The sequence below is a fragment of the Rhipicephalus sanguineus genome, chromosome 2 (assembly GCF_013339695.2).
Source record: "Rhipicephalus sanguineus isolate Rsan-2018 chromosome 2, BIME_Rsan_1.4, whole genome shotgun sequence".
NCBI classification, from domain to species: Eukaryota; Metazoa; Arthropoda; class Arachnida; order Ixodida; family Ixodidae; genus Rhipicephalus; species Rhipicephalus sanguineus.
In genome coordinates this window covers 189,951,823-190,096,001 of record NC_051177.1, presented here as the reverse complement: position 1 = coordinate 190,096,001, position 144,179 = coordinate 189,951,823, and the positions used below count along the sequence as shown (strand labels likewise).

At 46.9% G+C, this 144,179-nt stretch overlaps 1 protein-coding gene across 1 annotated transcript; it reads left to right on the top strand.

The window, feature by feature from the left end:
* Nucleotides 1–32,913: 32,913 nt before the first annotated feature.
* Nucleotides 32,914–124,703, top strand: LOC119383933 (uncharacterized). The gene is made up of 10 exons (XM_037652209.2): nt 32,914–33,002; nt 63,653–63,803; nt 75,842–76,043; nt 90,492–90,595; nt 99,118–99,320; nt 99,992–100,160; nt 109,388–109,669; nt 120,533–120,677; nt 120,832–121,101; nt 124,536–124,703. Exons 2-10 carry the CDS (start codon nt 63,681–63,683, stop codon nt 124,652–124,654), a joined length of 1,617 nt encoding a protein of 538 aa, XP_037508137.1. The 5' UTR covers nt 32,914–33,002; nt 63,653–63,680; the 3' UTR covers nt 124,655–124,703.
* The last annotated feature ends 19,476 nt before the right edge of the window (nt 124,704–144,179 follow it).

The following is a 144,179-nucleotide window of genomic DNA, read 5'->3' as shown; positions in this document are numbered from 1 at the left end:
TGGGATTTTCTTTCAACCCATCAGGCCCTCGTAGACTGCGCTCGTGCTGAACTGACGTTGTCGAATCCGTGCCTTGACCTCGACGACCGCAGTCCCCCTAAAGTGTTTGCCGCAGCTGACGTCCACATCGCGCCTTTGTCCGCCGTCCTAGTGCCTGTGTTTTCGCCTGCTGCCACTAACTCTACTGTTTTGTTTCAACCATCTGTAACGAGTGCGCGTCACCGAACCTTCGTCCTCCCGTTTGCCGTCATCAAATTTTGCAATGGTTCTGCGTCACTTTACGCATGCAACGTCTCTGCTTGCCCGTCGCTCCTACTACGCGGCGAATGTCTGGGGAGCCTCACTACTTTTACTGACATTTTCGACGATACAACGCTTGGAGACACGGCATCACTTCTGCCTTGTGCCATCACTTCTGCAACTGACACAGCTGATCCTATCGACGTATTCTGCAAAGCTGTCGATTCCCACCTTACGCCTGTGCAGCAGAAACAGCTTGTCCAACTCCTCCAGCGTTTTCGAGCCTCCTTCGACCACGACCAGCCTTCTTTGGGTCGAACGTCAGCAGTTGTCCACCGTATTGATACCGGTCAACATGCACCATTGCGACAGCGTCCATACCGTGTGTCATCTTCCGAACGTCGTGTCATTGATCAACAGGTAGACGATATGCTCAAGCGTGGAATAATCCAGCCGTCCAGCAGTCCCTGGGCCTCTCCAGTTGTGCTGGTGAAGAAAAAGGACGGATCCATCAGGTTCTGCGTGGACTACCGCCGTCTCAACCGTATCACGCGCAAGGATGTCTATCCTCTGCCGCGCATCGACGATGCCCTAGACTGCCTACAGGGAGCAGAATTCTTCTCTTCCTTAGATCTGCGCTCTGGCTACTGGCAGGTGCCCATGGCCGAGGCCGATCGCGAAAAAACGGCTTTTGTTACGCCCGACGGCCTTTACGAATTCACAGTCATGCCCTTCGGCCTCTGCAACGCGCCTGCTACTTTCGAGCGTATGATGGACACGATCCTTCGAGGCCTCAAATGGAATATTTGCCTTTGTTATTTAGACGACATTGTCATCTTTTCTACCGATTTCGCGTCCCATTTAACCCGCCTCGAGCAAGTTCTTGCTTGCCTCTCCGCTGCGGGACTGCAACTGAACCTGAAGAAGTGCCACTTCGCCGCTCGGCAGCTTACGATTCTAGGGCATGTGGTTTCGAAGAACGGTATTCTTCCCGACCCCACCAAACTTACAGCCGTTTCCGCGTTCCCAAAACCAACTACCATGAAACAGCTCCGAAGCTTCATCGGCCTTTGTTCCTATTTCCGGCGCTTTGTCCGCAATTTCGCTACCATCATCGCTCCTTTGACCAAGCTCCTCGCTGGCTCTAGTGATCTTTCGGCGTGGTCTCCCCCTTGTGACGACGCTTTCGACGAACTGCGTCGCATCCTCACGTCACCTCCTATTCTGCGACACTTCGACCCATCTGCACCCACTGAGATCCACACAGACGCTAGTGGTGTCGGGCTAGGCGCTATTCTTGCGCAACGGAAAGATGGCTTCCAAGAGTACGTCGTTGCCTACGCAAGCCGAACTCTTACCAAAGCCGAAAGCAACTACTCTGTCACTGAAAAGGAATGCCTTGCCATTATTTGGGCGATTGAGAAATTTCGGCCTTACGTGTACGGACGCCCATTTGACGTCGTGACTGACCACCATGCCCTGTGCTGGTTGTCGTCACTAAAGGATCCAAGTGGTCGCCTCGCCCGATGGGCGTTACGGCTCCAAGAATACGATATCCGCGTGGTGTATAGCTCTGGCCGCAAGCATTCAGACGCAGACGCCCTCTCCCGTTCACCCCTGTCTCCTGACTCTGCCAGCTTCCCACCTACCACCTGTGATACCACCGCCCTCACCATCTCCGACATGCCCTCTGAGCAACGCAAGGACCCTTGGCTTGCTTGCATTCTAGACATTCTGTCTGGTCGGACCCCTTCTCCATCTTCTCGGACATTGCGTCGGCAAGCCGAGCACTTCACCACTCGCGAAGACGTGCTGTACCGCCGAAATTACACACCCGGCGGCCGTAAGTGGTTACTCGTCATTCCGCGTCACCTCCGGTCTGAAATTTGTTCGACGTTCCACGACGACCCACAATGCGGCCACGCAGGTTTCCTTAAAACTTATTCTCGGATCAGGCTTCGGTATTACTGGCGTGGCATGTACCGTTTCATTCGACAGTACGTTCGGGCATGTTCCACATGCCAGAGACGCAAGACTCCCCCTCAACACGCCGCCGGTGCCTTGTTACCTTTGCCGTGCCCTGTCCGACCGTTCGACCGCGTCGGCCTCGACATCTACGGACCCCTTCCCAGCACTGCAGACGGTAACCGTTGGATAATCGTTGCCGTCGACCACCTCACACGGTACGCCGAAACTTCACCCATTCCTTCGTCGACAGCAAAGGACGTTGCCACTTTTATTCTCCACAATCTCGTCCTTCGTCATGGCGCCCCTCGAGAGTTGCTGAGTGATCGCGGTCGTGTGTTTCTCTCAGACGTGATCACAGCATTGCTGCGTGAGTGCCGCGTCGTCCACCGCACCACAAGCGCCTATCATCCTCAAACCAATGGGATGACGGAACGCTTTAACCGTACTCTCGGCGACATGCTGTCTATGTACATCTCGTCAGACCACTCCAATTGGGATCGCGTACTGCCGTTTATTACTTTCGCTTATAATACCGCCATTCAAAGCACTACTGGGTTCTCCCCTTTTTTCCTACTTTACGGACGCGAGCCTTCTTGTACTATGGACACTATTCTTTTGTACCGACCCGATGCCTCAGAGTCCACAACTCTATCCCAAGCAGCTGCATATGCTGAAGAATGCCGCCAACTTGCACGCTCATTCACAACACAAGACCAGGGGCGCCAGAAGCACCACCACGACGCGTCCACTAGCACTACTACCTACGATCCTGGCTCGCTCGTTTGGCTGCGTGTGCCGTGTACTACTACTGGCCTTTCCTCCAAGCTGGTCCCCAAGTTCCACGGTCCATATCGTGTACTTCAGCAGACTTCGCCGGTGAACTACCTCATCGAGCCACTGGAACCTTCTTCTGACCATCGCCGCCGTGGCCAGGAAATCGTTCACGTGTCCAGACTCAAACAGTGCTACGATCCTCCTGTGTTTTCTGGCCCCTAGGTCGCCAGGATGGCTCCTTATTGCGCGGGGAATAATTGTACTGAATGCGAATGACAGACGCTCTGCTGTTGTGAAAGAGGAAGACGACAATCGGTGGCTGTGGTTGTCGCTCGCGCTCGCGCTCGCTGGTAACCTGACCTGACTTGCAAGAAGCCTTCCGCGACGCAACTTGTAGACCTGCTTGAAGCAAAACACCCCCATTTGAATATATATATATATATATATATATGATAGATAGATAGATAGATAGATAGATAGATAGATAGATAGATAGATAGATAGATAGATAGATAGATAGATAGATAGATAGATAGATAGATAGATAGATAGATATGAGAGAAGAGAGGGACGAGGGACTCACATACGAAATGTAGTTTTAATTACGTTTCGGCTGGTGGGCCAGCCTTCGTCAGAATGAATGCTGTACATTTGCCAGACACTACTTGTAGGTGTGTAGCTTCACACCGTGGCGCAGTGCACCGTAATAAAACGCTCTGCGCATCGAGAACAACAAGTTATAGGCGCATGGTGGACACAACACTGCGATTAACAATAGGAAAAAGAAAGATATCGCGTTAGACAAAAAACCGCGTCACTGGCCAGTGAGATACCGCGAGACACGAACATATGAGATTCATTGGCTCCAAGCAAGGCGTGCAACACAGCAGACTATTTTAATTGAGATCTCTTCCTGATCTCAAGTTTTCGAACTACGCCGACGATATCTATCTACGCACGATTGCCGGCTCCAATTGAGAGATTCAAGACACCCGGCAGGCCGCAGCCAACAAGGCCGTGGTACTTGCAGGGGCTATGAATCTCACATGCTCCCATCAGAAAGCTGAGTTACTTCTCCTGCCATCTCACCGGGGGACCGGAAAACACATATCTACTGTACAAGTCATCCAAAACCACATCCCTGTTACTAAAGTGCATATGCTCCGGGGGCCTGGTTTACACGTTCAAAGCAACCGGCTCCACAACAATCCTCAAAAATCAGCGAAATGTGATATTCGTTCGATGCCTTCACAATTGCTTTTTCTTTAGCCGCAAGAATATTAATATGTATAAAGACATCATTTGTGGCAGTAATTTAGGAAGTCAAACTAATTACCTTCTAATTAGCGGAGTTCAGCGGTTATGTCAAATGGGAGAATTGAAGCCCTTCACGCGAAGAACCCGTCGCAGTTTGACATTTCGAAAAAAAACGGCCCGTATTAATAATTGCTAAATATTAATTATTTATTTATTTATTTATTTATTTACAACGATATTTCTGGGTTGAAATTTTGTGGGTCATGCTCACAACACCTGCTCGTAAAACGATGCAACAAATGACGCGTAAGTTATCCACCGCGTAATTAACACGTACGCATGACTGCGTAGAAAAATAATAATAATGAACTATTTTTAATACGGCGTATTGTTTGTCATTGGTTCTTGCTATTCGTGAAAAGTTTTCAATGTTCCGTTAAATCGCCTCCAATTGTTACGCGACGTCAACAGGTCTGCGAAAACTCGCGGCGTTATAATGAAGTGTGCACAATAAACAGCACATTACCGTTTTGTACAACAACTCACATTTTTCTGAATAGTCACACAGCGTCTCTTTCTCAACGTAATTTAAGAAGGCTCCCCGCTAATCACATTGGCAGCGGCTGCTTATAGCAGCGGGCGAGATGAATCCATATGTGTATAATGTAGGTACTTTCAGTTGTCGTATAACGATGCTGAGCTGTTTTTGCGCGTGTACAACTCTCTGTGAACTCATCGTTGCTGACAGAGAGGTATAGAGAGAAATAAACCTTTTTGGGAGCAGACACAATCCATTGCAGGTAGGCAGCCCTCTTAGTCCAGAAAACAGTGGACGCTGATCATCTCCCTGGTGAGATCGGTCAAGTAACGGGGCAAACTTGAAAGCTGGGCTTCTCAATGTGCTCGAGTAGTCCACTGCCTTGTCACAGGCTGCCACAATCGCTGCAGGCTACCATATGATAAGCCAAGTGAAGCAGGCTAATCGGAGACTAAAGTAATCTATTTTAGCTGTCCTGGTTAGGCACAACCAAAATACTGGACACTTCTGCACACTCATCAACTCACAGCAGCTTGAATATGGAACAGTGACGATGCTATTCGTTCTAAAGAAACTGAATTTCCTGAAAGAAGAGAGCGTTGATCGGGTTATAAAATGTTTGCTGGTTCCTGCCCATATATGCGTCGCGGATTACTTCAATTCAGACAAGGAAGGCCAAAATAAAATCATGACAGATTCCTGTATTGTTATCGAGCCCCTGCTGAGCGATACCCTCCTCTGCAATGCTCAAGCGCAAGACGCACAAGCGTGAAATAGGCAGCCCGCACCGCAGGTAGCCTACAGTGCGTGGTCATGACACACGGAGGACAGTCGTCACAGCAGAATCGTAGGACAAACTTTATTTAAAAATTACGTCATTGCTGCGTTCAAGTAAAGCTTTGCCTGACTTGTTAGTTTCCCAGTCTGCAGCCGACAATAACCACTGTGGAAAGGGGGGGGGGAGGCTCCGCGCCCCCAACATTTCTCAGTGGGGGCGCTAGTGCCCCGCTTGCCCCCCCCCCCCCCCCCCCCGGTAGATACGCCTATGGGCCCGTGTACTTAGATTTAGGTGCACGTTAAAGAACCCCAGGTGGCCGAAATTTCCGGAGCCCTCCACTACGGCGTCTCTCATAATTATATCGTGGTTTCGGGACGTTAAACCCCAGATAATAATAATAATATTAAAGTTAGGGAAACATATTCTGCATCCCAAATACCTAGAAATATGCGCCCCAATACATTTACGGCAGACGCAAAGCGAGGGCTAGGCCCCTTCTCAGCGCAGCGGCTACGATTGAGGACAACGTCACCTTCGTTAATGCTGCCCAATACGCATCTTCCAATCACTTTGTTTCAGCGGCTGCGTCGCTACGGGGGGAGCTGCTGACATCGCTTACGCTTAAAGACACGGACGCCGAAAAAGCCGGACAGGTGGCAGTGGCCATCGCCATTGCCACTACGAACCGTTCCACTGTTTTCACAGACTCGCGAGCTGCCAATACAGCATTCATGAAAGACTCGGTATGCATGAAGCAGCTCGCGTTCTCTTTCCTGCATCTTGGACAGGCGAAACGCACCTAGTCTGGTTCCCCGGCCACGTGGGCAGCGATGCTCGTGAAAAAATTCCTAACGCCAACGAACTTGCACATTCCCAGGCGCAAGGTCTCACCGCCGCGCCGGAAGTGGGCACGCGGAGGCTGAGGGAGGGCAGTAGCAAAGGGAATTTCTTCTCTTTTTTAACGAGGTCTGTAAGCACAATCGCCTGGGGCGTCGGAAGCTTCCGCTTCCACACCCACAGAAACAGATCACAGGCAATCGCCCTGCGAATGCTACAGACGGAGACGTATTCATCTCCGTTTATTTATTCAAAATTTACAGAAGGCATCACCCCGGCTGTCTGCACTGTGGACATCCTAGGTGCACTCTTCAGCACATGCTCTGGCAGCGTCACGACTTTTACTGGGGCTCAGGGTTTCCCTCTGCGGAGGAAGACCGGCTCCAGCTCCTCACCAGCTCTGTCAAGGAACAGCAGCTCACAGCTGTCCACAGAGCTCGCGAATTCACCGAGAGTCTCAACCTCCGGCTCCATCGTGGGTGCGATGGAGCGAAAAGTTCCTTGTCTGTCTGTCTGTCTGTCTGTCTGTCTGTCTGTCTGTCTGTCTGTCTGTCTGTCTGTCTGTCATTATTTCATCCATTATGAAAGAGACGACGATTAGCTGCACGGAGGCAATGCAGTACAATGGCAGCTATATGGATTTCGCACAGCGAAACTATGATAAGATTTACCATTGTGGCTTCCAGCTGAACAGTTGGAAATGTGCAGACCAGCAGGTATGCTTTCACAACACAAAAAAGGCTTCATTTTGTCGCTGCGACAGTAGGGGATTGTCGTTAACGCTTCGTTCTGAATCTTTCGGAAGCATGTGATCTGTGATACGTCAGATTTTTTTTGCTGTAATCAGGCATCTGTTTCCCTATGTGTATTCGCGGCAGTGCTTCAATATAAGCCAGGTCATAAATACTACAACAATGGGACAATAGCGCAATCTGGCGTACTTCCTATGTGTGAGGTGTTTCGCCAGAGCTTGTGAAACAGAGGTCTTATCTGTCCAAAGGAGACAGTGCGTGCGCTTATCACACCATAAGAAGTGCTCGTCATTCCTCCAGTCCCTTAGTTGCTTGCGCGAAGGGCCCCCATTTCATGCATATATCCAACGCACTACTAGCGCATAGCATTTCGCTTTCCTCATTGTCAACGAGGTGCCGTGCCCAGGTGTGGCTTGCAAAAAGGTTGACTACAAAGGTGAGCTCTTGTCTACTTGGCAGCCGTAGTCAGCAGAAAATTAGATTTCATGCTCATATTCGCGTAGATCTCACAGTGGAGGCAACGTTCACATTCAAACCACGTCTTTCCGCCTTGTGGAAGTTGCACTGTCACTTCCGGTGTGTGCTGCTGCGACTTTGGAAACGGGCGACATGAATAAACATCTATATATGATTCGATTTCAGCCTCTTGGATAAAATCGGGTGGGTATGACGGCCCGATAATGAAAATTTTATCCATCGCATGGGATTTTCAGAATATTTTGGGTATTTATCCAAAGATGTTTGAAATTTTACGTTTGCACTACTGTCATACCATTTTTCGTGCACGTACAGCTAATCATCGTGAACCTTGCTCACGTTGAGTGTTCTTGCTTCTCTGTGACGGTGTGGTTCAGTTTGTTTTCTATAAGAGAGTTTTGATCTTCATATGACTGGTCGCTATGATTTTTCAACGACTGCAAGTTTTAGAAGATGTCATGCCATGCATTTCAAGAATATCTGAATTGTTCCCAGATATACTGTAACGGCACCCCTGGGATGACCTGGGCTTGTTTTGAATTCAAAGAAGTGTCACTTTGGTGAGAGGCAAGCACTAGTTTTATAAGGTCTTGTGGACAAAGACGGTATCCGACCGGATGGGAGAATACTACGGCCATCAAATACTCCAGCCACCACCCTCTGTGAATGAGCTGCGCAGTTTCCTTGGACTGTGCTCATTCTGTCCTCGTTTTATTTATCGGTTCGCCGACGCCGCTTACCAGCTGGCATGCCTCCTACAAAAGGATTAACAGTTCCATTGGACAGTCATTCAATCTGACGCTGCTTTGTGACATTTAATGTGTCTTTTGACGTCACAACCGATTCAGCGAAACTTGTGTCGTCACAACCGATTCGACAGACACTAGTGGTGTAGGCATGGGTGCTGTACTCGCCCAACGCAGTGGTGAAAAATGGCATGTTATCGCTTATACCAGCTGCTCATTGAGCAAGCCGGAGCGCAACTACAGTGTGACCGAGTGGATTGCCGTAATTTTCGCAATTCAAAGTTTTCAGTCCTACTTGCATGGACGGTATTTCACGATTGTCACAGACCACTGCTCCCTCTGCTTGCTTTTGAGTATACGTGATTTGTGTGGTCGACTTGAGCACTGCGCCCTCAGATTTCAAGAGTACAATATATCTTGCAAGGGCAGCCGGCGCCGGGCCGACGCTGACTGCCTTGCCAGAATGCCACTCGAATCGACGGTCTGCGACGCCGACAACTTTGACCATTTCCTCTCTTCCCTTGCTCCTATGCTTTCCACGACGTAAACGTGTTCAAGGCTCAACAGCTTAAGGACCCAAAGTTGCAGCCATACTTTTCCGCACGTCATGTATGGGTTCCTGATGGAGTATTATACCAGAAGATACTATGCAAGTAGCTTGATGGAGTACTAATACAAGAAGCTATACAAGGAGTACTATACTGCTACTAGGACTTCGCTGCTATTGGGGTATCGAATAGCATCCGTTCTGTCTTACACGTCATGCATAATTACTCACCCTCAGCCCACTTGGGATCAGCCCGGACTTTAAATAGACCTTAAGAGCGCTTTTATTGGCCGCAAGTGCGCCAGACCACCGAGCAGTATGTCGTCAGCTTCACGAGGTGTCAGTGTCACGAGCATCCCACGAAAGTTCCCGCCGGTAAACTCCAGTCTGGACCGCCTGCTCGCTCATCTTTTGAGCAAGTGGGCATTGATCTTCTAGGCCCTTTCCGACGATCAACCGCGGATAACCGTTGGATGCAGAACTGATATTTAGGCGAGTTGGATGTGGTTGAACATGTTAAGTGGTTCGGCGTGAAACAAACGAGGACAGAGGCAACGAAGGGACGCAAGCACCAGCGCTGTCTCACAACTGACATTATTAACACTAAACCACATATTTTAAAGCACAACCTATACCACGTGAACACACGCACTGATATATTCTACTTTGCTATTCCACCCCTCTAATATTTTGTCGTTATCCTCTGATGACGTCATCGGCGTGTGTTCACGTGGTATAGGTTGGGCTTTAAGATATGTGTTTTTGTGTTAATAATATCAGTTGTGAGACAGCACTGGTGCTTGGCGTCCCTTCTTTGCCTCTGCCCTCGTTAGTTTCCCGATGAGACCACTCAACATGCCTAGCCATTGGATGACTGTGTGCGTCGATTACCTTACTCGCTACTGCGAGACACCCGTCATCTCTTTCGTGACTGCTGCTGCCGTGGCTCTTTTCTTGCTACATTCCATCATTGTACGGCATACGCCGCGTCGGGTGATAACCAGCGGCTGTGGACGCTGGTTCACTGCAGATGCTCTGAAGGAATTACTACGCTTATGTGCATGCTTCCACTATTCCACATTCTATGCACTACAATCCACAAAGAAATGGACGTACCGATCGGGCGAACCGGGTGCTACCAACATGATTTCAATGTAGGTGGCATCAAGTCGTAAGAAGTCGGACGAGATTTTGCCGTTTATAACAAACGTGTTCAATAGAGCAAGACACGAAACATCGTGTCTTCCTTCTCTAAGCACGACCGACTCGTTATCTTTCGGACACTATCCTCCTTGATGGCCGCTGATAATCTATCTGTAGCTGAGGCTATTTGTAGTGCAAAGGAAGCTCGTCGACTCACTCGTCTACGCACGCTGGCTTCACAGGCCACATCGAAGGAGAGACACGACGGTAAGCACCATCCTGTGAACTATGTCAATGGTGACACTGTGTGGTTGTGGCTTCGAGTACAGAAGGACGGCCTATGCACAACGTTTTTGGCACACTATGCCGGCCCGTTTGTCATCATCGACCGTTTGAGTAAGGTGATATATACCATAGCGCGCCTCATAGCCAGCGGCAACTTTCTGCGAGAACTCAAGTCTCATATTAGTGCAAGGGGAATCATCTGCTGAATACGTCCTTACATTTAAATTCCAAGCAGCACCTCCACCATCTGCAGATACACTGTTATTTTAGGTGGACATGACTTACAACGCCGTATGCAGTGTCAGAAAATGTTCGGTGTAGATATCACTTATGTTAGTGCCAATAAATTTGTAAGACACACCGGAGAGCCAGTTTATTGATTTGGTGTTGTTGGTAAGGATCCCAAAATATGCTGGGGTATGCTGAGGCTGGCTGTGTGATGGTCTTGCTAGGTTGAAGTTTCGCGTCTGTGGTAGCAGCTGATAGTTTTGTTTTGAAAACGCAAAGTTTACATATGACCCCTCCGCAGGTCCTATCAATGTGGTCTTTCCAATTGTGGTTATCAGTAATTCTCACGAAGAGAGATGGAATTCTTTTGAATGTTTGACTTCTTTACGATTGGCACCGTAAATAAACTTTCAGCAAAATTCCCAATTTGAGAATGTTATGCAGGCGGACAGCTGACATTCATATCCTACCTGGAAGACGAATCAAATAGTGTTTTGGAGGATTTGTTTAACAAAACTTCATGAATCGCACTTGACATGACAGAAGAGCTAGCAGTCGTGGAAAATTTTCTCACTTTGATACGGGGACTGACATGATTTGCTATAATATTCCCATACAGTACAAAGCGAAGCGACCGTAATGCAAGACTAAAGGGTCTGAGAGCGGCACTCACAATGAGCTCGTTGATTATCTTGTAATTCACTGTGAGCCATCTTCTATTTCTGCCCACTCCTTGCACCCCCCCCCTTCAAAGCTTTCTCCACCTAACGTGGTTTTTCACTGCTTCCGGGAACCGCGCACCTTCTACCATGCAATGATTTTGTGTGATATCATGACGTGAGGTTATCTCATGTGACGTCATCAAGCCGTAGTCTCTGATCACGTGCGCTTTTGCGTCGTTAGTGTTGGTGCCGCCGCCGACGGACGATCACTTTATTTTTGTTTCGTGAGGCATCTAAGGCTTTCGTCTTAATGTAAGTTTTAACTTGAATTATAACCATCGATTTCGTACCACATTGCCGAAACGAATTTTTGGAGGCCACGTAAAAGTGCTTGGTTGAGATCTGCTACGCCAGGTGCCGGAACAATCCCAGCTCGCCCTGTGAGAATTAACGGCCAGGCTAGATGGAAGATATGACGTGCGTAGCGTCCCTCTTCGCGTTCCACGACGCGAGGTCGGTAGCATGCCCAACGAACGCCAACGGAACGCGATCGTGCGAGTGCTCTGGCTTCGCATCGCCTCATGGTCCCCTTTAGCGGGAGATGGTGTAATTTTTTCTAGGTTGCTTCTATAGGTCGTCGCTACGCGTTTGCTAGGTTCAGAGGCCGTAAGTTCGATTTCCGGCGGCGGAACTTTTTCATACCCGTTTATTTTTCGAGATAGGGTCGGACACACTACTGCTAGCTTGAACAGAAAACGTAGCGCCCGTGAATACGAAGAAATGCGGCCCTTGAAGGTGTGCCGGTCACCTGCGTATTTCTATGTGCCATTTTCTAATAACCGATGAAGGCTCGATCGTAAACATGTCGTCGATGTTATGTTTTATCGAGGTCACTTGTCGTTTCACGTTGAGACATTTCACGTTCGCCTGGATATGACCGCATAACCGTCGTTGTTGCCTGTAGCAATTCAAGTGTTGAGCTGCAAAGCGCGTGAATTACGATCCAATTCCCCGCATGGACGAAGGAAATAGTTAGGAGGGAGCATTGCGCAATGCATTTGGAAGACAGAAAGCAAAAAAGGAAGGCAAAGAGTAGATAAGAAACCAAAACGCTAAGCGTTGCTTGCCCCGATTTTGCCGACAGGGCAAGGGCTCCTGAATTTTTTTAATTCTTTGTTTTTGTTACGTGAAACACCCTGTATAGAATAATGTTATGTAACCTCATTTCGAGTGGCTTACCTGTCAATTTCAGGATGTATTTATCAGGGGAGCCATACACGGAGACTTAGCATTAGTTCTGAGCAATCAGCGTTATTAAGCGTTCGTACAAGCTTGAGTAAGCAGTGGTATTGAAGGAAAGTGTGAAGCTCGACTAGTTTTCAATCCATTTGGAAGAAATAAAGCAGCAGGCGACAGCAAACAACACTTAGAGAACAAGGGCCAGCAACATGTGGTTGCCATGTGTTGCAACCAGACACTGTAACTCATTGCAACAGTGACCCCGATAAAATGCGACCGCCATGGCCGATATTTGGAGCTGTGCAATCGTGTATAGCCGCGGCCCGTCGCAGCCGCCAAGTCAACACGGCGGGTCTCCTATGAATTAACGCATCGTTATTATATACTGTATAATTCAATAAAGTTATGCGTATGCATAGATCGAATTTCTTATGAACTCTGCATTTGCGTAACATACTGAAGGTGCCACATCATCATAGCGAGTGGTTCTGTGTATTCCGACTGTTGTTTCGATGCAGGTGACGCAGGCTACTACGACGAGAGCGGTCGGTTGTACATAGTCGAGCGGCTAAAACAGATGATCAAGTGCATGGACAACCAGGTCGTCCCCGCTGAGTTGGAGGAACTCCTACTCCGCCAATACGCGGACGAGATTGAGGAGGTTTCTGTGGTTGGCGTTCCGCACACGGACTTCGGCGAGGCACCTGCGGCTGCCATCGTCCTTACGGAACAAGGCAGAGAGCACGACGTGCTGAGTCTTGCCGAGAAGATAAAGGCCACTATTTCCAGTGAGTTGCTCGTGTAGAAAACTGAAACGCAAATTGCTTGCTAAAGATGGCACGCAGTGTGTAATGTGTGATGGTATGCAGTCTGCGATGTAGAAATGTATACTTTACACTTAGCGCATAAAAAAACAGGACAATTCTCTAAATGTTTTCGCATTAGTGTGACTACTCTCGAGGTTGGTCATGTCAAGAGCCACTACATATCCAGCGGCACATCGCATCTTTATACAAAAGCCTTGATTCTTGATCATCGGAATCAACACGAACCACGCTGAACGACTCAAAAAGTCACGTGATCAGAGATTACGGCTTCGTGATGTTATACACCGCAAAACTTTGTGATTTCATCATGATGTCATTATGACGTCACATAACATGACCTGACATGGTGACATCATTACACGAATCCATCGCATCGTCAAAGAAGGGCCGACCCCGGAGGCTGTGCAGAAACAGGTTCGGCGCAGAAGGCTTGCAATCCCTCCGACCCTGGAGGCAGTGCGAAACCACGTTGTGTGCAGAAAGCTTTCCGGGAGAGGGCGCGTTGAGGTAAATGATCAATACATTGCGACTGAGATGAAGACGGTGGGTTTCGTCATCGAGTCGTTTTAGGTGAATGCATAAGGGACCCTGCATGTTTTTTTAACACGAAAGTGTTTTATGCCGGGGTCCACCAAGACTTTCATGACGTATTTGCGTCACGGAAATACGTCACCAAAATCAACGCCATCAAATCGCAAAGAAAAAATAGCTGAGAAATAATTTCATTGACGGGAGCGGAACCCACGACCTCTCGGTCCGCGAAGATGGCTGGCGGGTGTTTAGCTCATTCAGCTACCGCCAAACACACAACGGAGACTTCATGGACGCGCCTTTTATCTTTCACAATTTCCCCTAGCAGTGTTTTTAAATGGATGGATGGATGCTATGAGCGTCCTCCTTATAACGGGGCGGTGACATGTGTACCACCAGGCTCGGAAAAACAAAACAAAAATCTTTGTTTCCGCCGCAGTTAGCTCCGGCAACGCGGCGTTGCTGCGACCTTCCCATTCGGCGCGCTCCCACAAGAAGTGTAATTTCGTCAACGCTTTAACACACCGCGTGGTCGCAGCTTTCGCGCAACCCTCAATGATATCATCCATCCATATTGTCGCGACGCCAAGAGAGAGGTTGTAACGCACAGATAGAGAGAAGAAACTTTTCTCCAATCGGCAGCACGTACTTGCTCGTCGTGCCTGAATCACTTAGAAAATCAATGCAGAACGCGTGCCATGGTGAAGCCACTTCTGGTCATCTAGGCTACACCCGGACATTGCTGACTGCGACGCGAGTACTACTGGCCAAAGCTACCTGCTGCCGTTAAACATCACGTGCAGCCTTGTACCGACTGCCAAAGACGCAAGGCGCCCCCTGGCAAGGCAGCCGGTCTCTTACATCCAGTCGAAGCACCAGCAAAGCCATTCGCCCAAATTGGAATGGATTTCCTAGGCCCATTCCCAACTTCTACTGCGGGGAACAGATGGATTAATGTCGCCACCGATTACCTGTCCCGCTACGCGGAGGCTAAAGCTATGCAGCGGGGCACAGCAGCAGGAGCGGCTCAGTTTTTCATAGAAAACGTTGTTCTTAGGCACGGCACCCCAATGGTTGTGATCACAGATAGAGGAACTGTCTTCACCGCAGAACGTTTGGAGTCTGTTCTCAGGCTCAGCGGTACAGCTCACCGTAGAACAACTTCATACCATCCCCAAACAAACGGACGAACGGAGCGCATTAATAAGACCCTCATAGACATGCTCTGCGTATACGTCGACACGGAATATAAAAACTTGGATCAGATATTGCCTTCCGTGACCTTTGCTTATAATACCGCTAGACAAGAAACTGTGGTGCACGCTAGCAGCGCGCCACGCGCTGCCGCTCTGGATGTGTGTTTAGATTACGTGGCCGCGCCCCGTCGGGCGCCGCGGTAACCGGAACCTGCCCGCTCGCAGGCATCCTTCTCCTCTGGCCCATCGGCGCTCCGGCATCCCTCTCTCAGGAGTGTACTGTACTCTCTCTCCGAGAGAAGAGAAAATAAAAGTCAGTTATCGTTTGGGATTCACGGCTTTCGGGTGAATCAATCCTCGCCTGCGCTAGCATCCCACAGTGGTGACCCAACATGAACACGCACAGTGACACCGACGTTCCTGCCGTTTCTGTTGTCGACTTGAAGCTTCCCCCATTTTGGCCCACAGACCCCGAGGTATGGTTTATACAAGTTGAGGCTCAATTCTCCGCCCGACGCATCACAGCCGACCTCTCGCGCTACCACCACGTCATAAGCTGCTTGCCCCCAGGAACCGCCAGCGAGGTCCGCGATCTGCTGCTCGCCCCACCTGCGGAGAATGCTTACAAGACTCTAAAGGACACACTCATTCGGCGCCTCACCCCATCGGAACCCGAACGGATGCGGCAACTTCTGAGCGACACAGTCCTTGGCGACCGCACACCGACCCAGTTGCTGCGGCACATGCAGAGACTTGTGGGAAGTGGTACAAGCCTCGACGGTACAATTTTGCGCGAGATATTTCTTCAGCACCTCCCCAACAATGTCCGCGTGGCTCTTGCTACGGTGGACGAAAAGGACCTCGGCAAGATGGCTGCCATCGCTGACACAATCATGGCGGCGGCACCCCCGTCCCTGGCGGCCGTGCAACTGGAGAACACCTCCGCCTCCTCCCCCAACCACTTGCTCGAGCTCCGCGAAGAAATCGCGCGCCTCACCGACACAGTGGCGGCCTTGCAGGCAAGCACCTCGCGCCCTTCGAAGGAACGTCCTGCACCAACACAGCAGCCGCGCCAACGTTGGTGCTGGTATCACCGGAAACATGGCGATGCTGCGCGCAAATGTATTGCGCCCTGTGACTATCCGGGAAATGCCAGACGCCAGCATTGAGGGCGGCCAATGCTGCGACACTGACGGCAAGTCGTCCCTCAGTTTTCTTTCTTACCGACCGTAGTTGTGGCGTCCGCTTCCTTGTTGACACAGGCGCAGAGGTCAGCGTAATCCCTGCGTCTTCAGCTGACCGTAGGCGCCCGAGCTCATCTTCGTTGCGTGCAGTCAACAACACAACAATTGCTACATACGGCCATCGTTCGCTGTCCCTCGACCTTGACCTCAAAAGAACATTTCGCTGGATTTTCATAATTGCCGATGTTAAATTTGCAATCCTCGGGGCCGATTTTCTCCGCCATTTTGGTCTGCTGGTTGACGTACGCAACCAACGCCTTTATGATCCTGTGTCGCAAACGACAGCTCAAGGCAAGCCCGCAAATCACCAGCCGTTAAGCCCTACCTTGGTCGAACCAACAGGGACAGCACGCTTTGTTGCCATACTCAGCGAATTTCCAGAACTGATGCACCAACTACAAGCGGACACTGCGGTTCAGCATAACGTATTCCATCATATAACTACAGCTGGTCCTCCCGTCCATGCCAGACCACGGCGCCTGTCTCCTGAAAAGCTGCGCCTGGCCCGCCAAGCGTTCGATCACATGCTCGAGCTTGGTATCATCCAGCCGTCATCAAGCCCTTGGGCGTCTCCACTGCACATGGTCCCAAAGGCAACATCAGAGGACTGGCGCCCATGTGGAGATTACCGGGCCCTAAACCGTGCAACGGTACCGGACCGCTACCCGGTACCTCACATTCACGACATCACGACCAACTTACACGGCGCTACAATATTCTCCAAGGTGGACCTCGTTAGGGCATACCATCAGATACCAGTGGCACCAGAGGACGTCCCAAAGACCGCCATAGCAACACCTTTTGGCCTGTTCGAATTCCTTCGCATGCCATTCGGACTCCGAAACGCCGGGCAAACATTTCAACGGTTTATGGACGGTGTCTTACGTGGCCTTGACTTCTGCCACGTCTACCTAGACGACCTTCTTATTGCCAGCCCTACTCCCTCTGAACACGAGGAACACCTGCGCGCCGTTTTCCGGCGTCTCTCCGCACATGGAATCGTAGTCAATGTGGCCAAATGTCAGTTTGGTGTAGCCGAGCTATTCTTCCTGGGCCATACTATATCAAGCGCCGGAATTCGACCCCAACCAGAAAAGGTCAAAGCAGTGCAGGAATTTCCAACACCTAACACTAAGCGGCAGCTTCGGGAATTCCTTGGATTGGTCAACTTCTACCGTCGCTTCCTGCCGCAGTGTGCTGAAACTTTGCATCCACTACACCGACTACTAGCAAATGCAGAGAGCAAGGCAGACACCCTCATGTGGAGTGACGAAACACGCAAGGCTTTCCATCGGGTAAAAGAGGTTCTGGCGGGCGCTGCTTTGCTCGCGTACCCAAAACCAGATATACCACAATGCATTATGGTCGACGCCTCAGACGCAGCCATCGGCGCGGTCCTGCAGCAGCTGAACAATGGAGTCTGGTGCCCCACATCTTTCTTCTCAAGAAAGCTGACCGCTCCAGAACAGCGCTACAGCACTTTTGGCCGAGAACTACTTGCCTACGCCGCCATCCGACACTTTCGTCACTACCTGGAAGGGGTGGATTTCTTTGTACTAACGGACCACAAGCCGCTGACGTACACCCTGAGTTCCCCGACATCCGACAGAGGCGCCCACACTGCCCGGGAGTTGCGTCAGATGGCTTACATATCCGAGTTTACAACAGACATCCGTCACGTGAGCGGGGCCAACAATACGGTCGCAGACGCCCTCTCACGCAGTCCAGTCAACGCGCTTAGTATTTCCGAAGGAACATATTTGACTCGGCTGGTGACAGCTCAGCAAGCAGATCATGAACTGAGCCACTTGCTCTCAACGAAAACCGCGCTAAAGTTGCAATGGCTGCCTTTACCTGACTCGAACGATCACTTGTCTTGTGACGTGTCAACTGCCAATCCTCGCCCTTTCGTTCCCTCGGGCCTCCGTCGTGACGTCTTCCAGTCACTGCACAAGCTGGCACACCCAGGCGTTAGAGCCACGCAAAAGCTGGTAACGGCGAGATACGTCTGGCCGGGTATAAACCGAGACGTCCGACAGTGGACGCGAGAGTGCATCACCTGCCAACGTTCCAAAGTTCAGCGCCACACCATGACGCCATTGGCAAGGTTCCCAGCACCAGACGCGCGATTTGATCACGTGCACTTGGACATTGTGGGACCCCTGCCACCTTGCAATGGCCACTCATATTTGCTCACTTGCGTGGACAGATTTACACGCTGGGTTGAAGCTGTGCCCATCGCAGACATCACTGCTGACACAATCGCTCATGCGTTGCTGTACAACTGGGTCGCTCGCTTTGGCGCACCGTCCACAGTTACAACTGACCGAGGAAGGCAATTTGAGTCTGCTCTTTTTGCTAGCATAACACGGCTGATAGGCACCTCTCGCATTAGAACGACTGCCTATCATCCTCAGAGCAACGGCATGGTGGAACGTTTTCACCGCCAACTGAAAGCAGCTCTCATGGCAACTCAGGGACACAGCTGGACAGAAGCGCTACCGCTCGTCCTTCTTGGCATCAGAACAGCAGTGAAATCCGATATTGGCTGCAGTTCCGCAGAGCTGGTCTACGGGACAACGCTTCGCCTGCCGGGCGAATTTTTCACACGTTGTGAAGATGAAAGACCTATTTCTGCCGGAGACTACGCCAGCCGCTTACGCGACATTATGAGCAAGCTTCGTGCCACGCCGCCTCGTCAACCGACGCCGCGACCGACCTATATGCACCCGGAACTGTGGTCATGCTCCCAATGTGTTTGTGCGGCGCGACGCGGTGACGCGCCCTCTCCAGCCACCGTACGATGGGCCCTTCAAAGTGCTCACCCGCTCCAGCAAGCAATTTACGGTGGACATCCGCGGTCGACGCGAGGTGATATCTACAGACCGCGTGAAACCGGCCCATATTGAGAACTCAGAACAGGCGTTTCCGGGTGTCATGGCACCTCCCACCAGAGCAACATCAGAAACTGCTACTGCACCACGAACAACGCGCAGTGGGAGGCGCATCACGGTGCCCGTTCGCCTTGACCTTTAAAACTCACGTTCGGCAACTCACTGGGGAGGGAGTGATGTGGTGCACGCTAGCAGCGCGCCACGCGCTGCCGCTCTGGATGTGTGTTTAGATTACGTGGCCGCGCCCCGTCGGGCGCCGCGGTAACCGGAGCCTGCCCGCTCGCAGGCATCCTTCTCCTCTGGCCCATCGGCGCTCCGGCATCCCTCTCTCAGGAGTGTACTGTACTCTCTCTCCGAGAGAAGAGAAAATAAAAGTCAGTTATCGTTTGGGATTCACGGCTTTCGGGTGAATCAATCCTCGCCTGCGCTAGCATCCCACAAAACTACTGGCATGACACCGTTCAGTTTGATCCATGGTTGCGAAGTCACGACAACCTTGGACGCTATGCTGCCGCACGAATGTGACGACATTCATACAGGCGCCGAAGAATTTACTCAGCGCGCTGAGGAAGCCAAACAGCTTATCCGCGTACGCGTCTGTCATCAGCAACATCAAGATGCGAAACGGTACGACCTACGACACAAATTCGTTAGCTATACAACAGGCGACAAAGTATGGGTCTAGATACCAATACGTCGACGTGGACTTTGTATGGCCCAAAGTATCGTCTCAGCAGTTTTTCACATCGTCACCCGACGCTTGAACGACGTGAACTACGAGGTCGTTCCCGACAGTGCTTGCAGCTCCAGTCGCCGGAAACATTCACCCGAAGTCGTCCACGTCGTGCGGATGAAACCGTACCTATTCAGCCAACTCTCGTTTGTCGCGTGGGCTCCAGTGCATATGTGTGCGCTTTGCTAAGTAGAGCGCCTAGGTTGTGCATCGGGACGATGCCTCTTTCGGAGGGAGGTAAATGCCACGTGCATGCGATAGGAAAGACGACAACACAAATGGGCTTTTGCTGTGTGCAGAAGATAGAAAGGAAAAAGGAAGAAGAACTCGCTGCGCGCGGTAATAAAAAGACCGACCTGCTGTTCTTCTCTTGATCTGTGCGTTACAACCTCTCTCTTGACGTCACGACAATATCGAAAAATAGCTCTCCGGCGCTCGCCTGCCTGTCGCACCGCGCTCCCTGCTCGCCCTGTGGGAATAACGGCCAGGCTAGAGGAAAGACACGACGCTCGTCGCGTTTCTCTTCACGTTTCACGACGCTTTGAAGGAGTGCATATCGAGTATCAGTGTTTACTATGTGCTTGTTGATGCCATCTTTGCGCGGCATTCACCATATGCGGCGTCCGGGTATATCTTGACAACTTCAGCTACCCCAAGGGTTAAATCGTGATTACGGGCGTTAGTCATCGGTACGGAGATGTGCCCCTAGGCGCCAACGTGGGTGCGTCCACCATCAAGCGGTGCTATATCTTACAAACAACAATACACATTGTACAAGCTCTCATATGCCAATGCACTATAATAGGTCAACTACTTCTGTGACGACACGTTTCACTTTCGTGTTATATCAATTTCTATGACGGAGGGAACAGCCATCTTTTTTATTTACCTGCATGCATATTACACCTGGGTGTAGGCCCTGGTTTCCGCACCTTGTTAATCTTTGAGAAAGATTATACTGTGAAGAAAATAGTATTTGCACTACAACTGTTGTTATCAGAGTGCTTTTTATTATCAAAAACAATCCGCACTTGCGCACGCACACAGTAAAAATTCTTCCTTTGTATTCTGCTTACTGGCTTGCCGACGGCTTCAGAATTAGATTAGGAGCTTCTTGGCTGTCCCCAGACCCTGTACGACACACGGAGATCCAGCAAGACTGATCTCGTCACCCTTTGTTTACAGAACAAAACTATACGAAAGATTGAGATTCTCGAGACACGCTGCCACGTCGCGGCGCTCCACCGGCGACAGACGTGCGGTGCAAAATGTGACAATGACGCACGCGCAAGGCACCTTTGTGTGTTCACAAATATAACGAAGTAGATTTTGATAAATAAAACTATAGGCGATTCGCGTGCTTGATCGTGAGATTGTAGCTGGTCTATCAATATTTTACCGGAAGTGACGCGGAGCTTCTCTGGAGTACATCCGAGGTATATAGATCTGTAAGCTCTACGTATCCATGAATTAAGGTACACAACCACAGAATGACTCCCACTGTTATTTATATTAACGACAAAAATATTTTGTAGGGTGGCCGACCTAACACTAACTGGAGATTAATGCGAAAATTCGGGTAAACCAATAATGACCAAGAAACAGAGAATTCTGGGAATCAAAGAAACAACGCAGGGGTTACTTATTGTGGCGTTCAAGAAATATCTGAACATGAACCGCATAAAGAAAAGATTTAAAATTTCAACATTAACATGATATTCAAGTGAGGTTTGCTCTCACACGACACATAAAACGAACCACATGATCTACACTAACGCAGCTATAACGTCAGCTGAACAGACGTGATGGTGTTGTTTTATTGATGTGGTATAAAGTATGCGCGTATTATGACTTGGCGCTGTTTGCGAACATGCTGTTAGAGATGTCATTCTCTGCGTATAGTGACCCTGCTAGTCATTTGATTTCTACAAAGGCGCAATCATAGCAGCTTTCCACGAGAAAAATAACTAAGTTCGAGCGTAAGGATTATAGGAAGACGAGTAAAAACTACAGTGATGAGCAATGTGAATAATTGACGGGCAAATAGTTGCTTACACTTTAGAATAGGCAAACACTTTTATGTCCCGATTCAGGATTAAGTTTTGCACCCGAACACAGCTTGGTGCAATGTCAACAATCGAGTTAGGCAGCGCGTCGTGAACGAGCAGTGAATTAGCGATAACCGAGATGGTCTGTGAAAGAAGCCGCAGTTTAGCCTCAAAGGCCAAGAATTTAATGCGATAACAGCAAATTTCAGTGCTATATGCTATACGGAGTAAGGCTGGCAGTTCACGTAGTTGGCATTCGATTCGGCGTAACACAACAAAACGCTGTGCTGCGGAAACACGGCCGCTGCAGCGAGCGAAGCGGCCATCGTGCTTGTCAGGTCCGCGGCCAGGGGGGAGGGGGGTTTCCTCTCTTTGAAATTTTGATGGAAGGCCGTCAACTGCCGAAAATAAATAATGAAAATAGGTGTTTTTCAAGGCTTTCAATGCCCCAAAAAGAAGCGTGTGGCGATTTATACATACCCAAAATATCTCTTGGCAGGTCCTCAACACAGGATCACTGGTTATCATCCCCGAGGATCAGCAGCTCCGTTCCGCCCTAGCTAACACGGTATACCGAATTTATCGCAGCAGCAGCAGAAAAATAGGAGAATGAAAGCATAGGGAGCATTATTTGTTGTTCTTAACTGTAGTGTACTTATAACATCATTTGAAATGTATTAAAGTGGACTAAAAATAAAGTTATTCGTGGCTTTAACTGACTTAAAGCGGTAAAGACCTCAGCGATGGAGTGCAAAGTAGTGCAAAGCTAAGGAAAGTGCAGCATGGTTTAGCAAGGTTTAAAGGAGTTAACCATTGTCGTCCACCATCTCACCTTATGCTGAGGGGAGCTGACGTCAACACCAACGTTATATCATCCGTGATCGACGCGGCTGGGCATGGCGTAGTGCTGGGCACTTTCGAAGATACATGTATCTTCGATAGTATCCCAGACACTCTTTGGCTATCTTGTATCTGTATCGCTATACCTCTCGCAAGATGTGTATCAGTATCTATATGTCCAATACATTGAAGAATGTATCGCGTATCTTAAGATACAGGATACTGCGATCGTAACACCGCGGTGCGAAACAATAAACGTTGGTTCAACTCCGATTCTCAAGCTTATACTGCTCCCACTAAGCCACAAGATTAAAACTAAAGACAGTGACATTATTTTATCTTTCCGCCAGAGTTTTCCAGTGAGGGCAGGTGATGAGGTCTGAGCGTCCCTATTGAGGAAGCAGCGTCACGTGGTGGCGCTCGCGTAGTCTCGACAAGCACGCGAACGTCTGCCCCAAGACGACATTTTGTTTTCGCGGTTTCCTTTTTTTTCTCTTTAGATATTTCAGTGCTACTACACTTGGCTCTTAGCTACTATCCTGTGCCGCGTGCTACAATGCGTGCGGTGTCTTTTGCACAAATTATGATGCCACTGTAGTGTTGTTATCGAAGTTTCTCTTGTGTTGTATGTCGTTACGAAGTTTGAAGAATGCAAGAAAAGGGGGTTGCTTTGCGTCTCGTGGCTTTCACACACCGGCGATTTGAAGGACTTCGTCGATGCAAGTTTGACTTACATGCAATGAGATTGACTTACATGCAAATAATATTCTAACAGCTATAGCACCACCGGTATCGATGCTGGATTTAACAGACCAAGCATGCACTTAACAGAAGCTATCTTGGCGTACATCTCCTATTTTTTACAGCGAAAGCTGTTATGAGATCATTTCGCCGGCCGTTTTTGGCGCCGTAGTTGTCCGCCGCCACCGCCGCCGCCGCCGCCGGTGTCCGTAACCAGTATCGCTCGAAATAAGAAAAAAAAAAGAAATAAGAAAAAATTTTCAGGATGCAACGAGGTTCGAACCTGGGCCCTCTGCGTGGGATCCCAGTAATCAACCTCTGAGCTATGCCGGTGCTTGAAACTGCGTTGCAAAAAGGTCCTATACAGGCTTCATGTCGGGAAGAAACCACACTAGCATATGCAATATAGCGTGGTTGAATAGTAAAATAAGCACCAAGCGTCGCACAACGCTAATTCTGTAACCAGGCGTCACACAATGCGAATTGCGCAACGAGTAGGTTGTTGAATGCTTCCAACCCAATACAAAGGGCTCTGCCATAATTCTTCATCGTCATCAGGCACAGCATCAACAAAGTGCGCATAATGCCTTACATGCGTTTAGCAGGTACCAATGCTCTCCGTAGAATGACGAAAAATGACACAGTGCCTGCTGCCCTACTTCTGAAAAATTACAATGATTGATAGCGTAGTGGGTTCCTCGCAAGTGCACTTGTATTGGTTGCCAAGGAAGCCCATAAGCGCATGATCTATTTCCTCGGGGTCTCAGTGAAGTTCTTCGGCCCCCCCCCCCCCGTCTCTCTCCCACGTCAACGTATGGTATACAGCATGACGGGAGAAGGAAATAGCGACCGGGCGTCACCCAATGCAAATTACATAAAGCTTCCAACCCATTACAAAGGGCTGAGCCATAATTCTTCATCGTCATCAGTCGTCGCGTCAACAAAGTGCACATAATGCCTTACAGACGTGTAGCTGGTGCCTCGCTTCTCCGCAGAATGACGAATAATGGCTTAGTAGGTGCTTCCCAACTTCAGAAAAATTGTGAGTTATGGCGTAGTGGGTACCTTTCTAGGTGTACTTGTATTGTCGCCCCAAGAGAGCTTAAAACGGGCTCTAGAAACGCCACTCTTCCAGCTTTCGCTGTGACTGTGCTGCGGTTTCAGCGCAGGCCTGGCGTTTTTAAAGACGATAGTCTTTCTTGGGGAACTTAAACGCAGAAATTTTGGTCTGTCTTTCTGTCTGTCCTTCTGTCTGTCTTTCTGTTTGTCGGCACGTCCCTCGATTCAGCCACTCGGCCAAAGTTGAACCACTTGCCCAAGCGCCAGCCATCGTGAACGGCTGAATAGGTTCATACTTGTGTACATTGTTGATCAAAAAGCAAACATTACGCATATCTGAGGCGCAACATCACTAGGTAAGTATTAGGCGGTGTGTTCCTTTAACAGAAAATACATAGATACGCAATTTTAAAGACCTTGATGGTATGCGTTTAACGTTGAGACAGTAACGCGTTTATTAAAAGATTGCCACAGCTGAAGCGATCAGCGGTCCAAGCCGAGCAAGCGCGAGCGCCAACAACAACCGTCTTCGTCTTCTTCTTTCGCAGGCGTTCTTGTCTGCGCCCTACCATGTTACAAATCACTCCCCCGCGGAAAAGGAGCCATCCTGGCGACCTAAGGAACAGGTACAACTGGTGGGTCATAATGCGGCTTCAGTCGATCGACGTGAACAGTCTCGCGGCCGCGACGACGGCGGTCCGTAGATGATTGAACAGGCTCAATCATATAGTTAACTGGGGATGCTTGACGTAGGACGCGGTAGGGGCCTTCGTACTTAGGCAGTAGCTTTGTGGAAAGGCCAGGAGCGGAGGAGGGAACGCGAAGCCACACCAACGTTACAGGCGAATACGACTGAGGAGGCAGGTTTTCGTCGTGACGGTCCTTCTGGCCCTACTCGCCCTACAATGTTACAACCCTAGTTTCTTAAGGTGCGCTGAAAATGCGACTGCGCTGAAACTTGTCTTCCTCCGTGCCCTCTGCACAAGCTCATGTTGTGTTTCGGTTTCGGTTCAGTATTGCATTGTACGAATGACAGGGGGCGCCGCTCTGGCATTCCTGTTTTACCCAGGCGACGTGTAAGTAAGAGAGTTTGTGGAGAGTACTCGTTGAGTGCAGACGTTTCTTCCCCTTGGGCGCAACGCGCCAAACAGCGTGTTCGGGCTGGCCGGCGTCCCCACCGGTCGCGTTGGTCACCGCCGGTCTTCGCCTGCCGCTGCGCCGGGACTACCAGCCCGCAACACAGCACTCGTGTTTCCCGACGTATTGCCAGATGGCGTCCATATCTCACGCAGCGCCTCTTCTATCGTCTTTAGACGACATTTGCAGCGAAGCACGCAGATACGCGGCCAATTTTTTTATTCAATGAGTTTTCAAAATCCCAATTGGATTATTAGCACAAGCTCTTCCTTACGGCAATATGTCCTTAACGTACCGGCAACGTAAGCTCTCTGCTTTATTCTTACAAGGGTAGCGATTTGGGCTAGTTGGTATGTCATGACGAATTGTATAGCGCGAACGGGGTACTTTGGACAGACAGAAAAAACGAGGACGGGCGCTAACTTCCAACTGATTTTATTAAGCAGAATCGAACATTTATATATGGCACAAAATGCAAAAGATGAACATGTGACAGAGGATGCGCTAAGCGAAAAACGTTAAGGCAGACGCTGCGCAATCAAAGCAAAAAAAAAACAAAACATGAAAGAACAAACCGGTCAGTGCGTGCGTGCGCCAGTGCTTCCTAGGAAACTTAATTCCTTGTCAGAGAGGGCTACGGATGGCTTACTAACACACATGTCATGCTCGCTTGCCATCTGCGCAGCCTCAACAATCATTCGGGTGCGATCATTCCTGTGTTTATACACAGTGACTGTGCGCTCAAAAAAGGGGTGAACATTTACAAGACGCACAGTGTTGTGCCAGAAACCCATCTTTGCCATGTTTTACGTTGTTAGCATGTTCCCTTATCCGGTCAATAATACACCTACCCGTCTGACCGATGTAGCATGCTCCGCAGGAGAGAGGAACCTTGTACACAACTTCAGGTGCGCATTGCACGTACCTGGTCCTGTGCTTCACGCGACATGCGGCAGACGACTGTTGCCTCAGGGGGCTCGTGAATTTCGCAAGACTGATTAGCTTAAAGGGGGCAGAAAAAACTACACGAATGCCAGCGCGTTTTCCAATCTTTTTAACCCTGTGGGATATTTGATGCTTATACGGAACAACAGCTATCTTTTCCCGCTGTTGAGTTGTGCTACCCGCGGCCAGAGCTTGCTCCCTCTCCCGTTCTGCCTTACTGGTCCGGTAGATAGATTCTGCTACCGACGCGATGAAAGCCTCTGGAAAGCCTGAAGCCTTGAGCCGGGCTACCTGCGCATTGAAGCTCGCAGAAATATTATGTTTGCAAGATTTGTGCAAAGCGTTTAGGAGGCAAGTGCTTGCTATGCCTCTCTTCACTAACTTGCTGTGCGCAGAAGAAAAAGGAAGTAGTGGTTTCTGCGCACGCGGTTCGTAGGACCAGCAAATTTGATGCTCTCCAAAAAACAGCCTCAAATCTAAAAATCCTAATGTGTCATTCTCAGGCATCTCATGTGTCAGCACTACGTTTAGCTGTCTGCATTATTTCTGCTACTGTTTACAGACTTAATATACTACTTAAATTTACTGCTATGTCAAGGCGACGTTGAGAACAAATATACAATAAACTGAGCGTGCTTGCAGTATACAGTAACAAAAGTTCTGTTTACTGCATAGTAAAATAGCGAAGTTGAGGTTTCACGATAATAACGTAAATTATTAGCAGCCATCTCAAAGATGTTAGCAAACGAATTGGAGAAACATTGTTATACAAAATGCTGTTTTTCTAATGAGCGTCTCAACGAGTCGATTTATGCTATTTTACACATAGGCACTGAATTTTCTGTTGTCTTACCTTAAATGCCTAATTGCCATTGCTATTTGGGGTTACCAGCCGCGGTGGTCTAGTGGTTATGGTGCTTGACTACTAACCCGTAGGTCGCGGCGGCCGCAGTTCGATTCCCGCGTGCTTATATATTTAAGTTTTATAACACCACGTAGTCAAAATTTCAGGAGCCCTCCAATATGGCGCTATGATTATGATATCGTGGTTCTGTGGGATGTTAAACTCAGCAATTATTATTAGCTCTTAGGAGTGCCGCCTGTATCGTGTTCCTATGCTTATTCACTGTGTTTGATACAGAACCGCTTTTCTATTTTACCTAGTCATATTTGTTTGTTATATACCTAGATATATTTGATTGTTACTAATCACCAGCTAATCGGAGCTTCAGTGGCAATATAGTGTGAATAGCGGCGGTGTCCTGCAGCACTTCGTGCAACTATAGAACACGGCTGACATGTTTTCTGGGCTGCAGATGTTCTCTCGTAAAAGAATAATTGTTAGAAGATTGCGCATTACTTTGTACATCGCTAACGAAGGCTTTACGCCAGCCGGTAAGTAGAATATAAAAGTTATTGCAGTTTTGTGTCCTCTACGTAAACAATATGCGTCGCAAAGGATGTCACTACCAGCGTTCTCGCTGATGTACACCTGTCCGGTGATCGGGTGTTGCGAAAACAGTGATACGTTTACGGCCAAGGTACAACTTAACAACGGTATTTGCACGATTGTGCGGAGGCTTCTTATTGAAGATGGCAGCCCGCTAGCTGGTCCGCAAGCAGAGCATTGACTCCACCCAATTCAAAAGCGGCAAGCAAAAACCGTTATCAGCGAACTGTATAAAGAGCTGTCATGGTAAGCAGCTAAAGTAACCCCAATAAGTTGTTTCCGAACAAAAGTAATATACCGTCAGCAAGAAATACAAAACTTTGGAGATACTAACAGACATTTCATTCAAATGAAACAAAATTAGTCGCAGTTAATAAACTTTCAAGCGAACACTTCCGTGCATCGGCGTTTAGTACTACATTATCATATATACAGATATATAATAACAAATTTCCAAATGTATCGAAGCATCTTAACATACAATTGGGATGTATCGTATCGGATACAAACGGCGTTGTGGTACCTTGTATCTGTATCTCAAATACTTCTTGCCTCAGTATCTTGTATCGTATCGCGATACAATTTCAAACTATCTTTGCCCAGCCCTAGGCTTGGGCTCCCCCTCGCCCGGCTCCGCCCTGCCGCCAGCGTAGCCGCTCGTCCTCCCAGCTCGCCTTTGTTCTCCGCTCCGCTGGGCCTCTGGTCCTTCTCTCCTCTCCCCTCACGTCTCGTTCTCTCTCTCCCCCCTTGCCTAGACATCTGTATGCTTACTGTGCTTACCCTCTCCCTCCTCCTCTATAACCTCCTGTCCCTCGCTTCTGTTTCACTCTCCCTGCTGCACCAGATTTACCTCTCCATATACTTCACGTATGCTATGCTCTCCCTCTCGCTATGCACTTGCCCTCTCCCGGCTGGGCTCTGCTGCGAACATCGTTGTGGCAATTCTAGAGGTGAGTTTGGGACTCGCCCAATTTCTGCGGGAAATACCCGCTAGGCTAGTTGTAGGCTAGCCCTTCATTTTTTAGTGGATCGGAGGAGGCTAGTGGCGCTTGTCTAATTTGGCAGCTACGGCACGCCCAAAAGATTAGTGCTCTCCCCTTTTCTTTTCAATCTCTCTATGGTGCCGTAGGCGCAAGAACTGAGATCTATTCCTGATCTCAAGTTTTCGACCTACGCCGACGATATCAACCTTCGCACGATTGCCGGCTCCAATTGAGAGATTCAAGACACCCGGCAGGCCGCAGCCAACAAGGCCGTGGTACTTGCAGGGGCTATGAATCTCACATGCTCCCATCAGAAAGCTGAGTTACTTCTCCTGCCATCTCACCAGGGGACCGGAAAACACATATCTACTGTACAAGTCATCCAAAACCACATCCCTGTTACTAAAGTGCATATGCTCCGGGGGCCTGGTTTACACGTTCAAAGCAACCGGCTCCACAACAATCCTCAAAAATCAGCGAAATGTGATATTCGTTCGATGCCTTCACAATTGCTTTTGCTTTAGCCGCAAGAACATTAATACGTATGAAGACATCATTTGTGGCAGTAATTTAGGAAGTCAAACTAATTACCTTCTAATTAGCGGAGTTCAGCGGTTACGTAAAATGGGAGAATTGAAACCCATCATGCGAAGAACCCGTGCAGTTTGACATTTCGAAAAAAACGGCCCGTATTTATAATTGCTCAGTATTTATTTATTTATTTATTTATTTATTTATTTATTTATTTATTTATTTATTTATTTATTTATTTATTTATTTATTTACAACGATATTTCTGGGTCGAAATTTTGTGGGTCATGTTCACAGCACCTCCTCGTAAAACGATGCAACAAATGACGCGTAAGCTATCCACCGCGTAATTACCACGTACGCATGACTGCGTAGAAAAATAATAATAGTGAACTATTTTTAATACGGCGTATTGTTTGTCATTGGTTCTTCGCTATTCGTGAAAAGTTTTCAATGTTCCATAAAATCGCCTCCAATTGTTACGGGACGTCAACAGGTCTGCGAAAACTCGCGGTGCTACAATGAGGTGTGAACAATACGCAGCACATTACTGTGCTGAACAACAACTCACATTTTTCTGAATAGCCAGACAGCGTCTCTTTCTCAACGTAATTTAAGAAGGCTGCCCGCCAATCACATTGGCAGCGGTTGCTTATAGCAGCGGGCGAGATGAATCCATATGTGTATAATCTAGGTACTTTCAGTTGTAGTATAACGATGCTGAGCTGTTTTTGCGCGTGTACAACTCTCTGTGAACTCATCGTTGCTGACAGAGAGGTAGAGAGAGAAATAAACCTTATTAGGAGCAGACACAATCCTTTGCAGGTAGGCAGCCCTCTTAGTCCAGAAAACCGTGGACGCTGATCATCTCCCTGGTGAGATCGGTCAAGTAACGGGGCAAACTTGAAAGCTGAGCTTCTCAATGTGCTTGAGTAGTCCACTGCCTTGTCACAAGCCGCCACAATCGCTGCAGGCTACCATATGATAAGCCAAGTGAAGCAGGCTAATCGGAGACTAAAGTAATCTATTTTAGCTGTCCTGGTTAGGCACAACTAAAATACTGGACACTTCTGCACACTCATCAACTCACAGCAGCTTGAATATGGAGCAGTGGCGATGCTATTCGTTTTAAAGAAACTGAATTTCCTGAAAGAGGAGAGTGTTGATCGGGTTATAAAATGTGTACTGGTTCCCGCCCACATATGCGTCACGGATTACTTCAATTTCAGACAAGGAAGGACAAAATAAAATTATGACAGATTACTGTATTGTTATCGAGCCCCTGCTGAGCGATAGCTTCCTCTTCAATAGGCAGCCCGCACCGCAGGTAGCCTACAGTGCGTGGTCGTGACACACGGAGGACAGTCGTCACAGCAGAATCGTAGGACAAATTTTATTTAAAAATTACGTTATTGCTGCGTTCAAGTAAAACTTTGCCTGACTTGTTATTTTCCCAGTCTGCAGCCGACAATAACCACTGTGGAAAGTGGAGGGGGGGGGGGTTCCGCCTCCCAACATTTCTCAGTGGGGGGGCTAGTGCCCCCCTTGGCCCCCCGGTAGATACGCCTATGGGCCCGTGTACTTAGATTTAGGTGCACGTTAAAGAACCCCAGGTGGTCGAAATTTCCGGAGCCCTCCACTACGGCGGCTCTCATAATTATGTCGTAGTTTCGGGACGTTAAATCCCAGATGATATTGATATTAAAGTTAGGGAAATGTATTCTGCATCCCAAATACCTAGAAACATGCACCCCAATACATTTACGGCAGACGTAAAGCGAGGGCTAGGCCCTTTCTCAGCGCAGCGGCTACGATTGAGGACAACGTCACCTTCGTTGATGCTGCCCAATACGCAGCTTCCAATCACTTTGTTTCAGCGGCTACGTCGCTACGGGGGGAGCTGCTGACATCGCTTACGCTTAAAGACACGGACGCCGAAAAAGCCGGACAGGTGGCAGTGGCCGTCGCCATGGCCACTACGAACCGTTCCACTGTTTTCGCAGACTCGCGAGCTGCCAATACAGCATTTATGATAGACTCGGTATGCAAGAAGCCGCTCGCGTTCTCTTTGCTGCATCTTGGACAGGCAAAACGCACCTAGTCTGGTTCCCCGGCACGTGGGCAGCGATGCTCGTGAAAAAATTCCTAACGCCGACGAACTTGCACATTCCCGGGCGCAAGGTCTCACCGCCGCGCCGGAAGTGGGCGCTCGGAGGCCGAGGGAGGGCAGTAGCAAAGGGACTTTCTTCTCACTTTTAACGAGGTCTGTAAGCACAATCGCCTGGGGCGTTGGAAGTTGCCGCCTCCACGCCCACACATGAACAGACCACAGGCAATCACTCTGCGAAGGCTATAGACGGAGACGTATCAATCTCCGTTTATTTATTCAAAATTTACTGAAGGCATCGACCCCGGCTGTCTGCATTGTGGACATCCTAGGTGCACTCTTCAGCACATGCTCTGGCAGCGTCACGACTTCTACTGGGGCTCGGGGTTTCCCTCTACGGAGGAAGACCGGCTCCAGCTCCTCACCAGCTCCGCCAAGGAACAGCAGCTCAGAGCTGTCCACAGAGCTCGCGAAGTCACCGAGAGTCTCAACCTCCGGCTCCATCGTGGGTGCGATGGAGCGAAAAGTTCCTTGTCTGTCTGTCTGTCTGTCTGTCTGTCTGTCTGTCTGTCTGTCTGTCTGTCTGTCTGTCTGTCTGTCTGTCTGTCTGTCTGTCTGTCTGTCATTATTTTATTCATTATGAAAGAGACGATGATTAGCTGCGCGGAGGCAATGCAGTACAATGGCGGTTATATGGATGTCGCACAACGAAACTATGATAAGATTTACCATTGTAGCTTCCACCTAAAGAGCTGGAAATGTGCAGACCAGCAGGTATGCTTTCAGAATACAAAAAAAGGCTTCATTTTGTCGCTGCGACAGTAGGGGGTTGTCGTTAACGCTTCGTTCTGAATCTTTCGGAAGCATGTGATCAGTTATACATCACATTTTGTTTTGCTGTAATCAGGCATCTGTTTTCCTGTGTGTATTCGCAGAAGTGCGTCAATATAAGCCAGGTCATAAATACTACAACAATGGGACAATAGCGCAATCTGGCGTACTACTTATATGTGAGGTGGTTTCGCCAGAGCTTGTGAAACAGAGGTCTTATCTGTGCGTGCGTGCGCTTATCACGCCATAACAGTGCGTGCGCTTATCACGCCATAATAAGTGCTCGTCATCCCTCCAGCCCCTTAGTTGCTTGCGCGAAGGGCCCCCATTTCTTGCATATTTCCAACGCACTACTAGCGCATAAGATTTCGCTTTCCTCATTATCAACGAGGTGCCGTGCCCAGGTGTGGCTTGGAAAAAAGTTGACTGCAAAGGTGAGCTCTTGTTTGCTTGGCAGCCGTAGTCAGCAGAGAGTTAAATTTCATGCTCATATTCGCGTAGATCTCACAGTGGAGGCAACGTTCAGATTCAAACCACGTCTTTCCGCCTTGTGGAAGTTGCACTGTCACTTCCGGTGGGTGCTGCTGCGAATTTGGAAATGGGCGACATGAATAAGTCTGTATATATGATTTTATTTCAGCCTCTTGGAAAAAATAGGGTGGGTATGACGGACCGATATGAAAATTTTATCCATCGCATGAGATTTTCAGAATATTTTGGGTATTTATCCAAAGACGTTTGAAATTTTACGTTTCCACTACTGTCATACCATTTTTCATGCACGTACAGCAAATCATCGTGAACCTTGCTCACGTTGAGTGTTCTTGCTTCTCTGTGACGGTGGGGTTCAGTTTGTTTTCTATAAGAGAGTTTTAAGCTTCATATGACCGGTCGCTAATATTTTTCAATGACTGCAAGTTTTAGGAGAAGTCATGCCATGCATTTCAAGAATATATGACTTGTTCCCAGATACATTGTAACGGCACCCCTGGAACGACCTGGGCTTGTTTTGAATTCAAAGAAGTGTCATTTTGGTGAGAGGCAAGCACAAGTCTTATAAGGTGTTGTGGACAAAGACGGTATCCGACCGTATGGGAGAATACTACGGTCATCAAATACTCCAGCCACCACCCTCTGTGAATGAGCTGCGCAGTTTCCTCGGACTGTGATCATTGTTTCGTTGTTTTATTAATCGGTTCGCCGACGCCGCTTACCAGCTCGCATGCCTCCTACGAAAGGATGAACCATTCCATTGGACAGTCATTCAATCTGACGCTGCTTTGTGACATCTAATGTGTCTTTTGCCGTCACAACCGATTCAGCGACACTTGTGTCGTCACAACCGATTCGACAGACACTAGTGGTGTAGGCATGGGTGCTGTACTCGCCCAACGCAGTGCTGAAAAAGGGCATGTTATCGCTTATACCAGCTGCTCATTGAGCAAGCCGGAGCGCAACTACAGTGTGACTAAGTGGCTTGCCGTAATTTTCGCAATTCAAAGTTTTCAGTCCTTCTTGCATGGACGGCATTTCACGATTGTCACTGACCACTACTCCATCTGCTTGCTTTTGAGTATACGTGGTTTATGTGGTCGATTTGCGCACTGCGCCCTCAGATTGCAAGAGTACAATATATCTTGCAAGGGCAGGCGGCGCCGGGCCGACGCTGACTGCCTTTCAAGAATGCCACTCGAATCGACGGTCTGCGACGCGGACAACTTCGACCGTTTCCTCTCTTCCCGTGCTCCTATGCTTTCCACGACGTAAAGGTGTTCAAGGCTCAACAGCTTAAAGACCCAAAAATCACACCATCTCCCGCTAAAGGGGACCATGAGGCGATGCGAAGCAGTGTTTCAGCATGTAGAGCCCGCGTTTCAGAGGTGGAGTGGTGAGGGGGAAAGGGGAGGGGGAAGGGGAAGGGGAAGAGGAGAAGTGATGTGGAGAGGGGCAGGTGAGAAGGGGTAAATGGGGAGGAGAGAGGGGAGGAGGAGTGGAGAGGGGGAGTGGAAATGGAAGGGGAGGGGAGGTGATGTGGAGAGGGAAATGGGGGAGATGGAGTGGAGAGGGGAAGTGGAGAAGGTTTGCGCATGCGCAGTAAGGGTAGTCACGCCGCACACCACCACCACCAACGCCACCACCGGATTGAATTTCGCTATAAGATGCTTCACATCTAAAAGTTGCAGCCATACTTTTCCGCACGTCGTTTGTGGGTTCCTGATGCAGTACTATACAAGAAAGGTTATACTGCTACTAGGCCTTCGCTGCTATTGGGGTATCAAATAGCATCCGTTCTGTCTTACGCGCCATGCATAATTACTCAATCTCAGGCCACTTGGGATCAGCCCGGACTTTGGATAGATCTTAAGAGCGTTTTTATTGGCCGCAAGTGCGCCAGATCACCGAGCAGTATGTCACCAGCTTCACGAGGTGTCAGTGTCACGAGCATCCCACGAAAGTTGCCGCCGGTAAACTCCAGTCTGGGCCGCCTGCTCGCTCATCTTTTGAGCAAATGGGCATTGATCTTCTAGGCCCTTTCCGACGATCATCCGCGGATAACCGTTGGATGCAGAACTGACATTTAGGCGAGTTGGATGTGACTGAACATGTTAAGTGGTTCGGCGCGAAACGAACGAGGACAGAGGCAAAGAAGGGACGCAAGCACCAGCGCTGTCTCACAACTGACATTATTAACACAAAACCACATATTTTAAAGCACAACCTATACCACGTGAACACACGCAAGTGATAGATTCTACTTTGCTATTCCACCCTTCTAATATTTTGCCGTTATCATCTGATGATGTCATCGGCGTGTCTTGACGTGGTATAGGTTGGGCTTTAAGATATGTGTTTATGTGTTAATAATATCAGTTGTGAGACAGCGCTGGTGCTTGGTGTGCCTTCTTTGCCTCTGCCCTCGTTAGTTTTCCGATGAAACCGCGCAACAAGCCTAGCCATTGGATGACTGTGTGCGCCGAATACCTTACTCGCTACTGCGAGACACCCGTCATCCCTTTCGTGGCTGCTGCTGCCGTGGCTCTTTTCTTGCTACATTCGATCATTTTACGGCATACGCCGCGTCGGGTGATAACCAGCGGCTGTGGACGCTGGTTCACTGCAGATGCTCTGAAGGAATTACTACGCTTATGTGCATGCTTCCACTATTCCACATTCTACGCACTACAATCCACAAAGAAATGGACGTACCGATCGGGCGAACCGGGTGCTACCAACATGATTTCAATATAGGTGGCATCAAGTCGTAAGAAGTCGGGCGGGATTTTGCCGTTTATAACAAACGCGTTCAATACAGCAAGACACGAAACGTCGTGTCTTCCTTCTCTAAGCACGACCGCCTCGTTATCTTTCGGACACTATCCTCCTTGATGGCCGCTGATAATCTATCTGTAGCTGAGGCTATCTGCAGTGCAGAGGAAGCTCGTCGACTCACTCGTCTACGCACGCTGGCTTCACAGACCACATCGAAGGAGAGACACGACGGTAAGCACCATCCTGTGAACTATGTCAGTGCTGACTCTGTGTGGTCGTGGCCCCGAGTACAGAAGGACGGCCTATGCACAACGTTTTTGGCACACTATGCCGGCCCGTTTGTCATCATCGACCGTTTGAGTAAGGTGATATATACCATAGCGCGCCCCATAGCCAGCGGCAACTTTCTGCGAGAACTCAAGTCTCATATTAGTGCAAGGGGAATCATCTGCTGAATACGTCCTTACATTTAAATTCCAAGCAGCACCTCCACCATCTGCAGATACACTGTTATTTTAGGTGGACATGACTTACAACGCCGTATGCAGTGTCAGAAAATGTTCGGTGTAGATATCACTTATGTTAGTGCCAATAAATTTGTAAGACACACCGGAGAGCCAGTTTATTGATTTGGTGTTGTTGGTAAGGATCCCAAAATATGCTGGGGTATGCTGAGGCTGGCTGTGTGATGGTCTTGCTAGGTTGAAGTTTCGCGTCTGTGGTAGCAGCTGATAGTTTTGTTTTGAAAACGCAAAGTTTACATATGACCCCTCCGCAGGTCCTATCAATGCGGTCTTTCCAATTGTGGTTATCAGTAATTCTCACAAAGAGAGATGGAATTCTTTTGAATGTTTGACTTCTTTACGATTGGCACCGTAAATAAACTTTCAGCAAAATTCCCAATTTGAGAATGTTATGCAGGCGGACAGCTGACATTCATATCCTACCTGGAAGACGAATCAAATAGTGTTTTGGAGGATTTGTTTAACAAAACTTCATGAATCGCACTTGACATGACAGAAGAGCTAGCAGTCGTGGAAAATTTTCTCACTTTGATACGGGGACTGACATGATTTGCTATAATATTCCCATACAGTACAAAGCGAAGCGACCGTAATGCAAGACTAGAGGGTCTGAGAGTGACACTCACAATGAGCGCGTTGATTATCTTGTAATTCACTGTGAGCCATCTTCTATTTCTGCCCACTCCTTGCACCCCCCCCTTGAAAACTTTCTGCACCTAACGTGGTTTTTCACTGCTTCCGGGAACCGCGCACCTTCTACCATGCAATGATTTTGTGTGATATCATGACGTGAGGTTATCTCATGTGACGTCATCAAGCCGTAGTCTCTGATCACGTGCGCTTTTGCGTCCTTAGTGTTGGTGCCGCCGCCGACGGACGATCATTTTATTTTTGTTTCGTGAGGCGTCTAAGGCTTTCGTCTTAATGTAAGTTTTAACTTGAATTATAACCATCGATTTCGTACCACTTTGCCGAAACGAATTTTTGGAGGCCACGTATAAAGTGCTTGGTTGAGATCTGCTACGCCAGGTGCCGGAACAATCCCAGCTGCTCACAATATTTTAATGAACTAAATCAATTAACTTTCAATAATTATTATTACAGGTAATTAGTGATTACCCTCAGTCAAATTATGCTCTGATATCATAGCCATCCGATCTAACAGAACTCTTAAAGGGGTCATGAACCACCCCTCGCGCATGGCGTGAAGAGCACCCTGGAATGAGTCGGACCCATCGCAGGAATATATAGCCGAAAGAATTTTTCGAAAAGCTAAAGTAGGACCGGAGATATAGCGATCGCTATATTTACCCTCTCAACTCCCTCTCAACTAGCTTCGTTACGGAGAGGCCAGCGCCGTTCGAGGTACCCTGCCCAGTGCATTACGTCACCTCGCTTCAATATTGTGTGGTTTGCTTTCCGCGCAACTGACGGCTGTTGCTGGCAACTAATAGTTCCGGTCGGCTGCTTCTAGCTGCGCGGCGCGGTCTATCGCGTCTGGGGTGTTAGCACTCACGTGATCTATTTGCATTGATACTATCGTTACTTCGATAATGTCGCATTGATACTGATACTTCGCATTGGTACTGTCGTTACTTCGCTTCGCGACTTCGCTTATGTCGTTTTTCCATCAAATCAAAATTAAACTGAAAGGAATATCGAGAGCAAGGAAATCAGGCAATCAGACGCGTCGGAATAAAAGCGAGATTTGAGAAAGCGTCGTGACGTATGCGCGAAGGAAGAAAAAAGCAAGAAAGAAACGCGAGAACAGAGTCGTTTTAGGCTGGCCCCAGCAGCCTGCCGGGATGCCCAAGCAAAGTCCTCGATGTGGCCGATTGGCACGGCATGCAGTACACTCAGTATACGCTTTTAGATAACGAACTGGCCAAGGCGGCCTGCCTCAACGGGCGGAATAAAATCGCGTTTGGAGCAAACGTGACGCAAAAGAAAAAAAAGAAGGAAAAACGCGGTTCTCTTAAAGCGGCCGCTGTGAACGGGAGGAAACGAGATAAAATGCCCTTCGACCTTCGGTCGGCTGCAGCCCGCCTGCTTGTCGGCGAGAGCGAGGTAATCAGACAATCAGACTAGTCGAAATACAAGCGAGATTTGAGAAAGCGTCACGACGTATGCGCGTGCGAAGGAAAAAAAAACAAGAAACGCGAGAAGAGAGTCTTTTAGGCTGGCCCCAGCAGCGTGCGGGATGCCGATGCCAACAGCGTGCCAGATTTCGTGTGACAATGTTGCGGCGACTCAAGCGAGCCTGCCGCTGTGTATATTACCAAGCAGATGATGGGCAGGCTGAGTTTGCGGTACCATCGGGAAAACTATGTTAGGTAATACCTATGTTTCCTCTGTTCGCGCGTCCTTATCGTCGCTCGGGCAGCTGTAGGTGTCCTTCTACACATTGCGTCGCGTGAAATATGCAATGAAAAATTGTTAAAGAAGAAAGAAAAGTCCTTAAGCGCACATAGCGACGATGTGTAATACGTGTTTAGAAACTCCTGTGAATATAGCACATGCTTCGCAGGGCCAGCCAATCGATGCGCGAGTGCGCCTTGAAAAAAAAAGGTTTGTACAACATAATTTTCTTCCTTGTGATAAAGCATAAATGAAGCAGAGTGCTTTCAAGGAGAATACACTAAAGCAAAGCAAAAAAAGAAAAGGCCGCTATTATCACGCTGTCATATGACGAAGTGTGTATTGAGGCCAAACTTGTTTTCTGTCTATGCTGTTTCATGATTGATTTGCTTGCTTTGATCCTCCGTCTCGATGTCAATTTGTGCGCGTTGACATGCGGCATTATAGTCACATAATTATGATCATGTGATGAAACACAATTATGGCGAAAAGATGATACAGGCATCCGCTAAGTGACAGTGTGTGTTGTGAAGAACATGCATTTTATGTTATTGTCACTTCATTAGTCACATATCCGCCCTGGAACTTGCCAGGGTTACATATGCTCATTTATAGTCTTTAGGTGTATTAGCTGTGCAAGGCTATTTTAATCACGTTTATACAAGTCAGTTGAACCTGTTGAACGACGTTGTTGAATCAGCTTGTTTGTTCCCTCTCGTTATTTTGTTTTGCATTATGTTGCCATAGTGTTTATGATCTGTACACAGTATTCTCACTATTGACACAATTTCTGACAAGGTAAAAACGCTGGTATTGTGTCCAGCTCTTCTTTTGTCCTTGTTACAAGTACCCTGTTAATTTTTGCCATGAATCAATACCAAGTCGCCCAATATTCAGTCCTAAACAGAGCTCCTGTGGTTGATCAAGAATCTCGCGTCCAGCGTGTTTAAATACAAAGTGAACCTCACTAACATTCACCTCTTCACAATATAATGCTACTTGATTGACATCGTAATATACCCGAGTGGTGGTACACAGGACAAGAGTAACACTTCTGGTGTTGTTTCGCATTTCTTTACGTTCGTGCATATTTCGCCCTGTGTTAAAAGTTCAGAAGGAACTACTTAGCAGCCTCAAAATTTTGCATTTGTGTCATGCTTTGTCAAAAAGTCTGCAATAAGTGTAGTCAAGTGTGAACCCTTGGCAAGAAATTCATTTTTATGGACACAGAAAGCATAATGAACCTCTTTTTTGATCATTTTCATGAAGACATTTCTGGCAAAGCAGCAAGAGTTGCTCGCCCACTACCTGGGTACGAGACAGTGTATTGTAGGAACACTCCAGTGTGCTTCACTGTACACTATGTCGAACATTTCGTACGTCTTACAGCATTTGGGTAAATACTGGACTTGATGCAGAGTTTTATGCATGATACTGCGTGCATCCTTTCCAGTAGCATGACCATTTTAAAATTTCGCATTGTTCAAAGTGACACTTAGTGCAACCGGCTTTATTCAGCAAACTTTGTCCTAAAATGGACAGTTGGGCGAGTTTATGTGTATTCAAAGCTAAAAAAAGTGCGGAAAAAAATTCCCGCAGGCCAGAGAAATGAGAATGAAAGGCACAGGACGATGCACTACTGTCAAGTGAACTTTAATGGAAACCACAGAAAGATATACACACACAGTATGAAAAAACGCCAGGCCTGCGCTGAAACCGCAGCACAGGCACAGCGAAAGCTGGAAGAGCGGCGTTTCTAGAGCCCGTTGTAAGCTCTCTTGGGGCTACAATACAAGTACACTAGAAAGGTACCCACTACGCCATAAATCACAATTTTTGTGAAGTTGGGGAGCACCTTCTAAGCCATTATTTGTCATTCTGCGGAGAAGCAAGGCACCATCTGTAAGACATTATGTGAACTTTGTTGATGCGACGACTAATGACGATGAAGAATTATGGCTCAGCTCTTTGTAATGGGTTGGAAGCTTTAAACGGCCCACCAGTTATGTAATTTGCATTGGGTGACGCCCAGTCGCTATTTCCCTCTCCCGTCATGCTGTATAACATACGTTGACGCGGGAGAGAGACGGGGGGGGGGGGTGAAGAACTTTACTGAGACCCCGAGGAAATGGATCATGCGCTTATGGGCTACCATGGCAACCAATACAAGTGCACTTGCGAGGAACCCACTACGCTATAAACCATTGTAATTTTTGAGAACTAGGGCAGCAGGCACTGTGCCATTTTTCGCCGTTCTACGGAGAGCGTTGGTACCTGCTAAACGCATGTAAGGCATTATGCGCACTTTATTCATGCTGTGCCTGATGACGATGAAGAATTATGGCAGAGCCCTTTGTAATGGGTTGGAAGCATTCAACAACCTACTCGTTGCGCAATTCGCATTGTGTGACGCCTGGTTACAGAATACGCGTTGTGCGACTCTTGGTGCTTATTTTACTCTTCTACCACGCTATATTGCATTTGCTAATGTGGTTCCTTCCCGACATGAAGCCTGTATAGGACCTTTTTGCAAAGCAGTTTCAAGCACCGGCATGGCTCAGAGGTTGAATACTGGGCTCCCACGCAGAGGGCCCAGGATCGAACCTCGTTCCATCTCGTTCCATCCTGGAATTTTTTTCTTATTTCGTTTTTTTTTTCTTATTTCGAGCGATACTGGTTACGGACACCGGCGGCGGCGGCGGCGGACAACTACGGCGCCAAAATCGGCCGGTGAAATGATCTCATAACAGCTTTCGCTGTAAAAACTACAAGTATAAAGAATCACGCAGTCGCAGAAAGAGTAAAAAAGTGTCTAAAAAAGACAAACACATGTTACACTTCAGTTGCCAGTACCTCTTCGTCCAGTACCCTTCATTTCTATTTGTGTTGTTTTGTTTTCGCGCTTTCTTTAACTGTGAACTTAAGTGCGGACTGCTTTACAGCCTCTTTACGTGCGTGGTCCAATTTTGTTCGACCTCGTGTCATATGAAGTCCTAGCATCCAATGTGCCAATCCATCAGCCACTATTTACAGCAAATTTTTAATTTTAAGCATATGATTGCCTAATTTCAACTTGACCTTGCAGCCATAGGGCTGGGCTTATTTTTCAATGTGGTAATTATGCATAAGGTTTGCAGTAAGGAATTAAAGATGAAGAACTTTAAGTTGCAGATGGCACGAGCTGGCACGGATATATTGTAAGCATAGGTGTACTAATTATGTATAATAGAAGTATTGGTACATTGTAGTCATGTAAGAACGCCGACAAGTTTGCAAGCATAATTCCAGAAATTTACGATAGTTTTCAGATGTCTGTGAGCAAATATGTGCAGCAATATATGAAAGCAGGGTTGTCATTTTGTGAGCATTGCTGAGTGCTTTTATAAATCGTGGTAAGTGGATCTACAGTCAATTTTAGACATATCTGCTGGAAACTGAGCTGTATGATCATGTGGGACATGTTTTAACGCGATAGCGTTAAAGAGCTCGTATCGCAGAAATTGCGCCGTCGGCGTCGGCGCCCGCACCGTTGGTTGTGAGCGAAAAATCATCATCTTGTCCGTGACCGAAAAATCGAAAAAGCTGCAAATAAAATAAATAATAAAAATGTTGGGTCCGAGTGAGAATCGAACCTAGGCCGTCTGCGTGGCAAGCAGGTGTTCTACCACACAGCCACGCCTCTGCATTTTTTTATCATGGTATTTAATAGAATGCGCCTGCTTGGAGCTGAACTGAAAGTAACTTTCATGCTTCCCAAAAATACGCGTCCTGTATACAGGTGTCACAGTACGAGATGTAATATGGCAGTAATATTGCGTGGTACAAGCGTACATTGCCATCGGGCGTCACACCACGTCAATATCATAAGGACTTGGTGGTTTAAAGACAGCCACTCATTACAAAAGGCACACAAATTACTGCGCGTATTTCCTTAAGACCACGTAGTGGGTGCATCGCAGCTTCGAAAAAGGTTCTCGCGCATAATTGCTCCTGGTTTAAAGCATGCTACCCATTACATAAGGCACACACCTTATTGCGCGCATTCTGTTTAACACTCGTAGTGTTCGAAGTGCGCACTAGGGGCAGGATATTGCTATCGCGTTCAGCTCTTAAAGGCGAAGCTTAAGCGTCCCCCAATTTTTGATGCCATAATGCAAACTAATGCAATAAAAAACTAGAACATGCCTATCTGCATGGTTGCATATTTCTCAGAAGTAAAGCGAGCCTTATTGTACTAATTTAGTTGCCTTAATGTGTAGGCTGAGAACAAGTTCCTTGTGCATCCCATTTCTTTGGATTGTGTTAAGATACTGGCACTGTGAAGTGCACATTTCAGTAGGTGTTATGGGGTGGTTTTACACACTACTTTCATGTTGCTTTACTGCTGTGAATTATGTATAGTTCTTGGGCTGTACTGTATATGTTGTTCCATATGTTCAGTATTGGGTTCAGGTTCTGTGCACAAAGATGGAAATAAACATATGCTTACACTGACATGAGAACTGCTACTGCTTTGGCTCCAATAAAATAGTGCAAGCATTTTTTCTTGTATCAATTGAGCAATCACTCTTTCTCGTGCATGCAAATGGAAAAAATAAAGTTCTCCATGTAATACGAATCGGTGAAACACTGCTCGCTCAATGTAATGGCCTTGTGTTTTATCCCAAAGAAGTAGAACAGATGATTTACACATTAGAACACATTCTGGAAGAGAAACAGTGAGAGTTAGTTGGGCAACATGTCATCACTGTGTTCTAACGTAGGTTGAGTGATATTTCATCAATCGTAGCATAATTGAAGGTGCCTGTTGTACAAGTGAACTTAAACAGGGTGTAAAGGTGGACGAGGGAGTACACATATGACCGAGTTTGTCCAGCTTTGTACCTATTTGCTACAGTCCTCGTGTTTCTGTGTTATGTATGTAAAATTCTGAATTGTGAACAAGCCAACCTGTCTACGGCCGTGAATATAGTATACTATCAATTCAAACGAACCATTCTTTTTTGAAGAACACTTGGTTCATTGAGGAGGATGGTGTCGTGCCTGGGTATTTGGATCCATCCCACCGCTGCAACCAGTTGTTGCGAACGGTATTTAGATCCGTCCCTTCTCGGCAACCAGGTTGTTGCTATGATAGGGAAGCGTCGTACCCGGACTCCGTTTGGTAGCGTAGTCGAGTTTCCGGGTAGAGGAACTGATGCTATAGCAAGATGGGAAAACAATAACAACTTTACTGGCACATTTCGTACACTCAATTACATCGAGAGAAGATCAGAGTTCAGCGACGAGCGAATTGAATGAGCCTGTTACCGAGGGCTCAGAGCCCCATTTCTCACTTAGCACCGTCGTTTTAACCCCTCAGGCTGGCTCCTCCTTCTTGATGACCACCAATCACACACGACCCCACCCACCATGGCACAGTCCATTTCACTGTCGCTGAGGGGTCGTTGCACTCTTGAAACAGCAAGGGTCAGGTGGTCAACGGCACGCTTGTGGGGGAAGCAAGGCGACAGGTTCCTCGGGCTCGTTCCTCGTACTCTTCTTTTCCCCGAAGGGCAGAAGAGGGTCTGCGGCGACTCCTGTCTAAACATACGGGTCAGGTCGTCTTGGCAGCACCCCAATACAAGCCCAGGTGGCCCATTGTCTCTGGCTTTGCCGTCCCCGACTTTGAGGTCGAGATTCTGCCCATTGTCGGTCGCTTGCCGTCTCGGGAATTCCGTTTCCAGGAAGGATGGAGGTGTTCTAGCAGGGTGAGAAAGCCTCGCCCGCCGAATGTCATGGTCAGCGCTTCGCCGCCGACTGCCAGTCATAACAGATGGTAATACATACATTTTTCGTACTGCATCATCTGTGCAAGGGGAGTGACAAGTACACATGGACGTTCACAAGGGAGAAGTACAAGTGCATTAACTTTTTTAATTTGCGGGAGACATTTCACTGGTAAATCTGTAGATGTTGTGCTTGACCAGCCTTACTACGATATCGTCACATCGGGGCACGCTTTTGGCATTCGCTTTAACGCGGTGGTGTGATGCTTAACAATAATGGTTAATTAGCAGGTACTTTTTGAGTATGAAAGCAACTAAATACAAAATATCAGCTAAAGAGAGCCACTGTATGCCACGCTAAAGCGCGAATTGCGAATAAGTGCTAATTGCGGCAATAGATTATCGTTAAGCTGCTCAGAAGGCGCTGTTGCCCCTGCGCGCAGCTTGCGACAGTAGGCGCGCTTTAAATGCACCTAATGTAGGCGCGTTGCAATATCCTTGTAACTGTGGCGTCTACGTGTGTAACATTTATATGCTATAGGAGCGGCAGCCGCTAGCGTGCCACGGTAGAAGAGAACGATGGACACGGGTACGCTCGCGGCTCGCGCTCAGTGGCCGTTGACAGTGAGTCGCGGCCGAGTCTTTCAATGATAAAGACGTGTTTCTCAGTGTCTCGTCCTCGTCTCTGACGGGTTCTGCGCGGCGGCTGGTTCAGACCCCTAAAATGCAAACACAGGCCGTCTTAGAACTGCTCAGAACACGCTGCTGCCAAAGGACGCGTGCAGCTCGCTGCAGAAATTACTAAAATTTCCCCACAGCATACGCCCATACAATGCACATACATTCGACCAAGTGAAGATACCTTTGTCACGCTGGTATCCACGAATTTCAGGCGAGCGAAGCATCGTCGATGTATGGAGAAACACTCAAGAGGGCACACGTTTATTATTTTTGTACCGGCACGACACGACGAACCGAAGAATGCGGAGCCGAAGGTGTCCACTTCGGCCTGCATGACGCCCCACCAGGCCCGTAGCCAGGGGCCAGGGGGGGGGGCTACCCCCCCCCCCCCACCGAAGTTTTGTTGAAGTACGTATTTTTACCAAAAATAAATAATAAAAATATGTGTTTTTCTCAAATAGTCAAGGTTTTCAGCAAATGCGCCCCCCTCCCCGAAAAAAATTCCTGGCTACGGGCCTGCGCCCCACAAATTATGTAAGGGACTTATGTAAGCTTAAACACAGGCCGATGGTTGTTCTTTGAAGACCACTGGAAGCAAAAGTACTCTCGGTGAGACCCGTGGCGTTATAACTCAATGCCACACACAAGTTTTGAAAGATCTGAGGCCAGTTATGACATTCAACACTAGTCGCAAGAAGATAGGCACAAGATTAGAATAACAGAGAGCTGAGCTAGTTAGTAAGTATTCATTCTAAAAAGACAGGGCGTGCAAACACGGACTTCTTTCTGACTTCTTTCTCGTTTCCGTGTTTGCACGCCCTGTCTTTTTAGAAGAGGCACAAGAGGCTGCCATACCGAAAAGACAGTGTGGCCAAATTTAGGTTACGCTCGAATGTGCGCGGGCGCACTGAGTTCAGCAGGCGACAGTTGGCCTCTACCGGAAGTGAGTCATCCCTTTGAAAACTCGCAACAAATATTTTCCATATTTCAGACTGTTTATTTACCTACAATTACTATTATACACAGTGTAAACGGGAACAAGCGCATCTGATCCAAACACCGATCTTGATTTATGTCGGCTATTGGCCAAAAGCATGCGATGTCTCTTACGACGCGGAAAGTCAGATCCGTGACGTCAACCGGCAGACGACACACCCATCGACGAGAGTGAGAACCGGCCTCTGTTTGAAAAGAGGGTGCCTGAGAACACGGCAACTTCGCGCTCCACTTGAAGCCTTTACGCGGCGCGCACGACTGCAATATTTGGCTGAGCAGCTCATAGCCGTGTGAGCTTTCTGCAGGATGTATTTTTTTACCAAGCCCAAGGGGTGCTTCATGACCCCTTTAACTTCAGCCACAACCATTGATTTATCTTTTGAAAATATTTTTATGAATATTCCGAAAACCGGAAGTGCTCTACCGAATAAGCTTGGAAGCGAAGCAAGAGTGTAACTCAGTACTACTGCCACGAAAAAGAATGTGGCTACCAGTACCGAGCTCTGGGGAACACCCATGTTACAGTAAATGTGGAGCTCTTTCATCAAATTGTTATCTGTTATTGTGATATGCTTCAACCCAGTTGATAATGTGTACATTGATGTTAAAGGTGTGAAGTTTTTCCATTGTTTTTGAGCTGGACTCCAGCAATAGCCTTACAGAGATCCAAAGATATTAGGCCAATCTGTTCCTGCAAGTTAATGCCCTCGGCGATGTAGTGGACCCTTTCAAATAACTGAGCAACCGTTGATCAGCGTTGGCGAAAATTATATTGTTCGGCAGAGACGTGATTATTCCCCTCTGTGTTCCCTAATAGCTGCTATGATATTACGTGTTCGTGTATTTCACATACTGCGCACGTAATGAACATCGAGCGGCGATGTTTAATATAAAGCTTAAATGCCGATTTGAATACAGCTAGAACTCTAGCCAACAACCAGTCACTGGAAACCGTCGTTTTCTGTAATGACGCAACAAATATTTTTTGGAGAAAAAAATGGTACCCAATTCCAAATCGTTTTAGAAATTGTTTCCGAAGCTCATTGGCGCCGCAAGACTTCTTCGTGTTCTGCTTCGGCAGTAGAGGGCAATAGACCTTTTGCAAACTCCGCTGTCATCTAGCGGCCGCCGTGTGCATTTCCGCCATGTTGAAGGCTATGCGCACTCCGCATGTGTACACACGGAGCGTACGTATGAACGTGTCACGGCTCATAGGAACAGCAATGCCGACCTGTTTTGCGTGCCGTGTTGCTCAGATTGAAAAAATTTTGTTATTGCATTTCCTCGCGGCCGACGAGAAGCAGCAGATCGTTCCGTTGCTCTGGCTACTGCGTACACCATGTTTACGTTCGCCATTCGTAAAATATGCGGTATGTGACAGCATCGGCTCCACTCAGGGAGCACTCTTTCATGCCATGCCAGAACAAGACAGTTTTGGCGTCGTGTTCTTGCAGGCACAGACAAAACGGCTTCGTGTACGAGCTTCAAAGCTGTGTCGCGGCTACTGGCGCATGCCTGCGCTGCTGTGGACAACATAACTTTGTTATTACTTTGCGTTAACTATTGCATGTTAGACACGCAGCTCGTGCGCGTCATCGATTCTCAGCCAAACTTCCGACAGCAAAATTTTGTGTTTAGTAAGGCATATAAGGCTTTCGCCTTAACATTATGTGATAATGAGATGCTGCTACGCTTAAAAACAGGCAGTCAAGGAGATCTCGGACTGATTTTACTTTACGTGTATACTGATCCATATCTATGAATACGTTATCTCAGGGCCCCAGGAGTGTGAAACCGAGGTTCACATTGCACTGCCGTCTTAGACAACGTAATAGGAGTGCTATTGGCAAGTAGAAAAAAAATCACAGTTTCACCGCAAGGGCGAAGCGATGAATGCGATAGCAACAAATTGTAGTGTCATACGAAGTGAGGCTGGCAGCTAACTGTTTTGTAACCGATATCGCCTAACTACAAAGAGCTGGTGTAAGAGAATACGACCGCTTCCTGTGTCTCCTACCTTTCCTAATGTGTTCACGCTCATCGCCAACATCGTGAAGGCTACCTGTCGGGTGAGATACATCGGCTTTTGTACCAGGAAAGGCTTCGTCCCAAACGAAGTGGTTGCCTTCTTCGGCACTACCACACCGACTTGGAGCCGCGTTAAACGGGTGTTCAAAATTCTACGGTTCGATTTGTGGAGCAAGATTCGTCTATGTCATGACTGGCTAAAACTGTTGTGCTTCTCTCGTCATCCGCACTTTATAGCGGCGAGAGAGTTACAAGGCTTTAGGCGCACCGTCCATGAAACCACAGAGGCTGCCTGGAATAGCATCCTGGTCAAGCTACTGGGACACCTTATAAAGCCTCAAGAGAAGGACGGAAATAACAGCAGTACTACTGGTTTGCTAGTGGTGGGAGGTGCGTCCGTTCCCGACGACTACGCAAGGATTCTTGGAAAAGGTCCCAAATACGGTGTGGCTCCTCGGATACCCGCGCATGAGCTGGCAGCACTGAACAGACGTTTGGCGGGAACTACGAACTCTAAGCAACGCGAAAGATGCCTTCTAGAAGGTATGGACTGCCTACAAAAATATGCAAACAAAGACTGCCTTAGCAAAAGTGTCCCCCTAGGGCGCTTGACTAGGTATTTTAAAGGCAATAATGTTTGCCTTCTACAGGCTGACAAAGAGGGCAATTTTATTGTAATGCCTAAGGATTTGTTTACTGAAAAAGCATCACAGGCTGTTCACAAGAATTTCGCGCCGGTTAAAGTTACCATGTCAAGAGCGAAGAAGAACATGTTCAATCTCTGTGATAAGAATAATTTGCAGCAACTCGCGAGAAACATAGATAAGAGTGCTTGTGGGGCTTTGTCAATTTTTTTCAATGCTAAGACGCACAAACCTAGTGTTCCTTTGAGAGCTATTGTGAGTGAACGGGGTACTTGGCAATTGCTTGTTAGTAGATTCCTCTTGAAGTGCTTGAAACAGTTGAAACTTCGTGATCCTTTTCGTGTTGGTAACTCCGATGAAATATGTCGGTTCTTTCAGGATAATCAGAGAATTGGCTACGCTTTTTCTGTAGATATTGAAGAACTGTTTTACTATGTGCCACATGATGCTCTCTTCTCTACGGTTAAGAAATGTGTTGAATATAATGGGGAAGTTCAGTTTCAAAATGCCGTGGGTATAAGTGTAGATTGCTTTTTAGTTTTACTTGATGCTTACCTTAAGAATACCTTTATCACCTTTGACAACCGTTTGTATCTTCAAAAGAAGGGCATTTGTATTGGTTCGTGCGTAGCACCTTTACTCTGTGACATTTTCCTATCGCAAGTAGATCAGAACATTGACAACTGCCTCATGGGCACGCCTGTTTTAAAGGTTTTTAGATATGTCGACGACTTTTTAATTGTGATGAACCACGCGTGCTCTTTTAAAGTTTCCGAAGTGGACAAGGTTATAGATGTTTTTAAAGCCAATGGTAAATGCCTCACTTTTACCCATGAGAACCCCATTGGAAATAGCATACAGTTTGTAGATTTTAGACTAACTTTTTCAGAGGATCACGTTTGCTGGTGCTATTTACCGAGAGCTAAAAAAGAACTGTTGCCGTACGAGTCTGCCCACTCCAAGCTGGTGAAGAGGGCCATTGCCACACTGTGTCTGGGATCCTCGCTCAAAAAGTCTTGTGAGCACAAGATGCGGGACAGCTTTTTTCACCAATTGGAACGGCTATCAAAAGCCGGCTTCCCTCATTCGGTCATTGCATCTGTGGCAGGTTCTCTGCACCGCAAGCTAAAAGCAGGGGCGCGGGAAAACGCGGCTACAGCTGGTGAGCGGAGCGGCCAACGGCCGGTTGTTGTGCCTTACTTGCATAAGGTGAGCCGCAATTTGAAAAAGGTGGCTCACAGGTACGATGTACCTGTGGTTTTTTCCGCACCCAAAAAGCTGGCCCAACTGTGCCCCCGCATCATGGGCGCCTCAAAGACGGGCTGCCAAGTCAAGCATGCCACCCCATACACTCGGTGTGCGTCGGGGGTGGTGTATGAAATACCACTAACTTGTAGGAAGTCCTATGTGGGACAAACGGGCAGATGTGTTAATGACCGCATGAGGGAACACGCAAACATTCTAAAGAAGGATTTCACTGCGCATCTTTCGGCGCATTGTAAGACCTGCTCTTGTGTGCCAAGATTTAATGATGTGAGGATTCTGGGCACGAGCCATGATAAAACGGCGTGTGAACTTCTCGAGGCTTTCTACATCAAAGAGAAGAATGATGATTGCGTCAGTCAGACGTCAGTCTTCCTGTACAATGCGGAACACAATTTTTTTCAAATCTTTGATATGATACGCCCCCTATGGTAGTGACGTTGCGTTTGAGCATTGGGATGTGTATATATGTGCCACAATCTTGTAGTTTCATTAAAGTTGTGAGTAGCGCCTGTCCCGTCGGTTTGTGTTCCTTACTTTGTGGTGTGTGTGTTTTTAGCACTGCATTATGTCATTCAGGAAGCACCAACTCGCCCAACAACACGTTCTTCTGCAGTATATTTTTCATGCTCGTTAAAGACGGGCGGGACGATTCCTGTCTGCTTCGACTGTCTCCCGAGCGGCGTGATGTTATCGCATGCACCTTCCGAGCGACGGAAATGGACCGGCTCGTTTAATCTCTGCTTCGGCCGCGTTCGTCGCTCCCGCTCGCGCGCTTTTGCCCGCGGTAGAACACACGATGCGCGGCGGGATCTCATTAATTTGGACTTCATACGGGCGATGACGGCGGCGGCAACACCGACGGCGACGTGAAAAACCCGTCGAGACTGTCCATATAATTGCTATCGCAATAATAACTCTAGCTCAGACCATCTGCGATGCAATTCTCGCTGGACTAATGTTTCTTGAATGACAAATGCAAACTGCGCTAACCCGGCTTTCATTCTAGCCGTTAGTAGCCTAGACAATATTCGCAACGGGTGATTATGTTACGGCTCCTTCGAAGGCAGAACCGAAAATTGCAGTAACAGGCAATGTTAAACGACATTTCCATAGATGGGAATCAAATGCTATAAAATTTCTGATTGAAAGGGTACGAAATTTGTCATTAAAATAAATACAAGGGGCGAATGAAAAGTAATCGAACAGAGGGTATCGCAAGAGCCAACGTTTCGACAAATGTTATTCTCTTCTTCAAGGCAGCAACTTTTTTCTTTAGCTGTGTGCATCGGTTCACTTTGCCCACGCGCCCCTAACCCAAAAGGAGACGAGGGAAAAGAGGAAAGTGAAAATAAGAGGACAATAGGCAAGAGGGTAGGTGGTCAGAAAAGAGTGGGCAGGTAGGGGACATGGAGACAGGCTGGCCGGTCAAAGTGGGTGAGCAATAAGGTATACATCAATGAAGGAGAGATAACCACGGGAAGGCGGTGGTGCACACATGCTGCTGGTGTTTTTCTTCGTGCTCAAAGCGGAGGGATTGGGGCATGTCGTGAATCATTCCGGATTCAGGAAAAACGCAAAACACGCCATTGGATTTCGCATCACACGTGGCAGCAGCTAAACAAGTGGCGTTCACTGTGAACATGGATATTCTGGTGAACAACCGAGTCACAAGCAGTACATTGACGAAACAGGGCAATCAGTTAATGGTAGATTAAACGTCCATCGCGCGGACAAGACGAATACAATAGCGAAGGCAGTGGCACAGCATTTTTATTAGGAATGACACAACTTCGATGGGCTCAAACTTTAGATACTCCAGACAATTTTCCCGTCCCTGAAAAACAGGAAATATGCAGTCATATCTTGTTCACTCGATTAATACACTCCAGTCAATAGGCATAAGCACTTCAAAAAGAGCTCTTGAATTTTTCCGGTATTGTAGCTACACAACGAAATTAGCATGACTTAATCCTTTTATCGAAGCGTTTTTATCCAACCTTACTTTGCGATATAATCTGTTGTGTTGCCGCGACGTCAATACCAAGTAGTTTACCGGCTTGAGTACGAGCTTATGCAGACTACACTCTAAACACTGTATAAGAATTCGTGCCACAATCAGTAGGTGACTTGAGCAGCGAGCGCCTCAGGGAAATTGCACGTTGACCGCTTGAGCCTTTTACGACAGCAATTGTAGTAGGCTTATTGCTATTGCCATTGCAGTGTTATGGCAGGCATGCCAGCCATAACAATTCGCTGGAGTGCACTTCGCGTGAGTGTGTGTCCGTGTGGGTGTGCGTGTTTGTGTGTGCGTTTCCGCTGCTTCTTTTTTAGCCACTACACCATATAAAAAAGAGCGCCTATTACTCGTATTGGTGATTCCTAAAGTGCTACATATATAACTCTCTTTAAAAATAGACGTTAGCCCTCTTTTTGAGAGTGGCGACGCCCACGACTCCTCGAACAGAGTTTAATGACTTCCAAAGAGAGTTAGCTTCGTAACTTTATATTGGTACTGAAACGAAGATTATCTATAATGAGAGTTATTATCTCTAAGCTATGAAAGTTAGTCTTTAAGGCATTGACGTGAAAATTTTGATTGAAATGAAAGGACAAGCCCTCAAGAGACCTGGAAATGTACTGGTAAGTGTGAGTACGCTCGGAAAGAAATAATTACAATACGTTTAAAAAGGATGTTTCGGTTCCTACTGCACCCTAGCGACACAGTATGAGCTTCTCGTCATATTCTTGCATTGGATATCGTGACTTTTATGCAGCCGCTCCACTCCGTGATTCCGTTGGCGAGGCACGAGCGGCTGTTTTTTATTTATTGCTGCCTGACGTCATCACAACTAGCCATACCGATGCGTGAAGCCACCAGAATTGATACTTAAGGTTCAAGTGACGCTATCGTTAATGTTGGTAGATGCGCTATGCGAAAACGTACTTTAATGTAAAAATATTGAATGTTATTCTCAGTTCCTCAGCTTCACATTTGCTCCGAGCTGTCTGTGTATTCAGGAGATTGGTATGACTGAGTAAGCTCAACTTCAAAAAAGGCCGTCAGTACTATTTTAAAGCGATATATATATATGGCAAGTCAGGGCTCCACAGGAAACGTTTTGTTTTGTTATTATTGTGTACTAGCGATAAAGTTGGACGGCGAAATGGATTCTTGGATTAAGTAGTGTAGGTACTTGCATCATACAAAAAATATCAATGACTAACATAGCCTTGAAAACATTCAAAATAAATTTACAGTATGTGCCGTGCTAGTGAACGCGAAAGGTAACACCTATAGCGATAATGAGATAAATTGTGGTTGTATGTAAAGAAGCTAAAAACTACGCCATGAGTCTCGCGACCCGTCAAATAGTCATCGTCGTCCCAGAAAGACGAAGAAGACGACGGCAGGGACGTAGAAGAGCAAGTGCAGGCACTGCAGAACAATTGGACGCGACGTTACCGCGCACGCGTTGCCGCTCGCGATCTGCACGTCACTATGATTTTGTCTTTACATGTCATTGAAGCATGCTTTTCACAATGTATTTAACTCTTTTACAGGTGAATTATGATGGATTGTCTGCAAATGTGTCCGCTTCGCACAATATAATTCCCAAGCACTCGATATTACGTTACAAGATGGAAAATAAAGTAACGCGTTGTTTTTCGCGAGTTACAGTAATTAATCGTAATTAGCACTTTAATATTATTTATTTATTATGCAGTGATTCTTGCTCTACACTTACATAAAAAAACGTCATGTCCCGTATATGTATGTATGTATATATAAAAGCCACAAAGAAAAATATTTCAGAAAAACACGTCACAACGCACGGAGTCGAACGATCGACCTCTCGCTCCGCAGCCTGCGGCGTTAGGCGGCTAGGCCAGGAAGATGAAGTCTCCAAGCGTGCTAATGGCGTGTTATTTATGTACACCATTCACTTCAGCTTGCTTGCTTGGTCACCAGCGAGATGGCGCGAAGGACGCGAGGGCAGCGCTTTAAAGCTCATCGCTCCGCTCATTGCGATGCGGGCGCGCTTCCTGCCACGCGAGGCGCGTGAAGTGCACTTTGCCCTACAGGGCGTCGTCGCCTGCGCGCGCAATTATCTCGTGAGGGGGGTGGTTTGTATGTCTTGTGCTTGCACCGCGGCGTCTGCGCTAAAGTTACAGAGCGTACGAAGGTCACTTCGCTCGCTGCAGCGGCCGCGTTTGCGAAATGAGCGCGCTGTTCAAACCCGAAGAAGTTACAACTGTGACAGCTGTTACTTCGCGCTCGTCCTTTGTACATATGCGCGTTCGTTTCGTGCGGCTTTCTTTATGTTTAAGCAGCGCGCTCTAACGGTCGAGCTGTGCCACTTGATAGTTCGCGCTCGTCCTGTATGTGTTCTTTTCGTGCGTCCTTTGCGCTTGAGCGATGCGCTAGAAATTTCGAGCTCCTTTCCGTTCTCCGCCTTACATTCCAATTTGTTGCTCTCGCATTCATTGCTTCGCCGTTGCGGCGAAACTGTGACTTTTATCTGAAGTTGGAAAATACCGACCTTGCCACTATTAGTCATTTTGCGGAGAAGTGAGGCACCTACTACACACCTATAACGCAATATGTGCACTTTGTTGATGCGGCCGCCGATTATGATTTATGGCTGAGTACTTTGTAATGAGGTGGAATCTTTACACGACCCACTAGTTGCGTAATTTGCATTGTGTGACTCCCAGTCGTTATTTCGCTCTCTTACCACGCTATATAACATATGTGGCAAAGCCTTCGAACTTAGCAATGGGTTGCCCAGGTACCATGCCTCAAGACGCGGCCCAGCAGACGCCTCCGCCTGCACCGACCTCATGTCCCGGTGTCCCTCGTATCCGCGACCCCCTGTGTTGACTGGCCCAGATGGGACCAACGTGGAGGACTGGGTCGCGATTTATGAACGCGTGAGTGTCCCCAATAAATAGGACGAGGCAGGAAAATTGACGAACTTGGTTTTCTACCTCGCGGGTGTGGCCGGCCTGTGGTACAACAGCCATGCATGCAATTTTACGATGTGGTCCGACTTCAAGACCGCCATTATCAACGTGTTTGGCCGCCCTGCCGTTCGTAAGCTGCAGGCCGAACAGCGTTTGCAAGAACGAGCTCAGCAGGCCGGCGAAACCTTTACCAGCTACATTGGAGACATCCTCGATTTGTGTAAGAAAGCCGACGTCACCATGGCGGAATCTGGGGAGCTGTGACACATTATGAAAGGCATCGACGACGATGCCTTCACGATGCTGCTCGCCAAAAACACCAGCACAGTGGCCGAGGTCATAACGCTCTGCCAGAGCTACGAGGAGCTGCGCCGGCAGCGGTCGATGACCCATCGCTCTCCATCCCGCGACGCCGAGCTCGCTGGCTTGTCGACCATATCCGAATACTCCGCCTTGCTCGCAGAGGTGAAGTCATTCGTGCGCGAGGAAATCGCGCGCCACTTCTCTCTGCTGGACTTCTCACTGCTGGACAGCCATCAACCACACTTCTCCCTCCCCTCCGTCGAGCGATTGAGCACGAAATCGCAGAGGTCATGCCTGAGTACCACAAGCACCATCCGGCTCCTGCACCACTGTGTTACGCCCATGTTGTCGCCAGGACGTCCCCAGTAATACCTACGGCAGCCCCCACAGTTACGCCGAAGCCGCCGCTAGACATCAGTCCTTCGAAGCGGCTGTGCCGCCTACCTACGCCGACGTCATGCAGAGGCCACGACTGCAGCCCACGATGTAGTCATATCAGTCGCCACCCCGTCAATCACGTCCTGCGCCATGAGCGGGCCCTTCTCCAGCAAACCGATGGCGCACACCTGACAATCACCCCATATGCTTCGCATGCGGTTACGCCGGCTACGTGGCGCATTATTGCAATCGCGTCCAGCCGCCTCAAGTCGTGTCGCGCGTCACCAGCCAGTCAAACTGCACATTTTACGCCCCACCTACGCCTCTGTCACCGACGTCACGCCAAGTTCCATCTACTCGGAGCTCTCCGTCTCCACGACGTCGGTCACTGTCGCCGATGCGCCCACGTCCGGTCGCACGCGACCAGGAAAACTAGTCGTCACAGTCCACGAGGCAAGGGCTGCGACGCTATCGAACTGCGAAAGCCCCCAGCGAAGCCCATCGAACGTGATAGACGTGTTTGTCGACGGTGTTCCCGCATCTGCCTTTGTCGACACTGGAGCCGCCGTATACGTTATGGACCAAAAATTGAGCCTATTACTACGAAAAGTGAGGACGCCACTTTCTGGAATGTCGCTTCGTACAGCCAGCTCCCAGAGTATTTATCCCAATGCAATATGCACAGCTCGCGTTGTCATTCAGGACGTTCTGTACGACGTCGAGTTCATTATAATTGCTGCATGCTCTGACGACGTCATCCTGGGATGAGATTTTCTCTCCCGCCACGACGCCGTAATTCATTGCACACCAGCCGAAATCGAACCCTCCCCGTTCTCAGATTTGGCGCCGGCGGACACTTCATCGGTATCGAGCAAGATCCTCGTCAAAGACGATGCCAAAGTACCTCCAAACTCGTCCACGGCTGTGTCAGTCGACTGCGCCGGTCTCTCCGACACCATTGCACTCATTTCGCCATCTGACCACGTTTGCACAAGGAAAGGCTTGCTGGTACCTTTCGCGACCGCCAAGTCACTCAGGGCAGCACCGCTATTTTTGTTAACAACCCATCTCGATACACTGTTACGTAGGTGCGAGGTGAATGTCTCGGCAGAATGGAACCCCTCGAAGACGCACAAGTTCTGGACGCACTCGATGACACGCATTGTCCCAGTGCCCGTACGCTCAGTGCTGTTAATTTTCCACGTCCGATTCGTCACCTGCTGATGTGTTTAGGTCCTGTATTGCTGACAACCTCACATCGGTCCAGCATTCTCCACTTCAGTGCCTCCTGGAAGGATTTCGTTCTTCTTTTGATGTCGGGCAAATTTCTCTCGGCCGCACTTCCGCTGTTAGGCATCGCATCGACACTAGCGCCCAACCACCACTGCGGCGACGTCCATATCGTGTGCCTCCCGCAGAACGTCGGGTCATTAATGAGCAAGTCGACGATATGCTTCGACGCGACGTTATTCGGCCCTCAGACAGCCCATGAGCGTCTCCCGTTGTTCTCGTTGCGAAGAAGGCCGGTTCCGTGCGGTTCTGTGTGGACTACCGACGGCTCAACAAGATCACTCGCAAGGATGTTTATCCGCTGCGGCGAATCGACGACGCGATTGACAGCCTGCAAGGAGCCGAATTCTTTTCATCTCTTGATTTGCGCTCGGGGTACTGGCAAGTACCCATGGCGGATGACGCTAGACCGAAGACAGCCTTTGTCACGCCCGACGGCTTGTACGAGTTCAACGTCATGTCGTTTGGTCTGTGTAATGCGCCCGCGAGCTTCGAGCGCATGATGGACACCGTTCTGTGCAACTTGCAATGGCACACGTGCTGTGCTACCTGTATGACGTCGTGGTTTTCGCTCCGGACTTCTCCACGCATCTCCAACGTCTGAGGCATGTTTTGACGCGTTTGAGCAACGCCGGCCTCCAACTGAATCTGAAGACGTGGCAATTTGCAGCACTGCAGCTGATAATCCTCGGCTACGTCGTGTCCAAGGACGGAATCTTTCCCGATCCGGCAAAGCTTGGGGCCGTGGCAGAAATTCCCAAACCTACATCCGTCAAAGAACTGCGCAGTTTCGTCGGACTGTGTTCGTACTTTCGACGCTTCATACGAAACTTTGCCACCATCATATCGCCGCTGACGAAGCTCCTTGGAAGTAACGGAGCCCTAAATTTGTGGTCGTCCGAGTGTGACGACGCGTTCGCAAAGCTCCGTCGTTTGTTGACGTCTCCTCCCATACTACGCCACTACGGTCCTACGGCCCCAACGGAGGTACACACGGACGCCAGCGGTGTGGGCTTGGGCGCTGTCCTTGCGCAGCGCAAACCATGGTTCCCCGAATGTGTCGTGGCCTACGCTAGCCGTACGCTTACTAGAACCGAGACCAATTACACAGTCACGGAAAAAGAGTGTCTGAATATCATCTGGGCCCTTACAAAGTTTCGACCTTATTTGTATGGTCTCCCATTTGATGTCGTCACCGACCATCATGCACTATGCTTCCACTCCTTCCACTCTCACCCGCAATGCGCACACTCTGGGGTATCCAAAACTTAAACACCGCATTCGACAACGATACTTCTGGCGAGGTATACGTCGCGGAAGTTCGTTCACTCCTGCCTCGATTGCCAACGCCGAAAACCTGCAAGGCACGTGTCGCTAGCAGGTCTATAACCATTACCTTGCCCTAACCGTCTGTTTGGGCACGTGGGCATCGATTTGTATGGACCACTTCCTCTGGTTTCGGCTGGTAACCGCTGGGCCATCGTCGTTTGACCATCTAACGCGATACGCCGAAACCGCCGCCCTCCCAGCGGCTACAGCGCGCGATGTTGCCTCTTTCCTACTACACCTATTGGTACGGCGTCACGGTCTACCCCAAGAGCTTCACAGCGATCGAGGCCGTGTCTTCTTGTCGGAAGTCGTAGGAGGCATTCTCAGAGTGCCTGCTGCTCACCGCAAAACTACTGATTACCACCCGCAGACGAATGGCCTTACCGAACGCTTTAACCACACGCTCGGTGACATGCTCTCAATGTACGTCACCGCCGATCACACCAAGTGGGATGCCATTCTGCCCATCGTCACTTACGCCTATAACAGCGCCCCTCAGAGCACTACTGGTTTTTCACCCTTCTTCTTACTGTACGGAAGGCACCCGTCGCACATCATCGACACAATACTTCCATTCAAGCCGGATCCATCTGAGTGTTCGCCTATTTCTGACACAGCCAGGCTTGCTGAAGAGTGTCGAGAGCTTGACAAGACATTTACGACGCATGAACAAGAGCTGCGGAAGAGCATTCGTGATGGCACCACCACTTCTGCGCCCACGTTCCTCCCTCGAGCGCTCGTATGGCTCTCGGTCCCTACCACTTCAAGTGGCCTCTCTTCAAAACTGCTGCCGAAATACGAAGGCCCCTACCGTGTCGTCGAGCGCACATCCCCAGTCAACTTCCTGGTCGAACCCGTCGAACCATCTTCAGATATGCGCCGTCGAGGGCGCGACATTGTCAACGTGGAGCGCCTCAAGGCATACTATGACCCGCTCACAGTGAAAAGCTGTTAGGTCGCCAGGCGGCTCCCTTTTCGTTCATCAGCAACCATAGCGCAACAAAGAACACGGGACAAGGAAGTGACCAGGACAAGCGCTCACTATCAACAAAGGTTTTTATTGCAGAAACAGAGCATACATAATCACCCTTTGAAGCTGCAATAATGAAATGAAAGAAGGTGATAAACACGTGTCTATGCCAAGAACTCATACTCTTTCACAGATAAAAGGACAGACTGAATACTGACACATTTGTTACCTGCCCTGGCTATCTCTGACGCCTCTACGATTTCTCTGGCCGTTTTGTCACGGTGCCGATGCAGAACAACTGTCTGATTGAACAGTGGAGCGCACTGTGGCTTCGCGTCACACTTCTTACAATGGACGGCAAGGTGTCCGTCAATGGCAGTGTTCCTGATTTTCTTCTTGTGCTCGAGCAAGCGAACGTTGAGGCATCTGACAGTCTGGCCTATGTAATGACTACCCACATGAAAGAGGAATGTTGTAAACAACGCCTCTTATGCACGAGACGTAAGCGTTTTTGTGTCTGATGGAGCAAACAGGTTTCCGCTTCCTTGTCGCACAACTCAACTTACACAAACTCAAAAGCTTGTTAGGTGCCGAAAACGCAACCTTTACCCCCGAACGCTGCCCGACCTTCTTTAAATTGTGAGACTATTTTTGAAGGTACGGGATTACAGCCACCTTTGCGCCACCATTGTGGCGAAGCCTTCGAACTTAGCAATGGGTTGCGCTCTCCAGCGCCTTCTATGGTTGGTCGTCCTCTTTGGTTTCCCCTGAAAGGACGCCGCTCGCGCTGAGAGTTCGTGTCTGGCCGTGGCTGTCGCCATTACGCATTATCGCTGACTGCCGTCTAATAAATACCCGAACACATAAGTTAACGTGAGAAAGAGAGAGAGAGGGAAATATTAGGGAAATATTAGAGGGAAATAGAGGGAAATATTAGGAAACCTTATTGAGGCCCTTAGTTAATGCATCTTGGGGGCCTTATGGGCTTCCTTGGCAACTAACACAAATACACATGCGAAGTACCCACTACGCTATCAAAAATCATAAATTTTGTGAAGTAGGGAGGCAGCCGCTTTGTCAATTTTCGTCATTCTGCGAAGAACGGTGGTACCCGCTACACATCTGCGAGGCATTATATGAACATTGTTGGTGCTGTGCCTGATGATGCTGAAGAATTATGGCTGAGCCCTTTGTAATAGGTTGGAAGCATTTAACTGTCCACTCGTTGCGCAATGTGCATTATGTGACGCCTGGTTAATTATGTGACACCTGCATTAAGTGACGCCTGGTTAGTCTGACGCCTGGTGAGCCTAGTTGTTATTTTGCTCTTCTGCTACGCAATGTTACATATGTTAATGTGGTTCCTTCCCGACCTGATTCCTGTATAGGGTCGTTTTGCAAAGGAGTTTCAAGCGCCGGTATGGCGCTGTGGCTGCCACGCAGAGGGCCCAGGTTGGAATCCCGTTCCATTCTGGATGTTGTTTCTTACTTCGCGCGATGGCGGTTACGGACACCGGCGGCGGCGGCGGACAAATACGACGCCAAAAACGGCTGTTGTTGGAATCTCATAACAGCTTTCGCTGTAAAAGAATAAAACTGTATGCTCAAAATGCATGCGCAATTCGTTTCAAGATGTGTTCATTTCAAGCAAAGAAAAATATTACAAAAACGCTGCCATGTCGAAAGACCCATCAAACATAGTAGTGCCTTCACCAAACTGATCGGCTGCAGACATACGCAGGGTATTGATATTCAGTCTAGAGACATTGATTATGCAGAAGGTTCAATTGATCTTATGTGCAATGGATGTTGTTTTCGTAATGTAACGAAGCGACCTCCAAAGAGATTAGCGTGCTAACTTTAAACAGGTACCGAAACGAAGAATAAGTGGGTGGTGGTGCTGATTATATGAAGGGGCGGGTTGTACGCGAGAAAATGAAGCGTGAATGTAATCTTAAAACACAGCTGCGCTTACTCGTCGAGTGCCGGAAGACGCGACTGCCTTGGCCCTAATGCTGGCGTTGTTTTTCACTATCATACTGAGTCTGCAGTCTCGGGATGCTGTACGCAGCAGCGTCGTCACATTTCTCTGCGTTCGGCTGTGTTGCTTATCGCCAGCTTCGCGGAGAACAGCCACATTCTTATGTTTTTACGGCAGCCATTGAGCTAAAAAGGGAGTTGAGAAGCCATCGGCGACACCACACGACGGCCGCGACGACGAAGAATCATATCAGAAAGCATGCTGTTATGCGTTCGTTTCTACTCGCCGTGCGTGGCGCCATCTAGAGATGTGCACGGGCTCCGGGTAGCCCGAAAGCCCTACCCGGCCCGCGGGCCGGGCTCGGGCGGGCCGACGTGTTTTCACCTCGGGCCCGGGCCGGACTCGGGCTACTTGGAGTTTTATCGGGCCGGGCTCGGGCCCGGCGCAAAGCCCGACGCAAGCCCGAAATATAGAGAATGAGCGGGAATTGTTTTCCAGCACGCATACAGCGCCTTTTCCGTGACCGCCCTTTACCACTTTTCCTTTCCATCCGCTACTTTAAGCAAATGGGGAGCAGGTAAAACACTGCCTCTGTTGCACTCCGACAAACAGAGAAGTAACACCACCTGAGCTAGTAACGGCGCCACGCGACTGTTCGCGTTCGATTTAAGGCCAAATCCCATATGAGTGAAAATGCACGCGACAGCGACGAGCGACCCGACGTAGATCGCATTCGTGCAAGCTGACGCTTGCATGGGCATACCCCTTACACGTGACGGCTTTGGAGAGCGAACTCCATACTTGCTGGCATGAGGCCGTCTGCTTGTATTTTGTAATCTGTGTAATAGAGACTGTTCGTCGTGTGTCGTTTGATCATATTTGATATGCTCAATAAAATGCCAAATTACCGGAAAACGATGTTTTGTTTTCGCAGCGAACCTTCAAAAAGCCGGGCCGGGCCGGGCCCGGGATTGTCTTTTCGTACGTCGGGCCGGGCCGGGCGGGCTCGCAGCCCTTTGGCGTCGGGCTCGGGCGGGCCTTCGACAAAGTCAGCGGGCCCGGGCCGTGCTCGGGCTCGGAAATACGGCCCGTGCACAGCTCTAGCGCCATCCCAATCACACAACTCTCTTTCCCACATGCTTTCGGGAAAGTTCTCTTCCGTGAGAAAACGCCAACTTCTTATGAGAGAAAGCCAACTTCTTGGGCGTATCGCACTGCCCAATGTTCGAAATGTCAAGTGTTCCTGCGTTGCCACATATGTTCATATGCATTGTCGCTAAAGCATTGTCGTGTTTGAAAATAGTTCGATATAAAAGATTTATATCGAACTCAATCTAGCCGAGTTTGAAGTAGTCGAGTTTGACTGTAGCATTATTTGTAACGTGAGCATGGATTGATGAAATTTTTGCGCTGTGCTCATGAAGAAGGTTTTCGCAACTCAACAGCTAATTGCTGAAATGAAATTAAATGAGTGGGAAGTGGGTATGACGTTCTCTGCATAGAACCATTTGCCCGCACACTGACCTCCTCCCGTTATACGGGAACGAGGGGCATATGAATGCGTATTTTTATGAACATTTGATAACTCGTGTAAAAAGGACAGACTAACTTTGATTACGGTTAAACGCGTGGATTATATTTGCTTCGAAACATATATGTGAAGTATGTAAATACTGAATTAAAATGGGGTATGTTTTACATTGAGGAAGAACCTTGGGAAAGCGGTATGGCCAATCGACGTAACCAAATATCTGAACAAGTTAACAACACATGTTTAGGTCACTGAAGTTGTTACAACCACATAAAATGTATAAAGATGGAGATGCAGCGCTGCAAACGGTCTTAAGTGGTATAAGAAATTGCTGCGCTAATGCTAAAAGCTTGAAATTCCCACAAAGAGACTCCTTATCATAACGCTAACCACTGTGATAAACAAATTGTAGCGTGCCATGGAAAAAATCGACATGAACTTTTTTAGGACGCCAGCGCTTTCGGAACAAATAATACTGTCTTAATATTCTGCGATAAATCCGAGGTTAGCTGGGCGCGTGAAAAAGGAAACATGAGATCGCTAACCTCTTGTGAAGGTCAGAGCGAAACCCCAGTGAGGTCGACGAGCGGGTTTCTTGTGGCGAACTACCCATATTAAGTGTATGCTGACGAAAGCAAAGGAAGAGCCCAGATAAATAAGCCTGCGTTGTTGTTATCTCGAAGTACAGTTCACGAAAGAAAATGGCCCTGCGAATGTTCCGTGAGATTTTATGTCGCCCATGTATTTGACGGTTATGATCAAAAATTACTTTGGTGACACATGTAATTCTTTAATTTTTTAGGCTGGTTTCAACGTGAAAAACCCCGAAGATGAAGGCTCGCATCGAAGACAACGTCATCTACTCGCCATACCCCGACATCAAAATTCCACTGTGCTCTTTCTACACTCTCGCGAAACAAAAGTTGCTCACGGATCCGGACAACATTGCTCTGGTAAGCGGTCTCTTCATTTTTGACGCAATCCCTATATTCCGTGCGCCTTCCCGCCATATCTTTATTGCCTTACGTTTAAATATGAGCGCCGACTCTCTAACAGAGCTGTAGTATTCATCGTTTCTCCGCGCCATGTAACAGAAATTGTAGAGTATCGCTTATCGTTATTCCAACTAATTAATACAATACTTAAGTTGGTTAGAGCGAACAGTGCGCAACGATCCGACGCTGTGTATAGCACACGCCTCACTTGTGTGCACGGCACTTTACTTTCCCTTAATTTCCTTTCGTCCAACGGTTGGAATTGGTCATCTATCACGAGCAATAAACTATCGCTGTGGTGAAACCCGCTAACGACGACAACAGTAAAGCAACCGAAGATAAACGTGCCATCATCACACCTGAGAAAGGCCCAACTGTGACCCACAATGTGCGTTTTACGATGCGTTCGATAGACAGACATTTACTACGTCTCGAGCCACTACCTACAATCAGACTATGCAGTGAGACTAGAAGCAGTGGCTGACTGCAGCTGTGGGTACTACACTTCAGCGGTACTTATGCCAGCTAACATGCTCGTGTGGACTTCGCGAGAGAGACCGTGAGAGCTAGTGTCAGCATAACGTTCTGAAGAATTGAAGTGGTCCCTTAATAAGTGGTTCGGCGCAAGAATTTTTCAGGTTTCCTTGATGCTTCATAAGAAAGATCATGAGCACGGAGAGTGAACTCTAAAACCAGGCGAATGGAGCAATGTTCATTTTGTTCACTTGCAAACTGTTGTGAGGAGGGCTCATGGCAGCATTTGACAAGATAACACAAAACGGATACTAAGCGTCCTTGAGAAAAAGAGCGCAAGGTTTAACTATGCATGCGCGAAGATACGCGCAAACAAAGGCGCTAAACCAAATTCTCTTACCTTGCATTTGGCCGCAGCAATTAACTTTACCACTCGCGCAGGGTATTCAAGGCTACAGGAATGAATATTGCCTCAATAACGCGATATAAGCTTGCTTAGGTGGTACTGGCGATTGTTTGCTGCACATGATCATGAAAACCGCAGCACAAATTTTCAGAATTCAATTCACGCGGTCTTGCACGAGCAGCGGACACCTCAACGGCAGTCATCAGTGCGTGAAGGGGCAATTATGGACGGAGAGAGGACAGAGATGGACCATTTGTATATGTATATAGAACGAGGTATTGTCTGATAGTTCGCTTGTGAAGTTACGTCCTCGAGAGAGCTTTTCACCGGGTTTGCGCCTTCAATGGCTTAGCCAGGGTTGTGTTACAGACACTGCTCATATATTTACATTTTGTATGTATATCTATCTCCTCATAATGCAAGCATACGCAAAAACATATAAAGAAAAGGTCGAACCACCAGCCCCACTCCTACCCGGCATATACGTCTGGCTACGCCCCTATCCGGCCTGGGGCCTCGTAACCAACCTTAGCTGACCCTGGAGCTTGAAGATGGCCGAGGCTCTGTACTTTCGAGACCGGAAATATCAGGCGCGTGGCAATAACAGAATAAAAAAGGTCGCATATGCGCGTAATATTTAAACGCGATAGCGTTAAAGAGCTCGCTTTGCAAAAACTGCGGTGTCGGTGCCGGAGTCGGCGTGGCCGCTTGTGAGCGAAAACTCAGCCGTGTACGTGAGCAAAAATTTGAGATAGATGCAAAGAAGTAAATCATAAAGATCTTCAGTTCGAGTGGGAATCGAACCAAGGACGTTTGCGGGGCATGCAAATGCTCTAAAACAGGCCTACGCCCGTGCTTTATTATTTTTATGGTAACTATTACAATTGTGCGTAATGTAGAGAGCGGAAGCAACGCAACGCGAAAAGCGCGGCGCGTTTTCATCGCGTTCTTATCTTCGTTGCAATAAAAAGATGGTAGAATGGCCCTTGATTGTATTACTAATGACTCTACTGGTTTTTTATTACCATCCCGGCTACACCCTATTGAAAAGAAATGCGAAAACGCAGAGCGCGTAGTTTGCGCACTGTTCACGTTTCTTTTCATCGCGATAGTACATACATAGCGAAGAAAACACTCAAGGCCGCCTTTACAGGCGTACAACAAGAATTACACAGAAGGAAGTTTCAGATAACGCGGTGTTCTAAAAGGGTATTAGAGCAGTGCATTTCATGAACAGTGGATCCCAAACCGGCTAAAACTGTACCTGTTCATTAAAGATTTTTATCTGTATAGCCAATTGTATGAAATGTAACCGCGATGATACCATTTGTTCAGCAAGCCTGTCTAACTGAAAAACCAAAAAGACGCGTACCATCAAGGAAAAAAAGTAAGACAGGACAGAAAGGGCGTCACTCGCAACTAACTTTATTCCCAGAACATCAGCATCATATATAACCACAGCGACCCTGCGCGCGCACATCGCCTCACAAGCTCGTCAAAAACCCGCGATAACAAGATTAACTAATCGAAAAATGAATCGATGAAACTAAATTCACCCACACGCAGAGCAACAGATGTGTCACTAACACAGCATTCTTTCTTCTTTCTAATATAGTATGCTTCCATAATTTCACGCGCTAAGACATCGTTACTCTTTCCAAGAACGGAAACACTGGCAAACCCAGGCTCACACTTGCAGGAACCACAATGCACAGGCAAATGTGCTGAAAGTTTATTTTTCACCGAAAGTTCGTGCTCCCTCATCCTGTCGTTTATGCACCGGCCTGTTTGGCCGATATATACCCTACCGCAACTAAGCGGGATCTCGTACACCACGCCAACCGAGCAGGCGACAAAGAGCCTTGCGTGCCTCTTCCCACACGGGGAGGGCCTCGGTGCAGAAGAAATGCGTGGGCACAGGCTAGCCAACTTGCGGGGCGCCGAGAACACCAAGGGTACTTTGTACCTGTTGGCCACATTCTTAAGGTTGTGAGCAACCTTGTGCACATATGGCATAACCATGGGCCTTTTTTCCATCGGCTGCCTATTTCTTCTCAATCCCTTCAGTTTCTGAAGGAGGGTTTCCGAGACTGCAACAACGACAGAACCAGGGTAGCCGGCTGAATACAGCCTCGTGACCTGATTATTGAAACTTTCCTGCATTAGATGAGGACAAGATTTCACCAGCGCTCCTTCCAGGCACATGGAAGCAACGGCCCTCTTGACAAATCTTGTCCTCATCTAATGCAGGAAAGTTTCAATAATCAGGTCACGAGGCTGTATTCAGCCGGCTACCCTGGTTCTGTCGTTGTTGCAGTCTCGGACACCCTCCTTCAGAAACTGAAGGGATTGAGGAGAAATAGGCAAGATGGAAAAAAGGCCCATGGTTATGCCATATGTGCACAAGGTTGCTCACAACCTTAAGAATGTGGCCAACAGGTACAAAGTACCCTTGGTGTTCTCGGCGCCCCGCAAGTTGGCTAGCCTGTGCCCACGCATTTCTTCTGCACCGAGGCCCTCCCCGTGTGGGAAGAGGCACGCAAGGCCCTTTGTCGCCTGCTCGGTTGGCGTGGTGTACGAGATCCCGCTTAGTTGCGGTAGGGTATATATCGGCCAAACAGGCCGGTGCATAAACGACAGGATGAGGGAGCACGAACTTTCGGTGAAAAATAAACTTTCAGCACATTTGCCTGTGCATTGTGGTTCCTGCAAGTGTGAGCCTGGGTTTGCCAGTGTTTCCGTTCTTGGAAAGAGTAACGATGTCTTAGCGCGTGAAATTATGGAAGCATACTATATTAGAAAGAAGAAAGAATGCTGTGTTAGTGACACATCTGTTGCTCTGCGTGTGGGTGAATTTAGTTTCATCGATTCATTTTTCGATTAGTTAATCTTGTTATCGCGGGTTTTTGACGAGCTTGTGAGGCGATGTGCGCGCGCAGGGTCGCTGTGGTTATATATGATGCTGATGTTCTGGGAATAAAGTTAGTTGCGAGTGACGCCCTTTCTGTCCTGTCTTACTTTTTTTCCTTGATGGTACGCGTCTTTTTGGTTTTTCAGTAAGCATGTACCAACTAGCCCAACAAAAAGTTCTATTAAGCCTGTCTAACATGCGAGTTTTCCATGAACTGTGCATAACCATTAGTAAAAACATGTCAACTGGCATATAATTGCTTTTGGGTGGCATGAGATAACGCTATAAGAATTGCAATCAAGCAGTGTTTTAAAGCCCTTTGTAGAACGTCCCAAAACAGGATGGCGTCCTTATAGCTGATGAGACATTGCCAGTGCTTGAAACTGTTTCGGGAAAAAAACCAGTCTACGAATGCCATGTAGTGCGACGAGGCTGCTCATTATCATGTAAAATGCGTGGCAGCAGCATACAATCGCACCATGCACGGAAACATTTCAGTTACACAACGTTTGGATGGTTCAAAGGCCTACGAGTTCGAAAGTGTACAGGCATAATTATATGTCATTATAAGGAATAGGTTTGAAAACAGGAGAAAGTGCCTCAGATCAGGCTGGCCGACGTTTCGATAGGGGACCTATCTTTGTCAAAGGCGCCTTGTCATCCCTGGCGTGTAAGTTTTATGGGGTTAGTGATGACGTCATGTCCAGCGGTGGCGCGTCTGTTGCTGTTGGTAATTTCTGCCTGGAAAGAGAGAAACTGGAAAGCAGAGGAGTGTTGCCCTTGCCACATTTCAAGAGAGTTTGCAAACATGTTCGGGTCTGTCATGTCAGAGTTAAAGGAAGCTGCAAAGAAAGAAAAAAAAAGAAAAAAAGGGGGGGGGGGTTACAACCAAGCGAGAGGGCGAGTGCAGCCATCACAAAGAGCTGCAGAAGGTGGTGAGGAAGGAAACTACAGGGGGGGGGGGGGGGAGAAAAACCGGGCGGCTTACGTTTAAATGTCCGCCAAGGAGCTGCAGAAGGTAGTGGGGAAGGCAGCTTAAAAAAAAAGAAAAGAAAAAAGGTACTCGGGTGGCGTAGGTTTAAAATTCCGCCTGCCTACTTTAAGTGATATTCAAAGGGTTGCCTGAAAAGCTCCTGCTTAATGGGTGAAGTAATTGGCTGGCATATGCATCCAGTGTCGTCGGTGGCTTTCAAAAATTGGGCGCCGGTCAACTAAGAGGGAAAGAAGAAAAAAAAGGAGAAAGGAAGGAGGGGCGGCCGGGGGGGAACAATGGGAATAAGACTCGTAGAACTTCCTGAGAAGACGAGCGCTGTGACAATGCTGGCCAGAAGCGGCCTTTGAAGCGCGGAAAGGGGAAAGGAAACCGTGGTTCGGATTCACTAGAAAATGAAAACATCTTAAGAGTATAATATCTACACGTATGTGCACATTTATACATGCAAGGTTAAGAGATAATAAAAAAGAATATTGATAGTGTATTATGGGAGCTGGTCGGGATTTTATTTTGCGAATAGGTTAAGGTTTTTGAAAGCTGAGCGTACTTCATGTCTCTTAGTATTATAGGAATCATGCTATGGCTTTTAATGATTCCAAATTACCACGTGCTAGATTTATTCCTGATGGGTGTAGGGATTGAAATTTGTGTATCAAATACGATTCCATGTATTTCCTCTCACGTGGTGACCGGAGGTTTGTTTGTAGAATGTAAAGTTTGGCTTGATCGAAATTGTGGTCTTGTTGATTGAAATGGCTGGCTACTGCTTTTGGTAAGTTGTGCTTTGTGTCTGCGCGGTGGCCGTTCAGTCTTACATGAATTGGTTGTCCAGTTTCGCCTATGTACTGTTTTTTACAGGTGGCACACTCAATGCAGTAGATCAGGTTGTTTGAGGTGCACGTGAAGTTCGATGTTACCTTGTGAAGGTAATCGGATGCTGTGCTTTTTACGTTGGTGGCTGGCTGTATATGCTTGCACGTAGAACATCTTGGACGCCCACAGGGTCCAGACGTTGGTGTAGTTCTTGTTGCGAGTTTTGCATGTACGAGCATATCTTTAAAATTGGCGTTGCGTCTGTAGGCAACCTTAGGCGGTTCGGGGAAGATTTTTTTAAAGTTTCTGGTTGGTTGTTAGAATCGGATAGTATTTTGCGAGGATGTTGTTTATGTTCGGAAGTCCGTTGGAAAATTTTGTAGTGAGAAGAGGCGTTGTTGTTGTTGTGGTTTTAGGGCGTGGTTTGAGTGTCTCAGTGCGATCTAGTTTTAGTGCGTCCGTGTAAGCCTTATGAAGGAACGCGTTTGGATGACTTCTGTTTGCTAGTGTTTCTTTTAGGGTAGTAAGTCTGTTTACGTAATCCTGATCCTCTACGCATATGCGACGTAACCTTGTTGCTTGGCTCCTGAAAATGCCCTGTTTACAATGTTTTGGGTGATGGCTAGTATAATCTAGGTATTGTTGCTTGTCAAATGGTTTTTTATACAGCGTTGTCTTTAATATACCATTCTCAAGATATATGGTTGTGTCAAGAAAGTTGATGCACTCAGCTGAGGTCTCGGACGTGAACTTTGTTGGATGAAAGGAGTTTAGGAATGATGTAAATTTAGCTAGATTGTCCCTGCCGTGACCCCATATTATAAGTATGTCATCAATGCACCGAAGGTATGTGTGGGGTTTGTCTGCGCAGCGAGCCAGGAAGTCTGTTTCCAGAATTCCCATGAATATGTTTGCATAAGTGGGTGCGAATGGGGTGCCCATGCTTGTTCCTTGTATTTGAAGGTAGTAATTTTCTTCAAATTCAAAATAGTTGTGTGATAGTACTAGTTCGAGTAATGATAAATATACTTCAGTAGAATGCTGTACATTATGTTGATTTAAAGTTTGCTTTATTGAGGTTAGGCCCTCCGGGATCGGGATATTCGTGTATAAAGCGGCAACGTCTAGTGTGACGAGGATGGCGTTTTGTGGTAGTGTGCCTTTGCTATTAATCTCTTCTATTATTCGCAGTAGGTGTGGGGTGTCTTGTACAAATGACGGGAATGTCTTCGGAATGTCCCCGAGAAAGTGGTTAAGGAATTCGGAGAGGCTCTCGGTTGGGGTGTTGTTGTTTGATACTATTGGGCGCCCTGGAATATTGGCAGTGTATAATTCGGTGGATGGTACTTTGTGAATTTTGGGGAGGAGGTAAAACCGCCCTGCTGCTTTGTTGTTTGGTTTCAAAAACTTGAATTCTGATGGAGTTATTAATTCATCAGCAAGGAGGGATCTAAGTGTGTTAGTGATTGTGAGTGTGTATTGTTCTGTTGGATCGTTGTCTAGTTTGCGGTAGTGTTCTGGGTTATTAAGTTGTCTGTAAGCCTCGTGCTTGTACTTCTGTGTTGGCCAAATGACTATGCTTCCTCCCTTATCGGCTTCCTTGATGACAATGTCTTCGCGCGACTTGAGGTTAGAGATGATGCGACTCTCCGAATAAGTCATGTTCCTAGGCTTTTTAGATGATTTCGATTGATTAATAATTTCTGTAGTGATAGCTTTAGGATATAAGTCGAGTTCAATTGCCTGTTCTGGTTCGGGAGTCCAAGTAGACTGAGCCCTGAGCGTTGTAGTACCTCTTTCTGCTCCATCGTTATCTGCAAAAAAGTGTCTAATGCGCATTCTTCGTGAAAATTCTGTGAGGTCTCTGTGTAGTTCGAATTCATCTATTGTGTTGTTGGTTGGACAAAAGTTCAGGCCCTTGCTAAGGACCATTGTTTCCTCTAGACTTAATGTACTTGAAATGTCTACAACATTGGACTGCTCTATTTGTGTGATGTTAGCTGTGCTTGGTATTTCTCTGTTTGTATTGTCAGTTGTTAGCGGGACTAGGGTGGTTGTTCGGGAGGGTGTTCCTTGATTGGAAATCATTTTCTTATTCTGCTTTTGCCTCAATTTTTTATTCTGTTTTTCTTTATATTGTTCTAGGTCCCTTTTTTCTTCGGTTGTTAGAATTATGTTCTGGAGGTTTTGGGAAAATTCTTCAATTTGTTCTATGCAGTGGCTCTTGAGTATATTTAAGAGAGAAAATGAAGCGTTGTCTAGTGCTCTTTGCCAGTTATCTTGATATTGGGTGGAGAGAGTACCTAACGCGGGTGTCGCTTTCAGTTTTAGTCCTTTGGGAATTGTGTTGTTCTTTATGCAGTGCTTGTACGTGTTGAGGTGGCAGGTGTAGTTGGTGAGTTTTTGGGTTAGTTTTCTAGCTCGTAAAAATTCAATGCGGCGTGTCTGGGGAGTAGTGATTTCAAGGGTTTGTCACTTGTTTGTGTTAGTGCGGGTGGACCGGCGCGTGTTCGCGCGTTCCCGTTTGGGAGCTGTTTGAACTTCTGGTTCGTTAGATTCGACGACTGTTGCGGCTTGGGTGTCCGTGTGCGTAGGTATGAGGGTGGGCGTCTGCGTGACAACTTCGGTTGCGGATTTTGTTTCGTCGGTGTCGGTTGTGTCGGGTTCCTGGTGGTAGTGTGGAGGTGGGCATGTAATTTGTGTGGAAGGTTCGGCTGTGGGCCTCATGTTGGACGTTGTTTGTGTGTAGGCTTCGGCTGTGGACCTTGCATTGGGTGTAGTTTGTGTGGAGGCTTCGGCTGTGGTGTATGTTGCCTCCGTTTGGCTCACAGACGAGTGTGTTTTCGGTGGTGAGTTCGTCTTTTGTTCTGTTGTTTGCGTGTGGGATGTTGCTGAGTGGGCTAGTGTGGCTCTAGTGCGTGGCGCTGTAACGGAGACAGGGATGGTGGAAGGGCCTTGTGTGGGCTGGTAAGTGATGTTATGTTGTCCTTTAATGAGATGTTTAATGCGCTGAGCGACTGCTGCAACGCCTCGGTGGTTTAGGTGGAGGCCATCCCAGGCCAAGTGTTCGTGTGGTGAATTGTGTATTTCTGTGTGGTGGATGGCGTCTACATTCTTGTGAAAATGTGTCAAGTTAAGTATCAGTGTGTTTAGTTTGTTTCTTTCCTCTGTGTGCCTCATCAGTGCGGTTGTTTGGTGGATCAGTGGGCGGTGTTTGTTCTGTAGTCGAGGAGCCACAGTTGTCACAGTTATGTGTGTGTTCGGGCGAGCTGCCTGGATTGAAAGTATTACGTAGTTTAGTGATTCGATTGTTTCTGCTGCATTTTTACTGTGGAGGTTGTTCGTTCCAACATTGATAATGAAGTGTGTAGTATCTGTTGGGGCGTCACATACCAGTGTTAAGATGTCTGTTGTCTGTGCGCCGCTAAAGTGTCTAATGTATGGTGCTTGTGGGCCTGACGGGAAGTGTTCGTGTAAGTATTTGAATTGGCTGTCGCCTAGAATAGCTACATGCGCCAAGGACAACAAGGGGCACTTACTCTGTTCCGTCATCGTCAGCAGGCATGGAGTCCAAGATCAAGAAGGGAGCCGAGAGATGGATACACGTTATAGGTTTGAAAACAGGAGAAAGTGCCTCAGATCAGGCTGGCCGACGTTTCGATAGGGGACCTATCTTTGTCAAAGGCGCCTTGTCATGCCTGGCGTGTAAGTTTTATGGGGTTAGTGATGACGTCATGTCCAGCGGTGGCGCGTCTGTTGCTGTTAGGATGAGCAAAGTGTGCAGGTGCGGACGTTGGCTTACGGACGTGTAGTGGCTACGTCGCCAATTCGCAGAAGAAATCATCATGGCGCGGTGATCAATTCGCAATTGTACTGGAGTAGGTATTCTCGGATGGTTTGAAACTGCCAATGTTACGCGCACAGGTGTCCCTTTCCTTGCGGCGCGGTTTAGGGGTCCACCTTGAAGGAAAGCTGGGCTAGCATTTGAGAAGGCGATGCGAACAAGGAGCGATTCTACACATGAAGGTGCAGCTCAAGCGTGTTCCATGTTTAAACGCGACATCGTTAAAACTTGGAGAAACTCCGGGGTCGGCGTCGGTGTCGGCGTCGTTGGTTGTGAGCGAAAAATCGTCATCTTGTCCGTGACCAAAAAATCGAGAAAGATGCAAATAAAATAAATAATAAAAATTTTCGGCTTGAGTGAGAATCGAACCCAGGCAGTCTGCGTGGCAAGCATGTGTTCTACCACAAAGCTATGCTATTTCTTGAAATTGCTTCGAGAAAAAAAATTTGTGGAGAGCCGAAGCATGTAGGGAAGGGTGTTTCAGCTGCACTAACGTGAAACCTGTGGAGGAGCGCTGCATGCAGTGTGCGCCGGTGTTTCCCACAGCAAAATCACTGCTAATGGGCAATGAGAGACAGAAGAAAGTTTATACACAGAGACCCGTAGTCCGCTTTTAGTTAACATGCAGGCTGCGAAACATAATCGTTCAACTACGCACAAGAGAAATCTGCCATAAGCACTACATTGCAGGTCAAGATGCAGTGCCTATATCTACGCGGTGGCCGGTGAACGGTTGCGCAGCGCGAGCAGTCGGTTCTTTAAATCAATAAACTAGCTAGCAGACGCTGCCTGCGTCGGCGTTGTCTCTCGCGGGCGAGGGCGCGTTTTCGTTCCTTATGAGCTGGTAGTTCAGCGTTCATCGCAGAAAGAGCGTTGCCATTGTCAACGCATGCCGTTCGCTCTCTCTCGCCACACGGCGAGCGCTGAGGCGGAGGCGCCCTCTCTCGCGCTCAAGCACATGGAGGAGACGACGACGCGCGATGCACGCCGACACACCGAGACCCTAAGGTGCTTCGCCCGTAAAATAGTGTATGAATGTAATGTAGTGGAAGGAGGCTCCTTAACGAATGTAATATTGTGTGGCAGAAGCGTAGAATCGCGCGAGGCGTCGAAACACATTTATTTCGCAACGAGTGGCTATTTTAAAGGCCGACCCATTACAGAGCGCTCAGCCATATTGAATCATCATCAGCTGCAAAAGCAGCAACAAAGTGAGCAGCTGCGTAAGTTATGTTGCCTTACGGACGCGTAATGGGCCCCTCTCTGATTCGTAAAGGGAAGAATTATGGCATAGTGGGCACTTAACAACTGCACTTGCAGCTGCAATCTAGGAGAGTTTGAAACGGTACACGCTACGCGTACAGACCTTCATTTCCTTGTGGCGCGGTGGAGGCATGCTCCGATAACCGAAGTCAGGCTGGCAATTGAGAAGGCGATGCGCACAGGGCCCGATTACACTATCGCCTTGAAGGCGAAGCTCAAGCGTCCTCCAATTTATTTATTTTTATTTCAGTGCGGATGCTGGTAAAAACGCGATTCTCTATATTTGCATAGAGGGGGTGGATCTGCATTATGCATTTACCTACACCCTTAAAGCCACGCTAACTGCTTGGTACCTTGCGCCACTGCTGCGTACAGCACACCGTTACGTGTACATACATGGCGGAAATAGGCGGCAGTGTTGATCGCAGTGTTTCCGAAAGAGTGCACATATTTGGAAGAGACTGCGGCGTAAACGCTTACCGGAGGTCGTCATGCAAAAACCTGCAGATTTCTAAACGGTGGTTGCAGACTATCTCAAGTAGCGTTTATGGCTGTCGGAGGAGGGGCTGCAATGAGATCATATACCTTATATAGGGTAAAGTATTTTAGGACTATGGCGGGTTTATACTGTAGCCTTGTGAGAGTGGTGCTCAAAGTGCTTGAGACAACATCTTGCTCAAATGAAATGAAGCGGTATTTCATGCGCTTTCTTTTCTGATAAGGAGCGCTTCCCCTTGACTTGTAAGAGAAAAGGCGCAAATTGACGCCTCTTTATATTTACTTATATCTTTGTTTTTTATTATTATATAATCTTCCAAATGAAGGGCACGCAGGCTAGTTAAATAAAATTACAAGATTTCAGTAAACAACAATTAAAAACAGTAGCAATGTTGGTAACAATGCAATTGAAATAAATAGAGAACAACTTGCAGCCTCTCTTCAATTTGAAGGGCAGCTCGATGCGCTAGTCCTGTTCCGTCACAAGGGATAATCGTAGCGTGAAGTATAAACGTCTTGTCTGCCTTCTTCCTGTTTCATACTTTGTCGTCTAACCCTTCTATCTCCTGTTGGTCGCCGTCTGCCGCGGACGAGCACGACAAGAAGCATCAATCACCAGAACAAATGCTCGAACGAAACCGTACTGCCCTGTTTTACAAATGTTAGGCATGATTTTCTGGACATGTTGACAGGATTTGCACGAGTGTACTGGAAATCCCACAGGAATAAGTGTTAAGCAGCGGTGCGACAACGCAACGCGTGTTTTTTTATGTTTATTTTTAAATACGTGCAGGTTAGCGATGGCGTCAGCCTTACACGAGCTCAGTTGTTGGCTGGAATGGAACGCTACGCTGTGGGTCTGCAGCAGTATGGCTTGCTTCCTGGAGACCGGGTCTGCATTCACCTCGACAACGGTGTGGAGAACTTACTAGTCATGTATGGCTGCATCCTGGCCGGAGCAACTGTTGTGTTAGCCAAGACTTCACTCACTGAAAGTACGTAAACAAATTGCCCTGTATAAGTTGCGACAGTATCACTTCGATTGGAAAATATCGTGTGGCGACACTTTCCGTTATTGTGTATAGGTTGTGTACCTAGCTATTGGGAACATATAAATTCCATTAAAATTCCAAAAGTTTCATACTTCAATACGTTTTGTACGATATATCCCCATCGGTAATTGACTATGTTGCTTTCCCACTTTTTGCTGAGCCGTGACGACCTTGAAACTGCACTGCATTTATCTATAGGACATTAAAGCACGTCACATTCAATGGCAGGATCTCACGAAGACGATCCAAATAAGAGTACCCTTTCCTGAACCCTCTTGCTTTCTAGATGCATTAAAGTCAGGGTTGCGGTTGGTGGATACCTTGCGTCGCGCTGTCTACTTTATTATCCCGTTTGGAGATGAAAACGTCTGGTTGGCTCCATGGCTACGTTATGACCACTTCGAACTTTCGTTTTAGCAATTTAGTAGCAATTTTCGTATTATGTGCCCATGAAACAACGAGAAAACCTAAATGCTATCAATGGTTTGAAAGCATTCATTTTGCATGAGCCGATGCATGCGCATATCCTCCTTCGACCAGCAGGCTGGCGCGCATTGATGTGCTCAACGCGACACGCAGCGCGTCTGAAGAGACGGGGTGACGATGCTTGTCGGCAAAAACTTCGCTGCCACGATGCTCACCCTGCCCACCATCGATGTTCACGCAACGCGTCAGTTTGCAATTCTGATGCGTAACGCGTGCTCTCGTATAAACTTAACAAAAACAGAGATCAGCCAGAAAATGAAGCTGGACTGTTCACACTAAATCAGACTTTACGACTTTGTTTCGTCGAGTTCGTGCCAAGAATACGATCGAGCCAAGTGTCAGTCAACAAAGAACAAGGTTGATTTATTTTCCCAGCTATTTATACGTTTGGTAGGATAGGGAACACATTCACGATAATCTTCTGACGCGTGTTTGTTGTTAGTGGGCATGCGCAAAACTTGTAAGCATGTTAACAGAACCGGCGCTTGTCTTTATCAAGAATCATACATACGACACATCTTCCTTTCTGTACAATCAATAAAAGTGAAAATATTGCCACAAGTTAAGAACATTGCTCAAAATTGCTTCCATAATACAGGCGCTGTGGCGGTCTTTTTTGGCGTGTCGATCTCCTCAAACATGGATTTGCGTCATTTGAAATCCCCGGTGCACGCTCGGTCGAAGACGCCTGTTGGCCTACACTGCCGTCGTTGTCGCGTTCGTCGTCGCTTTCATCTTCGGTGGATGACTCCCTTCTGAACGGTTCGGCTGTCGCAAGAAGGTGCTGCCGGTTTCGACGCAGCATTTTGCCGTCTTCTGTCTCCACTCGGTAGGATCTTGGTTTCTCCGCTCGCATCACTCTGGCTTTGGTCTCCCATCGGTCTCCGCGCACACGCACGACTTGCCCTTGCTGCAATGGAGCCAGGGGTCGTCTTGGTTGTGCCGCCTGTCGATGCTTCCGCACAGGCGTGCTGGGAACCTCCGCGAAATCCGGCAATGGCGTTCGCAGCCGTCGGCCAAACAGCAGTTCACCTGGCGATCGGCCGTCTTCCAGGGGACAGGACCTGTAACCGAGCAATCCAAGCCAGAAGTCGTCTCTCCCCTCGGTTGTTTTTTTGAGGATTCTTTTAACCACCTGGACTCCTTTTTCGGCCAAACCATTTGAGCGTGGAAGTGACATGCTCGAAATCGTATCTTTTTGAAAATACTCACGACTGGAGAATTGCGGTCCGTTGTCAGTGCACACTTGCACAGGTATGCCGTATCTTGCAAATATTGCGCTTAGCTTATCAATGACACCGGCTGCTGACGTGTCCTGCAGTTGCTCTACCTCTGGAAAATTAGATAAGGCATCATACGCGCAAAGATATGACTTGCCCGCATACTGGAAGATGTCTACACCTACCCTACACCATGCGTGCGCAGGTACTGGGCGAATAAGAAGCGGTTCGCTATGTTGCTTGTATGCGTGCTTCTGGCACACTGAGCATTTTTTACCAGATTTTCAATATCAGTGTTCATACCAGGCCAGAAAACCAAACGGCGCGCGCGTTGCTTGTTCTTATTCAGTCCCATATGGCCATCATGGATTCTTTGCAACATTTCTTGGCGCATACTGGTTGGCCCCACGACTTTGCACCCTTTTAGTAGCACACCGCTCACAGTAGACAATTCACTTTCGAATTGCTTAAACTGCCCCTGCACAGGTTGGTTGTTCTGGAGGCAAGTGACGACTCTTTGCAAGTGGCTGTCATTTCGAGTTTCTTTTGATAGGCGTTCTAACGTAGCACCGCTTACAAGTGACGACACAACACTTACGGCGTGAACTTCAACGTCTTCGTCTGCTTCATCCTTTTTCGGTTTGCCGACAGTAGCACGTGACAGCAGGTCCGGCAACACGAACTGCTTTCCTGGAACAAAATGCAGTTTGAAATTGTATTTTAGCAAACGTAAATAGAAACGTTGCAGTCTTGGTGGCATGTCAGCGATTGCCTTTTTCGCAATATTGATCAGGGGGCGGTGGTCTGTTTCGAGGATTACCGTGCGCCCATACACGAAATGGTGAAATTTCTCGCACCCATACACCACAGCCAGTGCCTCCTTCTCAATCTGGGAATAACGCTTCTGGGTGTCAGAGAGTACTCGTGAAGCATACGCGACAGGTTTCCAAGCATCCCCGTAACGCTGTAGCAACGCTGAGCCGATGCCGTTTTGGGATGCATCTGAAGAGATTTTAGTGTCACGCATTGGGTGGAAGATAGCCAGAACAGGCTGGCTACTTAATGTGGCACAGATATGGTTCCATTCTCTGGCATGGTTATCCGTTCATTCAAAAATACGGTCTTTCCTGATCAGGTCTCGAAGCAACTTAGTTTTTTCTGCAAGTGCTGGTACAAACTTTCCGAAATAGTTGATGACACCTAGCATTCGGTGAACTCCCTTCTTGTCGTTCGGCGGCGGCATATGTAAAACTGATTCGACGGCATCAGGACTTGGCCGTATACCTTTTTCGGAAATTACATTGCCGAGAAAAGAAATTTCTGTGACACCAATTTTGCATTTTGGAGCATTGAATGTTAATCCCGCCTTACGCGCGGACTGGAGGACTGCTCTTAGCCTTTCGTCGTGCTCTTTTCTTGAAGAGCCCCACACTAGGATGTCGTCGACATACACACTTACGCCAGGAATCCCATCAAAGATTTCGTTCATGTATCTTTGAAACACTTCGGATGCTGAGGAGATGCCGAAAGGAAGCCTGAGGAAGCGATAACGGCCAAACGGGGTCGCAAACGTACATATTGTGGACGTTTCTTCGTGCAACGGTATTTGATGAAATCCGGATTTGGCGTCTAGTCGTGAAAAGTACCGCGCTCCCGCCAGCTCGGCTTCTATATCATCGCGACGAGGCATCTGTAGGTGCTTCCGCTTCAGGTTTTCATTGATTTTTCTAGGATCCATGCATATCCGTAGTGGACCGTCCTTCTTGACGATAACTAATGGACTTACCCAGTCCGTCGGGTCTTCAACCTTGGAAATGATGCCGGCCTTCAGCATCCGGCCGAGTTCTACTCGCAGTGGTTTCAGCAGGGCCAGGGGTACTCGTCTAGCCATCTGGACAGTAGGTGCGGCGTCTTGTCGCAACATCATCTTGTGCGGCCGCTGAAGGCATCCGATGCCGGTGAAGACGTCCTTGTATTCCTGCATGAACTCTGGAGGTCCCGTTGTTATTGCATTGACTGACCTGACGAAGAGTCCCAGGTGTTCGCTTGCTTCAAGACCAATAATGGCGCGTCCTTTCTTTACCAGGAAGAAGTCGACTTCAATCGCCGCCTTGCCAACGGTGACCTTCAGGCTGGCTACTCCAAAATGCTTGACGATTCCTCCCCCATATGAGCGTAGCACTGAGCTGCTTTCTCTTATTGCGCTGCCGGCTGTAGTGTGCGGTACACACTATGCGGCAAAAGGTTGGCTTGGGCACCGGTATCCACTTTGAGCTTCATGCGCTTCCCGCCCACTTGTGCTTCCACTACCCAGTCACGATGGCTTGCAACGGCATCCACGGATACGTCCAGAATCGTGAAGTCTTCATCAGTCCTGACCTCGTCCACTTGTCTCTTGCTCTTGCATCGCACAGCAAAGTGGTTCTTGCCTCCGCACCGCCTACAGTTGCGTCCAAACGCGGGGCAATTTCTCGAGCCGTGCTGCCGGCCACACCTACTGCATTCAAATACTGCGGACGCACCAGTTTCCTTGGCCGGGTCTGGATCGGTCAATTTGGCGCTGCTCCCGTGCCCAAACTTGATTTTGTGCCTCTGACAACTCGGCGGCTTTGCATACCTGCTCAGCTTTCACAAATGTCAAGTCCTTGTCCCGTAGTAGCTTCTGGCGCACTTTGTCGTCGCTCGTTCCAAATACAATTTGGTCGCGGATCATTGAACTTTCCATTACGCCGAAGTTGCATGCTTTGGCCAGGTGCCTAAGGTCCCTTGCGAATGGTTCAAAGGGCTCACCTTCTGCTTGCACTCGTCGTCGAAATAAGTACCGCTCATGTACTTCATTCACCTGCGCCGCGCAATACTCGTCAAACTTCTTGATAACGGCCGCATAGTCCTGTCTTTCAGCGTCTTCAGTGAAAGTAAAGTTGTTGTAGATTTCCAGTACATCGTCGCCTCCCAAGCTGAGCAGCAGGGCCGTCTTCGTGCTCTCATCCCGAGGCTTTTCTGTTGATGCCGAGGCTGTTAGGAAAAGCTCAAATTTTTGCTTAAAAAGCTTCCATTGTTTGGCAATGTCGCCACTTAGACGTAATGGCTACGGGGGCTTTAAGAATTCCATCACGGTTGCATGTGGGTGAGCCGCACTTCTGACTTCATGTTTCGTCGGGTTCGTGCCAAAAATACGATCGAGCCAAGTGTCAGTCAACAAAGAACAAGGTTGATTTATTTTCCCAGCTATTTATACGTTTGGTAGGATAGGGAACACATTCACGATAATCTTCTGACGCGTGTTTGTTGTTAGTGGGCATGCGCAAAACTTGTAAGCATGTTAACAGAACCGGCGCTTGTCTTTATCAAGAACCATACATACGATACAGACTTCATGCTAGACAGGTATTATCGTAGCTCGGCTAATCTATTTCTATCGACGGCTCTATATATATATATATATATATATATATATATATATAATATATATATATATATATGGGTCATTCCATGCCAAGTGTCCCAGACGTGGCGCTGGCACATCACAGATTTCGCTGATAAAATTGGTGCCTTTTTTCTGCGCCACATGGAGTATTGTCGCAAACCATTTTTGCTCTATAAAAATTTTGGCGATCATGGCGCCCCCTCAAATTTCGCTTGTATTTGTTAAACTGTGCCTGATAGAAAAATGTGTATAAAATTTATTTTTCTGTGTTGAGCTTCTAAATCGCGCTTGCGCTATTGCCGAGGTTCTGTTTAGTTGTCCTATTCATTAATTCCGAAATTTTTGTGTTTCACTACCAGTTACGCATCTTCAAAAACTACAAAAATCTTCAATGTTCGTGATTTTTTTCTGAGCCATCTGAAACTCGCCCTAAGCAATCTTAATAATAGTATGATTTTCAGGAAAGTGTATTTCAATACAAAAATGTTTAGGGGTAAAATATACTTAAAGTATTCCCGAAAAAATTGTGATATTAGAGAAAATATGCGATTTGTCGCATGTTTCATCGTATTTTTCTTACTGATGCGGTTCAAGTAAAAATCCTCGTCATGCGGTATTTGATAGAAGACTTCATCGTTAAGTAATGCAGAAAGTCTAATCAAATCATTTTTTGTTTTAAGGAAGAAAATAATTTTTGAATTTTGCCCTCCGAATGCGCCCGGTATTTCATTTTGTTGCCACTTCGCCGCAAAGCATATGGTCGCCCTTACAGCTAACACTCGTCACAGGCAGCGGCAAGATAGATGCGAGATGTATGTCAATGGCTCGTGAGTGGTCGAAAGTCTTGTCGCGTTGACGTCAGGGCGACGAGTAATGAACTCGCGTTACAATGTGAGCTTGCGTGGCGGGCCCAATGGGAAATATGGACGCCCGAGAACAGCCTATGGCGTCGTTGGCAAAATGTGCTAGAGGGCCGTCTGTACAACTAGCATACACATACTAAAAGAAATAGTGCACATTGTATGCACTTGTTTGTCTTGGTATACGTGTTGTACAGACGGCCCTCTAGCACATTGTGGAAACGGCGCCATAGGCTGCTCTCGGGCGTCCATACTTCCCATTGGGCCCTCCAAGCAAGCTCACATTGTAACGCTAGTTACCGGGTTTCGGCACCAAATCGTTTAAAATGGCATACGGTTCCCTGGCAAGAAGCGATGCTTAAGCACCACGAACGATATTTATTGTCAACCGTTTCGGTCGATTCTAGGTGCAAGTGCTCGTGAGCACGGTCTTTCTCGTGGAAGGAGGCGCTTCTTCTTCTTCGGTCCGACAGGGTGCTGCGCTTGATTAAACAGGGCGAGTTCCAGATAGCTCAGAAAAAAATCACGAACATTGAAGATTTTTGTAGTTTTTGAAGATGCGTAACTGGTAGTGAAACATAAAAATTTCGGGATTAATGAATAGGACAACTAAACAGAACCTCTGCAATAGCCCAAGCGCGGTTTAGAAGCTCAACACATAAAAATAGATTTCATACACGTTTTTCTATCAGGCAGTTTAACAAATACAAGCGAAATTTGAGGGGGCGCCATGATCGTCAAAATTTTTTTCGAGCAAAAATGTTTTGCGACAATACTCCATGGGGCACAGGAAAAAGGCACAAATTTTATCAGCGAAATCTGTGACGTGCGAGCGCCACGTCTGGGACACTTGGCATGGAATGACATATTATATATATATATATATATATATATATATATATATATATATATATATATATATATATATATATATATATATATATATGTATATATATATATATATATATATATATATATATATATATATATATATGGCGTCCCTGCTTTCTGCAGTTACGGTGCGGTTACGGTGCGTTTGCGCCGTGTTCGGAATTTTTGGAAACATTTAGATAATGTAATTCATTTCATCATGCGCGAAAAAATTTGTTTGTGCTGAAAAATGCTTACCTTATGCGTTGTAGTTAGCTCGTTAACGTGCTCTGCGCAAGCCCACTTAACTTATTATTACTATTTGTTTGTCTATTTCCAGCCTACCTGTGGCTTGAAGATCTTTTTAATTATTCAATAAAAAATAAAATATTCATTATAATGCGTATATTGTGTTCGGCTACAAATTTGGCGCTAACATTATAAGGTATTGATATTGAGCAAGTTGCGTAAAGCAGAGGGACACAAGAAGGAACGGGAAGACCAGAAGTGTGCTAACTTCAAGCTAAAGTTTATTACCAGAAATTTACGCCTATTCCTATTTTTTATTAAATGTGTGCAAGGAGAGGTTGGTGCCTATACATGGCTCCGGCTACTCCTCTTCCCTTACTTATTAATTAGCGTCACGAACTTATAAAAACAAGTACACTCACTCAACGCAATGTCCATTTAAAATGAATGTTCACACGTCATGCATAATGTCCACGTGATGACAACAATGTCCACACACAAGACACACAAGAATCGTTTGCACTTTGCCGAAGAGTTCAACCCACAGTGCCACAGTCCTTTGTATAATGCGATCACATCACATAAAAGTCACTGGGTAGGTAGGTAGCCACACTTTAAACACATTTGAAACACAGCTGTCTTGAATCACAAGAGGCAACGCGAAACATGTGACTAGAAGTATCTCAATGTGAAGAATAATTGCAAATGTGAATCAGTATCTTTTTGATATTACCGACTCTTCTAAAAACTGTACTAGGGCGCGTGCAGCAATGTTTTGAAGAGTTTCAGTTGGCCATGGACCCAATACTTTTGCTAATGATAGCGGCCGTCTGTCCAATCGGTTTAGTGTTTGTAAGAATTTTTTACGGGGAACAGCATACTTTTTGCAGTGTAGAAGGAGGTGTTCTATGTCTTCTTCTGCCTCTTCACATGTACATGTAGCGCAGTTATTTTTTCTTATCCTATATAGGAAGCTCTTAGTGTAGGCAGTGCCTAGACGAAGTCTGTGAATTACTGTTTCTACAGAACGGCTAATTTTAATCGGAATTTGAAATTCCATTCCAGGATCGATTGCATATAGTTGAGAGTTTTGAGCTCCATTCGCGAACCAAGTCTCTTTGGACAATCGACCACAGAGTTTGTTCAAGAAACATCGTGCATCACTTGCCGCGAGAGGTAATAGGGATAAATCGCCATCTTGCTGCGCTGCATGTGCTAAACAATCAGCTTTGACATTTCCGGTGATTTCTGTTCCTTCTTTTGTTCTTGTATTTCGCACTGCTTGTTTGATATGAATTCGTACAAAGTCGGCGAAATTTCAGTTCTTGTAAATTAAATGGCACGTTTACTTTTGAATAGTCTAAACGTGAGCTCTGGCTCCTTCTCAAATCTGCCCAACTAAAACCTTCATTAATGTCATGTGTCTCTCTTATCCTGTTCGATGTCACCTTCCTGAATACTTTGCATAATGCTGATAGAATACTCGTCAATCGGTGTTTCCTCAAGGGTTTTCCGCTTCTCCGTTCGCGTATCAGTAGAATCTAGAAATGTTCGTGCTTGCGTCTTCAATTGAAACTTTAAGGCACAGCTATAGTCGGAGACAACTTAAGATGTCCAGAGAGGCCCCACCCAGACAACCGAAGCGTGGCAGCCGATCGCCTCCACGGCTAAAGTAGTAGTCCCGCTCGTGCCAGTCGGCAATGTTCTCCGAAAACGGGGTCACCGGCCGTCTGGCTCATGACGTCAGTCTGGTGCACGGTGTAAGAATATACTCAGGTGATGACACTCTTCCCCCCACGCATGAGAAACCGCAATCCGCGCGCGTCCAGATAATGTTCGGGTTCTTATCAGATGACTTGCAGAGGGCGCTACGAAAAGCGGGGCAGTCGTCTCCATAGCAACGCGCATGCTGCTGATAACGTGCATTTTTTGTGCCATTTTGCTGCATAATGTGCATCCGCCAAGCGGCGTCGAGGGGCGAAATCGAGAGAGCAACAGGAGAGGGAACGGCGAGAACGGCGGCGATGACGCAGCACCACCGTGATTCGGCTACTCGCGGGCGCTCTCCGCCTCAAGCCATTAGATGGCGCACCGCTCAACGGACCGACGACCGAACATTTTCTGGCCGCTTAGGCGCGCGTAGTGTCAACACCTGAATATTCTTACACCATGGTCTGGTGTGCGCGCCCATTGATGCAGGCTTGTGAGCATCCGCCTTTGAGGAGGCAAGGGCGCGGACTTCTAAAGTTGTACCTGGCTATATGAGTGTGAGAACCTTCTTGCAGATAAAATCTTCTCCAACTGTGATCATATCGATAGGGCAACTGTCTTGCCCGGCCGCTTTTCAGCGGCACACGCCTTGGAAAGCAGTTGTAAACTCGTCGATCGTTACGCTTGGAACTTTGGTCTTATGTTCGATATTGGCTTCGCTGGCGGTAAGATGATTGGTATTTGAACTCTGCAGTGAAGAATAGTAGGCCTCTACAAACAATCATCAATATATCAATAAAGCTAAAAATAATATTGTCCTGCATATAGCATATCAGCTATCCAGAAATATGGTATGGTTAAGGCAGCGTTTGATTATTAGGCCTAACAAGCAGCATCCGAATGGCTGTCTTTTCTCCTTTCAATCTTCCTCTCGCCACTGCAGGTTGTTGTCGGGGAAGTCGTTAGCTTGGATAAATTCCATGAACTCTCAGAATGAATATTATCCATGTAAACAGTGCTTTCGAAGTGATTGATGCGCAGCAACACCTAGGGGGATTCCTATAGCCCGCTCCTGAATTTCATGGATAGGTAATTGCAGAACTATTCACATCCCTAACGGAATGACTGGATCTCCTAAAACTAAAAAAATGTATGCTGAAAGAAGTGTGTGGTAATTTACGAGCTGCATCATATATTCGCACCTTATATATACGGAATCCTCTACGGAAAACTATTTTCGACGTTCGTTCAAGATGAAGCCATCAGAGATATATTTGCTCTAAGTGTACCATCGGGCATTGAAAGTCCGTAGAATTTTCAGCGGCCTACAAAATAATAAAGGGTGATTGCACGAGAGATCGAACATGCCTCTCCGGTCGCATTTTTTGTTTTGCCTGTGTTTTTTATATGTTGTGTGGGCACATTCAAAGTGCACGGAACTGAAAATTTTATTTCCAAGAAACGCTCCCAGCGCGCCAAAAAAATATTTGAAGGTGGCAACGCGTGCCTCCTGTTTTAGCTCACTGCAGTGTTTTCGGATTTCACGGCCGAATTTAGCGCGAACTATAAATGATGTGTCGAAAATTTCTTTTGCTGGTTTTAATACGCATTACTGTGAATTACATCCATGCTTTTTTATGCCGTCCTCAAAAAGAAGAAAATGTGAAAAAATGGCAAACACGGCCGAAATCAAGAAAGGGTCCTAAGTTTGAGGCGCCTTGGCGCCTTGACTATTTCAAACAGAAACTTGAAAACAGGGTCAACTATAGAAAAGAGCCTTTGCAACATTTGTGCAGAAGATCATTTTCCTAGGCGCAGCGCAAAAAAAGAAAAAAATAGTTAAAGAAGCGAGTTTTTTCAAAAAAGTACATTTTCAAAAAATAAAATAAAAAAAACTCCGGTCTCAATTTTGACGGCAATTTTTTTATCGAAGAGCGCTTATGTCAATGAACACACGGTTTTAATATCATATGTCCTCATTTGCTTTGTTTGCGAGATATAACTGGCCAAAGTGACCCTTGCTGTGAGTGCACACTTCAGTGCGACTGATGGTTGTTAATAGCTTGCATTGTGCGTAAATCACAGTTTTAGTTATTCTGCTGCAGCAAAACCTTGCTCTGGTGGCTTATCGTCACGAAAAATGTGTTCTCAGATTTTATTTGGTTCTACCGTGTGCGAAAGTGGGCTGCTGCCGCCCTCGAAAGGGTGATTCCACGAGAGATCGAACATGCCTGTCCGGTCGATATTTTTGTTTTGCCTGGGTTTTTTATATGTTATGTGGGCACATTCAAAGTGCACGGAACCCAAAATTTTATTTACAAGAAATGCTCCCAACGTGCCAAAAAAGTATTTGAAGGTGGCGGCGAAGACCTCCTGTTTTTGTTCACTGCAATGTTTTGGGATTTCACGGCCGAGTTTAACGCGAACTATAAACGATGTGTCGAAAATTTTCTTGTTGGTTTTAATACGCATTACAGTGAATTACATCCATGATTTTTTCCAAGTATTTCAAGGAGCCTTTGCAACATTTATGCGGAAGATCGTTTTCCTACAGGCAGCGCGATATAAGAAGAAAATAGTTAAAGAAGCGAGTTTTTTTCAGAAAAGTACATTTTCAAAAAATAAAACTCAGGCCTCAATTTTGACATTTTTTTGTCGAAGAGCGCTTACGTCAGTGAAAACACCGTGTTAATATGTGTGTCCTCATTTGCCTTGTTCACGAAATTTAACGGGCCAAAATTACCCTTGCTGTGTGTGCTCACTTCAGTGTGATCGATAGTTGTCATCAGCTTGCATTGCACTTAAATCTATTTTTAATTATTTTCCTGCAGTAAAACCTTGCTCTGGTGTCTTGTCGTCAAGAAAAATGCATTCTCAAACTTTAATTGTGTCTAGCGTGTGCGGGGGTGGGCTGCTGCCGCTCTCTAAAGGCCGAACGTGTACGCAGTTTGCAGCTTACAACCTCAACTTACCCGCCAGTATTCGTTAATCAGAAGCACACGAGACACCACGAACACATGGTTTAGGTCACTTTGACAAAACTCTCCTTGCACACAGAATAAAGCATTTGTATGCAGCGAAGGCCAACTTAATCTGTAACTAAATGCCACAATCAGCAGACGCGCTGTTATGCAGTTGTTTTCTCACTGCCTGCTTGCTTCCGTTCCATTACATGCATTGTACGCTCTAACCATCTTCCCCATTCGACGCAAACTGTGCCTAAACAACATTTGTAAATAGTTAGCTCAATGATTTCCAAGCCGTTTATTTCACTTCCCGCTATCACATGTTTTCGGCGTCGCAGATAACGTCTTCCTGTATCATCTCGACCTTTACCTCAGCATTTCAGCAGCCAGAAAACGTGCGGTGCGGCATGATTAAGCCGTGAGTGGCCGAAGCTGCCCAATTTATGATGTTTTGTTGCCACTTTACTAAAGTGCTTTCCCACGTCGAGGACAGCAAAGATCATTGGTGGCACCAGACGGACATTACCCTTAGTTTTGACAATGAGTGCGGCCTACAAATTAAATATTACAGCCCAAAGCGCTTAGACACCCTTAGTCATAAAATGTTAAACCGTAAGCAGTTCTGGAAAGGCATTCATGACAGCTGCGCAGATGTGAGATAATTTGTGCGGCGCCGTTCAGTATAAACGTTTCCGCTTGCTCTAGCTGTTCACTACACGCGATGCGCGCGGCCCATGGCTACTGTTCTGTGCCGGTTATTTACGCGTTCACAAAAAGAAGATTGCTGAGAAAAACGTTTTCGTTGCGCAAATTTTTTTCTTTGCTCTTTTTGTTGTTGCCTACCTTCAGAAGCTACTGTCATAGGCTGAGGATCTTCGCGACACCTGCGAGGTCTGCTTGCATTGCTTTAGGCTCCTCAAGGAAAACCTGTCTACATCTAACCGCGATGAGGTAGACCAGGCATTCCTTCAGGAAGAAGAAGCCATTGATATCTTGGACAGGCCCGCCCATCTTTCCTCTGATGATTGTAGGCGAGGTTGTAGGTTGCAATTGCAAACTGTTTACACGTGAGCCATTTAGAGGGCGGCAGCAGCCCACTTTTGCACACGCTAGACACAAATAAAATCTGAGAACACATTTTTCTTGACGAAAAGCCACCAGAGCAAGGTTTTGCTGCAGCAGAACAAATAAAACTGCGATTTACGCACAATGCAAGCTATTAACAACCATCAGTCACACTGAAGTGAGCACTCACAGCAAGGGTCACTTTGGCCAGTTATATCTCGTAAACAAAGCAAATGAGGACATATGATATTAAAACCGTGTGTTCACTGACATAAGCGCTCTTCGATAAAAAATTGCCGTCAAAATTGAGACCGGAGTTTTTTTTATTTTATTTTTTGAAAATGTACTTTTTTGAAAAAACCCGCTTCTTTAACTATTTTTTTCTTTTTTTGCGCTGCCCCTAGGAAAATGATCTTCTGCACAAATGTTGCAAAGGCTCTTTTCTATAGTTGACACTGTTTTCAAGTTTCTGTTTGAAAAAGTAAAAGCGCCAAGGCGCCTCAAACTTAGGACCCTTTCTTGATTTCGGCCGTGTTTGCCATTTTTTCACATTTTCTTCTTTTTGAGGACGGCATAAAAAAAGCATGGATATAATTCACAGTAATGCGTATTAAAACCAGCAAAAGAAATTTTCGACACATCATTTATAGTTCGCGCTAAATTCGGCCGTGAAATCCGAAAACACTGCAGTGAGCAAAAACAGGAGGCACGCGCCGCCACCTTCAAATATTTTTTTGGCGCGCTGGGAGCGTTTCTTGGAAATAAAATTTTCAGTTCCGTGCACTTTGAATGTGCCCACACAACATATAAAAAATCCAGGCAAAACGAAAAATGCGACCGGACAGGCATGTTCGATCTCTCGTGGAATCACCCTAAACAACGTTATTTTGAAAGTTACTTTCGATTATGTGCCCAAATACTGAGAGGATTGCAGGCTGGTAAGACGGTATGACAAATTAGCGAAATACAGGAAAGGCATCAGGACTTAGTGTAGCGAGTGGTGTCGCAGACTCCACTAAAATAGATCATTCCTTCATGCACGAAAACAATAGCCATCTAAAATGTGAAATAGTTAACCAGACCCGAGGGACTATTTTTTCGTGAAGCTTTTCTGATATGAAACAAAGAATTGCATTATTGAAATACTCTGCTGTACTAACTCATTCAAAAAATTTCTAAGATATTACATTCTATAGCCGATTCTCCTTGTCGACTATTGTTGTACTTGCCTGGTGATGACTTGCGAGATACTGATATCAATGATTCTGACACTTTTGAAAGCAATAGGCTGGCCATTGGAACGGCCTTGTTAAGGCACCGACATCTAGGCAACATTGCCCTTTCCATGAAACGATATTTCTGCAGTGTGACAATCATGCACTGCCAACAGGGCGTAACACCCACGAACAGCTCGCACGTGCTACTTACTTATCAGCTGAAGAATGCACGAGCTGCCGAAGAATAATTGTGGACACACGTCGAATACTGCTAGAATAGTTGATTCACAAGGTGTTTGACAGGCTGGCACTTTTTTGCAGGGGAACTCCGCTACCAGGCCGAAGACGGTGACTGCACGCATATCATCACAGACGAGCAATACGCCGAGAAAGTCAAGAAAGCAGTTTCAAATATGAATATGAAGGTAGGTAGCCACATATACACACTTTCGTTTGCGTGCCTATTTAACGCACAGGTCCATAAATGTGTTTACCTTCTCGACTAAAGGGAAGCCACAAGCTAATCCAAGTATATTACGTGCACAAATTCCACGGTTCGGCTGCTTCGTCTAACGCGCGTTAGACCTATTGAAACGCCAGAAGATATGTCATTGTTTAGTTAGCATATACAACATAAACTTTAATTCGATAACATCATATGGTGATAGCAAAAGCGGATTCATTTAAAAAAAGTAATACATCCAAGCATATATTTAGGGGTAAGTTAGGGCTGCAACAAATGTTGTATTCTTCACAGTGGAGATCATGCTGTTGAAAATATCTAATAGACCTGGAAGTATTTATATCACGAGAAGTAATTCAGTGCTTCAATGGACAGCATTCGCATTACTTTGGAACTTTTGTTTCTCAGAAAAAACAACCGTGAACCTCCTCAAAGACATGAACACTCGTGTCGCAATGCATTATTCGTAGATTAAATGAGACAGGGGTTCAAGAGAAGATGCAGGCCTCCGGTTACGAAAAAAAAGAACAAAACAACAAGAAGTCCTGTTGTCGTCACTGCCTAGCCTTGACTTGTCGCGATAAATGGCTCCAGAGACATGTGCTGTTTCACCACTCGTCATATGTTGGCGCCACGCGGTTGCGACGTTCATAATAGAGCAGCGACGCGGTAAATAACATACTTTTATTATATAGCAGACTTGTCTATAGTGATACAATTACCATTACAGTGATAGCGCCGAGAGCGGTCGTATGTCAGAAATATGATGTGCGCATCTATTTACAAACGACTCACGGTAAATTGAGTGATAGGATGAGTCACGGTGCTCTCGCAGGTTGGAGACACTTTTCCCTAGTCACGTCACACAAACAATGTGATTAGAGAATCCGAAACATTTAAGATGGTTGGGAAAATACCACTCCTTGCTTACGCCGAGCGACAACGCATGGAACAGCTTTAGCCAAGTAAACCCGGCCACAGTAAAGACAGAAGCACGTGTAACAGGGTCAGTGCCCCCTCCAACAAGAATCACGTGAATGCTACAAATGAGCGACACAAGTGAGAATGTGCAGGGCAATAAAGCTTACACGTTTGAAGTATTGTGCCGCAGTTAGGTAGAACTCACAAGCTAGCGTAGAGTTTTCGGTGGACGACTTCAGCCTGAACGCACAAGTATAAGCAGGACGAGCGCGAACTAACAACTGCCACAGTTGTTACTTTGTGTTTGAGCAGCATACTGATATCAATGATTCTGACACTTTTGAAAGCAATAGGCTGGCCATTGGAACGGCCTTGTTAAGGCACCGACATCTAGGCAACATTGCCCTTTCCATGAAACGATATTTCTGCAGTGTGACAATCATGCACTGCCAACAGGGCGTAACACCCACGAACAGCTCGCACGTGCTACTTACTTATCAGCTGAAGAATGCGAACCAGGTTGTGCTGGACTATGCGAAACCAATGAAAGTTGTTGGGCTAGCTGGTGCATGCTACAGATGCGCAAGCAACTGTCCCTACTTTGGCTCTTCTAGCTAGCAGCTCATTCCTTTCGGCAACGCGACCACTGCAGCGAGGGAAGCTTTGTGCACTCTGTAACTTCAACGCAAACTTTGCGGTGAAAGCACAAGACGTACAAACACCCCCCTCACGAGGTAAACGGGCGCCCTTGGGCGACCACGCCCTGTAGGGCAAAGTACAGGCGGTACAGATAGAAGGCGCGCGCATCGCAACTTCGGTGAAAACCGAGCGGGGCGACACCTTAAAGCGTGCCCTTCGCGCCATCTTGCTCGTTATGAGCAGAGCACGCTGAAGCGCCGCCGAGCTCTGCGTACGGTAAGTGGTGTATATCAGTAGCTCGACGTTAATATGCTGAAGGATGTATGCTCTGCGGTCGCGTCGTTTACGCTGTGCGCTGTGGAGCGAGGGGTCGCAGGTTGGAATTCCCGGCAGCGCACTGCGGAAAGAAATTGTTCCCAATTATTCTTCTTTGGGGCTTATACATCCACACACTCACACACACACACAGATATATTACCACACCCACTTCTTGTCTTGTTTTGATGTATTCGGGTTTGACCGGCAGGGACGGTTATCAACGCTCGACGCTGTCCGCGAAGCAGTGTACGAGAAGCTTCCCGATTGTAGTAGATCGTTTTGTTAAGGTTGCGCCCCGCACGCGAATGTTCCAGCTTTGTCGAGAGATAACGCCGCCACCAGCAATATTGCTGGGAAGTTCGATAGCGCCTGTATAAAAGCCAACGCGCTTGACCGCTTGTCAGTTGATCGACGGTCGACGCTCTGTTCGCCGCTATCAGTGTATAGCTGTAATTTGACATTCAGTTTCCCGGCCACAAGTTCGGCCAAATAGTTTCATCTCTGACGTGCTGACTGCTGCCTTCGTCGACGTCACGACCACGTGACATCTGGTGGAGGTGCTGCTTCTTCCATGATCCGGACGCCCCACATAGCGCTGACCCAAGCCCAAGCCGCGAGGAGGACGACGGCAAAGAAAACCCGGATCGTCGAACAAGCCGCAGACAGAAGGGACTGCAGCCAGAGCACGGGCTCGTTCCCGAACAAACCAGGCAGCCTCAGGCTCCAACACCCACCGCAGCGACGATGACAGACCCCGCGCAGCCTGCGCCGATCCTGCTCCGGCAGCCCAAGGAGCCGCCAACCTTCCGCTGGTCGTCATTCGAAGACCCGGAAACCTGGCTCGAGACTTTCGAAAGGGTCTCAACATTCAACAACTGGGACTCCGAGGAAAAGCTGCGCCACGTTTACTTTTACCTCGAAGACGCAGCAAGAACCTGGTTCGAGAATCGGGAGTACACTCTTCGAACTTGCGACGCCTTTCGCAGCGCTTTCCTGGAGACATTTGCAAGCGTCGTCAGAAAAAAAAAGGCCGCAGCCTTGCTAGAGACACGGGTCCAACTTCCAAATGAAAGCGTGGCCATCTTTGGAGAGGAAATGACCAGACTGTCCCGCCACGCTGACCCAGCTATGCCTGAGGACAATAAAGTCAGGTTGCTCATGCGAGGGGTAAAGCAAGAGCTCTTCGCTGGGCTGATGCGGAACCCACCCTCGACATTCCAATAATTCGTCTCAAAGGCGACAACGATTGAGAAGACGCTGGAAATGCGCAACCGCCAGTATAATCACCGATCGATTCAAGACAGCCCAGCTGTTCATGCCGTCGGCTCCGACGACCTGCGTGAAACGATCCGAGCGATCGTGTGGGAATAACTGCGCAAACTGTTCCCTTACCACAGCCTGAAGTTGCCTCGATCGCTGAGATCGTCCTAGAGGAAATCCAGCAGTCTCTGGGCACCACCAAGTCAGCGCAGCCGCAGCTGCAAGCAGTGAGCTATGCTGCTGCAGCCCGACGCAACGCCCCCCCTCCTCGCCCACGTCAAGACGCCGCGCCGCCCCAGTAGTTCCGCCGCCACCACCGGCGTCATACCACACGCCAGCCAGCCAGCTATACACGCCGAGGAAGACCGACGTTTGGCGCGCCCCCGACCATCGCCCACTCTGCTACCACTGTGGAGAAGCTGGCCACACTTATCGCCGCTGCCAGTACCGACAGATGGGACTGCGTGGGTTCGCCATCGACGCACCGCGTTCACAGCGGGGTGAATGACCACGCGACATCGCCGAACATCTCGCAGGAGCGAAATAGACCCCCCGAGAACCTTCCCGGTCGCCATCGCCAGGCCACTACGTCTCCCCCCAACGCCGACCATACACTGGCCCAACGCGAGGCCGGTCACCCAGCCCGCATCCGGAAAACTAAGGGCAGCAACCGATGGAGGTGCGGTTGCTGTACGACGTAATACCGAAGATCCTACGCCGCCGATGACAACGCCGCAACGAAATCTAAAGAACACGCCGCAAGCCGAACGAAGCCCTGACGTCGAAACTTCACGGCCCGAAGAAGACCTGACTACGCAACATCGAAGCAGGGGGACAAACCGACCTAGCCGTGATTCGACGCCGTGACCAAATCGAAACAGTAGGCGACGAACGAGTGACCTCGACGTTCTCATCGACGGCCACAACGTCACCGCTCTCGTCGATGCTGGAGCCGACTATTCTGTCATCAGTGGACCGTTCGCGACGAGGCTGAAGAAAGTCAAGACCGCCTGGGAAGGCTCCGAAATCCGGATAGCTGGAGGTCACCTAGTAACGCCGGCAGGAATCTGCACAGCGAGGGTCTCCATTGACAACCGGATTTATCCCGCAAGCTTCGTAGTCCTTCAGCATTGCTCCCGAGATGTCATCCTTGGTATGGACTTCTTAGGCCTACGTGGTGCATTCATCGACCTCAGATCCAAGTAAATAGCACTACCTACAGAAAAAGCATTACCGCCGTACCCGCCGCCAGGGAAGCATGCCTTGAATGTGCTGGAAGACCAGGTCACCATTCTTTTTCACTCCAGGGTCATCATGTCCGTTGGCACTCAGAAATTAGCAGACCCGGAAGGCGTCGTGGAAGGCGACCAGCACCACTTTATTAACCGCGAGATTTGCGTCGCAAGAGGAAGAGCAGAGTTCCGGAGAGGCAAAGCGACAGTGAAGCTCACAAATTTTAGCAACGAGTATAAGCACGTAAACAAAGGCACGACGGTCGCCTACATCAATGAAATTGTGGCAACCACCAATGCCTTCGCCATCGCCGATTCTTCCGAGCCCACACCGACGAACCAAGCTCCTCAACCAGCTTTCGACGTCTATCCTAGCCTTCTGAAGCATCAACAAGAACAACTCAAAACCCTGCTCTTGAAATACAAGGACTGCTTTTCGTCATTGTCAAGAATCCGCCAGACCCCAGTCGCAAAACATCCCATCATAACAGAGGAAAATGCCAGGCCATTCCGACAGAGCCCGTACAGAGTTTCGACGCGAGAACGCGAATCCATAAAGAAACAAGTCGACGAATGCTACGCGATGACATGATCCAGTCGTCGAAGAGTCCATGGGCGTCACCCGTGGTGTTAGTGAAGAAGGACGGAATCCTACGCTTCTGCGTCGATTATCGCCGCCTGAACAAAATCATGAAGAAGGACGTCTACCCTCTCCCACAGATAGACGACACCCTGGATCGACTCTACAACGCGAGGTACTTTTCGTCAATGGACCTCAAGACCGGCTACTGGCAAATTAAAGTCGACGAGAGAGACCGAGAGAAGACTGCCTTTATAACACCAGACTGCCTCTTCGAGTTCAAGGTCATGCCCTTTGGTCTTTGCTCGGCACCTGCGACGTTCCAGCGCGTTACGGACACCGTGCTGGCTGGATTGAAGTGGCAGACTTGCCTTGTGTACTTGGAGGACGTCCTTGTGTTTGCCTCAAGCTTCGACGAACAGCTCCGGCGCCTTGACGCTGTACTACAAGCAATCAATACCTCTGGCCTCACCTTCAAGCCTGAAAAGTGCCGCTTTGCATACGAGGAGCTACTGTTTTGGGGTCAACGTGATCAGCAAGGGTGGTGTTCGCCCAGACCTGTGGAAGACAGCTGCCATGGCTGCCTTCCCGCCACCCACCGACACGAAAGCCGTGCGCCGTTTTCTCGGCTTGTGCGCCTACTACGCGCGCTTCGTCAAGGAATTTTCATGAATCGCCGAATCGCTAACTCACCTCACGAATACCGACGTGCCATTCAAGTAGGAAACGGCGCAAATCGAAGCATTTGAAGAACTGAAACGGCGCCTTCAGCTGCCTCCGATACTAGCGCATTTCGACGAATATGCCGATACGGAAATCCACACCGACGCAAGCAGCGTAAGACTCGGCGCCGTCCTTGTGCAGAAGACTGACGGGCAGGAAAGGGTCATCAGTTATGCTAGCCGATCGCTATCAAAGGCAGAAACGAACTATTCCACAACAAAAAAGGAGTGTTTAGCGATCATCTGGGCTACATCCAAGTTTCGCCCCTACCTCTACGGCAGGCCCTTCAAAGTTCTGAGCGACCACCACGCATTGTGTTGGCTAGCTAACTTGAAGGACCCTTCAGGTCGCCTCGCACGGTGGAGCCTACGACTTCAAGAATTCGACATTACCGTCGTTTACAAGTCCAGAAGAAAACACTCCGACGCTGACTGCCTGTCTCGCGCCCCCGTCGACCCACCGCCGCAGGACGACAAGGAGGACGACTCCTTCTTGGGAACCATAAGTGCCGACGACTTCACCGAACGCCAGCGAGCGGACCCAGAACTCAGGGGCTTTGTGGACTACTTCGAGGGCAGGACCACCGTTGTTCCGAAGGTATTCACGCGGGGGCTGACGTCGTTTTTCTTGCGCAACGGTGTTCTCCTATAGAAGAACTTCTAACCGCTTCGAGCCGATTGCCGTCTCGTGGTACCCTCGACATTGCGGCCAGAGGTCCTCCAGGCTCTGCACGACGACCCGACGTCTGGACACCTCTGTGTTTCTCGCACTCTAGCAAGAATACAGGAGAAGTACTACTGGCCGCGCCTTTCCGCCGACGTCACTCGTTACGTAGAGACCTGCCGGGACTGCCAACGACGCAAGACACCGCCCACTAGGCCAGCCGAACTTCTGCAGTCTGTCGAGACACTTCGACGGCCGTTCCAGCAAATCGGGATGGACTTACTGGGGCCGTTTCCGACGTCCAATCCCGGAAACAAAAGGATCGCCGTAGCTACCGACTACCTCACCCGCTACGCCGAGACAAGGGCCCTGCCCAGAGGCAGTGCCGCCGAGGTAGCGAAGTTCTTCATTGAGAACATTGTCCTGCGTCACGACGCCCCAGAGGTCCTCATCACCGACAGAGGTACAGCGTTAACTGCTGACCTAACTCAGGCAATACTGAGATACAGCCAAACAAGCCACCGCCGGACCACAGCGCACCACCCACAGACAAATGGCCTCACCGAGCGGCTAAACAAGACCATCGCCGACATGCTGGCCATGTATGTCGACATCGAACACAAGACGTGGGATGCCATCCTTCCGTATTTGACCTTCGCATACAACACGGCCATGCAAGAAACGACGCAAATGACGCCGTACAAGCTGGTCTACGGAAGGAGCCCGGCAACGACGATCGACGCAATGCTACCAACCGCCACCAACGAAGACGATCTCGACGTTGCCGCCTATTTGCAACGCGCTGAAGAGGCCCGACAGCTCGCCCGCCTGCGCATCAAGAACCATCAGAGGGTCGACAGCCGTCACTATAATCTTCGACGACGCCACATGGTGTACCAACCCGGTGAGCGTGTGTGGGTCTGGACGCCGATACGCCGACGTGGGCTTAGCGAAAAACTCCTTCGACGATACTTCGGGCCATACAAGGTTCTTCGACGTCTCGGCGCTCTTGACTACTAGGTCATCCCGGACGGCATTACGAACTCCGAGCGACGCCGCGCACATCCTGAAGTCATCCTTGTCTCCGCCTTAAGCCGTTTTTTCGCGCGTTAGCGAACCTGGGGACTCTATTTTTTTCCTTTGTGTATTGTAATTTATTTGTGCATGCACTTGTTTTTTTATCTCTTCTATGTTCTTTCACAAGCATCGGGACGATGCTTTTTCAGAGGGGGCAATGCCACGCCCACTTCTTGTCTTGGTTTTATGTATTCGGGTTTAACCGACAGGGACGTTAATCAACGCTCGACGCTGTCCGCGAAGCAGTGTTCGAGAAGCTTCCCGATTGTAGTAGGTCGTTTTGTTAAGATTGCGCCCCGCACGTGAATGTTCCAGCTTTGTCGAGAGATAACGCCGCCACCAGCGATATTGCTGGAAAGTTCGATAGCGCCTGTATAAAAGCCGACGCGCTTGACCGCTTGTCAGTTGATCGCCGGTCGAGGCTCTGTTCGCCGCTATCAGTGTATAGCTTTCAGTTTCCCGGCCAGAAGTTCGGCCAAATAAAGTTTCATATCTGACGTGCTAACTGCTGCCTTCGTCGACGTCACGACCACGTGACTATATATATATATATATATATATAATGGGACATGACGGCGACGCCGACGGGGAATAAGAGAGAAGGGAAGGAAAATGCAAAGAAGACCGAAAGCGAGAGAAAGAAATAGACACAGAGATAAGGATGTGTAACGCAACATACGCAGAAAAGAAAGAAAAAAAAGAAAGCATATCTATGTGTAGTACAGTATAGCAAGTATAGGTTGCCGTGTGGCGTAGAAAGATTATCACTTTCATTAACTGTCAAGCGCTCTGTTCGTTATCATGCACATATTCGTGCTCTTCTTCCTCTTCTGTTTCTTGTCTACCAGCGCCGCTGCGACCCAGAATTGCGCGCATTTGTGCGTGTGTGTGTGTGTGTGTGTGTGTGTGTGTGTGTGTGTGTGGAATAATTGTAGCGGTTGGCTGTGCTATTCACATACGTTTCATGTATTCCTTTGTGACGGAATGCTTCCAAGGCTGTTGATAATTCTGCAATTTAACTGCCATTTTAAGCATAATTCATAAGCATAATCCATAATTCCTCTCTTGCAGGCCCTCTTCTGCATGGGACCTGCAGCCGGATTCGTGGCGCTCTCTGACTTTTCGAAGTTCGACGAGAAAGGGTTCCGTGAGTGCCCCATAGCCGACCCTTGCAACAGCGTGCTAGTGGTGTGCTACACATCCGGAACCACGGGTATGCCAAAGGGTGCTGAGATAACGCACTACAACTACGTGGCCTGCTGCTACACGTCGTGGTGAGGCAGCCTTATTTGGAGGAGACTCCGCCCAGTTGAATTCCTTAACATCCAGCAGTCTACCCGCTAAAAATTGACAAAAGGTTTTAATTTTACTTTAAAGAAATGCATCACTCAATTCAACACCCAATCGCTTACGGGCGAATAATGATTTCACAAGGAATTGTGTTTAGCGTTGAGTCGTTTATTAACGGCATTTGTTTTTCCGGCGCGTTCAGGGCTATATTTTAACGATAGCTGCAAAGATGCAAAAGATCCCAATATATGAAGCAATGACGTTAAGATATATAACTCCGAAATTTAGTGGTGTACTCCACATGCGGTGTAAAAGAAAAAGGTTTCCTTACACCGTGGCTCCACTTCATCCAGGGACGGGCAGTTCAACAGTAGCATCTGTATTTCCTTATCGAGATACATTCGAAAAAAAATCTTTGTATTTTAGTAGTGAAACACTCTCAAGATGCATCGGTTATATGGCGATGCTGTGCAGGACACAGATATCAAATGACCTTTTTTGTCAGAAATGAGCTGCTATGTTTCGAAGAGAGGAAGGAAGACTTTTTTGTGCTAAGGCAAGCCGTGGGCGACCCTAGGAAGGCCACGAATAGTTCCTAACATGCACATCCTGAAGGCGGTTTTGTTGCCCTCTGCCTTTGCCACTTTTTCTGCAGGTTGCAATTGCCATGGGGAGAAGGAGATGTATTTTTCGGCGCGCTGCCGATTACACATCAGTCCGGAATGCTGTTTCAAGTGGCAGCTATGCTGGGTGGCGCGTCTTGCACTCTCTTGTCGGCGAAGCTGAACCCTCGGGAAATCCTGGACGCTGTCGACAAGTACAAGGTGACACTTATCTGAAGTCCAAATCTTGCGAATGAGAACTTAAGAACTCTCTTCTTTCAGAGCTGCAATGCGATTGATCGCATAATTTTTTTCAATTATGTTCTCAAGGTTGAACTTCTGCTTGCATATTAACAAAATCGTTTCAAAAGGTGCTCAATATTGCCGACAACTCTCTGACTGCGTACTCATTAAATAATGACAATGATGATTTTTTAACTTTTTTGAGCTATAGATGCCACGTTGTATTTGCAGATAAAATGTCATGTAAGCTTAAAGAATGACGATAATTTCCATGTTTTTTTATCGTGTTGGCCGATGCGTGCGCACGTCCTCCACTTGCCAGCGGGATGGTGTGCCCAGAGGCACTCGATGCGGAGCGCGACTGCAAGGAGAGTTATGAAGTTACTCGCATGTACGCAAAAGCATGGCTATTCGAAATGCCCGTTGATTGTCACGCAAGCAGGCCGACCTCAGGAGGACCGCCCCGAGGCTGGTAATCCGGTGAGAAACTGGAAGCACTGGTAGCCGCTCCCTTGTTCGGCTGTTCTAGCCTGATACTTACCGCGTTGGCAATAAATAAACTCTAGACTTTGCATGTTTCGTGCATCATTGAAAAAACCGGGCCCTCCGAGACATGATAAACCTGATTCTTGTGGGACGCGACGATTTCGTGAAAATACGCGGTGAAACACCCTGGGCAGGTCACGCTGTCAAAGATGGCCCACAGCGTAGACATTTCACTTACGCGATGTTTTCTGTAGCCACGAAAGTTAGTGAATTGTTATTGTATGACCATTTCTGTTGAAATTCACGCTGTGTCGCTTGTACATAGCGTCTGTCGGTGCTGTTGCAGTGCATGAAAACCATGACGTTGTACATGGGGAGTCACGTGCGCTCGCGGTATGCTCTTCTATGACTGAACGCAATCAAGGCCTTCGTAACAAATAGGTGATACATTAAAACAAAAGCCTTTATGTCTTGCAAGAAAAGTGCTGTTAGGAATCACGTGCGCAAGCATTCCACGCGCTATTGTGAACTACAACCGCGTGGTGACTGCTGTCATCAGCAGCCGCATTCCGGTGAAAAATAAATGGTGTTGACCAATGGAACTCCTTTACGTTCAGTTTAATTGACCTGTGCTTGCCAGATTTGACCAGTAGTCGCGCTGTCTACGTGATCCTTAACTACCTGTGCGTTCGCTTCCAAAGCCGCGGCTGCGCCGGCCGCCAAGAAGGCGCTTGTTTTTGTACAATGTTGATAAGTGGCAGAAAACTGGAAGCGCTTTCTTTTGTTGCTTGAGATTGTGGACTAAAGATGATGATATATGTTAATAGTTTTAAGAGCAACTCGGTGTAAAGAAAGTTCTCTGAGCCTAGACACATTTCTGTTACTCTGAACATGACCAGGAAAGGTCGAGGCCTCTCAGCGGGGGGAATTTTCAGATTGCTTTTCACAGTGATGTCCAAAACGACCACCTTGACAGCGAGAATTTTTCCCAGGACATTAAAGGCTGTGAAAGCACCCCCATTAACAGCTAGGGTGATGATGATGTCGCTAACTTAAGAGGAGGAAGTTCCACGTGACATCTCTTCGTGCTTTGAGATTTTTCACACTCGTAATATTGAGTGCAGTCAATGTAGATTACTGTTGTGATCAGGATAAAAGCATATTTTTTTGTGATGCGATGCATCTAGCGCTCTTTATTTGGGATTTTATGCAGCACAGTATGCTGGCAATAGGGTCGACCAGCAGAAGCTCAATAGGTAAAGCGGCAAAACCTCCTGCCGCGGCCACAAGACTTTGTTGGTAAATGAACTTCACCTGTACCGTCCAAGCGGCGTCGCATAAAGTCTTCAACGTTGGGAAAGGCATCGTGTATTCGTTTCGAGTATTACGTTTCAACGTGCTCTTCGAACCGGCAACTTCCTAGAGAAGTGAACTGCGCACGGCTACAGTATGAACGTAACTGTTTAATTGCAGGACCATGACCCAAGCACTACTGAGTGGCAAGTTGAAAGCCACAAAGAGGTGCGAACGTTCCGTTGAAGAAGTAACTCCGCGCTCCCGACCGTGCAAGTAATGATGACGGCGTAAGGTATATTGAAACAATCGACACGTTAAACGCGCGGTCCCGTGAATCAATGATGGCGTTACTCGCAAACGGCGTATTACTGCGGGAAATCCGTCTGGCAGGCTCGGTACGTCCTACCTCGGAGTGCCGCCCAGTTCACATGTCAATTCTAATTCATGCGGTTACTTGTAGCACGCAAATGATTTCGCAAAGCATCCTCATGGATGGTCAAGGAGCTGAAATATAACCATTCTTAACGCGGCTAATAATGATATAGCAATCATTTAGAACTTTCTATAATTTCGGAAAGTATTTTGGTCTCATATCAATGCCAGTACAGCTCATGTCCATCTGGTGAAAGCAGCTGGTGGCTTGCGTCCACACGTCCTATCTTTCCGAATACTAGCAGACGAGTTGACCCTCCTGCAGATAGCCATCTTATATCGCTCTTGCGCCCCCTATAGTTCGTGGGCATTGCAAATAGCATGGTGCTGACGCTACCAGTCCTCTTTGCTGGTGCTGCGTATTTTCTAATGCGAAAGCAGAGCACCGTTCTCGTGTGAAAGTGACAAAACGAGACATATGCTACAAAATGAAGCTGTACTGTTCATCATCAACTAGATTTCGCTACGTAATAATAAGTTGTGGGTTACGCGCAAAACCACGAGTGACTCTGAGGCACGCCGTAGTGGAAGACTCCGGAAGTTTAGACTATTTTGTATTCTTTAACGTACAATAACATCGTACAGTGCACGGGCTTCTAGCATTTCGCCTCCATCGAAATGCGACCGCCGCTGCCGGGGTCAAGCCCGCGTTATTCGATTCAGCAGGCGTTCGCCGTAATCACTGCAGCACAATGGCGGACACTTCACTATTTAAACCAGTGCGGACATTACGGCAAATCTACTCATCAGTCACACTCAGCGGCTTCATGGAAGCGCAGCTTCAAAGCTACATGTGGTTTCCCTGTGGATGGAAGGCAAAGAAAAAGGGGAAATTTTGTGCTCTTAATTCTAGCTCTCGCTTCTTCAAACTTTCGTTAATTATTAAATAAACGCCTTTGTCTTATTTGGCTACAAATATGGTGCTGAAATGTGATGATACGGCTACTTTGACTATATTTAGCTTCAGTTCGGGCTCATTTTCAAATTTGCCCAATGACGACCCTCCTATACGGGTGTCCTGGTCTCACAAATTTACGCGCTTGCTCCTGCTGTGGTCAGCACTTCTTAATATCGGCCAGCACTAAGTTAATAAATGTTATTATCACCTAGTATTGCTGGCAGATGTCGGCTACGCTGGCTGATCTCAACTATTATTTCACAACGGTGGTTTTATTAATATATAATGTCGACTAATGCTGCCCATTTATGACATTATTATGCCCATGTTTTACTTATGTTGGCGAACATGGGCTTTTTTTCCGTAATTGACGGCTGGGGTTCGGTGATAATGCCTTATGACAGCAAATGTCATACATTCATAAATTTCATAATTATAAATAATGCGCCCTATCTGTGAATTCCACATTAGGGACGTTGTACTCTTAGTGTCTCCATATGTTTCAAGTTTAATGAGACATTTATTTTCTGAAGCTTTATTCATCCATTTGTGTTGTTTTCATTTCTTTTGGTTGTTTTCCCTTTCAGTTGCGTTCAAAATGACCGGACCAGAGGCCGATGAAGAGGGGAGAAGGGTGTGAGCAGATTATGGGTTTCGGCGCCTCATGCTCCGCTTTATGCATCAGATTTCCCATGAAGACCCCCCCCCCCTCCATCATCCTGGAAAATTCTGTATCCGCGCCTGCCTAGACCGGACATATACACACTACAGATCACGGGTGAAATCATCCTCGGAAGACGTAGTCTTCAAGAACACGGCACCAACGCAGAACACCATACACTCGCAGTGTTTTCGCCCGTTGTTGTTTCCGTTGCGCTTTTAAGGATGCGTGTGAACATTTTCATATTGTGATATTCACCCTCGTGTTTCAGCACGAATATAGTAATTGGCATACAACACCGATATTTTTTTCGGTTAAGATGTACACCGCTTTTTATTTGACGCGCTCGGTCGTCAATTGTCTTGGCTTTGTAGACCTCACTGGCTGCCTTGTGAACCTCGGCTTTGAGGCATTTGTTAATGCTCCAAACCGATGTTCAAGGCGAAGTTTAATTCATTAATCGATAGCATAGTTCACAATCTCGATACACGCCCTCATACAGGATTTTTAGAAGTAGTTATTACAGATCACTACCCAATATTTTCTTCATTTTATTTACCTAGCGGTCTTCCAAAAATTATTCCACAAGAAGAAATTCAATCTATACGACAATGTTGAGACAATTAAGCGCACTTATTTTTTTAACCCTCATTGCTTTTTTTTATGCTGAACAAGCGGTGCTCAAGTTTTCCCTCAGAATTAAAAATGCGGCTAAAGCTTGCACGAAGGATGCCCTTTTTACCAAGAGATACGAAGCACCACGTTGCCCGTGGCTATCTGCAGTTTGTTAGGTTCGCTGCGCAAGGAAGGTAATTTATATCAAAAAATGAAAAATGTAGCCTTTCAGCTTAGGAAAGTTACGAGACTCTTTCCACATCAGTTAGAAGGTGCTCTTAGGCAAAAAAAAAGATATTTTGAACGGAATATCTACGCGCGCACGAACGTGAAAGAGAAATGGAATGTCATTATTGACTTCCTCAATCGTGACAACAAGACAGCTATCCTCAGGGCTATCGCTGTCGAAAAGAGAATAGTAGCTAAAAAGGCAACCTCAATCATGCTTCCTACTGCCTTGTACAGCTGATGAAGTGCTAACTGTCATACACGTATTAGACAGATGCGGGAGCTGGTCTATAGACAACATACTCAGTAGATATTAAAAGTCCATCAAATATGTTACGGCGGAAGTTATTTGCCAAGTAATCAACCTGATTTTTGCCACCGCAATTTTTCCTGACCAATTGAAGATAGCTACAGTAACTCTTATACAAAGCGGAGACCCCGCTTTGGTAGAAAATTACATTGCGTTTTTCATACTCGCATTTTTCGTGAAAAATTAATCGAAATTCGTATCTCTAGCTACTCCATAAAACTTAACATACTCCATGTGCCTAAAGTTGGGCTCCGCGCGGGCTTTCAACAGAACACGCTGTCATTGGCTTTATTGACAAGATAGGAACACTATACGACAGGGAATTTATAGCAGGTTCAGTGTTCATTGGGTTAACAAAAACAGCCTTTGACAATATTAACCTTGAAATTTTCTCTTCTAAGTTAGAACGTTATGATATTTCTGGCCTGTGTGTAGTACTCCCAGAAATCTCTTTCAAATGGTTATCAAAGTATATCCCTTATTAATAGCGCTTTTTTGCAACATAGGCTCATTACCAAAGGAATTCCGCAAATATTATTACGATAGCAATTACATAGACACTCTCGGCTGATTTTTGCCGTCGCCGACACGGTCATGTCGCGGAAATATATGTGTATGCGGTATACATATAAGAAAAGGGACAAAGAAAAATAAAGCAGAAGAAAAAGAAATCCCGAAGCACCCAAGAGGGAATTCGAACCATCAACCCCACGCTCCCCAGCCCGCTGCATTAGACAACTCAGCCATGTCCCATGCATGCACCGGCGTAATAACGGCTAGCTATTTATATGCACCATTTACCGCTGGTGGTAAGCAAATCTCGGAGGAGCTTGAGCGGTTTTTCTACCACGCAACGCTCCAAATTTTCATTCAGTTTGAAAACTGCCCTTGAGATGCGCGCGACAAATGGGCCCTTTACTTTACCCCCTCGTGATGCGGAAGGAAAAAATTAAACCATCTCCCGCTAAACGGGGCCATGAGGCGATGCGAAGCCGGAGCACTTGCACGAGTGCGTTCCGTTGGCGTTCGTTGGGCATGCTACCGACCTCGCGTCGTGGAACACGAAGAGGAACTCTACGCGCGTCGTGTCTTCCCTCTAGCCTTGCCGTTAATTCGCACAGGGCGAGCGGGGAACCCGGTCGTCAGGCGCGCGAGGGGGGAGCGTAGGTGAGGAGAGAGAAAAAGGAGAGGACGCGCATGCGCTGGCGCTCATCGCGGCGTTGCGCAGGAGAGTGGCACACCATCTCCCACTAAAGGGGACCATGAGGCGATGCGAAGCAGTGTTCCGGCATCTTGAGCCCGCGTTTCAAAGGAGGAGTGGAGAAGAGGAAAGGTGGAGAGAGGAAGTGGAGAGGGGGTGGGGAGAGGAGATATGTGGAGAGGGTTTACGCATGCGCAGTAAGGGTGGTCACGCCGCACACCGCCACCACCACCGGTTTGATCTCCGCTATAAGATACTTCGCATCCAAAAAAAACAAACAAACAACACTGGGCACACCTTGCATCAGACGCCCCCGTATGCAGGAAACACAGGCAGTCCTTTGTGCTTCAGCGGCGCGCTGCAAGTATTGAGCTGCTTCTCGTTCCTCGTGTGGCATTCCAATTTCTTACTATCGCATTCATTGCTTCGCCCTTGCGGCGAAACTGTACAGTTTTTAATTATTGATCCGCTCTTGTCATTTATTAATGATCTGCACAGATGCCTATTTAATTCCAAACGTTTTCCGTACGTTGACGATACGGCTGTAGCTTCTGCCAAAAACCCCATTCAGCTTTTACGTATATAAAACGACAGTTTCGGCAGGCTCGAAGAGTGGTGTCATAAGTATTATATAAGCATGAACCCTTGTCAATGTCAGTTCGCAGTCCTTCACTCTCCTAAAAAATTATTGACATCGTATTTACACATAGAGATTAGAGTGTTGTTGTGCAAAGTTACCAAGAGTCAATGTAAATTCCAATCTAAAATTTGATGCTCACATTGGTGGAGTAGTTGAAATATCGACATCGGCAAAGAGCAATAATGAAAGCTAGTTCAAGTTTCAGTATTAATACACTTCCCTCGCTTTATCTCGTTTTTGCCCACACACACATGAAGTATTGTATTACTGCTTCGGGAAATACTTATTACACCAACATACTCGTTTGTTTAGCATGCAGGGACACGCATTAAAAATTATAACCTCTACATTCGCTTGTTCCTTGTCTGAGTGCCTATTTCTAAAGTTGGGTGTACAACCTTTTGTTTGCACATATAAAGCGAGCTTAATGGTCCTGCTGTAGGAAGTCATCAAGCGTCAAATTGACATCGCTGCCTTTCGATGCCATCGATTCACTCAAAAGAGTAAAAGTAGATTTTCTCTATCAAATAACTTTTTGCCATTAAAAGGCGCTCCCAATAGGAGGGAATAGGAGGCCCGTTTCAGTGGAGTTTCTATTTGAAACACTCTTAACCTGGACTTTAAACAATTACGGTTAAGCTGTTTTAGGTTGTCTTTGAAAACAGACCTGCTTTCGATGGTTTAAATAATCAGTTCTTGCGTTGCATTGATATAATGTTCTCCTTTGTATCTTTATTATTTATTATATGTGTACGTGTATAGTCAATCCAAAATTCTATAATCAGTCCATTCATGAGCTTACTAAATTTGCTTTGTTGAATTCCGATGAGGCTTTCCCACATTTCTTACTATCGAGCCTCCATCTGAAAATGTTGCACCTTTATATACGCATTGTAGTTTGCGATTCTGCTAATAAACTTGAAACTTGAAAACTGGGTAATTACGTGCCTGACATGACGCTGATTTATTTCTGATTTACCAAGTTTGTTATACAACTATTCTTACTTCATTAAGGTAGGTAACAACCTTCAAAAACGCATTTTTCTGAAAAAAGAAATGATTTTTTTGGATTCGACATTGTCAATCTGCTTGTCTAATCAAGAATATTTAGAAAAAAAGAATTATGAAGTTATCTTGTGCTGTTTGAAAGTTATGACCATTTTTCTAACCCCTCTTAGATGCATTCGAAATCGAAACTGAAGTTTTCCGATTTCACAACACTTTCCATGTCATCATAAATGTGTTTCCTTATACATATTACATAATGCTAAGTTGTATAAGTACATTCTTAAGCTTGTGGGGCATGATGTTTTCGAGTTATTTGAATATTTCCACTACACGGCTGCGGCACTCTGTTGTTTAAGTTGCGCGTGTTTTCGCTCGGCTGTCTGTGCTTTTTCGCACACCACTTCGAGCTCTTGGACTTAGTTCTGGCATTTCAAGGAGAAAGTTGTAGTATTCCATGAAATGTGGCAAAGTATAGGACGAAAAAGAAGCATCAATGCAAGTTATAAAATCAATATACCAAGCGTGGACCCGCTGTGGCGCATGTAGATGAGAATCAGCTGGAGACGCAAAACGAACTAGAAAAAATATATGCTCTTTAGTTCTCTCAAAAGGAGAATTTGCCGCTTTAGAGGAGGTCCCAAGCTATGATCCTGGAGAATTTCAGACATATTGAATGTTTCTTTATTATATGGACATCCGATTCAAATCTTTAAAGCCATTTTTCTCAAAACATGATTTCTTGCATCATACACATACGCGAACAGTGATAACTTTCCTTTTGATAAACACTTTCACATACAACTTTGCGTACTATTTTTCATAGGTTGATCTGTGCATTCAAGCAGAATTATTGAAAACGAGCTATAACTTTTTTACTAGGGCCAATTGTGTGGAAAACAAACCTGTCAAATATAACCTTTTTTTCAGTCTCTTTACGATAACGTGCCTTAGCTTAGAGATGGGGTGATCGTGGAGGTTAGATACACAGGATGGTGCCCTCACTACATACCTGCCAAGTTGAGTTTCAATCGCACCAACAATATTTTAGTTATGACTGTTGGCGCAACATGCACATTTTGGCACATTTTGATCTTTATAAACTTTGTTTTTTACATTTTTAGTAGTTTCATCATTCTAAAACTTAAATATACCTAAGCCCTACAAGCCTAAACCATAATTATAACTTTTGGAGTGCAAGTGTAAAATTTTGTTTCGAAGGTGGTGACCTACCTTAACTTGTTCAAGGTCTATGGCATCAAAATCAGTGCTTCGTATTTTCTGGAAATGCCCGCGATGTTTATTACAAAGTGGAAAGCCTTCGTCATTCGCGACGTTGTTTTCGAATATTGAGATTGTCCATCCAACCTAGTGGTGTACATTGTTAGCGAAACTACAAAGCTACAAACGTAGTCTTCTGTGTTCTCTACACAGGTAACGGCGGCATTCTTCTTCCCGTCTCAACTGCAAGCTGTGGTGCGTGAAATACAACGGACCGGCCGGGGAATGCCCACAATGCGAGCGGTCGTCGCGGGTGGGAGTGTGCTCTCGGCTTCCACAGCCGAGGCAGCGCGCAAATCTTTCACTGGTCTCAAGCTCCTGCTCAACATGTACGGAATGACAGAATCCTGCGGCGTTGTTGCAGGTCAACCGAAAACAAGCGATGTCCGAACCAACGCTGATGTAGGCGTTCCAGGCACTGGTGTAGAGATAAAGGTGGGTTGCTCTAGAAATATACGAGGGCCAGGAAACAAAAAGAACTTGACTTCTTTTGAGATTTCAGTAATGAAGTTCCGCACTGCCCGTCTAAGCTGACGTTAGCGTAATGGTCAAAAAGACCGCACAATATAAATCATTTACCTGCAAAATGGTTCATATTCCGCCGCTATAATTATTATTTATGGCTCAAAGGAAAATATAACAGATATTGACGTTCAGATAAACGCTGCACATTAAACAGTACCAGTTGTATTGGGTTCGTAAATACCAATATAATTATCGTTGCGCACTTAACTGTAACGATCATTCGCTGAACAATCGTACGCATAACATATGCAGCCGCTTCAATGCAACATAATATGAAACACTGTTGCTCTCTACACGGTTGAGAAATGATTACTGAAAATCTCGTGAAACTTCGCTGGTATACTATATATAAACAAAGCATGTTACTATTAGTAGACTCAAATGAAGCGATTGCGTCCATTCTGCAATAATTTAGCGCGAAATCAGCGTAGTTTTGCAATGAAAAGTGCCATATCGTTACCTAAGACGAAGTGGGCCATAAACCAGAGATTACTTGGTTATTTGTTGACAAAGAACATAGTTTTCTATCGAGAACTTCAACCAGACATCCGGGTACTCAACGTGAACGTACGTGAACATCCGAGGTCATCCGGTCATCATGTCGAAAACGCAACGATAGAACCGGGCAGTTACCGGAAAAGTTGAAAAAAGTGCGATCTTTGGAAGTCAAGTCTTTGTATAGGACCGCGTTACATACCACAGGTGCGGTAAAAACAAATTACAAAATATATTGCTCCCCAGTTCTTTATAGGGTTTGTTCACACTAACACTGAAGCTGCAATTTCTTGTACGCTGAAATCTGATTTACCACTTCCAATAGCGTCGTTTAAAATAGGGGACCATACAACTGCCCTTTTAAACGCCAGCGCCAAGCCTGTGCTATTTTTCAACGTCATCGGTGGGTTGCCAGAGCTAATTTTGGAGGCAGAGGTTTCACTGCGCGGGTTGTCGCATCCTTCGAGAGATGGTAGCACGCTGCGCGAGGGGAGGGCACCAGGATGCTGTGGCGTCATGGCCGCATCGGCCGCACACGCTAGGCAAAGCCTTATGTCGCACAGTGACAGCAAAGGATGGCGCCCATATGTACGAGTGCACAGTGTAATGTGGTGTAAATTGATGGGGTGAGCGCTTGCGAACATGCATGAGATTCTTGCGTGTATAACACACAGTCAATATGCTTTTCCGACAGTCATTTTATGCTTACATCTACGTTCGATTATGGTAGAGTCGGTCATTTTTATGTATTTGTGCTCTAGCGTGGACGACTGTTGTCATTTCGGGAAGCTGGAGAAAACTATTCATGTGGGAGGATTTCAGCGCGCACAGAACAGTAAATGACGAAAGGAAGTAGATAAATAGGCGCTGTCTTTTTGTGTTCGCCTTTGTCTGTTCTGTGGGCGCTGGAATCATGCCATTATGAATTCCTACCAACTCGCCCAGCTTTCATTGCTTTTACTGGAGGAAACTAGCCACGCATATGCCATCGGAGGGCGGAAGTTTTTGTTGAGGCTAGTTAAAAATACCCAGGTAGTACAAAACAGACAATTGACGATTTTACACGTTTATCCTAGACAATAAAAAATGTCTAGAAGACGTCACGGAATATAAGCTGAAGGTCTAGAAAACGTCGTATACCTCGTCTAATGCCCGGCTAGAATCCGTTTTTGTGACCATCTAGAAAACGTTTTAAAAACGCTGCAAAAAGTTCCATTCTATAGAAGGGATTGCTGGATACGTAAAATATCCCATTGCATTGTCTTTGAAAACACGTTTTCTAGACGCTTTTAATAGGTCATGCAGCAGATCTTTTCTTTTTGCTGTTTTGTTCTTGTGCATGTAATTAGTGCACGTTTATTGGAAGCCCTCTCTGCTATACTAATTACAGTTACTTTATTCAGTAGTTACTGTTACAAAGCGACAGCTCGGTAGATTCATAGACAAAAGTGATCATGTCGTAATTTAATATATAAAACAGCAAGGATTTCTGTACAGCATAGAAACGTAAAAACCACAAATGAGATATAGCATGCGACTAGATAACATTATACATAAGCGGTAAAAGAACACAAAACATCGCGGTAGTTGAAATGCAGCTATATGGTATCCAGCCTTCAAGCACACAACTTTTTGCTGCACGATTCATCATTAGCAAAATTGTTTTCAAACAACTAACAATGCAATATGACAGAACTTAGGATCTGTCACAGCCATTCTGCAATATGTAGATGTCGTCTCAATTAGCTCTACTGGATGAAACACAATGATGAAACGAAGAAAAATTGTCGAATAGGGAATGTCACTGAAGCCAACGACTTGACAAGGGGACAATTTCCGTCAGGGCCCTGGCTAAGAGAAGCTTCCATGTTGAAACATTTTCTCAACGCTTAATCTTCTTTCTGCTGAACTTTTTCTTGTAAGAAGGAGAGAGAGAGAGAGAAGGAATAGAGGTTAGGTGGGGAGGATAACTAGCGTCTAGATTGTTGAGGGGATTGAGGGAGTAAAAAAAATCACCGCACCTTCACTAATGTGAATCATGACGAGTGGCTAACCACTAGGTATCGCACCGGTGTCACCGTACGTCACCCGCTCGTTGCCACTGCGAATGTAAATTGGGTGACATAAAGTATATATATATATATATATATATATATATATATATATATATATATATATATATATATATATATATATATATATATATATATATATGCAAATGTATTTATTTGGTTCCTGTTTAATGATCTTCTGTTTTTATCCTCTTGTTAAATTCGTATATTGTCTTGAGTTCTGGATTCTGTTTTCCCTTCATTATTACTGCTTTGTGGTCTCTGAAATGGAGAGCCAATGGTTCTTCGAGTGGATCTAATCTAAAGTTGGCAAGGACAAGGTCTATGCATGTTCCTCGGGTGGTTGTTAGTTGTTTCCAGTCGTATGAAATGCATCATGGAGCGTATCGAGACATCATATAGTGCATAATCCAGTCGCTGTCCATAATGTCTACGTTGAAGTCGCCGGCTAGTATAAAGGATTTGTGCACGTACTTTGTTTCTTAATCGTAATCGCAACATACACACACATGTTTCGCCTTTGAGGAGGAAATACCGCAGACTTCTAAAGTTGTCTCCGACTCAAGCTCTTACGAAAGCATTTCTTCGGGGTTTTTCGTTGAAGACAAACTGTCAGGCACGACACCTTCCACATCCCACTGTGCACATCCTTCAGAATTGTAACAGCCAGATTTGTTGATTTCGGAAACACAGTGCCTTTAATTATTATTAGATTTCATTTCTATTAGGATATTTTATGAGTGTTTTGAGCGCTGCATGTCACCTTTATCGGAGACTTTATAATCATAATACTAATGGCATCATACACACATATGTTTCGACTATAGCAACGGTTTTCTATATACCGTGATAGCGAACAGTGAGAGTCGACGACAAAGCTAGGTCCTAAGGTGCTTCGCCGCTAAAATAGAGAGAAAGATGCACATTTCACAACACAAACACACACAGAGGAGCGTATCACAAGTGGTCACACAATTATGTTGCCTTGAAGTACTGCAGGGGGATTCCTGTGGCTTTCTGGGTTGATGTGCTGTGTAGACAGACTCCCAAAATCTTTCCTTCAGTAAAAGGCCGACCATAAAGCCTTTTAAAGGCACACTGACACACTGGAGAGTCCGGCAATGTTGTTGAAATTGGGGACAGCGGAACAAGAGATGATCGATAGTCTCTACACAGTTGCGGTTATTGCACACTGATGAATCTTCCATACAAATTCGATAGGTGAATGAGTTAAACACGCTACACCGAGTCACAGCCAACACAAAAAAAGATGGACAGTAGAAGTGGACAGGAGTAAGCGCTGTCCTGTTCACTTCTACTGTCCACATTTTTTCAGTGCGCTTCAACCTAATTTTCCAAACATGTACTCAAACCAACTAGCCAAACTCGCCATTTTGTTCCAACGCAGCATTGTAAGCAGGAAAGGAGGCCCGCATCAAGCACCTGGTATGTGTCTGTTCATTTCAAAGCAATCGTTCAGTAGCGCTACTTAAGACCACAGCTAGTGGAAATCGACTCCAACGTGTTGAATACACTAACAAAAAAACGAAACTGCAAAATAATATTTCGCCCATACAGGCAAGAATACGTAAAAACAAAAAAAAGAACGTAAGTGGCCTGCAATATCACTGTTGTTGAAGTGTATTGATCACAAAATGGAACTTTTAGGAACTTTCTTGCAACATGCCTCTCTTGGAACATTTCTCACTGAAAAAATGTTCGCAAAGAACTCTCGCATAATTACTAAAGTAAGATAGGCGTTTGGAACAAAAGGCGGCTTTTTAGACGTTAGCTAAAAAATTATTTGTGGATGCAGCTGCCATGTTTTAAATTGCGCCCACTAAAGAAGTAACGGTTTCAGGCTTCGAAATGCAGCGTACAAAACTTATCAAAGGAATTATGGTCTGACATCCCAAGAGAGCACTCAGTTAACCTTAAATGTGCCATGGCTAGCAGCAAATATGAACACTGTAAATTACAGCAACATATAACAAAAAAACAGAACTAAACCAACTGTAGCGCGAAAACAATATGCACGAACAGAAACAAATGGAAACGATCACAAAAATTACAATGAATGGGCTACTTACTGAAATGAATAAATAAAATTTAGGAATATGAAAACAGCAGCCTGATAAAAAACCAACTTTCTTTGAGGATGCCCAGTATTAAGAAAATAGACTAAAAGAACAAATATAATGATAGAACACATCATGCTAAAGAAATTGTGACTCTTCCCTATTTTTGCTCAGTAAGCACACAGCTATAAACTCAGGATTGTCAGAGGCAGATCAGGTTGTTGCACTTCGTACATCACACTGCTCAGTGTCAAGATATCACAATGTACGGCAGGGCAGTATGAACAAATGGCTTCATGACATGTACTTGATGGAAATCACTAGGCACTTCCGGAAGTCTGCTAAGAACACTACAAATGGCATGAAAGTATTTGTGCCATTAGCAGCATGGGACAGCGTTCCACGTGAAACATATTTTAGCACAATAGCCCTTGCAAGATTTCTTGAAGATGCTGACAAACACAGACGCTCAAAAAAGTTAACTGGTTTAAAAGGTGTGACCTGCTTTTTTTTAAATTCCCAAGGAAAATATAAAAATGCAAATCTCTTGGCATCAATCATTTTACAGACTAAATCCTGCAGTCACCCTAACAAAAAGAAGATAGTCATAATTTAGTTGGGGTAGCCTTTGTTTCTAAACATCTAGGGCGAGCACCACCTGTAATAAATGGGAGAAAATATCATTTCATTATATACTATAATACATAAAATAGGACGTTGTGAAAAGTTGAAAACTCGATAACGCCGTACGGCGACAGAAAGCGAGCCTGGTAAATTTAACCAGGCATGCACAAGACACGCGCAAGAGAACCTTTCAGTTCTGCTAAGAGCGGCCGGATTTACAGAGAAAGGAGGAGGTTAACGGAGAATGGGAACATAAATCATAAGTCCGAAAGCACATCGAGATAGTCAAGGCAGCACTGAGAAAAAATGCCGAACTCTTCCCCGGGAAACGCCTCTTTTACTCTTTGAGACTCTCGTTACATGGAGATAGTAAGTGGAAGAAACCATGAACCAGTAGGCTGTCGCTGAGAATATTCGCTCATCCGCAAACTTCAGACACAACAAAACAGATGACCCATGCCGTAACTTGCAACTATGCAGTTTTAGAATTGGGTGCGAAAACTTTGCGTTGGCGTTCGTCACCACTGCGCATGCATTATAGGCTACACACACAACAAACGCTACCTTTGCATATCCTATTGTAAATCTGGCTACTGCGCATGCGTCGTAGGCCATCCTCTTGCGTACTCACGTTAAGTGCTGAAAATAGCATACGCTCCCAACGACCGCTATCTTTGCGTACACTATTCTAAAACTGCCTATTACGCCGCACACGTACGTTAAGATAATGTATATCTTGAAACTACCTCATCAAGGGGCCGAGAAAAACATGGTTATTTTACTGAAATTTGGTAACAAATATAATTACACTTTCCGCTCATGTTCGTTCGAAGATGCACAGAAACCATGACCTTCATTTATGTTTCGACAGCTTTGTCATGTATGCTGAATAAATTCCGCAGTCACGAACTGCTGAAACATGTCGCACATGCAACCCGTGATGCAATGGAACTCGCTTTTCTATTTGTCATAGTTCTTATATACTGAGCGCAAATGCAAAAAAATGAACTTACCTTCAAAAATGACAGAAGCCCGTGGTTTACAGAATCCGCAATTCGAAAGAAAACTAATCGCACATCAAAGTAACCACGTTTGTCCATCGAGGAAAGGAAATTGCGAGAGTATCCCGCGCAGAAGCTGATGAGTGCATTTTTCCGCAGGGAATCTTACGGGACTAGGCCTAACCGCCATTCAGCGTGACAGTCGCTCCACAGAGACTTGCTTGCATTCGGTCCCCAGGTTTAACACGCAGGGAAGATAGTTTCTCCACAGCTGCGTTTATAGCCTCTATGAATCACGACACAAGCACTAAATATAGCAAAAGAGGGCATGAGCAGCGAGCGCCACCGCCCATTCAAAATCCGCGAGGTAACTGACATTGCAGAAGCGAGAGCCGCGCGGATGGATACGGTCAGTGCTAAAACCTTCGCGAGGAAGTTAGACGGTTATCGATGTGAGTAAATTACAGTAAATTACGTGAGTCTTCATGATGGCTGATGCAATGTCGACACCACACGCCTTTATCCTTTTGCGTGTTACTTTTTTTATCGCAATGAGAAATGGCGTCTGCAGGCTTGCGCTCACATTTCAATTCGCGGCAGTTCATGCATGCCCATGCATGCATGGACGAAATGGCGCGCAATCCTCTGCTCGGCGAGAAAACATCTTATAAAGTGCGTCTTCTCGACGTCAGAGAAAAGACGCTTTTAAAACGTCCAAATTAGTTTAGATTTCAACAAACATCTTGAAACATCTCTCTGCGAGACGTTGCAGACAAAATAGTTATAAAAAGAGCGTTTTCTAGGCGTAACAAAAAACAGATAGAAGACGGCTTTTCTGTGACGTCAAAGCGTTGAAATTGGTTTAGAATCCACTTTATTCCATGCTAGCCCGTAGCCAGCCCCCCCCCCCCCCGAAATTTTGATGACACATGCTGTTTTATCGCAAATAATTCATGAAAATATGGGTTTTTCTCAGATAGTCAAGGCTATCAGCAAGTGCCCCCTCCCCCGCCCCCTTCGAAAAAAATTCCTGGCTACGCGCCTGATCCCATGTATCCCTAAAATTGACATTTGCTAGACCACGCGTGCCACCTGGGTACACGGAAATCTAGCAATATGGAACTTTGCTGTAAAAAACATAAAAGACCGGTCACGTTTGAGGGTTGAAAGTACAGTCGCGGATCTCAGCACCCGAACCACCGGACTGCACCCAAGGGGGGCAACGACCCAGGGGCCTGCTTAGCACTCTCAGTACAGTCCTGGCGAGTTTTTTCTCGAAGGCATCCCGTGCCCGTGCACAGGCGAGGGAAGGAACAGCTTACGGCCCGAGCTCGTGAGCGCTGTTCAGCCGGGACCGCAGTCATCTTTCATGATTTGATCTCGAAAACACAGCATTCGGAGCACGAGCTGTGCAAAAGCCTCCTGAATAAAGTGTTTCCTTCATTTGCCATTGCGTCGCGACTTTTCAACGCGAGTTAGTATCGCTGCCAACCGTCTGACATTGTTGCTACTCACCAGATGTATGTCAGCTACTCACCAGCTGTAAACAACCTCCATGAGAGGAGCGTCACTTGTTATTCGATCTGGTCACTTCTTTCGTATCTGAATAATTCGTTAAACAGTGACATTAGTGTTGTAAGTTCGTTTTCGGCGTTTGAATTTCGCAGTCATTTTTACCTTATAATTCCTAGAGCGCCCGGTGTTTATTTGGTGGGTGCATACATCTTACATGTAGAGAGTGTGGTTCTTTATTGATTTTTTCGAAGCGAGGTCACGGGCCCCAAGCTAAAGAACTTGCACAGCATAGTACTTGCATTGGATTCCATGCGATGTCCTTTAAACATCATCACAACTTTGTTCAATAAAACAAATAGGTGATTGAAATGACCTTTCTCACACTTAGTTGTTGCCATGTTAGGGCATCTATCTGTCATCATCAGCATCATCATAATCCTGTCTTAGAACCACTGCAGCACGAAGGCGCCTACCTGTGATCTCCAACCCATCCGGCCCTGTGCGATCTGGTTCCATTATAGGCTCCATGATATCTGTGTTTCGCTACACCATCTCACCCTTTGATATCCTCGTCCACGCTTCCTCTCGTGATGGGTTGCCGTGTTGGCACACTGAACGTGGCCAAAGAACCAAGGCCACAAGCCGTGCTCTCCGGTGACAGATGAAGCCCCTTTGCTATGAAAACACTTTTCGTATGGGCTCCGCGCATTACGTATCCAATCACGGAGCGACTGACACCACTGAAGCCGCGTGACGCGGCTCACATGTAGCGTGTACGTATAAACAGGCGTCTAGAGCACACTGCATGGCTCACATGTCGTATCATGTGTACCTATAAACAAGCACCTCCAGCACCTCCTCATCTTGAAGGTTTTAACGTTGCATTTATACAATCTCAAAGGGGCCCGCTAGGACACGAGCTTCACTTATAAAACACCTTTAGCACGAATGGTATATTGCCTAATGTTCGTATTGACGCCGCCCGGTCACTTTTCGCATAATAGGAGGTTTTTGCCTTGAAATGCAGTGATTGACCACAACATTCAGACCCATGCTGTCAAACTGGTAAATTAAAGAGGCAAACGTCACCATAGCTCGGCAACATCACCTACTAGTCGACTCACTTAGACTCAGATCGAACCATGGTTCCGAGTCCGAGTGAGTCCGGCTGAGTAATATGTTGGTATGTTTTAGTCCGAGAGAATCCGGTCGAGAAGAACTTTAGTGAGTCTGAGTCCGAGTGAGTCTAGTTAAGGTAAATTTTGGTGAGTCTGAGTCAGGGTGAGCCCTAAAAGCAAAGTATGCTTCTTGAGTGAGTCTGAGTGAGCATTTTTTTTTCCGACACACCTGTAGTCTGGCGCTCAGTCGTTCGAGAGGCAGATTCAGTTTCTCAGACCCTAGTACCTAAAATAGCCAAAGGAAAGGCGTTGCCCATCGGCGATAACAGCGCCGATGGACAACGTCTTGCACACTCAGTGCCTCGTTACGCGTAAGTACATCGTCGCGTCAGCTTTGGAAGAGCAAGGTCGACCGAAGTGAGGAGAGCAGCGTAGGCGATGGATACGCTCGAATGGTGGCTTACTGAGCACGAGATTTTCGATCGAGACCAGACCTTTAGTGAATTAAGACACCCGGTTGCGCTTTTACTTGCAAATTACTTGCTATGGTGAATATGTGGACGGACCCACGAGGTTTCGGCGAAAACACATTACCCAAATCTGAACAAAACGCGGATTCGAAGCTTTATCTCCTAATCTAAGCAATTAATTGTAAGTTTCTTGCGTGTCCTCAATCACTACACCGCTTTCCTAGAGGAATTGGAAGGCATGTCAATGAACGTCGCACTATCGTCATCAACATTCTTGCTTCACTGTTTGATTCGTCACATATACATTACATCATTTCGATTGAGCGTGTTTGCAATGCACATGATATTGCGTTTCCGGAGTGTGCATGGAAGCATCATTGGGTCCTCAGTGCGTAACTATATAGAAAACATTCTGTCAGGTTTTAAAGGTTTCTTATAATTTTAGCAAGAAATACATTTAATTTTTATCACCTGGGCAACCACTACGCGTGATTGCGCGAAAATTCAGATGCGACACCTTGCTTTCGAAATCCTTTTTTATTTCTCAGTGTCTGATAGAAAAAATATGTTCAACTTAATTCTCATCCAGCATTTACCTGACATCTTCCGTACTGTGTGCATCCTCGTGTGTTTGTTATTTTTTATTTTTTGTCTAGTTATATTCTTTATGTAGGACTGATTATGCGCACGTTTCACCATTAGTGTGTTGTACGTAAATTCGTTCCGTGTTCCTTATCGCTTCTCTAGAGTAAGCGTACCGGCTGTTGGAGCATTTAACCCTCCTCATGTAGAGCTAGAAAAAGGCACATTTGGTTGAGCACTTTCTTCCATAATCGTGCTGTAACTGCCGGCATAAATTATCGTGAACGCACAACGCACGACAAAAGCTAACTGTTTTGAATTCGCGAGCGGAGTGCGAGAGATATCAAGTAGTTCTTACATCGCGTTGTGTCGCGTTTGTTTTTTTAATATCTCTTTTTTTCGTATGGGCAATTATCATGACGAAATTTCAATACACTGTATTTGGTTCATACAGAGTCAATGATATCGTCACACACCCTAGACAGGGTGTTCCATTTGAGGACAGCCGACATAGAAAGGAAGTATCCGGCTTATGTGTTACAGCGGAATTATTCTGGATGATGTTCTGAAGCTTTCTTCTACTGTTGCTGCTTGGTGCACCTTACCACGACACAAACTAATTTCATGTTGTCTGGCACTATCGTACTCTTTGCGAACTTGCACGTTTAACGAAGTTGAATGAGTGTGTTTCTTGATCCATGGCATTTCTTTCATATTGATGAAAAACATGCCATTCCTTCTACATGCCCTTGCATAAACCAGCACGATCATTTTCCTTTGACATAACCTGAGCAATAAAGTAAGTTTTCTATTCACAGGTAGTGGACGTGTACACTCGTCAAAAACATGGCCCCCACGAGACAGGAGAGATCTGCTTCCGCACATTGTCTATGGTGAGGGGCTATTACAAGCGACCAAAGGAAACGGCCGATCTTTTCGACGAAGAGGGCTGGTGTAAGTCAGGTACGGATTTGGTTAGCAACACGGCTGCAGTTTTCATTGCATTCTTGCACGCTCTGAAAATACGAATGCACAGGTATTCTCTTTGCGTAGCAGAATATAGGTCACATTATCCGAGCGAGTGCTAATGTGCACTTTTATTATAATTTTGATGCAGGTGACGCAGGCTACTACGACGAGAGCGGTCGATTGTACATAGTCGAGCGGCTAAAACAGATGATCAAGTGCATGGATAACCAGGTCGTCCCCGCAGAGTTGGAAGAACTGCTACTTCGCCACTACGCGGACGAGATTGAGGAGGTTTCTGTGGTTGGCGTTCCGCACTCGGACTTCGGCGAGGCACCTGCGGCTGCCATCGTCCTTACGGAAAAAGGCAGAGAGCAGGACGTGCTGACTCTCGCCGAGAAGATAAAGGCCACTATTTCCAGTGAGTTATTCGTGCAGAATACTGAAACGTAAATTGCTTGCTTTAGATCACATTACAAAGGTACGCATTGTGTAATGTTCAAATGTATAATTGGACACGGTGCATAAAACGCCAAGACAACACCCTACACGCCTTCACAGTAATGTGTCTACAGTGGAGGGTTGTGAGGAGCCAAAACATACGCAGAGGTACATCCAATATTTAAAGAGCCCCTCACCAGGCCTGAGCATTTTACACTGGGCGTTCATGATCACTTCTGCCAAAATTTGGAACTCTATGCACAGGAGAACTAGGTCAGATTCCAAGCTGATGGCCGCTTACCCTTCGCCTCGCGGGCGAGCGCCTCAAGAAGGAGGGGATAACGTAAAACAAGGAAGGGTCCTACGTAGTTGTCCGTCCTTTGACGTCGCTCTTCGACGTACACATCTGTGCTCTGACGTCGCCGTCAGTAGCACGTGTCACAGCGATAATTATTTTATGCGAGATGTGTAGCTTGTGTAATTTGTTGCTCGAATAGATGAATCAAATTTGAGTGAAATTATGACACACAAATGGAATGTGTTCGTGTGTTTTTTTTTCTCTTTTTTTACTTTACATCGTATCGCAGCGAGATGCGGGACTAATCTGCCTCCGTTTCGCATGCGTTCGTGTTCTCGCGGTTTGCTCGTCGAGCAGACGCCAGCCCTGACAACGAAACTGTGTAATTTTATGTCCCGTTCCAGCGCTCATTCGGCTTTTATCCTCCTGCGTTTACATGAATGTACATGCGGCACTGGCTCTTTATACCGTTAGTCTCGTGCCCGTGCAAACGTCGCAGCTTTCATGCACATGCTGCAGAAACGGGCAGTACACCACAGAGAACGCCAACACAACGCCCACGGCCGCTACAGAAATAATTGGCTGCGTATCTGCGTGCTTCGCTGTGCATGTCGTCGAAAGACGATAGTCTTATGCCGGCCGTACTACATGAGTCCTGGTATCATGCGCGGCCACCCGTGATGCTGTTCTCATATCATTTCCGTTCCGACATGATAAATGCAATGGAGGTTTGTTTGAACAGATTTCATTTTACCGCATTATAACTGCTGGCATGCCATGTGTTCGTACCTCCACGACTTGTCAGCAATGTTTGGGTCTCGTGTGGTATTGTATAGCATGATAGTTTGCAAAGAAGAACCAGAATAGAGGAGGCGCTGCGTGGGATATGGACGTGATCTGGCAGTGGCGTCGGGAAACATGAGCTTGTGCAGAACCCATGGCCACTGCCAGGTGGCAGCACCATATCGTCGGCAGAGGGCAGCGAGATCAGGCGCATAGTCGTTTGCGTCCCATTTCGAAGGAGTTTCGCTCATCGGTTGTATTCGCAAGCGGAACAACTGCTCGTTTTTTTCCTCAGCTCGTGATGAACCGACTTGAAAAATTCTTGCGGCATAATGCTCTTCATTTGGCACACAACACCTGACCGCAGGCGTCAACACGAACGACGCACAAAGTAATGTAATCAGAAATTACCGCTTCATGATGTCACAGAATGCTAAAATTTGCCTTGTCATCATGACGTCATGATGACGTCATATAACACGACGTGACATGAAGATATCACCACACTAAGCTATGGCGACCCTGGCAGCTGCACAAAACCTAATATCAGTCTGACGTCCTTGACGTGACTCTCGGTGAAGCCGGGCAGATTATCCTCTCTTGTGTACATGTCAATAGTGAAGTAGAAAGCACGGCTCTCTCTCCCTCTCGGAAACCACGTGGGCTGCGCGACGCGCCCGCCGTGGCGATCCGAAACCAGCGGAATGGAACTTAACACGCTCGGACACCGCGATACCGTTGGCAAAATCATTTCGTCCGAGTATATTCTGCTCTTACGCTGAAAGAAGTTCATTAAATTATACTTCAAGACCTTGCGTTTTTTTTATTTTATGGGAAAGTACAGATTTTTATCGGGGCAGCCAGATTACTGTTCAGACAACCAAGAGCCTGCAATTTTTTTTTCACTCAATCAAATAAAATCTTTATTTTGCATAGTATGGTTACATCGTCATGGATATACAGAAGAGGGTCCCAATTTCAGAACACCGTACCGGGACCCTGTGCATAGCCTTTTGCATAGCCTTTTTAAACGCTTTAGTTTTGCGCTGCTGCTTTGTTTTTATCTGTTAGGGCTGTAGAGAAGCCTTGGGACATGGTAATGGGTTACCCTCTCCAGCGCCTTCTAGTGGGTCGTCCTCTTTGGTTGCTTGAAAAAGAACGCCGCTCGCGCAGGGAGTTCGTGCCTTGCCGTGACTGTCGCCATTACTCATTATCGTTCAGTGCTGTCTATTAAGCGTCTTAACAATTTGGTGGAGGTGCTGGGTGAATTCTGTGACCAGGCCTGAAGAATGCGTATTGCGCAACGAGTTGGTTGTTGAATGCTTCCAACCCATTACAAAGGGCTCTGCCATAATTCTTCATCGTCATCAGTCACAGCATAAACAAAGTGCGCAAAATGCCTTACATGTTTTCAGCGGGTACAATGGCTCCCCGTGGAATTAAGAAAATTGGCACAGTGGCTGCTTCCCTACTTCACAGAAATTATGATGATTTATAGGGTAGTGGTTTCCTCGCAAGCGTACTTGTATCGGTTGCCAAGGAAGCCCATAAGCCCATGATCCATTTCCTCAGGGTGTCAATAAAGTTCTTACCCCCTCTCTCTCTCTCTTTCTCACGTCAACGTATGTTATGTAGCATGGTGGGAGAATGAAATAGCGACCGGGCAACACACAGTGCGAATTACGTAACTGGTGAGCCGTTTAGATTCCCACCCTATGCAAAGGGCTGAGCCACTATTCTTCATCGTCATCAGTCGTCGCGTCACTAAAGTGCACGAATGCCTTACAGATGTGTAGCTGGTACCTCGATTTTGCGCAGAATAACGAATAATGGCGTTGTAGGTGCTTCCCAACTTCAAGAAAATTGTGATTTATGGCGTAGTGGGTACCTTGCTAGTGCATTTGTATTAGTAGCCCCAAGAGAAATTACAACAGTCTCTAGAAATACCGCTCTTCCAGCTTTCGCTGTGACTGTGATGCGCTTTCCCCGGAGGCCTGGTGTTTTTTTTTTTTTTTCTCTTCCGAATTATATTTGTGGCTTCTAAATATACCTACATATACATATCCAGGCCAGGACGGCTACGGTAAAAATCCGCCGAGAGTGTCCATATAATTGCTATAGCAATAAAATTGACAACCGCCAGTGTTGCTGATAAAAACCATGTCCGTCGTGCAGTGGCGTCTCTGCGTTTTCGAGGCAGATGCAATCATCCATCCGTGGTATTGAGAATCGTGTGTGGGCCTTTGCGACATCTTGTAGTTTTGAGACTGTTCTTACATGTGGAATGCATGTCATACGACACCTTCGACAATAAACTTTACTCGATCTCGCAGCCAACCTTGCCGTTCACAAGCACTTGTATGGTGGAGTTTACTTCGTGGACTCATTCCCGAAGACCGAGACGGCGAAAGTCAACAGAACAGCCCTGGCACGCTCTCTTCTGAAAGTCTAGACATGTTCCTTTATTTGACGGTAATAAAACGTCTAGCGTTATGACTTTTTTGTGGGAAAATGGCAATAATTCGTCAGCTACCTCTGAACTTCATTCAGGAGTGTACAAATGTATACTCCAATTGACAAAGCTTTCCCTTACGCACGCAACTCATAGCTGCGTACGAGTTTCACTTACTCCACACTGTTTAGAGCAACGAAGAAACGCGGAAACGGAAGAAAGGAGAAGACAAGAAAAAGGTCTGGTCGCATGATAACATGGAATGTTACTACTCTTCGTGATGAATTTGTCTTCTTCCCTTCCTACGTATCGGCGAGGATCGAGCATTCCAATAAAGTTAGTGATATCGCATATCCGAACAAAACATGTAGTGATTCATGTATTCCCAAAACATATCTTGGCAGGACCTCCATACCGGATCAGTGGTTACCATTACCTAAGATCCGCAGCTTTCTTCCGCACTAGCTAACATGGTATATCGAATTGAATACAACAGAAAAATAAACCAAGCGAAGCATATTTAAGGAACATTATTTGTTGTTTTTAACTGTAGTGTGCATATAACATCTATTGAAATAAATTAAAGTTTACGAAAGATAAAAGTATGGCGTGGCTTTAACTAACTTAACGTCGTAAAGACCAAAGGGTAGCGGAGGTGAGGGAAAGCCCCAGCGATGGAGTGCAAAGTTATTCAAAGATAGGCAAAGTAAAGCATGGTTTAGTAAGGTTTAAGTGAGTTAAGCATTGCCATCCGTTATGTCACCTTTTACCGAGGAAGCTCACGTCCTCACCAACGTTAAACCACCCGTGCTCGTAGCGTCTGGGCATTGGCTCTCCCTGGCGTGGCTCCGCCCTACAACCCGCTCCACCGCACCGTCTCCTCGCTCGCCTTTGTCCTCCTCTCCTGCCTCTTCTCTCTACTCCCGTTGCCGAGACACCTGTCTGCGTAGATATGCTTGCCCTCTCCCACCTGCTGTCTAACCTTCTCTCCCTCGTTTTTTTCGCTCTCCTTGCTGCACTAGGCTTCACTCTCATCTATACTTGACGTATGCTATGCTCTTCCTCGCCCTATGTACTTGCCCTCTACCGGCAGGAATAAGCTGCGAACATCGCTGTGGCCACTCTGGAGGTGGGTACTGGGGTTTGCCCAATTTCTGTGGCACATACCGGCTAAGCTATTTGTAGGGACCCTCTTCATTTTCTGGTGGACCGTAGGTGAGTAGTGGAGCTTGCCTGATTCGGCAGCTGCGGCATGCCACAAGGATCAATGCTTCTATGATGCCATTGGCTCCAGCATTGAGATCTATCCCTAATCTCAAGTTTTCGCTCTACGCCGACGACGTGACTCTTTGGACGACTGGCGGCTCCGATGGAGAGATTCAAGACACTCTGCAGGCCGTAGCCAACATGGTCGCGACAGTTGCAGGGGCTATGAGTCTCACATGCTCCCGTCAAAAAGCTGAGCTACTTCTACTGCCATCTCACCGAGGGGCCGAAAAACACATACCTAATATACAATTCATGCTAAACCACATACCTGTTACCGGAATGGAAAGGCTCCAGGCGCTGGCTTTACACATTCAAAGCAACCGGTTCAACACATACACGCTAAATACAGTTGAGACCTCAGTTGATCGCACCCTGCGCCTGATAGTTCAGGTCTCTAATATACTTGGCGGACCAAAGGATGCCGAACTTGTTAGCTCGGTTCAGGCCTCCGCTATCAGCAATATTAGGTGTGAAGCACCTTAGGTGCTCGGCTTGACGGCGTCTAATGTCACTACGGTGTGTCAAGTAGTCACGGTCCATCATAAAACGGGTATGCGCCACAAAAGAAGGGTAAATTCCACTACTTGCCACCGGTCTACTAAAAAATTCGGCAGATACCACGTACCGCGGGAATCAATGTTATGCGAAGCATGCGCGGGATGGTGACTGTATGCCGTAGAGAACGAATCCGGGCATGCAGGGAAGAAGAAGAAGAAGTCAAAGCAGAAGAAGAAGAAGACGAATAAAATGAAGAAGCAAAAGAGAAAAGATGACGGAGGAGAAGAAGGACAAGAAAGAATAAGAAGAAAAAAGAAAACGAAAAGAACGAAAAGTAGCATAAAAATAAAAATAAAAGAACTAGAAGAAGAACAAGCAGACAAAGAAAAAAAGGAAAAGGAGGAGAAGAAGAATAAATAAGCAGAACAAGAAGAAGAGAAAAAAACTAGAAGAAGAAGAACAGCCAGTTAAAGAGAAGAAAATAAGGAGAAGAAAAAAAAAGAAAAGAACGACAAAAGCTGAAGCACCTTAGCGTAAGCTGTATTCCGACGCATTTTCCCGAAGGCTAAGGAGAGCGGGAACACCGTTCCCTACATGCCCGGTTTCATGCTTGGCACCACTAGTGGCTCACCAAAGAATTCTCTCTAAACACTGCATGCTTAGCACCTCCCAAGATTTCACGTTAGTGGAGCTGAAACACCCTTACCTACCTGCTTCGCACCTTCCAAGCCTTTACATTCGCTACACCTGGCCTCCATTTTCTTAAATCGGCATCCTATCAGATTGATGCTCTTTAACACACAACATAAATTCGCTTGGGGTGCACCCATACAGGCCCTCACTTAAAGATATGCGCACAGCGTTGCTAAACTGACAAAATCAGTGTTATATCGCAGTATAGCAGACATTCTAACATAGTGACAGGCCGGCACATCCTACAAACCCTTTTTGTTACTCCGGTACCTGTCACCAAGACTAAATACAGCATTCCACACATACAGGAACTTCTACCATCTCCAACTTCCCAAAAACATGCACCCTGTGCACCACGGACAGCGCAGGAGGCAGTGCTCAAAGGCTTCTAAAAACAAATCTCCTCCACCAAGGATCTGCTCTATGTTGACGCCACGGATTACGGGAACAGGAATCATTATGCAACATCAGTCAACAACTTTCACAGTCAGGTCGCGCCGGCCGCCTACATTCCTGCCTCTTCGTCGGACTAGGTGGAAGAAGCGGCCATAGCCCTGGCCTTCACAATCCCTAATTCATTTCTTGTCGTAAGGGACTCCAAAACAGCCATATATAATTGCGGAGCGGGCAGGGTCGCTAACCCAGCCATTTCCCTGTTTTTAGATGCGAAGTATCTTAAGGCGGAGCTCAATCCGGTGGTGGTGGTGTGCGGCGTGACCACCCTTACTGCGCATGCGCATACCCTCTCCACACACCTCCTCTCCACTCACCCTCCCCGCTCCACTTTCCCTCTCCACTTTCATTCTCCCCTTCCCCTCTCCACTTTCCCTCTCCCGTTTCCCTCTCCACTTTCCCTATCCCCTCCCCCTCTGCCCTCCCCCTTTCCACTCTTCCTCTGAAACGCGGGCTAGACATGCCGAAATTCTCTCCTGCGCAACGCCGCGATGAGCTCGAGCGCATGCGCGTCCCATCCGCTTCTCTCTCCTCTCCCACGCTGCCCCCCTCTCGCCCGCCTGTCGACCGCGTTCCCCGCTCGCCCTGTGAGAATTAACGGCCAGGCTAGATGGAAGATACGACGCGCGTAGCGCCCCTCTTCGCGTTCCACGACGCGAGGTCGGTAGCATGCCCAACGAACGCCAACGGAACGCGATCGTGCAAGTGCTCCGGCTTCGCATCGCCTCATGGTCCCCTTTAGCGGGAGATGGTGTAATTTTTTTGTCCCATTCTCTTGGTCAAACTGTAGCATTACTTGGGCTCCCGCGCATGCGGGCCTTGCTGGAACGAGACGGCTCATGCCAGTGGACAGGCCCGAGGATTTACGGTCCGGACGCAAGCGTCAGAGGTGTCGGAACCACGGCGTAAGATATAGTCTTTAGGTGAGGACACTCGCGAGACGCGATAGACCAGATCAAGTAACAACGCTAAGATGCCGTCGGACCACTGATGGCAGCGGACACCATGTCCGCGGGATTATGCAACTTCAACACAAAAACGCGTTCCCCTAGCAACTGGCGCTTCGCGGAAAATCTGAATTTCCTAGTCAGCGAACGCGGCTACGGCACGCGAGCAACTTAAGTTGGAAATGCATACCGCATTTTTCACGAGCGAAAAACGAAACATGCAACGGCGCAGAAAGGATTTTCTCTGTTTAAAGGGCCCCTCGCCAGGTTTGACAATTTTGAGCTCACGAGCTGACGAGCACTGGGCGTTCACGATCACGTCTGCTAAAATTTGCAACGCGCCGCGGAAATGACTCAAATTACAAGCTGAACGCTCCTTGCCCTTCTCGCGGCGCGCCCCCAGAGAATGAGGGGATAACCTACATGATGGAACACTGACGGCGCATCCCCGCTCTGCGAGGCGGGCCCTTGTGAAGCCACCGGAAGGTCCCTTATTTGTCCCAAAAGCTGGCGTCTTCTGTCCGTCGTAAGGCTGTTTCACATGCCGCGATTGCAGCGAAGAAAATGGCTCTGTTCGCTCTTTTCGCAACCGCCGCTAATGGCGGTTTAGTTTCACATGGACTGCGAATGCTCTGCGATTTTCGCTCTGCGACTGGCGCGGTGCGCAAAGCTGCTTGCTGCCGTTGTTTGTGGCCGACACTGCATAATTTTCGAATGTAATGTAAGAATCTGAGCGTTATGACATTCTTAACTTTTCATCGCCGGTAGCGAAGAGAATGCGTGTTTTGTCATTTAAAAACACTTTCCAATCTAAATTCACTTGATAATACGCAACAGAGCCATAACCAAAATAAACTCGGCACAATTTCGATGGCTCGGCCGGGTCGGCGCAATTTTGACGGGTCTCGACTGAAAAATTGCTCCGCCGCTGCAAACAGAGCGAAAGATTTCCAACATGTTGGTCGCTCGCCGCTGACCGCTGCGGCGAGAGCGATCGGCCGTTTTTTTCGCGGCGAGCGAATTCGCAGCCTGAAAATCGCTCTGTTTTGTGTCATGTGAAACGGCCTTTAGGCACGCAATTCAAGTATTCGCGGGTGGCAGCTGTTGTTATGATCGTTTTTTTCCTAGTTTTTTTTCTATCTATCTATCTATCTATCTATCTATCTATCTATCTATCTATCTATCTATCTATCTATCTATCTATCTATCTATCTATCTATCTATCTATCTATCTATCTATCTATCTATCTATCTATCTATCTATCTAGTCGGCTGTGACTTCGTGCTCTCGTCGCCGTTTCATTTATAGTATTTTACCAAAATAGGTTTGGAGTGACATTAGCTAATCACGAGCATAAAGACAGTTCGTAACATGAATATCGTGATATGCTTCTCATGTATGGCATGGTTTACCTGCCACGTACTTGGCGCTCTTGCGGCTCTTTCGTTAAATTGGTATACAGTCGAAGGCACCTAAAATGATACCGTTGTTAACAATATATCGGTTATAAAAACAAGAAGCTGCTGCACCGTCAACTTTTGTGTGGTTCCTATGGTAAAATACCCGCTTACTTCAAAATACCCCATGCCGCCTTATCGGTTACAACAAAGAAGTCTGTACCATGGTTGCCCCTGCCGCAAGGTAATGGAGCGCGAAACGCTTGATAAGAGAGAAGAAACCTAGAAATTCAAGCCTCTGTACACCCCCCCCCCCTCCAAGGCTCCCGTTCACTCGGGAATAGGAACTGTATTGTAGCCTTATCGGTATCGCCAGGCTTGTGCTCTACTTCAGTCGACCTTCCACCCATCCAAACATCAATAGGCTACACCACGCCATGCGAAAATCCACGTTGACTTCTGTCGCCTCCTCAAAACACAGCATTTGCTGCCGGGTGGAGCCGATCGTTAGTAGATGATTGTGGGCAGCACGTCACCTACTGAGCTGACGCAGTCACCGCCTGGGCGCTTGCTGTACAGTACGCACGAGTTTGCCGTGAGGGTTCGTCGTGCCAACTCCGTCTTTGACCCTACACCGGCGCGGTGATGGCGAGCTACTTTCGTTCCTGCAAAGAACGCGTCGGTGCGGCGAGCTTAGCGGTCTCTCACAAAGGGGCAACAGTGAACGGCGGCGGGAGCGGTATGAGTTGTCACCTATTAAAGGCATGCAGCGCGCTTAGAACTGTGCTAGATCGCAAGCGCTACAATATCAGTTAGTTGAAGATACTTATCATAATAGTGTTGTCAGCGGTACTGGAGCCTTGGCCGCCTGCGGCCATCACGCCTGAGCGCATTACCGGTGCCTACACGCAAAAGCATCGCCCCATTCACGCTGTAACTTTAGCTCCTTCGCACCTTCACTACACTTCACAGCATAACAACTTGGTTTTGCGGCAAAGCTGACTTTTGGAGTCTGCTACGGCCACATTCGGATCAGTCACAAAAGTGTTGGGCATGGCCAGCGAGCTGATCGACGTGGTAGAAATGGCAGCTTCAGTGGATGCGGTGTCTGGAATGCAATTTTCGAAAGAAGTCTGAAAAATCGGACTTTCATAAGCTTGCAGCCGTGTCACAAAAGCGTTACAATCTTGAAGTCTGTCCGAAAAACCGGAAGTTGATCATTCTGCGTCATCCCTATTACGGAGGTGCATTGCATATGTTTCGAAATGCTACGCTTGTGTTTCCCTTTCGTCGAGGCTCGTGTTGTGGTGCGTACACCGTAGGGCAAGAGAACCGGCAAGGCTGGTCGCGCAAGGCTGGTCGGCACTAGGCTGGTTCTTCCTTGACTAGGCGTACGTGCATTCACACCCAGATGCACGACGTGTTTACTTGATCACGTTGTAAATCACGAGTATTGGCTAAGTGTCAAACGCGTTTGATTGGGTGTCTGTTTCTTTCTAAATCTTTCTTTCTTTCTCTCTCTATCTATTCCTTTCACTGTCTTTCTTGCTCTTTCTATCTTTTTTTTATTTCCTCCCTTTCTTTAGCATCCACTTTTTTTTGTTGCTTTCTCTTTCTTTCTATCTCTTTGTCTCTCTATTTCCTTCATTCTTTTTATTTTGTTTCTCTCTCATTCTCCCTCTCTTTCTCTTTCTGTCTTGATGCATTTTTTAGGCCTTATTTGTCCCAGGTTCTTTCTACGCATTTCTCTCTCAGCCTATTTCTTTATCTCTCTTTCTATGTTTTAACACTTAGTTCCGTTTCTTTCTCTCTCTCTATTTCTCTCTTTCTGTTTACACCTATTTCTTTCTCTCCCTCTTTCTTGTTCTCTCTCTGTACACGTTCTCACGCCCACCCCAATTATTGCATTCCATGCCATACAAATAGGCGCAGCTGGAGAGCGCGCGCCAAACACACGTGTTTGGGTGGCGAAGCAGAATAAGACGACGCGAACGAGCGCATGCATGATGATGATAGTGTCTTGTCTACTTCGCGAACCGGACAAGCGGCGGACGTTTTACAGCTCTGCTGTAAAATGTTTATTCGCATTCATCTCTATCAATTACTCCAGGAGTTCGTTTTAGAATTCCCTGTGCATTTGCGCTTTTGAATACCACTGCCTGGAATGCTCCATCTTTAAACGACCTCTTCAAGTCTTCAAAGACAATTTGCAGCCTATTCATTTGTACCTGCTTGATATTTTCTATTTGTTTTTATAGGTTCCTCAGAGAATAAATAACCAATCACATGTTTGGTTTCACATAACCAATCACATGTTTACGCAGTGTCGATTATGAGACTCGGAAAACTTCAAAAAAGTGCTGCCCCGTCAGCTTTTCTAATGTATAATGTGCTAACGCATGCGCTTTAGCTTAGTGCTCGGCGTGATTTCATACGCCCACTGCACTTAAAACGCATCGCGTGCTCCAAAAAAATGGAACTGGTTGCCATAAAATTAAAATAAGAAACAGTTGGCAGGTATCCATGCATATTATTACCGTAGTATGCATGCGACTGCAAAACCATCAAACAAAAAACGTGATATTTATGGCAATCCCTGGAAAAGAGTGACTGCATGAAGGCAAAGTCCTCTCAGAACAGCACTTATTACGACATCCTTGAGCGTTGCCCGTTGTAGTTGCACGGAGATATCGTTCCGGTGAGGCGAGGATATCTCTAAGAGAACTGATAAGGACAGCTGAAAAAGCATGGAAGTTTATCTGTGGGTGCAATGTACTCTGAAGCGCATCTTGCTTTAACAGGTTCAGTTGCAACTGTGTTCAAGATTCTAGCACTGAGAGCACTCAACTAGCGATTTGTGCGGCTACGTAACGGCAACACTTCAACTCCAGGATGTTCTTAGTGTTCATGCAATCAGAGAAAATCGAACGGCAGCCCACGTACACGTCATGGCCCATAATTTATTGTGGAATAGCGCAAGAATCACAGAGAGACACAGGCGCCTGTGTCGTCTCTCTTGCCTGTGTTCCTGTGTGTTTCTTGCGCTATTCCACAACGCACTCGTACCAACCAAGTTCGGCTTTCCTAACTACGACAATTTATGCTCCGCAAAAGAAGAAGAACCTGAATTAAATAACGTTGACACAGGGGGAAATATTATGACAATAGGAATATTTGAAAGATGAGAGAAGGCGAAGAAATATTATCGCCGGGTATTGTTAATTAGGCTTGTTGATGTGAATCAATAGGTAGTTTTCCTATTCACGTGAAAATAACTGCATTACTATTACTAGCAGACCATTGATAGTAGAACACTCGTTCCTAGAGAGTATGACAGCCATATAAGATGTAACTTTATGGAATATGGCCGTGCGTTTGAAAAGCAATAACGAAGGGGACGTATTTTTCTACATCGTTCACAAGTACGATGAAACGTACGAATGCTCGGACATCTAAATTAATCAGGTTTCCTTATTTCAGAAGAGTTCGCACGGCATTCTGAGCAGCAGAGGTTTTTTTGCAAGGTGCAGATAGCGGTCATAATTCCCAATTTGGCTGTGATATCGATGCTGCGCAAGGCTTATGTGAAGCTTCTGCATTTGCAATTTATGTTACTGAACTACGATAAGTAATACCTTCTAACATTATTCTTTCTGCTGATGGCATAACGATTACGAATTTGGTGTATCGGAATGTAACATAAGGGATCTAGGGGTGAGCGTAGGAATCGTTTTGTGCAGCCAATGGTTGGACAGCGCCTAATCGCCCGCAGGTGGTGGACAGACAGAGCTTGTTAGGAACGCCGACGAGAAGAAGAGACGGGAGTGCACGGGTTGGCTCCGCTGGCCACAATCTTCGCAAAATGAAGTGGCTCCAGCATTTGTATCCAATATGTTTACTTCGAAATGCGAGAAAATAAATCGAGCAGGGTTTCCTCTTTGGACATAGGCCTTGATACCACTATACTGGAGAACATAAAGCAGTTTATTCACGAGGAGGTCTAACGGCATCTATCTATCTATCTATCTATCTATCTATCTATCTATCTATCTATCTATCTATCTATCTATCTATCTATCTATCTATCTATCTATCTATCTATCTATCTATCTATCTGTCTGTCTGTCTGTCTGTCTGTCTGTCTGTCTGTCTGTCTGTCTGTCTGTCTGTCTGTCTGTCTGTCTGTCTGTCTGTCTGTCTGTCTGTCTGTCTGTCTGTCTGTCTGTCCGTCCGTCCGTCCGTCCGTCCGTCATCTATCTATCTATCTATCTATCTATCTATCTATCTATCTATCTATCTATCTATCTATCTATCTATCTATCTATCTATCTATCTATCTATCTATCAACTAATATTTTTATCCACCCACGTCTGGCTGGTCTCTTGGTCGTCTCCATAACTCCGTATGTATACAAAATTAGCATAGAAAGAAATGACCGCATGGCGAACAGTATTAGTAGATCACGGCAAGAATAACGCGACAGGCCTGCCACATGCGTCACGAAACCTTTTGCCCAGTCACGTGTGGCGCATGCTTCCACAACACGTTCCGGAAATTTGGGCTGTGACACAATGTGGGACGTAGCGACATTCCCGATGACCTCCTCTGCAATGTTGGCAGTGAACGCGTCAGCCAATACCGTAATCAGAAACAAACCGTCACAAGAGGGATGGTCATTGCGGAGACCATCCCATTAAGCGCGCTGAAGCTTCACTGCAATATGCCCGTGAGCGCGAATGCCCGCGCTAGCCAAGCTACTCGCAGCGCTCTCTTAATCATGATACAAAACTGTCTCACTCAGTTCATCCTGAACTATGAGCTCCGCAGTGCGATCGCTTCGTATTCAGCTGTGGTTAAACGCGCTGCCCGGGAGAAAATCAGCAACGCCGACGCCAGAGTTCACTTCCGCGCCGCCGAAACAGAAAAGGCATTGTCGTCGCGGAGACATGCATGCCTCTCGCAAATTCTTCAGCTGATACACCGCAAAACAATGACACAGATACAGGCCTGCGCCTATCAAGCGGAGCAGTCACAGCATCAGCTCGAGGAGCGGCCTTCCTTGGGCACCTTGAAAACAACTCTGAGGCGCTTACTGTGAATGCAGGGGCGATGTACCTACTACGTCATAACTAATCATCATTTTGTGAGGCAACAAAGTAGGTACTACTCGTCTGTAAAGTAACATACGCATGTGCTCGCTATGCTGATCTTCTGTGTTATTATGATGATGCTGATGAATTAGGGCTGTGCCACTTGTAATCAGTGCGAAGCACAAAACAACCCACTCGTTACGCAATTCCAGTGGCGTAGCCAGGGGGTGGCACACAAGGCGCGTGCTCTTACCCCCCCCCCCCCCAGTGGCGTTTCTAGCCATGGGAGGGGAGTCTCACCGGGCCCGCACCCCCCTCCCCCCAAAATTTGTGTTTGCCATGGAAAGCTCATCCCTGCGTGGAGGGAGCCTAGTCGTCTCTGCAGGCATTTCCATAAAGTTGTTCTCTCTCTCTCTCTCTAATGGCATACAGAGCTCAAAATGATACTCGATCACAGCTGCCTGCCCGACCCCCATTTAAGATCGAGGAGGTGCCCCCCACCACGAAAGCAATTTCTGGCTACGCGGTGGCAGTTGCTATAGGGATTTCACGAAATCAAACGAAGCTAAGATTTCCGATCATGGCTTCTACCTTAAGAATTGTAAATGTACATACCGGCAGTGATGTTTTGGTCATAAAGAAAAAAAAAACGCTTCGTTTTGTCGCTGCAACAGTAGGGGAATTGTCTTCAATGCTTCGTCCTCAATCTTTCGGAAGCCTGTGATGCATCACAAGTTTCTTTTTCTCTAGTCAGGCATCTGTTTACCTGTGTGCCTTCGCAAAAGTGCGTCAATATACGCCAGGTCATAGGCACCACAAGAATGGGGCAATAGAGCAGCCTGGCGTAATATTTATTGTGAGGTGTTTCGCCAGAGCTTGCGAAACAGAGGTCTTATCTGTCCGAACGAGACAGTACGTACGCTTATCACACCATAATCAGTGCTCGTAACTCCTCCAGCCCCTCAGTTCGTTGCGCGAAGTGCCCCCATTTGATGCACGTTTGCAACCGACCACTCGCTTATAGAATTTGGGTTTCGTCACTGTGTACGATCTGCCGTTCCCGGGTGTACAACTCAAAGGTTTTTGCGAGTGGCTGTAGCTTGCGAAAAGGTTGGCTGCAAAGGTAAGCTCTTGTCTGCCTAGCAGCAGCAGTTAACGGAGAATTAGATTTCATGCTCTATTCGCATAGATGTGGCAATCGAGGCAACGTTCAGATTCAGACCACGTTTGTACACCTAGTAGAAGTTGCGCTGCCACTCCCGGTGTGCTGCTGCTGCCACGTGGTAAACCAGTGACATGAAGAAACTATACATACTAATGTCGGCACAACCCAAGTCTCTGCGTGCCTTGTCATATATACTGCTTCTCGGGCATGCAAATCAGCAAGGTACCGTAAGTGGTTTATGTTTTTTCGAGTTTCGAGTATAAAGCTGACACTCAAGCGGTATTTGTACAGGTTCTGTATCTTTATTACGATACTTTGCGAAAAGAGATCCGCACTCGGTGAGTCCCAGTGTGCATTATGAACATGGCGAATGAATCTCTTTTGTAAAGTGTAGATGCGCTGAAGACAGCTAGGAGTAGCCATGTCCCAGACAAAGTGGCAATAGTTTAAATAGGAGTACAAAAGGGAATTGTAGAGCAATAATTTTATTGGTTTTGGAAGAACGTATTTGAGCCTGCTTACGACCCCAATTATTTGAGCCAGTTTCGTTGAAATGTGGTCCACGTGCTGTTCCCAAGACATAGAGGAAGAAAAAACCATTCCGAGGCACTTAAATTGTTCAACCACCTCCATACGTCGTGATTTCAGCTTAATGCCGAATGAAAAAGGAACTGGTTTATTTTTGGGGCGGAATACGACAGCTTGTGTTTTCTTCTCATTAATACGCATGCACTTGGTTACTGACCATTTTTGTAGCTCATTCATGGTGTCATTGCAATCCCGAACAAGGAGATCAAGAGTATTTCCAGTAAAAAAAAAGATGCTAGCATTATCAGCATAGATGATAAATTGAGCAGTGGTGTTAATAGTGCAAATGTCGTTAAGATACATATTAAAGAGCAATTGTCCTAATATACCGCCCTGTGGAACGCCAGAAGTGACAGTCTTTAGTTCAAATTTTATGTTGTCTACGCAAACAGCCTGTTTTCTATGCGATAGATATGATTTCAGGAGCATTTGCGCCTGTCCGCAAATACCATAACACTCCAAGTTTCTAAGGAGTAGATTGTGGTTCATAAGATCGAACGCCTTCAAAAATTCCACGAAGATACTAATAACAAATGCCTTCTTTTCAAACTGTGTTAATAAACATTCCTTTTGTTCGATTAGTGCTAGCTCAGCATATTTATTTTTACAAAACCCAAATTGATTTGGTGATAGTAGGCCATGCCATGTGGCTTGAGCAACGAGCGCCTCAGGGAAATTACGTTGACCGCTTGAGCCGACGCGCTTTTACGACAGCAATTTGAGTAGCGTTATCACTATTGCAAGCGCAATGTGATGGGAGGCATGCCAGCTAGAGGTGTGCACGGGCTCCGGGTAGCCCGAAAGCCCGAGCCCGACCCGGCCCGCGGGCCGGGCTCGGGCGGGCCGACGTATTATCACCTCGGGCCCGGGCCGGGCTCGGGCTACTTTGAGTTTTATCGGGCCGGGCTCGGACCCGGCGCAAAGCCCGACTCAAGCCCGAAATATAGAGAATGAGCGGGAATTGTTTTCCAGCATGCATACAGCGCCTTTTCCGCGACCGCCATTTACCGCTTTTCCTTTCCATTCGCTATTTTAAAAAAAGGGGAGCAGGTAAAGCACGGCCTCTGTTGCACTCCGACAAACATAGAAGTAACACTACCTGAGCTAGTGACGGCGTCACGCGACTGTTCCGCGTTAGATTTAAGGCCAAATCCCATATGAGTGAAAATGCACGCGACAGCGACGAGCGACGCGTCTTACATCGCCTTCGTGCAAGCTGACGCTTGCATGGGCATACCCCATACACGTGACGGCTTTGACGAGCGAACTCTATTGTTGCTGGCATGAGGCCGTCTACTTGTATAGCAAAAGTGCCGCGAACCGTCTCTGTTAGAGACTGTTCGTCGTGTATCGTTTGATCATATTTGATATGCTCAATGAAATGCCAAATTACCGGAAAACGGTGTTTTGTTTTCGCAGCGAACTTTTCAAAACGCCGGGCCGGGCCGGGCCCGGGATTGTGTTTTCGTACGTCGGGCCGGGCCGGGCGGGCCTTCGACAAAGTCAGCGGGCCCGGGCCGGGCTCGGGCTCGGAAATACGGCCCGTGCACAGCTCTAATGCCAGCCATAACAGTTCGCTTGAGTACACTTTGTGTGTGTTTGTGTGTGTGTGTGTGTGTGTGTGTGCGCGTGTGTGTGTGTGTGTGTGCGTGTGTGTGTGTGTGCGTGCGTGCGTGCGTGTGTGTGTGTGTGTGTGTGTGTGCGTGCGTGTGTGCGTGCGTGCGCGCGCGCGCGTGGTTCTGTTGCGTCTTTTTTATGCACTACAGTATAAAAAAAGAGCAGCTGTTACTCGGTTTGGCGATTTCTGAATTCCTATATATATAACTCTCTGCCCTCTTTTGGAGAGTGGCGCCTCCGACGACTCTTCGATCAGTCTTTAATGATATCTAAAGAGATTTCCCGTGTTAACTTTCAAGAGTACTGAAACGAAGTTGATCTTTAAAGAGAGTTATTGTCTCAAAGCTAAGCTCTTTCAAGGGGTACTGGAATGAAAATTTTCATTTGTCGTTTTTAGACCCCAAGTGAAAGGTCAATCCCTCAAGAGCCCAGGATATGCACTGGTAAGTGTAAGTGCGCTCTGAAAAAATATGTACAACATGTTTCAAAAAGGTAGTTTCGGTTCCTACTGTACCCTAGCGACACAGTACGGGCTTGTGGTCATTAGCTTGCGCAAGTTATCGTGACGGTTATGCAGCCGCTTCCGCTCTGTGGTTCCGTTGTTTAGGTGCAAGTGCTCGTTTTGTATGTTTTGCTGCGTGACGTCGTCACAACTAGCCATATCGATGAGTGAAGTCACCAGAATTGATACTGGAGCCTCAAGTGACGCTAGCAGTCATGTCGGTAGATGCGCTATGAGAAAATTTAATTTAAAGTCAAAATATAATTGCTCAGAGCTTTTGCTCAGAGCTGTCTCAGAGCATTTGCTCAGAGCTGTCTCTGCATTCACGAGATTTTTTGACGGAGTGAACTCAGCTTCCAAAATGGGTGTCAGTACCCCTTTAAAAAGAGCCAGATATATATGACAAGTCAGGACTACTGAGAAAAAGTAAGAGTACAGTTTTTCCCAGAGTGCACGAGCGAATAATTTTGAAGGGTAAATGGCTTTTGGGATTAACCCTTTGAGACGCTATGTACACAACTGGGTACACCACTTGTTTTTGCTATTTGTATCAACTTGGGGCTAAAAGAGAGCTAATATATATCGAGCTTGATGAATTCAACCTCCTGCATAATAAATTTGTCTTCATTTAACTTCATTTTGCAGTGTAATATTGCATATGATCACATTACTGAAGGCACTACCACGTTTGACGAGTCGTTCGACGTGCCGCTTCCTACGAGCCATGTGAAAAGTATAAGTTTGCTTTGCTCAAAATGAACATAACCGAAAACGAATTAGCACCATATTTCTAGAATGGGATCAGAATGGATTCAGAATGGATAAATATTTAATTATACTTTAATTACCATCTATTACGATAACACACGTAAATAATGCATTATGGCATTATTTTTGTTGCAATAGAATATTGAGTGCCTTGACCTAATGTTGTATCAGTTTGATCAATTTACAGGCACTTTTTCCTAGGCGGCGTCTGAGAGGGTTCATTAGTGTGCACACGTACACACTAATGGACAATATAGCTTAGAAAACAATCAGAAATGAATTTACAATCTGTGTCATGCAAGTGAATGAGAAGGGTAACACCTAGCGACATTGACATCAATTTTGTTGTAGGTAAAAAAGCATCACCCTACGGCACGAGTCTCCGAGTCTGAGGACTTACCAGTTGTACTCGTCATCTCTGGACGACGAAGACGACGATGGCGAGGACGTAGAAAATCAAGCGTACGCACATCAAACGAATCAGAAACGCAACGTTCGCGCTCACGCGTTGGCTCTCGCGGTGTGCACGTCACTATAATTTTTGTTACGTGCCATTGAAGCATGTTTTATTGCGATAGCAATTATATGGACCGCCTCGTGTGGTTTTTGCCGTCACCGTTGACGGCGTCATGCACCATATATGTATGAATATGCATGTATATATAAAAGTCCCAAAGAAAAATAATTCAGAAAATTGCTTCCGAAGAGCGGTATCAAACCAGCGACCTCTCGCTGCTCATCGCGTGGTGCTAACTACTACGCCACAAAACGCAGATCCTTCATGTAGCTAGCGGCGAGAGTTATATACACACCCTTTACCGCAGTACTCAGAGACGGCAGGCGCTTATAAGCGTTTCTTCATTACCAGCGAGATGGCGCGAGGAGCGCAACGGGCGCATTTAAAAGTCGTCGGCCAACTCGCTCGCTTCTTCTAATATTTTAGCAGGGAGAACCTTGCCCTTCCGCTGTCTGCTCGCGCGGCAGTTGCTGCCGGGGGGCAGCTGTTTCTGCAGCGTAGCAGCGCGTTCATCACGGGCCGCTTTTCTTGATATCGCATTCATTGGTTCGCCCTTACGACGAAACTGTGACTTTTTCACAATGTCTTTATCTATCATAGGCGCGAATAATCATGGATTGTCTGCAAATGTGTTCAGTTCGCACAACAAAATTCCAAGGCGCTCGACATTACATTGACGCGCCACGGTGGTCTAGTTTTTATGGTGCTCGAATGTTGACCCGCAGGTCGCGGTTGTATATCCCCGCCGCAGGCGCCGCGTTTTCGATGGAGGTGAAGATGCTTGAGGCCCGTGTACTTAGATTTAGGTGCACGGTCGCTTTTCAGTTGTGTTCATTTCAAGCAAAAAAAAGAAATTACTTATAATGTTGGTCATGGAATGCGGCACATTAAATGACCTGTCGAACATCGTAGCGCCTTATCCAAAGTGATCGGCTGTTACGCTGCACGTTGAGCTCCATTCTACTCTTATAGATTATGCAAAAGGTTCTATTGATCCTACGCGCAATGAATAACGTTATTTCTTGGCCACTACTCTAAAAAACTGGCAAGAAAAAGCTGCGGCCACACATGTGGACATTGGGTCTCAGTTAGTTATTATTATGCAGCACATCATCATCTCGTGACATGAATTGTTTTTGTTATTTGGTCCCTTTGACGTTGGTACTTTGCGACCTTCGAATGCGCATTATCTCGCACAAATATATTTAGGGCTTACGATTTATGAACTCATCACGAAGATGTATAACAAAACGATGTGAGAAACACGCATGGCAATATAACAAAGACGGGGTTAGTACATATTGCGGAATGAGGGGATCATAATCAAATGAGTGGGTGGGTGTACATTGGTGACCTGTAACAAAGAGTTGCCATAACATCTGGACGTGTCCGCTAACTTTAGCCACAGTTAAAGAAAAGGCAAGAAAACCTTGTAACAATACATGGTTATTAGAACTCATTAGTGCTTGTTGATCTATACGCTTTCGCCAACAATACTATGGGCATCAGTGACTTAGGTGCAGAGAAAAAAAGTAACTAAAAGTAAAACAAACAAATACTTGGCTAACTTTACTTGGGGCAACCTATATACACTGATCAAGCGATTCGTCAGAAAGCTCTTGAGTGATAAATAACTGTCATGGAAACACTCGATGGTAGCAGCGTGTATAGCATACTTAACATCATCCCGGCCGCGGCGGCTGCATTTTCGATGGAGGCGAAAATGTTTGAGGCCCGTGCACTTAGACTTAAGTGCACGTTAAAGAACCCCAGGTGGTTGAAATCACCGGAGCCCTCCACTACGGCGTCTCTCATAATCTTATCGTGGTTTTGGGACGTTAAACCCCAGATATTATTATTATTATTATTATTATTATTATTATTATTATTATTATTATTATTATTATTAGCATACGTAACATCCCACAGTGCGTGCGACTTAGCGCTGTTTACTGCATAGAAGATGTAGGTTTGTGCTTGCGCGTTGCAGACCTCTTGAAGAAACGAAGTAGGACGCAGTGTAGGCTATCGAGTATACGATGTTGCCACTCATGTAGGACGCCTGCAGGCAGAATTCTTCTACTCCTAATGCTTCTGCAGAGGACTATGGCCAAGTAACAGACACAAGATTTTTTGTTTGAAGGCAGTCGAGAAGCAATTACTACTAACGAACGGTGTTAAGGTGACAGATATCAGTTTAACTTTATGCTGGCCTAAATTGTTCGCATATTCTGTGCCTCGCATCAGCTTGCCGTTTTCTTTCACTTCATATTACTTGGCTTTCAGTCCTCCTAGCGCAAATTACCACTGTACTACCTTAACGTGATCCTAAGCACATTACTACTCTTATACCGCAAATAAGACCACATTTATTACTGATGAACTACAAAGCAACTATCGAGACAAGGACGATAAGAAGGACGATAAAGGTGCTCACGTACTACTGGAATATGTTCTTCAGAAATGCGCATAATCTTATTCGCCTGTTTAATTTCGGTTATCCCGTGCACTTGCTTTGCACTGCCGGAAGAGAAACTTTTAAGCGTAAAAGGCTCGCAACAGAAAGCCGAGAACAAGTGCATAACAATAAATTGTCCGTCATTCCGTACATCCCTGTAGTTTCGCATAACACAAGAACGAGCGGCCATTCAAGTGGTTTTCTCTGTCCCGAAGAAGCTATCTGCACTTTGAAGTATGAACCATGGGTTGGAAAAGAGAAGCAATACTTGTCAAACTAACCACCGGAAGTCCTTCGTTAATTGTATCCAACATGTGGCATATGATCTAGCATTAACTTTCGAAAGAAGTTATTGAAAAAACCGGGAAATGTATCAGTAATGTACCATAAGAATGTAAAAAAAAAAGTGGACCGACAACTTGTCATTCACTGTGAAACATGCACCAGTGAGCCTGAGATTGAGAATTGCCGCATAATCGGTAAAAGTTCGTACGCACGTGAGAAAAATAAGCGCAGCTTGCACAATGTCGCGCAAGGCTGGGTGACAGCAGTGCTGGTGGGCACCTAGCTTGTACTGGCTTGGCTAGGCTTTTACCCTCTTCTATCTCTCTTTTCCACCCCTTGCTATACTATACATGACTATGCTTTCTGGATGTTTTGCATCTTTTTTGTGTGTGTGTCTTTCTACCTCTTTCTCTCTCTGCCTATTTCTTTATCTGACTTGCTACGTTTTACTCTTTTTGCCCCGTCAGGTGGTCTAGTGGTTATGGCGCTCGACTGCTGACCCGAAGTTTGCGGGATCGAATCACGGCCGCGGCGGCTGCATTTTCGATGGAGAGGAAAATGTTTGAGGCCCGTGTACTTAGATTTAGGTGCACGTTGAAGAACTCCAGGTGGTCGAAATTTCCGGAGCCCTCCACTACGGCGTCTCTCATAATCATATCGTGGTTTTGGGCCGTTAAACCCCAGATAATAATATTATTGTTATTATTATTACTTTTTTTTCTCTTTTTTTTCAGTTCTTTCTGTTCATTTCTTTCTTTCTACCTCTCTCTCTTTTTACTTGTTCTATCCTCCTCCTTTCCCACCTTCTCACCCTCAGTTCTTTATCCCACCTCCTTGTACATTACACAAGGTAGAGTACTGCACGGGCCGTTATATTCTTGGCCCGGGCGCGGCACTTGTTAAAGTTTACCCGCCCGAACTCGGCCCGTTGACTCAAAGCGAGACCCGGGCCTGGCCCAAACCCGAGAAAAAATTTCACCTACCCTGCTCGTCCCGGGCCGACGGCAGATCGGGCCCGACAGCGGCCCGAGCTAATAACCTAGATGGTGTTGCCCGAACATGGAATTGACAGTAAGACGTTTTAAGTAGAGAGTATCTACATTTTCTTGGCGTATGCTTCGCTGAGAAGTATGCTTTAACCTACGGTAATGCCTTGTACAAAAAGGGCTTCACGGTGGTACCTGTTCACCGGATGTGCTGGGTACAATGAAAATCTTGTCGGCAGCGGCACACTGTACTTATTTGTTTTTTTCGAATAGAGTGGAATCGTCAAGAG

Bases quoted from the DNA above. Each gene is read 5' to 3' on its own strand.
- LOC119383933 (XM_037652209.2), top strand. From the start codon at position 63,681: ATGAAGGCTCGCATCGAAGACAACGTCATCTACTCGCCATACCCCGAC. The intron at 63,804-75,841 runs GTAAGCGGTCTC...AAATACGTGCAG, and splicing joins ATCCGGACAACATTGCTCTG to GTTAGCGATGGCGTCAGCCT. The intron at 120,678-120,831 runs GTACGGATTTGG...ATTTTGATGCAG, and splicing joins AGAGGGCTGGTGTAAGTCAG to GTGACGCAGGCTACTACGAC.